Below are 144,179 nucleotides of genomic sequence, written 5' to 3'. Positions count from 1 at the left end.
CCAGAAACAATCAAACAAACACAAACATGTATTTCATGAGAGAAGTATAGAGACAAAATCGGGAAGCATTTAGACTGTTTGCTTTTGGTTATTCATGGTGATGAAAATAGTTAATAATCTGTGATTCCTATTTCCATCTCTCTACTGTTTTACTATAAAGTCCTCTTTACTCTGCTCTACTTTCTAGTCTCTTCCCCTCCAATTGCTCACCAACACAAAGTATTGTCTCTAAAATGTAGAACTAACCCTATCATTTCCCTGTCCCCAGCTATCCACCAGATAAAGCCTAAGCTTATTGGTTTATCATTCTCCACCTATCCTTACCATTGCCATATCTAACCTCATGGCTCTCCATTTCCTCCCAATGAAATCCTACATTTGCTTCAATATTATTTTCAGTTGACCAAACATGCTTTTCATTTGCTTCTGCCTATATGATTTGCTATTTTCTGTGCTTACAATATCGCCAACTTTGCCCCTAGCCCCATCATATGTCAAGAGAACCACTTACCCATCAAAGTTCTATTGGAAAACATCCCATGAAACATTTTGGACCCTGCAGGCCGAGGTGCCAGACTTGAGGAAAGAAGCCCAACTCCTTGAGAACAGAAACTGGGTCTTATTCATCATTGTATTCCCTGAGTCTTGGGGCCTGGTCTAGGGACCCGCCCTTAGTGGACAATCAACAAATGTTTATTGAGCAAATGACTCAGTTGAGGCTCCTTCAACCAAAACCTTTGCAAGAAAGGTTTTAAAGTTGTTTTTACTGATTTAAATTAAAATGTCAGAAAAAAATAGGATGAGGATGGGATCAAGGAAGATTAAAAACAAAAGTTTTGAGTTGCTATCAACTAGAGAGTTCCTAAATAGGGAGTCCATGCTATGGAGTCATGTTTTTGCTGCTTGAGGCCTGAGTAGGACCTTGAACAACTTTTCTCTTTCATCCAACCTTTGGACACCTGTGGTTAACATGTGTTGTTTTGCTCTGCGATTTTAGAAGGGATTTTCCTTCTTCTAACCCCTGAAGGTTGGTTGGCCATCTTTTCCTTACATTGCTGATATTAAATGTCATTTTGTTCTCATAGTGTGAGTTTCTAGACAAAGGGTCATCTGGGAAGCAGCGGTTTTGAGGATCTCCTTTAGGTCATTGGAACTAGTGTTCCTGAAAGTGCCTGACTGTAATAATAGAAGTCACATCCCAAGTCTGTCTTACAAGGAAGAGTTTTGTACTACAAACTCTCCCTTTCTACTCAGGCTATCACTTGTTGAAGGGAAAAATGATACTAACTGTAATGCTATACTGTAATTTGAAGTCAAATTATTATGTTGTTTAGAGACACGTGACAGAAAGAGCTCAAGAAACGTTAGTATACATGGAACAATTTATTGTGTGTTGAAATAGTATTTCTCTCCCCTTTAAGGGCATGATCTATTTTGGGATATATATTATGTAAGGTTAGAATCCTATCTAATAAAAGAGTAATATGCAAATTGACTGTACCTCCACTATGCCCACAAGCCACTCCCACCAGCCAATCAGGAGCGAGTATGCAAATTAACCCAACCAAGATGGCTGCAGCCACGGAGCGAACAGGAAGCTTTGGTTTCCCTGGCAATGGAGGAAGCCAAGCTTCCTGCACACCCTGGCCTGCCTTGGCCTACACTCAAGGCTACAAAGTTTCAATTATAGAAGATAAATAAATCACAGATACCAGGGCCTCCACTTGGGTTGCCAGGGGGCGTGGCTGGCCTGCAAACTAACACAAGCCCCTCACCCAGGCCACCCCATGCCCCAAGGGAACCCCCACCCTGATCTGGGACACCCTTCAGGGCAAACCAGCCGGCCCCCACCCGTGCACCAGGCCTCTATCCTATCTAATAAAAGAGTAATATGCAGATTGATCATCACTCCAACACACAAGATGGCTGCCCCCATGTTGACAGAAGATGGCCACCACAAGATGGGAGGGACCAGGCCTGCAAAGGAGGGCAGTTGGGGCGATCAAGCCTACAGGGGAGGGCAGTTAGGGGTGACCAGGCCGGCAGAGGAGGGAAGTTGGGGGTGACCGGGCCTGCAGGGAAGGGCAGTTGGGGGGGACCCAGGCCTGCAGTGGAGAGCAGTTGGAGGGGACCAGGCCTGCAGGGGAGGGCAGTTAGGGGTTACCAGGCCTGCAGGGGAGGGCAGTTAGGGGTGACCAGGCCTGCAGGGGAGGGCAGTTAGGGGCAATCAGCCTGCCAGGGGAGCAGTTAGGCATCAATCAGGCTGGCAGGGGAGTGGTTAGGGGGTGATCAGGCTGGCAGGCAGAAGTGGTTAGGGGCAATCAGAAAGGCAGGCAGGCAAGCAGTTGGGAGCCAGCAGTCCTGGATTGTGAGAGGGATGTCTGACTGCCTGTTTAGGCCCAATTCAACCGGGATCGGGCCTAAAAGGGCAGTTGGACATACTCGATGGGTCCCAGATTGGAGAGGGTACAGGCTGGGCTGAGGGACACACACCCCTGTGCACGAATTTTGTGCACTGGGCCTCTAGTATTCTTATAATAAAATAATTTCAAGTGACAAAGTAGTACCAAAACATTTTTTACCAAATTAAAGTAAACTTGAATTGTATTTTCTGACTTTTGTTGTGAAAGAGTCACAGTCTACATGGGGGAAGTGATCAAAATAAACTAAATTTAGTGATCTGTCCTCGAGCTATAAAATGGTGCTATATAGTCGCAGTGGACTATGGTTTGCTTTTCTAGATAAGTTCTGTTCTATGGGAGGTACTCTTTAATCCATAAGCTAGAGAACAGACATAATAAATTGCCAAATAAAATTAGAATAGCCAATACTATAATTTTGAAAATAACTATGGAAAATTGGACATATATGAGATGAAGTGACATTCTGCAGGGATGAGGACAGGATAGGACATATAAGAAGAAAAACCGAACCACAGAAATGTTTGTGAGTAGCAGCATTATTACCTTGTTTGTAGAGCACCCACCCTATCACTTTTCTCTTACATGTTTTTATATAGGGTTGTATAAAAGGAGCACAAAAATTAAAGAATAAAAAGTAAAAATGGAACTCTGAATTAATAGTAAGAATTCTGAGATAAGTGTTCTTTTTTATTAAATATTTTGGTGTGACATTGGTTAATAAGATCACATAGGGTTAAAGTGTACAGTTCTGTGATACATGATCTGATATTGCATTGTGTGCCCATCACCCACAGTCAAATCGTTTTCTATCATTATGTATTTGGCCCCCTTTTCCCTTTCTTTACTGCCCCCCTTCCCTCTGGTAACCACCATACTGTTGTCTCTGTCTATGAATTTCAGTTTTATATCCTATACATAAGTGAAATCATAGGGTTCTTAGCTTTTTCTGACTGACTTATTTTGCTTATCATAATATTCTTAAGGTCCATCCATGTCACAAATGGCAGTATTTTATCTTTTCTATGGCTGAATAGTATTCCATCCAAAAAATTAATACAAAAATCTGGTTCATTAAAAATATTAATAAAATTGACACCCCCTGGCTACACTCACTAAGGAAAAAAGAGAAAAGACTTATACAAACAAAATCAGAAATGAAAGAGAAGAAATTATCACAGATATACCAATGATCATATTAGAATACCATAAAAGACTATACACCACCAAATTCATTAACCTAGGAATAGATAAGTTCCTAGAAATATATAACCTTTCTAGACGTAATCATGAAGTACTGAAAAATCTAAAGTAGACTGATCAATAGTGAGAAAATTGAAACAAACAATTTTCCCCAAAAAATAAAAGTTCAGGACCAAATGATTTCATTAGTGAATTCTACCAAACATTCAAAAAAGATTTGATTTCTATCCTTCTCAAACTCTCTGTAAAAACTGAAGAAGTGGCAATACTTTCTAATACATTTTATGAGGCCAATATAACCCTAATACCCAGACCTGACAAGGACAACACACACACAAAACAACTCCTGACCAATATCTCTGATGAATACAGATGTAGTAAGCCTAAGACTTATTGTCTAGACCAGCAGTCGCCAACCGGTGGTCCGCGCACTGGTGGTCCATAAGGTCTGAAAGGTTGGCGACCACTGACTGGTCTAGACCAGTCCCATGGGGTAGAAAAAGATGGAGAGAAGGACCAAGAAGAAATGCAAGCAATGAATAATGCATGCAAAATGTCAGCAATTTGTGTTCTAGCTGCATGGATATCTTGAAGATGCAATCATCACAGCAACCCTACAATAAAAATTATAAAATTATACACCTACAGCAACAGAAGACTATATTCCCACAGGAAATCTCCCATCCTTCATCTTCATGTTTCTCCCATGTGAAGCCTTGCCAAACAGATCCAGCCCATGTTTCTCTCACTCTCCTTTGAATTTTGAAATCTGTTTATTCCATTCATTTGACAATTAGTAATATCTTTGTACATTTCATCTTTATTATGTCATTTAACTTTTTGTGTATTTCAGCCTTGCATCTCCAACTAGTTGTAAGTTCCTTAAGTGGAGTGAACATTGATTTAACTGCTTTGAAGCCTTCTCAAGAGCCAGTCTTATGGCTGGAGACATAGGAAATATTTGGCATATGTTTGCTAAGTGAAACAATTGACTGGCAATTGAGCTGCAGAAAGGCATGGAATACCTGGAGGAGGTTCCAAAGAGCAGCCAGGAACTGCAGAGTTATAGTCCTGCTAGGCTGCCCACAGGCTCTGTGACTTAGGGAGGTGGCTTAGTCTTCTTAGCCTTCTCCTTTACCTTTTTTCCCTCTACTCTGTAAAACAAGGTGATGACACAATCTTTACAGGTTGTTGTAAGGATCACTTGAGATAGATATCAACAAATGAAGTCACTGTCCTTATTGTTATTCTCCATAGAAATGACCCTCTGACTTGGAACAATCAGAAGTGCAGAGTAAGATTAGAGCAGACTTTTATCCTGGAGAAGAGTGGAATATGTTTCTTATTTGTTGGATTAAATAAAAGATCCTCTTGGTTTGAGTGCTACCCTGGAGTTAGACTGCCTGATTTGAATTTTGGCCACAGGCAGCTCGCGAGCTGCGGTTTGCCACTCTGTTGACGAATGAGTTTGCCGACCACTGCTCTAGCCTAAACCTCCCAGAGCTCTGTTTTTCTATGTCTAGTTGCTTGTCAGCTAAAGCTTCATAGCTGTCATATGACCACTTCAAACTCAGCATGCCCAGATGTGTAACCAGATGTGCTCTTTTAAAATATGATTATGCTGATAATTCCCAATAAAAATGCTATGAAAATACAAAATACATGTAGTAATTGTTTGGCCCTTCTATGACCTTTATGTCTGACTTTTAACCCCTTAAAATTAAAAGAGACACTGTAATTAACATTCTGAGAAATAATCTCTGGACAAAAGCATTTTTTATTTGGCCTTAATCTTGGGTTGGTACGTAGGGTCCTGGATATAGATTGGGTAGCCAATGAGGTTAGGAAGTTTGATTTTTTTATTTAGGGTTTTAGTGGTGCTACTAAATATAGCATGTCCCATTTTTTCCTTTTCCCTCAAACTGTCTCATTGATGTAACATGAAACCAAATAGAACAGTGCCCAACAGCTTGAAAGAGTGAATATCATGTGTTGAAAAGGAATATCACAGTATCACCTGATAAAAATAGCCTGAACCCACAGCAAGCAGAGATTGGTGCACTCTAGAAGAGTGCATGTTTTTGAAAGGTTTTATTCACTGTTTTACCCCCCAAGAAATTGATAGGTGTTTGCAAAAGTCTAACAAGTAAAGGGTTGATGAAGGGGGGCAGGGGGATAACCTTTAAAAATGGTGATCAAGTAATTAGTTGTTAAAAAGGAGCATCAAAAATGTGTTTATCAAGGCTTTGTACTTTTCCATTTGACCAAATATGTTCATATTTCTGAGCATTGAGGTAGAGTTTTGACAAAGACAAGATAAGAAGCCTGAAGAGGAAGTGACCACGTTATTTATTTAATCAACAGGTCTTAACCAAGGAATCACAACATCTATTCATTCAGCAGGCATTAACCAAGAAAACACTCCACCTTGGGTATCCAGAGGATACAAAGGTAAAACAGATACAGATTCTCAAGGAGTTTCCTACCATGTAGAGAAGACATATCTTTGCATATGAGTATGCATATAAATATTACCATGTCAAAAGGAACAGTTATCATCAGAAAGATAGAGTGACATGGAGTTTGTATGTTCTGCCATTTATTTATCTGACAAAAATTCAGTACATCCTGCACCTAGGCACTGTAGTAGGGGACATAGTTTACATTCTAGCAAGGCATATAAATAACAAGGTAATAAACTATTAAATAAAATAATGCAGTTTCAGGTCACCAGTATATGCTATGCCGAAAATAAAATGGGTTAAAGGTGGGTGTTGGTTCAGGTAGGTGTTGGTTCAGGAAGAGAGGGTGTTGGGGAAATAAAGGTCTTCCTGAAATAAAAGACTAGACATGGGAGAATAAGAGTGTGTTTGGGGAAGAACAGTCCAGTTGGACTGGTTTGGAGGTGGGTGAAATGGGGTAATAAGGCTCAGGGGAGTTGGTGAATTTGACCTACTATTTTTGAAGAGTTCTCAAGTGGGAGAAAGCAGGACGAGGCTGAGACCAATGGCTGGAGGTTTCAGGGGTTAACATCTGTGTTGTCTAATAGTAGACAGAAAGGCTACTGGCACTAAGTTAGAACAGCATGGTCAAGTGCCTGTGAACTCCACAGGGGTGCAGAAATGTTGTCTTTTTCATCTCCATACCCTTACTGCCTGTCTCAGTATATGGCATATAGTAGATAATCACGAGTTGATTTTTGAATTGCATTCCTGACACACATGTGATTGTGTGAAATATCTGGATCTTCTTGCAAGTATTCCATTGAGATGGCTCTGAATCTAAATGGAGGTCTACACTAAGTTTTCCTGAAAAGGATGGCCTATTCTGTTTCAGCACCCTCTTTTTCATTTCATATGCATTTTTTCTTTCTAGGATCAAGAATGGTTTTGTTGTTCATAGAGCTGTACCTGATTTAAACAGGGCATGGTAATCTAATTTCAATTTATTTCACTGACCCACAAACATTTGTTTATTTCAGAGAGAGTCATATACTCAGGTTTTCACAGATAGTAATCACTGAGGCCTTGTGTCTCTAAGACCAGGCTCTTTCTACCACATCCTGCTGTCTTATATGAAACAGATTTCATTTCATGCCAGCTCTGTTTATGGATTTCTGTGACATATTTCAATTTCTTTAGCAGCAGCAGCAGCAGCAGCAGCATTTTACCAGCTAAGAGGACTGCCTGCTGTTGATGAAGACCTAGTCACTGTGCTAATGAGGACACCTTACTCGCTGTCCCCTGGTTAATGAAGCCCTCCTGGACCTCTCTGGGCCGCATTCTTCTCTCTTGTCTCTGGTTGCCTATAGCATTATACCCTGACCCCACACCTTCTCACACTTGGCTTGTTTTCTTATTGTTTCTTCTGCTTGAGTTTTGTCTCCTTAAATGGTTGCATGTTCCTCTAACCCAAGAGCTATGTTTTAAACCAGGAACTCCATTAGTGTTATGTGCATCACTAGACATGGGTGCTAATGAACTGCTTTCTTGATTCTTAATCACTCATGAGTGAAAGGAAAGTTACAATGAATTCCTTCAGGACAGGGATCATATCATCAAAAGTATTTGTATTCCTAGCCACCGGTATCTGGCCCAGAGCAGGTGCTCAATAAATGTGTTTTGGATATGTGGCCTTGGTTTCTGTACACTGTTGCAGTTTGTTCTTGGCATCTATGTTTAGCAGCATTCCTTTTAGTCACATTACTTACTTCACCATCCGAGTATTTTAAACATTTCTAAGACCTTTCTATTTTCGTGTTAGTGCTGTTATTAATTAACTAGAGGCCCGGTGCACGAAATTCGTGCACGGGGAGGGGGGGGTCCCTCAGCCCAGCCTGCACCCTCTCCAATCTGGGACCCCTCGAGGGATGTCCGACTGCCCGTTTAAACCCGATCCTGGTGGGATCAGGCCTAAACGGGCAGTCGGACATCCCTCTCACAATCCAGGACTGCTGGCTCCCAACTGCTCACCTGCCTGCCTTTCCGATTGCCCCTAACCGCTTCTGCCTGCCAGCCTGATCACCCCCTAACCACTCCCCTGCCAGCCTGATTGATGCCTAACTGCTCCCCTGCCAGCCTGATTGCCCTACTGCCCTCCCCTGCAGGCCTGGTCACCCCTAACTGCCCTCCCCTGCAGGCCTGGTCCCCCCCAACTGCTCTCCCCTGCAGGCCTGGTCCCCCCCAACTGCCCTCCCCTGCAGGCCTTGTCAACCCTAACTGCCCTCCCCTGCAGGCCTGGTCCCCCCCAACTGCTCTCCCCTGCAGACCTGGGTCCCTCCCAAATGACTTTCCCTGCAGGCCTGGTTGCCCCCAACTTCCCTTCTCTGCTGGCTTGGTCACCCCTAACTGCCCTCCCCTGCAGGTTTGATCGCCCCCAACTGCCCTCCCTTGCAGGCCTGGTCCCTCCCAACTGCCCTCCTCTGCTGGCCTGATTACCCACAACTGCTCTCCCTTGCAGGCCTGGTCCCTCCCAACTACCCTCCCCTGCTGGCCATCTCCCTTGCAGGCCTAGTCCCTCCCAACTGCCCTCCCCTGCTGGCCCATCTTTTGTCCACATGGGGGCAGGATCTTTGACCACATGGGCGCAGCCATCTTGTGTGTTGGAGTGATGGTCAATCTGCATATTACTCTTTTATTAGATAGGATAGAGGCCTGGTGCACGGGTGGGGGCCGGCTGGTTTGCCCTGAAGTGTGTCCCGGATCAGGGTGGGAGTTCCCTTGGGGCATGGGGCAACCTAGGTGAGGGGCCTGTGGTGGTTTGCAGGCCGGCCACACCCCCTGGCAACCCAAGTGGAGGCCCTGGTATCTGGGGTTTATTTATCTTCTACAATTGAAACTTTGTAGCCTGGAGCAGAGCCAAGCCTTCTGCTTGCTCCTTGGCGGCAGCCATTTCTGTTGGGATTTATGTGTCTTCTATAATTGAAACTTTGTAGCCTTAAGCAGAGGCCTGGGCCTGCCAGGGTGTGCAGAAAGCTTGGCTTCCTCCATCGCTGGGGGCAATCCTAGCCTCCTGCTCTTTCCAGCTCCGTGGCTGCTGCCATTTCTGTTTGGATTTATGTATCTTCTATCATTGAAACTTTGTAGCCTGGAGTGGAGGCCTAGGCCAGCAAGGGCAGGTGGAAAGCTTGGCTTCCTCCATTGCCGGGGAAACCTAAGCCTCCCTCCTGCTCTCTGTGGCTGTAGCCATCTTGGTTGGGTTTATTTGCATATTTGCTCCTGATTGGCTGGTGGGCGTGACTGGTGGGCGTGGCTTGTGGGTGTAGCAGAGTGATGGTTAATTTGCATATTACTTTTTTATAAGATAGGACTAGAGGCCCAGTGCGTGATACCGCGCGAGACCCAGACCTGCCGCGCCAGCGGTGGACCCAGACTGACTCAGGACCCAGAGTCAAGTCCCCACGCATGTAGCCCCACCCACCTGCATGCGCCTTGCCCTGCATGCTGTCTCTGGTCATTATGGCATAACAGCATTAGGGCAAAGGGGTTTTTATAATAGAGATATCTTCTATGAAGTTTTGTGATTTCTTTTTCCTCTTAGATGAATTTGCTAAGTACATAATTGTTACAGGAAAACCTAGACCAGGCTGGAATTGGTATATTGGCTGCCCCTACTTTGCCAGGCAAGATAGAAGGTGACTACAGCCCTTAGTCTCCCTCAAGCCTCACAAGACCTGGGGGTGGAGGGTATTACTCCATCTTTACGGAGGAAAAAATCAAGTTGGTATGTCAACTCAGGGACCTTACTCATATTTAGTCATTTCCCATCCTCTGTATATTTAAACATTTTAGAAACTTAGAAATTTTGTGGGTGGGAGTAAGGAAGGATATTTGACAAGTTCTCTTTTATTGTTAAATAAAAGCTCACCTTGATTGTGAGACCCCCTCCCCCCCAAAAAGCTATTTTAACCTCTAATAAGACACAAATGCTCTATTGATTTTTTTTTTTAAAGCAAAGTAACAAAAACCTATGTCCCTCTTTTTGTGAAAAATCATTACTAGGTGTTGTGGTCTGCAAGATGCTAAATAAGGATTCTAGCTAAAATGCTTTGCAAAACTATTTCAATGCAAAATCAATAATATACATGAAAAATTTATGAAAAGATGAATTAAGGATAAAACAACTTACCTTTTAGTGAACACACACACAGAGGAAACATTAAAATGCAATGTTAACTTCAGTTATCCGCTGGGCTTTGAGATGTAGTGGCTTTGTAAGTGAGGGAAATATCAAGAGTCTCATCTGAATCTAATGGTGGCCATGACCAAACCAGACAGGTCATGTGTACCAAAGGCCTAATGCTTAGAAAAGTAGAGCTGTAACAAGGGGCCAGACTCTGGACTTCCCAGCTAAGACTCCTGTACCTTCAGTTGCCTTCTGGACATCTTTAGTGGACCACATGAATAAGACTATGAAATGGTATTTGGCTAGTTATGGCTGCAAGGCATCCTGGGTCACCAGCATGGTAGGAGGGAGAGATGAGTGAGCTTGGTGGCCTTCAGTCCAGGTAACTCACTTTGAGAGGTTGTACTGGTAACACTCAAGATCAAAGGTTTTGGGGCCATGGCTATGCATGCAGCGGGCCTAGCTGGGCTAGGCTTCTTTAGTTTGTGGGAAGCAGACTCCGATGTGGTCCAGAATGCAGGATGGAGTGCCCTTGGGATCTCCACCAGGGGAGTGGCGAGGAGGGGAGGGAAAGTGAAGGGAGGAAGGAAGAAGAGGGGAGGGGAGGAAGCAGGATCAGGCAGGGGAGGAAGTTGGCTGCAGTACAGTCTCAGCCAACCTGAGTAGAGCTGAAGCTGAGATAGCCCTTGAGAAGTGTTCTGAGTTGGGGTAAGAGTGCCAGGTCTTTCTACCCTATATGGACCAGGCTCTGGATGTGAGATGCCCCAAGAAGGGGGAATGACCTTGGGAGAGATAGCACTCTTCAGTCAGCTGAGGGCTGTCCAAGGGACTAAGTCCTTCATTCCTAAAGGAGGATCTGGGTGGCTCATCATAGCTTCTACGGCATCAGCAACTTCACGGGGTTATTGGGAAGTGGACACATGCAAAAGCACACTGTAAAGTGCTAAACAAATGTAAGGTTTTAGTTGCTGTTAATATTAATAGTAACATTAGTGGTGCTTAGTAAATACTTCTTTAACGGAACTCAGTCTATTTTCTTAGAATAGGTCTGTAGTAAGAATTGTGAAGTTGGCATATACCCTTGTTTTTATTCCTCTCACTTCCCCAAAGACACCCTTTCCCCTTGCTCTTTGGTTATTAATCTTGTCTTAAAAGTGCTTAGGCCATCCTATTTTAAAACCTCTAGGGTTGGTTTGATTTTATTTCCTTTCCACTGAAATGACTGTTCTGAACTCTGACCTTAATCCGGGATGGTTAGAGCAGCTGGAAGCACTTTCTTGACTATCTATCCATCTTCACACTTTATATTCCACATAGGCTCAGAGAAATCCTAAGTCCCAGTGCAGTTTTTAACCACCGCTACATTAACTATTCCTATCGGTGAGGTTAATTAAACATAATTGAGGGCCAGCCCTGGCATGCCTGACTTTGTACTAACCCTGGAGTCAGTTCTGTCAGCCTGTAGGGCTCAGACATGAGAACACCTTGGCGAAAGCCATCAGTGTGAAAGATGAGATCAAGAATATTGAGCAACTCTGGGTCAATTCCGGGAACAGCTGCTTATACAAAGAAGTGTGCATGGGAGTTCAAAGGTGTAATACATTGTTGATTTCACACACATGCACACACACATACACACACACTGATGCACTCAGTTATTTTGTGAATTCATCATATGATTTGTCTCAAACATATATGTATGTGCATATATTTTTAACTCACAAATCTTGTGTCACTTTCCTGCCTAAATGTCTTCTGTAGCCTAACATCTCCACCGTAAAAATCTAGTCTTAGCAAAGCTCTTTTAGTTCCCTGAATATACTAGGATATTTTATGCTGCTTGTCTTTGTGCCTGCTAGTTCCTTTTCCCCAAAAGCCTTCTCATTCCCAAGCATCCTTCAGGTTTCAGTTCAAATGTCACCTCAACCAGGCAGCCTTCCTATGCGTCCCCACAATGCCACAATGACCCTTCCCACTCTTTACTGCCTTTCCTCCAAGACAGTGAGCTGCCAGGTGGGAGGAAAATGAATTCCTGGATCTGCTGGAGAGGTGAGATGGTCAGGGTGGAGAGAGAGTGGGAGAAGTTATATGCAAACCCCCTTTAATTAAAACTTATATCCTGTAAATCAATACTCATGTATATGTATCTCTAAAAGTGTGACGTGATGTACCTGATATTTGATTTTGTTCTTCATTTTAAGAGGAACCAAGCACCACCTTTTGCTCCAAGGATTAGAAGAGCTTTTATGGAGAGGCTTTCTGACAAGAGAAAAACTTTCCCCTGACTGCCCTCTGGTGGAGGTGCTGAAAGAGCCCAGAAATGATAGACAAAACATCATAAACCTCGTTCTCCAGGTTGAGAGAGCAGTGTCTTGGATGGTTGTCCCTTATTAGTCCCCTTTTAGTCGACCTACCATATGTAAATAATTTCAGATTTTTAAAGAAATACGGTATAGCAAGACATGCCCCAAACTGAATTCAGTTTGTTTCTGGGGAATCAGACAGTTCAAGAATGCTAGGTTACCCGGAGTGAAGGTTATGAATGGCACATGGAGAAAGGTCACCTGTAGTTAAGAGAGGTCTCTGCTGGATGAAGTGATAGATGCTCACCAGCTCTAACTAATATGTCTTCACAAGCTGAAGAAAGCACTATTAAGGCAGAATACTTTAAGTTCTGTTTGCCCAAGACAGTAGTTCCTGCCATGCCAGGAATCACCAGCTGAGCTATGTTAAAATGCTGATTTCTGAGCCTCTCATCCAGGTTCTGATCCAATGGGACAGGGCTGGAGCTCAGGAATCTGCATTTTAATAAGCACCAGAGGGGGGTTCTAAAGGATGTGGCCCTCACACACATCACAATGAGTTTTATAGAGCCATTTACACACTATTATGACTAGGGCAATTCTGATTCAGATATTCTGATGCACTGTCCCATGAGAACATTCTTTTTAAACCTCATGTCCTAATTTTTGGCTAAAAAGACATGGTCTTCATTTTTGTACATGGGATTACAATTTAGAATTAGCATTCCATCTGTAACTATGGAACAGACTTCCCTTTCTCTTTTCCTCCCTCCCTCCCGTTCTGTGTAACTACCTACCTGTGACCCTGGCTGTCTACCTATGGACTGCTGTGCCGACCCACTTGTATTTATGAATCAGTCTATGCACTGTGCCTTGTGCCTAGTGAGCCAACGTGAATCACAGGAAGAGCCACCCTGTTGAAACAGTGGTTACCCTGGGACTTTGGCATTTTTATGGGGAAAGGTAAAAGGCACTGGCCAGGAGGTTACCTAACCTGGAGGATAATACCAACTATAATTTCTTGAGCACCTACCAGGTGGCAGGCACTCTACAAAGCTTCTTAGGTACATTGTTACTAACACAACAAAGTAGTCCACAGGTGAGGAAACTGGAAACTTAAAGAGATTATGTAACCACATACATCATCCAGAGTCATTGAGGTTGAACTCTAATTTGAACCCAGGATCCAGGTGTGTCTCACTCCCAAGCTCCCTGCTCCCTTTCTCTGGATGAACATATCTCTAGGTACCTGCAGGTGGGCACCAAAGCTCATCAGACTTTTCCTGGTCCACCAGTCAGTTTCACTCTCATTAAAAATAGAATTTTAGGAGAAAACTCCATTTTTAAGAAAGTAAGTTAGCAAATCAGGAATTTCTCCAGGGCACTGCTACTAACATCTTTCAAGTTTCTGGGAAATCTAAAAATCAATTGTATTGAAGTAAAAAGAATGCTTACTGTGATTTTTTAAGAGGTTTCTGAAGGTTATTTTAAGACCAAACTGGGCAGCCATGTATTTTAATTTCGTATTTTATAGGGAACCTGCTGCATTGTTGACACTCCTGAAAGGTCAATAACAACTTGTTTGATATTTCAAGTTAATTGTGAGTCTCTGCATGTTTGCATAGCTGAACCTTTATTGCTAAAGGTCCCTTATAAATGTTGCATTGCCTTCAGTGTTTGGGGCTGCCTTGAATGCCTTGTATGACAGTGAAAATGCGTTTGTTGCAGTGAAAAGACATTTGATTTAACACAGTATAGCTCTTTTTCCTGTAGCCATCAGAATGTTCTAAAAATAAAATTTTTAATTTTCTGATTATAAAAGAAACTTGTTAACGTGTTAAAACTATAAAACAGTATAAATCAGCCTAGATGGTTTGCTCAGTGGATAGATCATCGGCCTGTGGAATGAAGGATCACGGGTTCGATTCCAGTCAAGGGCACATGCCCAGGTTGTGGGCTCAATCCCCAGTGGGGAGTGTGCAGGAGGCACCCGATCAATGATTCTCTTTCATCATTGATGTTTCTATCTGTCTCTCCCTTTCCCTTCCTCTCTGAAATAAAAATATATTTTAAAAAAAGAAGATAAATCACCCATAATCTTATCCACTAGTAATGGTAGTAATAATTTTTAAATGTTCTTTAAGTAAGGCATGCTTACTGGATGTCAGCCACTGTTGATAAGATAGGTGACACATTTCTAATTTTATAGATTTGGTAACTAAGGCATAGGAAGGTTAAATAATTGTCCTCTTAAGTGGTAAGTAGTGAAGCCTGGTAATAACATTGTGTCCTTTCCTAGTTCCAAAGCCAGTACTCTTTTTGTGCTTCTCCACATAATCACTGTTAACATTCTAGTATGTTTCTTCCAAGTCTTTTTTTATGCATTTTTTTCATGGCTGACATCATACAGTGTACACAACTTTCGACTCTTTCGTTTTCCCTTAACATAATGGGATAAGCACTTTTCTTGTATGATCGGGCTCTGCCCCGCTCTGAATTCATCTCAGACGTCCTTCCGCCTTGCGTGCTATCACACTGGAACAAGCCAAAAATGTTCTTGCCTGGGATCTTTGCACTGGCCACTGCTTCAACCATTCTTGTCTCAACTCTTAAATAATTAGTACTTTCTCATCCTTTAGGCCTCAGCTCAAATGTACAGGCTTTCCCTAAAAATCTGTCTCAAGCAGGTCCTGCTCTCTTTCTTAGGTTCCCATGAGCTTCCTTCATGCCACTCATTACAACTTACAAGTTGTAAGAACATTAGTTTATTTTATTTGCCTTCTTACTGTATCCTTATGTCACCTTTATTTTTGTAGGTCTAGCCCAGTGGTCGGCAAACTCATTAGTCAACAGAGCCAAATACCAACAGTACAACGATTGAAATTTCTTTTGAGAGCCAAATTTTTTAAACTTAAACTTCTTCTAACACCACTTCTTCAAAATAGACTCACCCAGGCCATGGTATTTTGTGGAAGAGTCACACTCAAGGGGCCAAAGAGCCGCATGTGGCTCGCGAGCCGCAGTTTGCTGACCAAGCATCTAGCCTATGCCTATACATAATGCTGTACTTTCTGAACATTTTTGTATGTAAAACACTTAATTTAAATTTTGTTTTTCAATAACAATTGACATTTAATATCATTTTATATTAATTTTAGGTGTATATCATAGTGGCTAGACAATTATATAATTTATGAGTGAGCACCCTAATAATTCAAGTGCTCACCGGGCACCATACATAGTTAATACAATATTAGAGGCCCTGTATGAATTCGCGCCTGGGTGGGGTCCAGCTGGCCTGCCCCAGTGGGGGCCAATTGAGCCAGATCAGTCAGGGGGAGGGAGGGGATGAGGGAGGTCAGCCGCCCCCAGGGCCGTGGGAAGTCTACAGGCCCCACTCTCAACTGGGGGTGGGGCCAGCTGGGGAGAGAGGCTGGGGGAGGTTGGGGGGGGCAATTGGGCCCCCTATCGGGCCAGTTGGCCACCACAGTGCGTGTCATAGAGACCGGTCATTCCAGTCATTTCGGTCGTTCTGTTGTTCTGGTCGCTTGGCTTTTATATATATAGATATATAGATTATTGACTATATTCCCTATGCTGTACTTTACATTCCCATGACTATTTTGTAAATACCAATTTGTACTTCTTAATCCCTTCACCTTTTTCACCCCACCACCCAACCCTGCCTCTCATCTGGCAACCATCAGTTTGTTCTCCACAATTATGAATCTGTTTCAGCTTTGTTTTTTTGTGTTTTTTTTTTTCTTTAGATTCCACATATAAATGAAATCATATGGTTTTTGTCTTTTTCTGTCTGCTGTTATTTATGGCTGAGTAATATTCCATTGTATATATGTACCACTTCTTTATCCACTTGTCTATTGATGGGCACTTGGGTTGCTTACATATCTTGCCTATTGTAAATAATGCTGCAGTGAACACGGGGGGATGCATATATCTTTTTGAAGTAGTGTCTTGGGTTTCTTTGGATATATACTCACAAGTGGAATTTTGGGGTCTTAAGGCAGATCCTTTTCTAATTTTTTTAGGAACCTCCATACTGTTTTTCATAGTGGGTGCACCAGCCTGCATTCTCACCAACAGTGGACAAGGGTTCCTTTTCCTCTACCTCCTCACCAACACTTGTTATTTGTTGATTTATTGATGATAGCCATTCTGACAGGTATGAGGTGATATCTCATTGTGGTTTTGATTTTCATTTCTCTAATGATTAATGACATTGTGCATTTCTTCATGTGTCTATTGGCCATTTGTATGTCCTCTTTGGAGAAGTGTCTATTCAGGTCCTCTGCCCATTTTCAATTGGATTATGTTTTTGATGTTGATCTATATGAGTTCTTTATAAGTTTTAGATATTAATCCCTTATCAGATGTATCATTGGTAAATATGTTCTCCCATTCATTTTCATTTTGTTGATGGTTTTCTTTGCTGTGAAAATCTTTTTAGTTTGATGTAGTCCCATTTGTTTATTATTTATTTTGTTTCCCTTGCCTGAGGAGAATACTTCTTTCATTATGATGATGGTTTTGCAGGAGTTCAAATTCTTGGTTAAACTGCAAGAAAAATTGTAAGGCTCTTGCAGTTATCTCTACCCCCTTGCCAGCTTGATCAGTTTTTAAAGTCCTAGCTAAGTTTACATTCATGAATCCATCACCTCAATAAAGTAGTTTAAAAATGAATGAATTCTCCCATCTGGTGTTGCTCAGTGGTTGAGCATCAACCTATGAACCAAGAGGTCACTGTTAGATTCCCTGTCAGGGCACAAGTCAAGGTTGTGGGCTTGATCCCTAGTATGAAGGAGGTAGCCAATCAATAACTCTCCCTCACTGATGTTTCTATCTCTCTCTTCCTCCATGAAATAAATGAATATATATATATGTGTATATATATATATATATATATGTATAAAATAAAAAAGGACAAAGGAAAAACATAAAATCATTTAAAAAAATGAATAAATTCATTAAATGGACAAAAAAGAAAAGGGTTAGCTATTTTGATCGGTAACGCAAATGATGCCTGCTCATTGTAGGTGCCCAGGACATTTTTGTTGAATGAAAAAGGAATCTCATTTGATAAGTGGATGATATAAAGTTGACATTTGGCTGGAGTTCCAAGAACATCCAAATCATTTTCTGACCCCCTTTTCTGTCAGGCCACACAGAGAAAGGTAAGTACAGAGAACAATGACAAGCAGAAACACACAGATGAATTCTACCCTTAGCCCTTATCATCTGGACTGGACCTTACAAAGAATTTCTTTCCTGGGGCTGGGGGTGCCCAGAGCATAAAATCAGGGTTGCCCCTTATCCCTTTTTCCCTACATCTGCATCGAAATGGTGAAGAAAGACCTGTTCAGAGCAAAAGAAGACTATTTGCCCTATCATTGCTGGTATAGACCTATCCAATATCATCTCCTTGACAGATGAGGCACCATTTTTTTATTCACATATATTAACTGAACAAAGAATTTATATTTGACAATATTTAATGTGTGGCATAGTAAATAACTTTGTCCTCTGAGGTCATGATCCAATAAAAAGCTTTTGAACCTGACTGGATGAATACGTACAAGCTTCCTTGTTAGATGCGCAATGGAGGGGAGACAGATACCAAGACCTTCCCTTTCTCAGTATGGTTTTCATGTACATGTTTTTAAAAATATTTGTGAGGTTAGATATTTTCCACGTGTTTGTTAACCCATTGTAGGTCCTTTTTTGTGTAACTGTTCATGTGTTTTGTCTTGTCTGTGTCTACATGGATGTCTTTTGTAATACATATATATGAGTGCTTTAAATACAAAAATAGTAATTCCTTTGTTTTATATCTATGGTAAATGTGTTTCTGCCCTATATTAGACTTACTGAAGTTTTTAATTTACATGTAGTAAATTATATCAATATTTTCCCTGTTAATTGCTTTTATGCCTAGAAAAGTCCAAGATTGGATAAATGGTTACTCATATTTTTTTCTTATTTTATGTTTGATTAACATATCTTGTTTAGAAGTTTCCCTTTAATTGAATAAAGGAATGTTAAAATTGAGTTGTATAAACCTGGTTCTGAAGTACCTTCCCCCAAATTGGTGTGAACTTTTTGCCAATTTGGTTTTGAAAAAAATAGATTTCAAGATGAGGCATAACTAGATAAGCTTTAAAGGTATTTCTTTGTTTAGCTCCTTTTTTTTTAATTTATGCTCTCCCTGCTATCTCCTGGAATAGTATGCAGAGGAACCCTTTAGCATACTAATATAATAAAGATGCTTTTTATGGCTTAAAGAGATCTTGGGAATCCTTTGGAAATTGTTCAGTGACTCTCTTCCACAGAATTAATGTTTTTAAGCCAGAAGCCTGCATTCTGTGTAAGGGATACATTTTCAGAGCTCTTCTTGCTGTGAGCTCTCCAAACCCCTCCTTCCTACTGTCCTGGGAGTGCTGCAACTCTAACCCTCCCCCACCTTGATAATTGGATTGGGGCCAGCATTTCTTTGTTGTTTGCTTTCCAAAGAGGGAGGTTGTGTATTATATTCTGGAAGGGGTAGGAGCTGCCATAGCATGAGTGCATTGTCTCTGGGGGCTCTGCAGATCCAAGGCCAGTTCTTCATTGTGGGCCCCTCAAGTCACTCCTTGGCCTTGACTGTTCTTCAGCTCAAGGGAGAGAATCCCAAATGCTTATTGTCCTGTCTGTTTTTCCAAAGGAGAATGCTATTACCAAGGAAGAGGGTGGGCATGGAGGAGCAATCAGTTTATCTGTGGGCTTAAAACTAAAGAAAATGCGCCCAAAGTTTAAGAATATTTATTTATCATTTGCCCTGGCCAAGTGGCTCAATTGGTTGGAGCATCATCCTGTACACAAAAAGGTTGTGGGGTTCAGTTTCCGGTCAGGGCACACCCATAGGTTAGGGGTTCAATCCCTGGTCAGAGTGTGTACCAGAGTAATTGACCAATGTTTCTCCCTCACATGGATGTTGCTCTCTCCCTCCCTCCTCTTCCTCTCTCTCTGAAATCAATAAAAAAAACTATACTTGGGTGAGGGTTAAAAAGTAGTAAGTTTTTAAAAGAATATTTATTTTATCATTAGTTATTTTCCTTATATAGACCCTTATTGGGGTAGGAGATTTTTTTCCTAATCACTATACTTATTTGGATCACCCAAACAGCCAACCAGAAATGGGATTCTGAAAAAATGAATGTGTTTTCCTACTTAAACCAGCTAGGTACAATGAGGAAGCAGTGGCACAGAGAGGGCTGGGATTTAGCCAAGATGATACAGCTGGTTAGCTACAGGGTAAAGGTGCTTGGTATTCATGCCTTCCACTCCAGTACTTCTAATTGCCTCTTTTCTCACAGTCCAGGGAAGTATATTTTTACAACTTTTGCTATGGACAAAAGTGTACATCTCCTAGATTGTATTTTTCAAAAAGCTCTTAGTTAAAATACCCCCCAAATAAGTATATTTTTATTTTTGTGAAATTCACCTTAGTGATGCGACTTAAATTGTAACCACCTCATGACCCTGAACTTTCTACCTGAAAGTTGCTATGGACGGAATTGTGTCCTTCCAACATCCATTATGTTGAAACTCTAACCTCTAATATGACTCTGTTTGGGGATATAGGGCTTTTAGGAGGTAGGTAGGATTAAATGAGGTCATAAGGGTGAAGTCCTAATCCAATAGGATTGCTGGCCTTATAAGAAGAGGAGGAGGGGAGGTTTTCCTCTCTTTGCCACGTGAGCACACGGTTGGCATGAAAGCGATTGTAGCTGCAAGCCTGAAAGAGGGTCCCCATTAAATCCCATGGCACCCTGATCTTGGACTTCCAGCCTCCACAAATGTGAGGAAATCCATGACTCTGATTTTAAGCTACTCAGTCTGTGGTATGTTATCATGGCAATCAGGTTGACTAATACAAAAGTGTTATTAAATTCTGGTTTCTAGACCCAGTAGATGTTCAAATTACAAGATCATGGAGGATGATCTATGTTTTTTAAAAATAATTCTGATGGTTGTTCCCTTGATGCTCTGGGTACCTTGAGTGCATTTAAGTTTGTGAGCTCTTCAGAGCACTTGCTTCACTTGTAAGAAATATCTTATTGTTGACTGGAAATAGCCTGGCTCACAAATGGAACTGGTGGATGGAAGCTGGCCTGTCCTTGGCTGAACCAGGAGTGAAAAATGCATTAGCATTGTGTTGTTACTGAGGCCAGAGGTCTTTGCTGGGCTGGGAGCTCACTTCTGGCTCCTGAAATCACTTAATTAAAGGCAAACGCACATAATACCTGAACAGCATTACTGTGCTGGTTTTGTCTTCCCTGCCATGCTGAGTTATTCATTAACATTTGTGTAAAACATTTTTGAATCATAGCCTCCTTTTAGAAGGTCACCCAGCTCATCCTTCCTCTCTGTAGACCAACTCTCCCAAAACCATCTCTAACAAAATTCTGAACCTCTTATCTTCCCCACCACACAGCTGGTGCCCTTGCACTGAGGGATCCAGCTGATGTCAAAATTGGAAACAAATATTTAACAATGCAACCTTAGACAAAGTATGAGATCTAAAAATGTATGGATGGCCTCATACCTCATAAAGTTCTTGAAATAAAAGACGGCCAACTGCTGGTCTGCAAGTCTTAGCAGAATGGTAATGCTACTTCCATAATCTTAACCACCAAGTGTCCTCCACTTCTGAGGACAGACAGGCTCCATGGATCACTCAGGGCACTAGAAACTAGGAAACAAGAAAGGGCACCCACACACATAGCCAGCCAGCACCTCTCACATCTTCCCACAGACCCTGTTCTCCAAAAGCTAGACAGTAGGATAATCAGTTAAACCTTGGAGAGCCTCAGGGATGCTTCAGATCCATTCAAACGACTGTATTTGGTTCCTGTTCAGGGCTGGCAGTTACTCTGTGAAGCAGGCTAAGTGCAGCCATAGCCCATTTCACAGCTGATGATGCTGACCCAAAGCAAGGCTTGAGGGTTCCACATCTAATGAATTGAGTAGCTCTCTGACTATGAGCCACCTTGAAAATGAACCAGCTCCCCAGGGATTATCTGACACCCTACTGGGCACCGGGATAAAGAGGAGAATCAGACATGTTCCCTGGCCATGCAGAGCTGCCAATGTAGAAAAAAGATAGATCCATAAACTGATCATAATAGTGTGAAAAGTTCTGTAATAGAGGCAAGGAAACAAGGAGGCTAAAGGAGCACAGAGGGGGTACCTTACGCAGATTCTTAAAAACTGGCCAAATTAAGTTAAAGGGAGAAACCATTGTTACTTTGGGAGGTTTTCCTTTTAGATTCCAAGATACTAGCCATAGTTTCTAATTGTGATTAAAAATATATATATAGATGTTTTTAGAAACTTTGATTTAATTTCAACATTCTCTCAAGTGTTGGTTTCTTATGATTATCTTTTTTACCCTTTCTATAGTTAGAATGGGCTGGTGGGTGGGTGGATTTTTTAGTAGATGTCATCAGGGATGGGAAGGATGAGGCCAGGTGCAGGAGAACACAGCTGCTGGCTAAGCCACCTGCAGAGGAACAGCCAGGTGGAAAACCCAGTGTCCAAGGGACTCAGTTGTTTGTTTTAAGAGTCAGGAAACCTGGCATTTGGGGCCCTAGCATGGAAAGCATAGCAACAGGGATTCTGAGGTTGGTGTTTGGGCAGGTGGAGAGACAGGTGAAGGTTGTGAGAAGGTCTGTCCACCGGAAGCTGTTGAAAAGTTCTGGTACTGAGATCAGTGGGAAATGGCAGAGGCCAAACAGGCTCAAGCAGAGGTTCTGGAAACCAGCCTACCTGAGTCTCTGTTTCCTCCTGTTTAAAATGATGGTGTTTCTATCAATCTCAGAATGTTGTTATAAGGGATAAATGAAACTCACATGAGAACACAAGTACTTGAGAAAATGTGGCCTTTCCACCTTCCCCCCACCTTTTTTCTAATAACCCCTTCTCCTCCTTCCTTCTTGTACTACTCCATTTCACTTTTTAGAAGCTAGTAGTACATAGTGGTATACTAAAATATTCTATACCAAGTGTGCCACTAAGGCTTCTAAGGGAGATGGTGATACAATAATTTCTAAGACACTTAGTCTGATACTATCATTTGAAAAAATGGAAGCAGCAGTCTGTATTATCAGAATAGGTGAATTACTGTAGCAAGCAACCCTCAGATTTCAGATGCTTAATACAGTCAAGGTTATTTCTCATTCATATCACAGTTCAACATGGGTCTGCAGGAAGCTGTGCTCCACACAGTCATTCAGGGACTCAGCCCATCTCAGCAATGGCTCTGCTCTCCTTTAAGGCCTCCCAGTTCTCTCTTGTACCCTCTGCATATACTTGGTAAGCAAGGGAAGAGCATCATCCAGAAGTTGTAGGGACCAGACTTAGAAGCGATCACTTCCACCCACACTCCAATCACCAAAACTCAGTTACTCAGCCCCACTATGGTCTAGCTGGGTGGCCAGGCAGAAATGGCCATGGCCAGAGCTAACCCCAAGTTGGGCAAATTATTGGGAAAGTAGTGAATAAGCTCTTTTCCCTGGCACTATGTAAACAGAGTCCAGCAAGCACTGATTTGGAATGTTCTGTTGGGGCGGGGTGGGGGACATTCAAGCCAGAAAATGCAGAGGACCCTTCTATCTGAGATTCTCTGATTCAGTAAAAACAGCAGTAACTCAAAGATGAATTACCCAGCCGAATTTCTGGTGCCTTAAATTGAGTTCTTGGAGTAGAAATAGAATGTTGAATTTTATTTCATAAATTGTTCTTCCAGCTTGACGTATTGGAGATTGTGAGCACGCACACTCACACCTGGCTGCCCGCCACCTTCTGCCATTGCAGATACGCTTACAGGAAACCGTAAGTGGATCCGCTTTTGATGCTGGCAGCATCTTACTAAAATGGTTTTGCTGGCATCATGGAACAGGAGCAGAATTCAGCTGGGACCAATAATGAGGCTATTTAGAAAGTTCTTTCCTCCACCCCCTGACAAGGCAGATGTGGTGGGGATTTTTCCACTCCCATTCTGTCGATGGTGGCCGAAATTAGTTCAAGGCCATCAAAAATGTTTAGACCTCGAGAGTTGAAACCCCAGACCCATAAAAAGGACAAATCCTCCTTCTCCTATCTAGCACGAGAAAAAGAAACTCACCCCAGAGTCCCTCGGCACAGAGATTTGTCACCTATTTGTTTTGTTAACAGATCTAGAAAAAGCATAGCCCTGTGTCAGTTTGGAAGGGAAAAAACTATTGGCCTCCATTAAAAATATCTCCAGATAACATTACTGTGGCTAGTGCTTTTCCCCCATGAAATCATATTATATTGAAACAACATTTTCTATCATCCATTTAAAACTCCCAGACATTATTGCGTGAGGTTGAGATTTTATGCTTTATCCCCATTTAATAAACAAGAGGTCCAGAGAGATTAAATGGCTTTCTAAAGGTCATTTAAGACATGGATTCAGGATTAGTACCCAGATCTCTACACTTCCAAAATCTTTCACTAGACACATTATAATCCACCAATGTTTTTTTTTTTTGGTGGGTGTTTGGGGGGCACTACAGATCATTATAACTGATTCTGTCCATATGTTGATCCATTCTTCCATCTTCCCATCCACAAACTCTGTACCAGGCATTGTGCTTAAGATACAGAGATGAATGAGGGTCTTTGCCTTCAAGAAGGTCCCAGTTTAGTAGGAAAGATGGATATTAGATAAATAAAGGATGGATACAATTATATGTAAAGACAGGGTACAATGGGCATGCACATGGGGAAGGAGAAGGATTGAGCACAGTGAAAGCACGGTCAGTTCTTCCTGGGAAGATCAGAGACGGTCTCACAAAGGAGGTGACATTTAAGCTGAATCTTAATGACCGTCAGACACTCAAGGGGTATAGGGACATCCCAGGCAGGGCACCAGCTTGTGCAAAAGTGTAGCAGCTTGAGAGAATATGGCCATATAAGGATATCCTGTCTATTTGGGGATGTTTTGAAGACTGGTGAACCCCAGGGGAACCCTGGCAGTATTGCAGGGCTAAAAGTGAAGAATGATAGTCTGTAATGCTTGTGTTCATCCTTGTTCCTGAGAGCATAGTGACACCTCATTTCTCATAGGGTATGTTTTGGGTCTGATCCACTCAATCTAGTCCTAGATTATTTTCTGTTCTTGTCCTCAATCAGTAAACCTCATTGGAATTGCTCAAAGGTCCTGAACCATGTCACATTCTTGCTGCATGCCCTATCCCAGCACTAATAACAGTACACTGTGGGTGCCAAGGAACTGAGTGGTGATTTTTAAATACTCAGAAGTCGCCCTAACCAGTTTGGCTCAGTGGATAGAGCCTCGGCCTGTGGACTGCAGGGTCCCAGATCCGATTACAGTTAAGGGCATGTACCTTGGTTGTGGGCACATCCCCAGTGGGGAGTGTGCAAGAGGCAACTGATCAATGTTTCTAACTCTCTATCCCTCTCCCTTCCTCTCTGTAAAAAATCAATAAAATATATTTTAAAAATAAATAAATAAAATACTCAGAAGTCAAGCAGTGAGCTCACGGGAATGATATCAGGGTGTGGCACTGTGAAAGAGAAAGCACCGTGGCCTTCAGTTCAGTTAGGTAACCTAGCACTATACCAGTCATGGGTGACAGATGAAGATGGTTCTTGCCCTCAAAGAGCTCACAGTCTTGAGTGGAAGGTGGACATGGAAAGCAGTAGTTGCAATTCCCAGAAGAATGGAGTAATCTGAGGAACAAATTCTGTGAGAGGTCAAATAAGGAACTGCTAATTCTGTCTGGGAAAAATTGGGAGGCTTTACCTTCTGCTCCTAGGCCATTGTAAACTCCCAAGGCAGGGGATTTGTGTGCCTTGTTTAGTGTTGAATTCCTGGTGTCTGGCACATAGTAGGTGCTCAATAAATATTTCCTGAATGAATTCATGGGAATTAACACTTTAACTTGATTTTGAAGGATAAGTATGTGTTCACCAAGCAGAAGAAGCAGGGGAAATTGTGTTCTAGGCAGAGAAAATAGCTTGTACAAAGACATATTCAAAAGTATACATTTTTATTTACTTAACTGTTGTTTCCCCAAATGTAATTCCAGGGGGTGTCCCTGTAGTGTAAGTATCAATGGGCTTTCTGGATAATGGCCTTTTTCTTTTTCTTTTTCTTTTTCTTTTTTTGCCAAATGCCCCTCACACATTGCCATGCTAAGTATCTTAGCAAGAAGGTTGATCACACCAGCACATATTAGACAAGGACTTTGTCAATACCCAGAAGTAGGTATTAGGTTAAGTTGGTCATAGGTAGTGTGACCATGTAAACTGGTTTGCCTTCGATAATGCTGGTTTGTGCCTGTTGTCTCTATTATTTTGACAGAGCCCCCTTACTCTCTCAAAAGTATCTGGGTTTGACCCAGAGAAGGAAGGAAGGGTCTCTTTTCTCAAGCATTTGTCAAGAAAAGTGGTACCAGATTTCAGGAGCACCAATTCAACACTTATTCAGCAGATATTTATTGAATGTGATTCTGTTCTGGATACTCCAGGGATCCCTAAGGATGAATAAGATGTGATTGTACATATCCTGTGTTTCTCACAGTTGGCTCTAAGAACAGCACAGTAAGCACTCTGTGTTTATTGAATGATTATAATGAGTCAATGTATGATATTAACCCCTCTGCCATGGATATCCTCATCTGTCAGAGCAGAGGTAACAAGAATAGTACCTACCTTATAGGATGATTGTGATAGTAAGTGAGTTAATGCATGTAAAGAGCTAAGACTAGTGCCTAACACAGTAAATGCTCCATAGATAGTAGTTACTTTTTGAAAGTACTTTGCAAATGAAACAGAGCTACCTATAGCTTTCTGCAGCTTAAAAATTAGAAAAGCAGATATTTGGAAGCTTTGTTTAGGGAAGGTTGCATTTTTTAATTTATTCAACCATTGCTTATTATAAATCAGACAGGAGCTCAAGCCTGGTAGGAGAAACAGACATGCAAAAGTCTACATATGTCTGTGTCATGAAACAACATCCTATAAGCTTATGGAGTCTGTTAGTGGTCTGCTGGTTACCCTTCACAGACCACTCATTGAAAATTTCAGGAGAAGAGGGGATGGGCATTGATCAGTGTTAATCAAAGAAACAATGTGATTAGACTGGAATTTTAGAACGGTCACTGTGACTGGTAAATGGTGTTCAGTCAAAACTGGAGGTAAGGATATGTTGATGATGATAATCCAGGAGAGAGATGCAGAGACTTGAAACAAGGCAGTAATGGTGGATATAAGTAAAATTAAGGAAATAGAATATACACAGCTAGGTGGTTAGCAGGACTCTTATGAAGCTTATAGACAATTTTTCTTGATTGGAGAGAGGTAGATCTTGAAGGACAAGATCAAAACACCAAGTCCTCTCTGGGTTCTTGTGAAACCTGTGTTGTCAACAATGAGTGTCCCCACTGTTAATGGTTGTACTTTGGTTTCTGTACGTGAAGAATATTTGGGAGGTAGATTAATTGTGAAGCTTTAAGACATGTAGAAAACATAAGAGGAATAAGCACTATTATCCTAGATGTTTTGGAAGCCTCAGAAACAGACATCACATTTGGAATCTGGGAGAGCAATTATCAAATGCTTTGGATTAGATGCACTAGACAAGGAAGCTTGGGCTTGGGTGGTAACATTGATAGTAGAACCCAAGTCTTTTGATTCCCAATTCACTCTTTTTCCCACTGTAGTCTCATTTAGACTAGACTAGACTAGTTTTCTCACTGGATGCTGAGTTCCTCAGAGTACCCCAGGAAGTTTGTGGGTGTGGGGTAAATATTTAGGGGAGCCCACTCTTTTCCCAACCAAGAGAACAGCACCATTTTATTTGTTTATATATTAGGATTTTCATAAACATCTATAATAATAAAGGCATAATATGCAAATAGACCGAATGGCCAAACAGGGGAGCAACCGAACGGATGACCTTCCGGATGAAGCTGGGGCTGCGAGAGCTGAGGCAGCTGGGGCTGCGAAGGCCTACTCTTGCACGAATTTCGTACATCAGGTCTCTAGTTTATTTATAAGAAAAAGTACTTACTGGAAAAAGATTGAAAGTAAATCCTCTGGAGTTAAAAACTGGCTAAACTGCCTGGTGCTCCTACAGTGAAGAACCACTTACTCTCCTTAAACTAATTTTATATCCTATCTAATAAAAAAGAAACATGCAAATTGACCGTACCTCTGCTACGCCCACAAGCCACACTCACCAGCCAATCAGGAGTGAGTATGCAAATTAACCCAACAAATACGGTGGCGGCCACTGAGCTGGAGCCAGCCGGAGGCTTGGGTTGCCCCTGGCGATGGAGGAAGCCAAGCTTCCTGCCTGCCCTGGCCTGCCCTGGCCTCTGCTCAGGGCTACAAAGTTTCAATTATAGAAGATAAATAAATTCCAACAAAAATGGTGGCAGCCATAGAGCTGGAGAGAGCAGGAGGCTTGGGTTGTCCCTGGTGATGGAGGAAGCCAAGCTTCCCCCCCGCCCTGGCCTGCCCTGGCCTCTGCTCAAGGCTACAAAGTTTCTGTTATAGAAGATAAATAAATCCCAGATACCAGGACCTCCACTTGGGTCGCGGGGGGGACATGGCTGGCCTGCAAACCACCACAGGCTTCTCACCCAGGCCACCCCACGCCCTAAGGGAACTCCCACCCTGATCCAGGACACCCTTCAGGGCAAACCAGCCGGCCCCCACCCATGCACCAGGCCTCTGTCCTATCTAATAAAAGTAATATGCAAATTGACCATCACTCCAACACACAAGATGGCTGCCCCCGTGTGGACACAAGATGGCCACCACAAGATGGCCAGCAGGGGAGGGCAGTTGGGAGAGACCAGACCTGCAAGGGAGGGCAGTTGGGGGCGATCAAGCCTGCAGGGGAGGGCAGTTAGGGGTGACCAGGCCAGCAGAGGAGGGAAGTTGCGGGGGACCAGGCCTGCAGGGGAGAGCAGTTGGGGGGGGACCAGGCCTGCAGGGGAGGGCAGTTGGGGGGACCAGGCCTGCAGGGGAGGGCAGTTAGGGGTGACCAGGCCTGCAGGGGAGGGCAGTTAGGGGTGACCAGGCCTGCAGGGGAGGGCAGTTAAGGGTGACCAGGCCTGCAGGGGAGGGCAGTTAAGGGTGACCAGGCCTGCAGGGGAGGGCAGTTAGGGGCAATCACGCTGGCAGGGGAGCAGTTAGGCATCAATCAGGCTGGCAGGGGAGTGGTTAGGGGGTGATCAGGCTGGCAGGCAGAAGTGGTTAGGGGAAATCAAGAAGGCAGGCAGGTGAGCGGTTGGGAGCCAGCAGTCCTGGATTGTGAGAGGGATGTCCGACTGCCCATTTAGGGAAATGGGCAGTCGGACATCACTCGAGGGATCCCAGATTGGAGAGGGTGCAGGCTGGGCTGAGGCACACACATGCCCATGCACGAATTTCGTGCACCGGGCCTCTAGTATAATATAATCACATAATGATATTATTTTATACACATATACATAAAATATATATCTTAAATATCAACTAATGTTACTGTCTAAATAAGCAGTAACATTAGTTAAATAATATTTAGTATATGCTATTGATTAGTATACGCTATTGGTTCTCTTAGGAATTTGTACTCCGGAAGTTTTTCCAGCATCCTGGTTGCATAGACTATGGGAATGTGGGCATATGATGAATTCATACTGCAGGCTGCACCATCGGCAGTATCCTTCAGTTTTCCATATCTTTCACACCATCCAAGCCTTATTGGAGTTCTCTGTGGGTGAAGACCTCTCCAGCTATACAAGCACAAATTCTGTGTGCAAACCCTCACATCATATACAATAAACAAGGTTGCAGCCAGAGCATTGCCTTCTCTAGACATAAAACAATGTCTCTTTTGAGAAAACTCGATGTTTTAGCTCAATGAATTTGTCCTAGAGAGCGACTTCCACTTTAGAGTTTCTGATTTTAGTAGCATGAACATTTCTAGAGAAGAAAAATATCATATTTGGCAGAAATTTCTCTTATCAGAAAAATGATTCTGTGGAGGGATAGGTTCTAAAAGCTCATTGGGGGGGGGGGGGGGCGGGATTCATCTTTGGGATTCATCTATTTTTCATTGATTTCTAAGAGAAGTCATAGCTTAGCCCATCATGTGAATATATTCATTTTACTTTAACACATATTTTACTTTAACACATATTTACTGGGGTGGACTCTGAGACAGCCAGGTACTCAGCTGGAGGAGAACAAAGACAACTAAGGACATTTCTTGCCCTGGAGTATCTTGAAAACAGCTCAGGGAGACAGACCTGTGAACAACTGTGGTGCTACTCTGGCATGAGGTCTATGGAGGCAGGAAGAAGAAACTGGTATTAAAGCTCAGATAATGAAACAGCTTATTTTGCTTAGTGAGGTTGAAGCCTTGAAGGATGAGTATAATTTTCCAGGGAGAGAAGGCATTCCAAATAGAAGAAACAGCAGGAACAAAGGCATGGGTAGAAGGACAAACCGATATGGGAGAATAGACTGGCATGTCTAGAACTGTATATGTAGAAGGGAATGTTCCAGATGAGTCAGGCAGCTTAAGTGAAGGTCAGGTCATATAAAGCCTTGAGTGTCCTAATGAATAATTGGACTTGATATAAGGAGTGAGGATAATGGAAGGTTAAAAGAGTACCAGAGCATAGGTTAAAGTCCAGGGGCCCTCAAACTATGGCCCGCGGGCCACATGTGGCCCGCAGAGGACATTTATCCGGCCCGCTGGGTGCCGCTGCCTGTCCTGCTTAGCAGCCGACTCGTCCCCAGCCCGCAGTGCGCATAGGAATTTGTTTATAGTTGTTTTTTTAAAACTATAGTCCAGCCCTCCAACAGTCAGAGGGACAGTGAACTGGCCCCCCTGTTTAAAAAGTTTGAGGACCCCTGGTAAACCATGTGTTTTACAAAAAGTAGTTAACATTTTGAGTACTTAACGGACTATCACATACTCTGTAATATGTGCCTTACACATCTGATTTAAGGCTCACAACCACAGCATTATTACTGTCCACATTTTAAATATGACACTGAAGTTCAGTGAGTAGCTGTACTTAGTCAAGGTCCTGGTCAAAGCCCTTGGTTCTAATGCTTTTAACCAACCATCTCCAGTTCTGCATTTTATTACAATAACACTGGTGACCAGACTAGATATTGGAACATGATGGTAACCTGGCTCTTCATTTGAGGCAGATTTTTAAATCTCCTTCAGAAGCTTGATTTCCCTTTAGCCAGCATTTTTATACTGTGAAATCAGTTGAAAATTGGAGTTAATCTTACCCAAAAATTTGTTTACTAATTAAAAACTATTTATTTATAGACTTTGACATAGTAGAGCTGGTGGAGACTTCAGAAATCATCTATTTTCATTTCTTATTTACTCAGGGATATTCTGGTTCAAAGAGGGAGAAGTGATTTGCACAAGGTCATAGAATTATTAGCAGTAGAGATAGAATTGGCCTTGAGGTCTCCTGGCTTCTCTTGGTATGTTCCTTAGTGATTTAAAATGGAATTTACTTTCAGGAACACACACTGAACACTTATTGTGCATAAGGGCCACTGTTCTAGACATTTTCTTCAGAACATCCTCTTATACATGGGAACGTGTAAAACTTCATGTCAGGTGGATGGAATAGTTTGGCTATCTGCTGATACCAAGTAAAAGTTACAGGCAGAAAAATCTGTCTTTTGGTCCCATTGCTTGGAATTGGCACAAATAGATTATGTGGGCTTACATGATAATAATTTTTTAGCAGGGAAGAAATCCATGGAAATTACTCTTCTAAACCCTTGTACATTTTGTTTCCTTGTGTCCTGAGGTGCCTGTGTAATAACAGAAAATGAAGAACAAATTTCAAGCAGAAGTTTACATATTATTTGAATTGTAGAACCTTTAAGACAAAAAAAGAGTTTCAAAATTCTTGAACAAGATGGAAGTTTTAATATGTAAAACATGTATGACACACACATTTTACATCCCTAGCACTGAGCATTGTAGAAGGCTAGAAAGCCTTTTGCAGGCATTCTCATGTCACTAACAATATAAAAACAGTTAAATGTGATGATTATCTGATTATCACATGATCCATTTTATGGATTATAACATTTGGGGTAAAGTTGGAATCATTTTTTATATTTTTTCAAACTGTCCAAAGAACCTTGGGTTGCATGTAATTTAGTTTGTAAAACCATAATTTAGGCTTTAAGACCTGTTCTTCACTCTTCTCAGTAAGGGAGCAAACTGAATAGTGAGGTCAGTATCAATAACCCTTTTAAGAGAGCTTTAGTGTAATTTCTCTAATAACCTAGGATTAATGGTGACTCTGTAAAATAAAAGTTGTGTATTTGTGAATAATTTCAGAGTAGGACCAGAGCTTTTCCAGGGACTGAAATTTTACAGGAGCCCAGCATCATTATGGTTACCACATAATATTATTTTACAAGAAGGTTAGCATTAAACAGGTATTTGTGGTCTACAAGGCTTTGGGGGTTGTAATGTTAAAACTTCTGTTCAAAAGCCTTACATTAAAAAAAAATACTCGTCTTTGTTAAAGATGTTATCCTTTTCAAGGAGGTATTTTGAACTTGAAGCTGCCGTTGCTAAGCAGTTGCTAAGGGAAATGAGCTACTCAGCACTGATGTGTAACTTTACTCTTCTACTTAAAAGTAGTTAAATCATCACCCCTCCAGCTTCAGAGTCAGAGAGGGGAAGAACTAAAAAGGGTCAAGTGGAGAGTTGCCTCTTTCTGACAGTAATATAGCATGCCTTTCTTGTTTTTCGTGTTTTTTCTTCACCTCCCATACAGAAAGGAAGCAACCTTTCTGTGCATAAGAAATTGAAAAGGTAAACTAGTCTATTGAGAAGGGCAGAGCTTATCATGAATATATAGACCGTCCATGGCTAAGGCAAAAAGAAGTGTCTGCGCACCGAGAGAATTGTTTCTGCTGATGAACAACCTCAAGAAAGGGCTTTTTATAATAACTCAGCATTAAGTGTGACTTGATAAAGAAAGTTACGTATTAATGAATAAAGAACCAAATAATGTGCCCTAAGCATTTGGTTCAAAAGTTTTTCAAAAATATTTAGAATCAATTATTTATGTTCTTTTATTGAATGCCCACTATGTTCCAGGCAATGGTATTCTATGTGCTGGGGTTATAGGCAAATAACCTACAATTTCTACACTGCAAGCTCACAGTACAGGGTGAAAGTAACAAAGGACTATAATTCATTGAATACAGTCTGTAACAGAATTGTTTAAAAATTGTTGAAGTTTAGTGTTATGCTCACAGTTAAATGTTTGATAAATAAAATTCAAAAAGATTGATGTCTTGGGGCTTTAGTAGGTGATTCCATATAAAGATCAGGCACTGTTTACTCCACTTATGGAGATGAAGAAGGGAATAGCAAACAAAATAATAGCAAGCAAAATCATGCCCCTTGTAAGTCTCACAAGACCAGGATTCTTATCATCACCTGGTGGCAGAATACTGAAATTACAAGCATAGGTTTGTTTTGTTTTGTTTTGTTTTAATTATTATTGTTTTCAATGTCAGCAGATGTCAACAACATTACCCTGAATATTGGTTTCTGAGTATAGAATAAAACAGAATAAGACTGAGATTTCTTTAGATCTACAATTTTCTACATAAGGTAGTATTTATAGTGAAAAGTGTGGACAAAGTTTGGATATATATACATTTGAAAACTAAATTTGCCTCTTTTAAAAAAATACATATTTTATTGATTTTTTACAGAGAGGAAGGGAGAGGGAGAGAGAGTTAGAAACATCAATCAGCTGCCTCGTGCACACCCCCTACTGGGGATGTGCCCTCAACCAAGGTGCATGCCCTTGACCTGAATCGAACCTGGGACCTTTCAGTCCACAGGCTGACGCTCTATCCACTGAGCCAAACCGGTTAGGGCTAAATTTGCCTCTTACTATTTATATTATCTTCAGAAAATCACTTAAATTCTCTAGTCTTTAGTTTCCTTTTTGGAAGTCTCAGAGTTGTGAGATTAAATGAGATTTATAGGCAAATTACATAATGCAATGTGTGACACATAGTGGAGGCTCAATAAATACTAATTCCTGTTCCTTTTACAAAAGTACTTACTGAATAATATTCCTCTATTTATAATTTTTTAAAATGGAAGAGGTTAGAATAGATTCAGAGGAAATCTTGGAGGGGTCTAGCGCTAATGAACTGACTGCCATTATTCCCTTACTGCCCTCCTCCCCCACATTTGTTTTTATATGAAATATCCTGCATTTTCCTAGACAAATCCTATCATCCTTTAACCTGAGCCTCAGTTCCAGCTTCTTCCATGAAGCCTTCTCCCATCACTCCAGATGGCATCAGTACCAGTGACTATCCTTTATCATTTTTATTTTTCAATTACAGTTGGCATACAATATTATATTAGTTTCAGGTGTACAACAGTGATTAGACATTTATATACCTTACAAATACAATGGAATATTATTCAGCCATAAAAAAGAATGAAATCTTATCATTTGGAACAACATGAATGGATCTAGAGGATATTATGCTATGTAAAATAAGTCAATCAGAGAAAGACAAATGCCATATTATTTCACTTATCTGTGGAATCTAAACTGAATAAACTTTAGCATTTTGTTCCGATTCTATTCTTTTAACATTCTTCCTTACACTACTAGAATTGATGCATAAAAAAAGAAAGCTTCTTTCCAAGCAGAATATAAACTCCATAAAGATGGATACTATGACTTGTATTTCTTTTTATTCTTCTCACGAAGAATTTAACACTGAACTTTGCCATAGGACTAAGGAAATGTTTATCTTCAGCAGGTATATTTCATTAGAACTGGCGTAGACCATTCAGACTTTCTTCGTTCTTATTGCCTTACTCTCTAATTGTTTTGAGAGTCTTTGAATTGTATCTTCTTCAAAATGATCAGATTATCTTATAGATAGGTACTAATTCATAGTTTTTCAACTATTCTCTATATTAATAATAGCTACCATTTAGAGTGCTGCCTCCACCAAACTTATATCTGTCTTAATCCTGGAACAAACACTAAAGGCAGTATTATTTTGACCATTTTACAGATGAGGAAACTGAGCATATAATTTTTCCCCTAAGAAGGTGCTCAATGAACCCTAAATGGAATGACATAGGGCTTGGAAAGTATTTGAGGTGATGGTGAGTGAAACTATTGGTGTTCGTTCATTCCCCATAACCGGGTGCTGTGCTATAAGGGCCTAAACGTAGAAGTTCATTCAACCAATATTTACTATTAGGGAGTGAGACTGAGGACTCAATCAAGCACTCATCCTGCCTTCTAAGATATTTTGCTTTCTAGTTTTAGTCCTTTATATCTCTCTCACTCCGGATTTATAGCTTAATCACAATGATAGATTAAATGAGATATGTTTTGAGGACATATCTGGTTAAGAAACACATCACAAAGAAATCTCTTGGTCATTTTTAGTTGAGAAAAAATTGAGCATGTCTTCTGTTCTCTCTTTCCTTTCTCTTCTGTTCTCTCTTTTCTTTCTTTTTGTCTGTGCCCATCTCCCTCATTCACTCAACAAATATTTACTAAGTACATTCTTCTATGAAGTGGTAGAGGAAAGATCGTACTTTCAGATGGGCAAGAAATCTTTCTAGAGGAATGCTTAGATATAACCATTGTCACCAGTATGATGTTGTGCAAAATTGTGCATTTAAGTGTGCAGCACAGTATTTGGTATACAGTAGACTTATGGTAAAAGCAGTTTTTATTTGCACTTTGTAAGTACTATTACTTTTTTTTTTCTTCTCCCCTCCCCTTTACCTTTCCTTCCTTCACTTCTCCCTCCTTCTACAAATGACTCTTCTTGCCTTTTATAATACATACTAGAGGCCCGGTGCACAAAATTCATGCATGGGGGATAAGGGTCCCGCTCAGCCTGGCCTGCACCCTTTCAAAATTTGCGACCCCTCGGGGAATATCCGACTGCCAGTTTAGGCCCGATCCCACAGGGATCCTTGCGGGATCGGGCCTGAACCGGCAGTCAGACATCCTTCTCACAATCTGGGACTGCTGGCTCCTAACCTCTGGCCTCTCTCCTGCCTGGTCGCCCCTAACCACTCGCCTGCCTACCTGATTACCCCTTACCCCTCTCTGCCTGTCTGCCTGATCACCCCTAACTGCTCACCTGACTGCCTGACTGCCTGATCTCCCCTAACCACTCACTTGCCTGCCTGATCACCCCTAACCACCTCTGCCTGCCTGCTTGATCACCCCTAACCACTCACCTGCCTGCCTGCCTAATCACCCCTAACCACTCTGTCTGCCTGCCCGATCATCCCTAACCACTTGCCTTCCTGCCTGATCACCCTGAATCACCTCTGCCTGCCTGCCTGCCTGATTGCCCCTAACCACTCGCCTGCCTGCCTGATCACTCCTAACCACTTGCATGCCTGCCTGATTGCCCCTAACCACCTCTGCCTGCCTGCCTGATTGCCCCTAATTGCTCGCCTGCCTGCCTGAGCACCGCTAACTGCCTCTGTCTCGACCCCGCTGCCACACTTCATCTGGAAGGATGTCCAGAATGATGTCAGGAAGGTTGTTTGGCTGTCCAGTCTAATTAGCATATTATGCTTTTATTATTATAGATATTTCTTTATTTGTGGTTACAGAATTATAACTGAGTCCAGAATTTTAAACAATTCTATATTGAATTATTATCAATTCTATATTGAATTATTATCTATTGTTTTAGAAGGCTAAAAGTAATAATAATTATTATTATGACCCAGTAATACCACTTCTAGGAATATATCCCAAGAAAACAGAAACACCAATCAGAAAGGATATATGCACCCTTATGTTCATAGCAGCACAATTCACCATAGCTAAGATTTGGAAACAGTTTAAATGTCCATCAGCAGATGAATGGGTTAGAAAATTGTGGTACATCTACAATGGAATACTACGCTGCTGTAAAAAATAGGGAATTCTTACCATTTGCAATAGCATGGATGGACCTGGAGAGCATTATGCTAAGTGAAATAAGCCAGTCAATGAAAGAAAAATACCTCATGATCTCACTCATTTATGGATAATAAAGAACATTATAAACTGATGAACAAAAGTAGATACAGAGGCAGAGAAAAATCAAAAAGACTGTCAAACTATAGCGGGAACACTGGGAGGGTTGGGCAGGGGAGGTAAGAGATCAACCAAAGGTCTTGTATGCATGCATATAAGCATAACCAATGGACGCAAGACACTGGTGTGGGGAGGGGGAGGGCATGTGCTGGGGGGGGGGGGGGTTACGGGAGTGGGGAGGGAAAGCCGGGGGAAGGTCAATGGGGGAACAAAAGGAGACATATGTACTACTATTTGTAATATTTTAAAAAATAAAATTTTAAAAAAATAGTATAATCTGGTTAAACATTATCCCCTTCAATGGTATGGTAGCTACTACATACTTCATCTGCTCAGTAGCCTTTGATTGGTAAAGATTTATATTTAGAGTAAGATTTTTTTGCTTGTTTCTTCATTTTTTATTTTCAGTAAAGCTCATCTGAATTGAAACGAAAAGTTTCCCCAAAATTCCTTTTTGCAGGGATCTTCAGAAATCTGTGTATTCACATGTTGACCCTGCTGAGTTTTCTTGGGCTATTTTGAATGATATAGCAGTGAAAACTTCAGACAGGGACTCCACCTAAATTAGATTTCTTGGATAAATGTGTTTTCACCTTTTTCAGAATTTTGTAAGTAAGGCAGTTTTCCTGTCCTTTACATTTTCTTTCCCAGAAAAAACACCCTAGTGCTTGAAGGGTGCGGTCAAAGTCATAGTGATTCTGGGAAGAATCCTTCTGCTTTTAGCAGAAGGCTTAGTAGCATGGAAAGATAATGTGAAGATCAAATGTGAATTGACCTTAGGTTAGGTTACCTGCCCAGGTGAATTCTTGGCAATTTAAGTATGTTAAACAGCCATTTGTCTATATTTCCCACACCGTAGCACTCTTCTAGCTCTTTCCCACAATCTGCAGTAGACAGAACTACTTAGAAAGAGGAAGGCATCACACAGTCAGGTCATTTATTTCTAAGAGACCATTCACAGTGGATTCCTGACCCTACACATGAACTCCATATCAGGTGCATCTTGTCTTCGCGGTATGTTTGCATTTTCCTATAAAATTTGATATAATGTTTCTACAGGAAAACACACACAAAAAGACAAACCCAGCACCACAATTCATCAAAGGAAAATTATGCTTTAAATGCTATCAAAAGCCTTTAAATATAATATAGCACTGTCTGGGCACACTAAAAAGTATCTTCCCTAAAGGAAGAAATGCCAGCAGCTTAGATTTATTGTTCGAAGGAAGAAGGAAAGGATAAAAAGAAATTGAGCCACAGGAAAATGTCAGGTCCTAGTCACTGATGACGCTGTTTAAATGGTGTGCCATAATCATATTAGGGTAGAGCACATGAAATTCCCGATCTCTGTAGGATACTGAGAAGGACCGGTAATTTGTGTGTGTGTGTGTGTGTGTGTGTGTATTTGTGAGTGTCTGTTTGCTCTACCTTTCCACCCCATTTTGCTAATTCAATTGAGGGGCAAGAAGGGGTAATCCAGACACCCGGAACAGGAGGAAAAGGTCCGCAGCTGTGCTCGGAGGGACTGGTGTGAAGAGAGAGAGGCTCAGTCTGACTTGGAGTTTTGTGCTATGCACGTGAATGCTCTGGAACTGCCCTAATCGACTGAAAATGAGCCGGCTACGGTCATATGGAACAGGTCTGTTTAGCCACATCACTGGTTAGCATGGCAGATGGTAGACCGTCAATGGGTGGTATTGATTGGCTGGATTTGCCTCAGGGTAACAAGACTATGGGTCCTTAAAAACCCGCTTCATCTTATTTTCCTTTGTGCAGCTACGTACAGTTGTGGTTTTCTTTTCTCACTCTCACAATTCCCAGTATCTTTTCCTCTTTTTAAGCCTTCCCTGGTAATCAAAATAGAGATGTTACCTTGAGATGAATTATCACCAAGGCAAGAAAACTCGAGAATTTTTTATTTACTAGGCTGATTACATTTTAATGTTTGAAGAAAGTGACATTTTTTAATTAGTGTTTAAGACATATGGTGAGTGTACAAATTAGCTTATTTCATACAACCAGAATTTGATGGGAGCAACTCCTTCTCACTCCCCAGTTAAAAATTGTCACTTGAAACTTAATATATGCGAGGAGGTTAAATGGTATTAGGTGATGCAGCCTTGACTTAAAGATGAAGGAGACAGTCACTGTTGGGTGAGGCTAAATGTTGCTTGGATAGGCTGGAAAAATACTAGTATCAGCATTTGTGTTTGCAAAAGGATGTGAAAGTTCCAAGGCTTTAATTTTGCCCAGCCAAGAAAACAAAATCTCAGGTATCTGTGTGTGTTCGTTTCTCTTTTGGATATGCTGGAACGTACAATGGTGCTTGCATGCTCTGTAAGTAATAAAATCCTCTTTAAAATCGGGCCCTATACCAATATAAGTGATGAGATTTATTTTTGTTCAGGTGTTTCTTTATCTTTTTAGCATCCCCCTCCATCACCTGGGGCTTTCAACCTGGGACATTCTATTTGTTCCTGGCAGAGGAGCAGATTAATTGGAATAGAAATGTACAAAGGAGACACCAAGTTAGCTATACATCCAAAATAGTTCACCACAGAAATGTTCCACTTCGAGGCTGATCTGAGGGAAAAAGAACAGCAGTGGGGAGAGAGATGTGATTAGTTTGCTCTTGTGCTTGTTTATAACTATTTGTATAACTGTGTTTTTAAAAGAGATGCTTATGATTTTTGTTTTTGTTTTTTTCAGTGTCTTTACTTTGAAGCTTTTGGTTATTTGCCATCATGAAAGACTATATCAAATAAAACTAATGGTTTATTCAGAAGAAAAGTTGCACCCTTAAACACCTGTCTCCATCTTGTATGTGCTTTGTCGATATGCATATTTTTGAATTGGGTTTTTATCACATGAGTCAATATTTTTCTCCTTTTTTGCTAAAGGAAAGCATTTCCATGGAGTGTTTGATTTTCCCCTTGCTCTATGTTGATTGGATTTTCCTTGTTCATCCTTTGCTGAATGAAACAAAGCTTGTGTGTGCCTCATTCTTCACAGTTCTTTTTAGAATTGGTGAGGGTATTTTGTTTTGTTTTGTTACTATAAGTCTGGAGAGGGGATTTTATTAATTTATTTTGGCAAGATACAGAGAGAGAGACAAGACAAGATGCCTATTAGAATGCTGGCATTTCTCATGTCACATCCTATACCCAAAAGCTATTCCAAAGGGGAAAAAAATCACGGTCTTCCAGGATGGTTCATTTGAATCCGTGCACTCTACCCACCTGGTGGTTATATAGTGAACTGTTACTTTAAAGAGTAGTTTAAACACCAGCCATGTTTGGGGCAGGCTGCTCTTGCAAAGAGAGCAGTACATATAACAGGAGTCTACTGTGTGTGAGATAAGGGGAAAATTCAGCTCACTGACTAGAGGTTTTAATGTGCAAACTCTAGGGAAATAATATATTGACTGTTCCGTGGTGCGCAAGAAAATTGAAGAACCCTTTGCAGACGGAGTGCTTTGCAAAGGATTCTATCTGTTTCTCTTAAAACAAAATCTGTGGCAAGATGTTTGAAATCAGCAGGACGCTTAATGCTGCTTTGTTAAATAATGAGGTAATATTTTGTCACTTTTTTCTGGGCAGCATCTGTTTGGGGTTTTTGTTTTGTTTTGTTTTTCCCCTTGCTTTATCCCCCCCCCCCCCCGCCTCCCCCCACCCCAGGTTTCTGAAGGATTCTTTTTCTTTCTTTCTCTCTCTCTCTTTTATTTTTTTCATGGAAGTCAAGGAAATACAATTCACGCTTCCATTTCTGTTCCTCCCTTTTGGTGCTTTTGGAGAATTTTGGTTGTCTTTTTTATTTGCAGTTTCAGCCGGCTGCTGTTTCCTAGCCCATTGTGCCATGTAAGGCTTCTCCACTGTGCGGAGTAGGTAGTTATTAACGCTGAATTGGCTTCTGGTACAGTCCATCTGGACTCTGTGTGGGAAAGCTGGCTGCCGGCGACTGATGCTGAGATATCTGCAACCTTTGGGATGTGTGCTTGGTGGCGAGGGGCTGACTGATATGAGATTACCTCTTTTAAGGGAAATTGTTATTAATGAGTCAAGAAACTGCTCATTTATGGTAAGAGGGATGCAGCCCCACAGCTCTGGGATATCATTTTTAGGTTGCCTTAGCCGCTTGAGTGAGACAAGTTTCTTTCTGTGGTGGTGGAGGATTGTGGCGGAAAAAAAAAAATCATGCATGACTGGGAGACTCGCCTGCCTGATTCTTGAGATAATATATTGAGAATCTGTTGCTTTGCAAATGTCACACCACTGATGTAGCGGTCAGCCCCTCACTCTGAAAGATGAATGGTACTATTGGAAATGCAATAATAAGGTTGACTTTTCCCAACAATAGGATTCTGCCTTTGTCTTTAGAGAAAAGGCCTCTGAGGACATTTGTGCATTTGTTTGAGGATTCTGTTAAAAGATTCCAGAATGGAGGTTTTGGGAGAAGTGATCAATATACCAAGTGCATGGATATTTTAGCCTGTCAAAACCAACTAATTATTTATATTTGTACTATATAGTTCCTATTTCATAAAAGTGGCCAGAGTCTCTTTTGGTATACCTAATGTTAATTTATGGGTCACTGAGTGTGCCGAGATTAGTATGGATAGGAGGAAAGGGTTTTAAGAAATTGCGACTTTTATAACCTGCAGAGCAATACAAAGTAAATATTTTGTTCCAAGTGAGCTGTTTTTATTTGTGTTTGTGAGTATGGTGTTCGTGTTTACTTTTCACAATATTTTGATGTTGGTGAAATCCCACTCAGAGTTCCTGTTGATTTGGGCACCTGTACCTGTCCTGTGTATGTATGTTGAGCTCTTTAGAAGACTTAACCTATGAATCATCCTTAGCACACAGTTCATTAGATACGGTAGTACCATTGTGACTTACTGGACTCTATACATTTGCTAAAGAAATTATTTTAAGTTTACTAAATTTAGTATTGTTCCACTTAAAGGGATTATATTTTAATATTTCCACTTTTCTCTTTCATGTAGTTTTATTTCTAATAACTGAATTTATTTATATGCAAATCTAATAGTTTATATTGTGTACCCTACACATATTGTTTTATGGTGTATCTGTATTTTTAAAAGTGTGTGTATATATGTGAGTGTGTGTGTGTGTGTGTGTGTGTGTTCATGACACAGTAGCTTGTAGAGAATAGTTTTCATTTTTAAAAATGTAAAAGTTATTTCTTTTTAACAAATTTTCACAGGCCCATTTATTCTTGGACTTCGAAGTCCAGAGTATAGCATGATTTTTGACCTGTATTTTCACTCTGCTCAGTCTCAACACACTGTCAACTCCAGCCAAAGATTATGTTGAATTCTGTCTTTAGTAATATTTGTTACCTCTGTGTATTTATTGAGGAACAAAATGATTAAGTTATGAATTAAATAAATAGGGATAAGTTAGTCTTTCGGATAGAAGTAGAGCACAAACTCCTCAGGTAAGCCACTTAAAAAACCCAAACCAGAACAAAATACTATACTGCCGGAGGCTTGGTAGAGTAGAGGTTATGAATTGTATAAGATAGACAAACTGTATACATCCCCACACACTTGGTAAATGTCTTTCTGCGAGTCTTTTAAAGAGGCCACAGGAAAAAAAAAAAAAGACATTGTTTGAAGAAGAGAAGCAACATCACATGTTCAGTTAAGCAAGATGAGCACTTGCACCAGTTATGAAATGAGATGGTTGTCAAAAGCATGTTTCAACTTTCTCTATAGCAGTCAGGAAAGCAAAGAGAGGGTGCGTTTGGATGGGTTCTTAAAAATTCAGATCATGCCTCTATCCAAGTTAAGAAATAAATTCATTTAAATAAATCATTCATCATTCTCTGTTTTGAAAAGCTCAGACAGAAGGCAGAAAGGTAGAGGCTGGCAGCTGCCCCCTTCCCCCCAGCTTTTCTCTTTTCCATTTATTAGGAAAGAGTTTTCTGAAGCAAACTTTTGTGAGCCTAGTTCATGGAGCAAGCACACTCTCAAACTTGCATTCCTTTGAAACACTGGCCATGTTAGTTGCAGAAGGAGCATTACTTACTGAAAATCAGCGGAGCCGGGAAATAAAGTTAAAATGTAGATGTATTAGCACATTAAAGTGCTTTTGTTGTATCCTTAAGCCTAGAGGCAGATCATTAAATATGCATTTCGCTAGAAAGCAACTGTCAAGAAAGATAAGGTGGTAGAAAATGTTCCATACGGGAAAAGCCCTCTGTCAGAGGGGTGGGGTGGTGCAGCCCTCAGGACAGGGAAAGGGAGGACACTCCCACTGTTAAGGTTTACAAGCCACCAATGACCTGCAGTTGTTACAGTACTTTTGAGCTGTGAGGAGGGAAAAGGTAAAAATACAAGTATGGCTGTTGTTGCTTCAGCCCAGCTTTAATTACCAGACACAAGAAGCAGTTCAGAAATCTGGTCTCTGTTGTTGTAGAGGTCACCAAATCATTAACATCGTCAATCTGGCAGTAGCTAATTTAAATAGCACCTGATGTTGCAACGCCTCCCTGCGTTTCCCCAGCCAATCAGATCCTGCCTTCGGCTGACAGATGGTCCCATAAATGGATGTAAAAAGGGGAAGCTTCGAGCCAATTTCAGCAAGGCTCTGTTCAGTTGTTCTTATCTACATCCTAGAATCAGGGGTTTCAGCTCACTGCTCCTTTTCTTTCTTTTTTTTTGTTTTTGTTTTTGTTTTTGTTTTTGTTTCTGTACCCCATCCCCCTAAAATAATTGATTTACTTTACAATCATCCACATTGTGTTTTGTGGATCTTTAAAAATATAAAACAATAGTAGTCATCTAAAAAAATATTCTGAAACCTTTGCAAATTTTAAGAGAAGAGTCGAAGCTCTGCAAGACCCAATATTTGCCAATAAGAATGGTTATGGTAGGTATGACTAGATTTATAATCTGTGGTTTGTGCTGCTGGAGGGAAGAAAAGCATCTACACCTTGACCAAGAGTTTAGTTCTCTGCTGCTGTTTGATTCCTACATTTACTATCTCTTTGTGTAGAGAGTGCGGGTAGGTCCTTTTATTGAAAAGCAGTGGGGAAATAGATTGTCATTTTTAACAGGTCATTGTCAGTTTTCCCTTCAACATAAAGGCATGGGTGGGGTGAAGGTGGGCTGAAATAATTGCTGGTTTGTTGAAAGAGGTTATATTACATGAGACTAGAATGGCAAAAGAAAGGATTTCTCTTTGTAAAGGGAGAGGGGGTTTGTCTACGTGCCTGGATTTTGTGGGGCAGGAGGTGGATGCAGCCGGGTTAGGAGTCTTTCCATTTCCGTGCTGGGAATTTAAACCTTGAGAGGCAGCTCCTGGATACTGAACGTTGAGATGGGCAGTTGTATTTCAGGGGGCTGCGCAGTCAAAACGGCAAAGAGAGTGATTTATTTGGGCTTCAGTAAATGCTGCATCTTGTATTTCAAAGAGTTTCCTGTCATGACCTCATAAAAAAGAGGAGGCGGCTTGTATGTGTAGCGGTGCCTGGCGTGTTGAGTTGTTGCTTCCTTCTCTGGGCAGCAGCTCTGTAAGAAGGAATGTCAGCTTTTACATAACGTTTCTGTCCGCTTTTGACACACTGTGTGAGGGTCCATCTTCTTCTGATCACAGATGGAGTGGAATGGCTTGAAGATGGTAAGTGAAAAGAGGAAGGCAGTGTGGAGATTCCACCCGATTGTGTGTGTGTGCGTATGTGTGTGTGTAAGGATGGAGGGCTGTGCATCGTAAATCACTGTGCAGATCGTTTGTGTGTGTGTGTGTGTGTGTGTGTGTGTGTGTGCGCCCGCACGTTTATTAGTATTTCTCTTTTCCGAAAACCAGAATCCATCTCCAAGTGTGATGGCACTGCATGCACACCACGCACTCGTGCTGCCTCTTCCACAGAACAAACATTTTAGCCAAGCGAGGTTGGTGTCTTTTTTGACAATCACAATGTCACGGCTGCTGCTGGCTGGCGGGTCCACTGCCTCTGTGAGCTTTCAATGGAATTGCACGACCGTTAAAGTTAAAGGCACATTTCTTTTTCAGTCTCCGGCTGGGAGTGATGGGGAAGGCTGGGAATGAGGGGTAGAGGAGGTGAGGTTCAGTACCAGCAGATGCATTGTGAAACAGGACTTTTGGATGTGGAAGGGGAAATGGAAAACCTTTCTGCCAAAGTAGTAAATCTATTTTTAGCATCTTTTTCTGAAGAAAAAAAAAAGGAGAAGCAGCAAGGAAACTCCTTGCGTGTCACTCCTCTCGCCTGATGTTGACCCTGAAGATATGGCACAAAATGGCAAGATCAGATGCCACGAGTGCTCACTTTGACTTTGAATTTTTACCAGCAGTATCTTTCATGTGGTTTCAAAACTGGGTGTGGGGAGAGGCTGTAAATTCACATCCATCTCACTTATTTCTCACTAGAACAGCCTGGGGAGGACTTTTCACTCTGCAGAGATGTTATAACAAAGCTGTGGTCTTTTTCCCATTCTTAGAGGATTGCCTTTGTCTGGCTGCTTGTTTTGATGGGTGTAAAACAAATAAGATTAGACCGAGCAGCCCAACTGAAAGCGATAGCTGGGAGGAAAACCCAATGAAAGGTTGCCGGGGAAACGAACAGAGGAAAAGCTGAGTAGGGAGCAGGTGGCTATCATGAGAACACACTGCAAACAGTGTAAAAAGGGAGGGGGGCACAGGACCTCGATTATCTTTGCTGTTCTTTGTGGCCAGCTCAACTTTAATTATTCTTTATAAATAGGTGTTAATTACATTTCTAACTTTGGCTTACAGTGATTTTTAGAAATCTATTTTTAAGCATCTATTCTGTCTCCCCTGTTTTTACTTCTTCTTGTTCTTTTTTTTTTTTTTTGGTTTAAAAAACAGAGAGAGAAGGAGAGGGGGAAGGGAGGGTAGGGAATCTTGCTCTCTCTCTCTTTCTCCCTCTCTCTCTCTCTCTCTCTCTCTCTCTCTCTCTCTCTCTCTCTCTCTCTCTCTCCTTTTCCCTGCTGTGAAACTGTACGTGCAAAAAATCGCAAGTAATCCTATGAGGCTATTTGAAAAATAATGTAAATCATATTGAATGAAGTTGACAGAAGCATAATAAACTCCTACAGCTGATAGGTTCTGAAAATTATTTCTTAAAAATTTCCAGCAAATATCCATCCTTAGGCAGAACGTAGGTAGAATAGATTTACCCTAAACAATGATTCTGTGCTAGGTGATAGTGGTATTTTGACTAAATTAGATATTGATACTACAATTCCAAGGAGTTCATTGTATCTCTCATTTTACTTTAAAAAATAATAAATGAAAAAGTGTATTCTAGCCTTTTGCAGTGCCTCCCTCTCGTATCTCCAGCCACAGATCCATAAGCTGCCCTTGCAACCACTGCCTTGCGTTGGGCATTTGGTCGCGGTTCTAGTCTTGGCATAAACTGAGTGAAAAGCTGATTTTTTTTTCTGTGTCTCTGAATGTCTGGGACCCATGTGTGCACTGGTGACAGGCATCTCTCGCTTTTTCTCGAAGTGTGCTTTACTAGTAGTCTCTTCTTCTCACGATGGTGGGTACCAGAAGGACTGAAAGGTATAGTACTCAGGCGAATAGGATGTAATGTAAAAGCAACTGAAACCATGATCTGTCACGATTTCTTCCTGGGAGACAAATTTGATACAGGATCAGGTAGCTAATTTTAAGTCCAAAAATGAGAGATTTAAAAAATACTGAAATGTAGTAAAAGGTTAAGAAATATAATTGCCTTTATTGAAAGTATTCTTAATTTTTTACTCTCCCCATTGCAAATCTCCGCACACTCCCCCGACCCCAATTCTTCATTCCTTGCCGATGCTCCTTTTTGTTTTATCTTCTCAGTGGGAGATTTTTTAAAATTTGCTTTGACTCTTGGGGTGAACATAAATAAAAATATTTTTGTCATATACTTGAACCTTGCTCTCATATTTTGAATGTGTAAACATGTCGCTATTAAAAATTGAATTGTTTTTATTATCTCTAATACAGATTTTTTCTGAGAATTTTTCTGCATTTTTTAGTTAGGCTAAAACAATCAGCACTGTCACCTAAGCTTGGGTTGTCAAAAAGACACGTGGTTCTACTGCTGACCTTTTTCACTTCTTTGTCTTAAAAATATTAATGCCTACTACCTGCATGTGGAGGTGTGCCTTTACTTCAATGAGTGTGCATTTATTAAGAAATGAAAATCTGATTGGAAATATTTTTGCAAAAAATACCTTTTCATCACAGTTTTAATGGTCAGAATGTCCGTATATCTCATTGCAATATAATGGCTAAGTCATTTAATATTTAAATTTTGAAAGGGTGAAATGAATATAGGTGGGGAAATAGCTGAAAAATTCCTTTGAGAATTATCGATTCACAAAGCAATTTTAATTAAAAAAACAACTAAAATAAAAAAACTAACAAACCTTAACCATTCATTTCTGATCTCAGCCCCATTCATTCCTAACTGCCATTCATTCAAGTCATCCTCCTGACCAAATATAGATGGGCTTGTTTTTGTTTGACAGTTTTCCAAAACCTTCAAACTTTTTTCTCTCTATATAACACTTCTTTGGTCCTTTGAATATTCAAGGATTTTGTTATGAGAGGAAGGCCAGATTGTTGTGAAGTAATAACAATAGTATATTTTGTTAAAGAAAAAGAGAGAAAATGAGCTACGTATTTGCATTTTATTTCTAAACTCAGTCTTGTAATAGGGTTTGAGACATGTTAGACTTCAGATATTTTAAACTTAGCATTTCTATTGGGGATAATCTATTTGAAATTTCAAATCTAGAAGTCAATGCATGAACATTGTTTTGTGTGTGTGTTCGGTATCTGAAAGAATTTGAGGATGAACTAAGGGTTTTTTTCTCAGTTAAGAGTTACTATGAACAATGAAAGGGTTTCCTCCAGGCAAGTTCTTTTCTTTGGTTTTTATTTCTTCCCTTTGCACTATTTCCTTATTGTGGGTGGATTCTCTTCCTATATGAAGACTAAATGCTATTCCTCCTATAAGGAGATATGCTACTTCAATTAGTCCTTTGCATCTTGATGCTTTATTTTAATTTAAAAAATGAAAATAAATTATCTGTGTGTACCACCAGTAAGGAATGGTGGTCTTGATAGAGGTCATTGTGCATGGACAGAAGTACTTTGGCCTTGACAAATTTCTTCCTCGGATCCAACGATCTGTGGCCACCAAGCACTTAATTTATGTGCCTGGACACTTAATATGTACATTTGTTGGTGGCCTGGCCAGTGGATGCTAGACATATGAGTGTATGCTGGCAAATGCTGCAATGCAGTATTTTTCCCCAATGTCATTATGAATTTTGGGGGTATGAAAGGACATAAACATTCTCAGGCTTTTATCTCACTGTTTCCCAGTCGATGGGCCATATCATACAGAATTGGCCTATTCCCCTTTTGAAATCGGTCAACATTTTATTGCCACTATCCATTCTCCCATCCGTTTGAGAGACATGCGGAAAGTATGTATGTGAGAGAGAGGGAGACTGGGTGTGTGTATCAGTGTAAGCATGTATGTTTCTAGAATCCTGCACCTGTCTTAAGCTTTTCTTATTTGGTATCACCAAATGTGTATATACATACATGCAAATATATGTACATCCAAAAATGGAAAGTAAACCTAACTGGGCGGGTTCCCCTTATGAAGAGGCTTCTTCTCCTCACAAACTCTAAGAGTTATCTTATTAGAAAAAGGCAAAACTTCCTCAAAAAGATATATCCAGACCCTGTAGACTTCTATTAATAACCATTTTTCTATTGTTGCCACTTGAAAACTATAAATGTTCAAATCTATAATCATATTTGAGAGATAGAAGCTGGCCTTTTAATCACGGGTTGGATTCGAATGAAAACGTATGAGTATATGGAAGGAGAGTTGTTTTTGCTTTGGAGCATTTGAACCTAATCTTTAACCATTGGTAAAAACAAGGAGAAGATGGGTGGCTGTGTTAGCATCTCATGCTTTGTTTTGTGAGTTTGTGGGATGTGTGTGTGTGTGTGTGTGTGTGTGTGTGTGTTGGGAACATCTTTGTATTTTTAAAATCTCAGCGTATTTTAAGGGTATAGGGCTTTTATAGGTCAGCAGCTTTCTAAGGGTAAAATGAAAGGTGATCTGTAGGTGGTTGGGTGGGTGGGAGTTGTCACAGCAGTAATTGTCATAAATTAGCCATCTAGAAATGAAAAGAAAATAAGGCTGGAGGACAAGAGTGCAGAGGGGTACCAACATGAGGGTCTGCACCTTGCCGTTATAAGAGCTAATGAGTGATAAATTTGAACTGGTGTCGTTCCGGATGCCAGATAATTTCTCAGAACCTTGACTTTGCAGGTTCATTACTTCCTTGCTTGCTTGTTCACACCTTTAATTATATCCAATTTGGGATGCTAGCTGGGGGCACCAGAGATGAGCCATTTTGTTTGTTGTTTATCTCATTAAGTATTCAGGCAGTGTGCTCACAATAGCTATGGAGCATCAGTGTTAGGAATCAAACACTTTGAAAATGGAATTGTTACAAAAGAACAAAAAATGAAAAAGAAGTCAGCCAGCCAGCTAGCTTGCTTTGGATGTTCACATCCACTCAGCTCAATTGTAATATTTATGCATTTTCTTGTACATTCATTAAGAAATAACTTAAGTAGTGTCAGTGCTTCTATAACAGGCTGGCAGCTTTCTCTTCATCTCCTTCTCTTTTGCCCATGCTCTCCCTCCACCCCTGAGAGTTTGCCTTTTGCCGGACCATTTTAGAACTGACCATTTTTGCTTTGGGGAAGATTATTATTCAGATCCTTGTTGTATCTAATATCAGAGATATTTCTACCCCCTCATGACGGATCCTCCCTCTGCAAGAATCAAGAAATGCTGAATGCCATAATGGAATTTTTAAATAATTGGTTGAGAAAGCAGTGAAAATGTTGGAGATATAAGGTCAGTGCAGTTGTTGTGCTTGGGTTTTTGTTATTGTTTGGGGAAAGCCTTATTTTTAACCATAAAAGTGAAATATGAAACTAGGACGTATAATTTTTTATCCTCACCTGAGGATATTTTTAGTGATTTGAGAGAGAGGAATGGATAGAGAGAAAAAGAGAGGAGAGAGAGTAACATTGATGTGAGAGAGAAACAATGATCGGTTGTCTCGTGTATGCGCCCCAACCGGGGATCGAACCTGCAATCTAGGTATGTGCCCTGACCGGGAATTGAACCCGTAGCCTCTAGGTGTATGTGATGATGCTCCAATCAACTGAACTACCAGGCCAGGGTTATATTTTTTTAATGGAAATGAATTACAAGTTATATAGGTCTCTCCTGAAAATAAATTCTCTTGGACTCTTGGTTTAAAAATAACATTTAAAAATGAGCTTAATTTTTTAATTAATCGATTTAAAGTTATAAAAAATGTACTGCATACAGTAAGCATCCATTTTTTTCTATAAGAAGTATGTGGTAGTTCTTTTTTTCAGGATATGAGGAACCAGTGAAACAATTCCAGCCAAGATGGCAAATTCTGAAAAACACACCACAGCAGAGAGGTTTCCTCTCTCTTGGAACTTTGTGGGATTGAATCCACTCCTGCTCATTCTATGAATCAGTTACCTTCAACTGTCTGCTCTTCTCTAACAGCTAGCCCTTGAAATTGTTTTGTCAACAGTGTTCATAGTAGAGGCTAGCTATCATTTTTGTTGGATGAAGATGTATTTGTTAAGGACTAACTTATGTGTCTTTCTTTGGAACGTACAATTCAAAGTCACTATTTTTTTTTCCTGACGCTGATCAAAAGACATAATTAGAGGCTAAGTCCCTGTGATTGGGGATAAAGTTGGGGTGAGGGATTTTAAAGTTGGATGTTACACAATGAGGTTTATGTCAAATTGTGAGAAAAGATCTGTTGGAACATCCAAGTACAGAAAAGTTTTTACTTTCGTATTTATAAGCGTCTAGGTATGACTGCAAAAGATAAAAGTAAAAGATCTTCTGGACATTTTTGTCTATAAGGTTCCATGTATCCAGATTTCACCCTCAGGAAAAAGTACAGTTTGGACAGTTGGAACTTGTTTTCCATCAGCTGGCTGTGGAGTTTGGGTAGAGCCTGTTAATTTTACAGAAATAGGAATGCTTTGCTTCTGACAGAAATGATTCTGTGAATGCCTTTCCCCATGTTAGCTTCTAAGGAGGGACCCAAGAAGATAGTGACCATCTTGGCATGCCCCTGTGCAAACTGTAAGTTTGTTAGTGGAGCAGAAATCATAGAGTCTCTTTGTCATACACACTTTGATACTGCACTCAGTGTATGTGAGTGTGAGTGTGTGGGGGGAGGGTGGGGGGGCGGGTAGGGGGAGTAATAGAATGACAGCCATGACCCTCACTGCACCCTAGGATGTACCAATAATGGCATCTCAAGTAGTCTGTGTTTTCCTAAGCTGCCAGTATAAACCCTTTAGAGTTTTGCTTTCTAATTTGTAAATGAAAAATAACAGGCTCCGTTGAACATTTTTTTGAGTGCCCCCTTTGAAGATGCTGTAGTAGTAAATAAGCTTCCATGATAAACTTTAGCTCTAAATGCTATTTAAAAGTCTGTAGTGGAAAGCCTAAGAACTTGCAATCTTGACTAATGAAACTTTCATTTGGAAAGTGCTCACTTGAAATGCAGTAAACTACTAAGTCCCTGCAATTTGTGATGTTGACCAGATTTGACTCATCCTTTCTATGTTACTTTTTGTAATGCAGCCAACCACACAAATAAAATTCTGGATATTGTACATGTCTTCAATATTAGTTATCTCTGTTGATGCATTCGGTGCAGACAGTACAATTCCCACAAGTCCAGATTCTTACTGTAACACCAAAAACAAAAGTGATATTTATTAATAATATTAGGAAAGTTGTCCTCATAGTAACCATTCCCCAAAGGAAGCTTTACATAAATGTGCATTTATTATTCAGGATATTAAAAGGGATTCCTTAGCTTTTGCTTTTTAATTTGGGCTAAAATATGTAAATTGGTTTTATTTTGGAGTTTCTCTGTTTTAGGTGGCTTTGGGGGAGGATAACTTTCTAGCTTGATTATATTTTAATCACCTCTGTAATGGAAAAGGTTCTAATCCTGAAAAAAAACTGGTTATTATGATTAGGACCCAGAGGGCCAGTCTGCAGATGGGACTAAAAACACATTGCATTGACTTGTACACGTGTAGAAAAATTAGATTTGTTTCTACTAGATACCGTTATTCCCATGTCTTTGCTGGCAGGGCCAGCTCAGAGGCCAAGGAACCATGAGTCTGTCTCTGGACCCAAGGGATCTTCGTGGTGTGTGTGCACAGGCAACCCTCTGGAGAGATGGCTCTTTGATTTAAGAAACCAGGAAGTTCAAAGGACTTTAACGTCAGGTGGATTTGGGTCGGAATCCTGACTTTTCCAATTAGTAATTGGGTGACCTTGGAAGAGGTATTTCAGCTTTCTGAGCCTCAATTTCTCATCTTTAAGATGGGTATGGTAATGCCTGATCCATGGAGTTTCTGTGAGGATCATTTGGGAAACGGTATTGGAAGGCACCAGTCATATACAGAACCTGAAAATCAGAGATGCTTAGAGGGCATTAGAGGTCCCTTCAGTATATCAGTCTTTCTGCTCAGGCCAGATGTCCTGGGGAGAAATGACATCACATGTTACCCTCATAGTCTCCCTCTTTTTCCCAGAATTCGTGGGCAGTGTGATTCACGGTGGCTTTTAAACATAGACAAGCCCTCAGTTTTTCTCTAGGATTGTGTGGCTTTAAGTTTTCTGCATTCTCGTAGGATTTTAGAAGTTATATCTATGATTTCCTTCAAAATTAGAATTAACATGGGATATAGTCATTAAAAGAGAAAAAAGGTGAACATAAAATTAATTTTAATCAGTGCTATTTTTTTAGTTTCATGAAAAAGTCTGTTGGGAAATTCAGAAGTCAACCAGAAAGAAAAATGGGTTAAGGCTAATTGATATGGTCTCATGTTTGCCATATCTATATCTATCTATATCTATATATATGCCTATAGATATATCTATCTATATATATGTATATACATATATCTATATTATATATACATATATATATATATATACATATATATATATATATATATATATATATATATATATATATATAACCTGTGAGTTATTTGACTTTGGCCCAGAAACCAACTTACTTTGGAGCTATTTTTCCCCCTTAACTACATCAGCTTTTTTTCTCTTTCTTGTTTTCCTAATAGGGTGAATTTTGAAGTTCTCTCCCTCAAGGAGTGGTGAAGAGGTTGAAGCAAAAAGTGGCTTAATGAGATTTTTCTAACTTGCCATCAGTTTTCCTTCTCCCGCTTGGTGAGGCAGGGTGACGGATGGCTTTGGCAGTGCAAACAGCTCCAGAAGTGATCAGATTGACTGAAGAGGTGTTGGAGATGTGAGCAGAAGGCTGGCCCTTGATTTATTACCCTCCCCTTTGAAGTGGGGGGAAAGAGAAAGGAGGAAAATCACCACCAAGGCCTTGACGTAGCTGTTGATCACACACACTTGGGAAGGGGTAGCGGGTAGTGTCAGGACTGGTGTCAGGCCAAGCCTAATTTTGTACCTTTTTCCCAAGGCTCTGAAGGGTGAATAAATAGGCACATTAAATAAATTCACAAACTGTTTTAAACTGGGACCTGTTGCTGTGACCAGTGAGGGAGAGGAAATAATACAAAGAGTCCCTAAAGGGGTTCAAGACTTAAACTAAAAACATAGCCTTAGAACATGTTTTAATGTCATGGATTTTGAATTACACTCCATACCATCATGGTAAGGATGTTAAGGGGAGTCATTTTCTTTCCTTCAATTTCACCCTTAAAACTAGGGGGAGGGGGCTCTAAATTGATCTGATCCTCCAAGTGTTATTTTGCAGGCTCTATGCTTTTATAAGAAAGACCTTTACTGTGAAACAGACAGACAATAGAACTTTTCTCTTTCCATGTGTATCTATTTCAAAGCTTCCCCAAGGTTCTCCTAGGGATTTTGTAAGCAGCCTGTATATGGTGCACAAGGTCTCTGGAAGAATTGTGATTGATTTTTAGAATGTGTTTGTATGGGCAGAAATATATCTGTGGAAGAAAGGGTCTTGACTTTGAAGAAAGGGTAGTATAAGAGATGTTTCTGTATAGTTTAGCCTCGAAAAATCTCACACTTATTAATGAAAAGGCCAAAAAGAAATAAGTGAGTGAGAGATTTGAGCAGATGAATGGGCAGGGGAGTGGCAGGTGGATATCCTTAGTATATTCTTACTAGATAAGTGTTTGTATTATTAAAAATTGAAAATTCATCCATATTTAAGCCAATACTTGAACCTCAATTCCTTCCTGCTTTATATCTCTGGCTTAAGGTTATCTGCAAGAAGAAAAATAGCCTTTGAGCTTAGAAGAGCTTTAATAAAATCTCTTGAAAAGGTCTCTAATTAGTGAATTTTGGAGGTATGGACTCACAGTTGGGAGTATTCTTCCTAAACAGTATTCTTCCTAAACCATTTGCTTGTGTGAATATTCCAAGAACAGAGGAGCAAGTTTGCATTTCTAGTACTTCAGCTGTTCCCAGCACAGTTCTACTGAAGTGGACCTGTGACCGTGGAGATCATTTCTCACATCCACTTAACACTGAATAATTTGTGTCCTATGGTGTCAGTTTGATGTCTTTAATGTAGTTAGGACAGGTACTGTTAGCCACTTTTTATAGAAAATAAAGCTCAGCCACCTGCCTTAGGTTATATGTTTAGCAATATCGGAAGCCCTAGCTCCGGTACGTATGGGAATTCATCTAGCTTGGTCAAAGTTTACTTCTGAGGGGGGAGGGGAGGGTGACAGGGAGGGGGAAGCAATTCATTTTCTAGATCAACTTTTTCAGTGTGGAATCAGCCAACACAATTGCATGTCTATTGCATATAAACCACATTCTAGGTGCCTCTTGGAATGTGGCAGCATTTAATATATATTCCAATGTAGTAGATAAGGACAATGACAGGCAGAATGCAAAATGTGTCTTGGCAGAGGAGGTATAATGGACAACAGAGAGAGACCTTTATTCTTGTTGGGGAAAGGAAACAAGACTTCACGGGGGCCTTGAGTGGAGCCAGGAAGGCTAGATAAGGCTAGATAGGCAGAAAAATTAGAAGAAAGGAGAGTTCTATGTGGAGGGAAGAGTAAGAGTTAAGACACCGAGATGGGAACTTGCTTAAGGAATGACAAATAGTCTGGTGCGAATGCAGCTTAGGATGTGTAAACATAAAGCCAGGAAGACAAGTAGTAGAAGTTAAGATTTAGAACTCTTAGGGTGTTTTGACTCGGTTTTTACTTATTTGAACTGATAGCTATGGGAATGTCTTAGGTCAGAGAACTACAGTTTCCTGATTGTTTTGCAGGGTCAAGAGCTGTCTTTACTGAGTCATGATTTCTCAGAAATTGAAGTCACCCTAAAGATGTTTCTGAAGTAGATATTGGTTATTCAGAGGGAATTGTTATTAAAGAACTATTCTAATCATAGGGTGATGTGATGATGATGATGCTCATTGGTGAAGTCACACTGCGGATTGTTTTTAGGGTTACAGTGCCAAAACCAGTAGGAGGAAAAATATCAACTTTATTTCAGGTGGTAAAGAAATGTGCCATTGGAGGAGTACACTGCATTCTCTCACCAACAGGTACCAGTGCTTGTTTTGTGGGATAATGTGTGCCCAGGTGGGCAGTGGTTTGGGAATAAGCTTATTTCCTCTAGAATAGAGAAGTACCCATTTAGACTTCCAAGTGCATGTATCAGGTTATGCTTGTCACTCCTTGGTATTCTGTGAGCCCTGGAGGGCATAGATCATGTAAGTGCTCTCTTATTTCAGAGCTGGGCACATAGTAGGCATTCAATAAATGTTTGTTGAATTTAGTTATACTTTTTTTTTTAAAGATACTGAACCACAGTTAGAAGACTTGTGGGTCTGTCATCAGCTTGTGGGAGTCTATTTAGTCCAAGTCACCTAACCTTCAGTTTCTTAATATATAAAATAGAATTAATACAACTTCAGAGCTTAATGGGAGGGTCAGTTAAATGATATCTTCGATACATTCTAACAGACGGATAATAATATTAGTAAATTATTAGTTTCTGGTTTTGCCAATTATTTTACTAGATCTTGACCAGAATTTAAAGAAATTAAAACAATAGCATGCTAGAAAGGAATAAAGTAGAACAGAAAATATCAGTGGCTGATACCTAATAAGGGTAAGTACTATATCATAAAACTTTTGATTCAGTTATCTGTGTTCTGAATTGTGATATTATATAATAATATATATATATTATTGCTTTGTTGGATCATGGTCAGTAAAATTTGAGAAACCCTGTTCTAGATGATAGTGAGCTCTGTGTTATCCCAAGGGAGAAAAAGTCAACTTTTTTCAGAGCTATACAATATAAAATCTCTAGTATCTTCCCAAATTATTAAATTATTAAAGAAAGGATAACTTCTGATTATTTTAGATTTGATGTGGAACATTGTATCCTAAGTCTTTGACAAATTGATGTCCGTATGGTATATGCTGGGGTTTACTCTTAATCAAAATATTTAACTAGCAAACCTCATTCTTTGTTCCTGCTACCCAGTTGAAGTTACAAAGTAATAATAATGATGACAACAATAAGTAGAGGAGGTGACCTAGAGGTAAACGGGAAATAATGAAATTAGCTTTGATTTCTTGAGCTCTAATTATGAGTCAGGCACTGTGCCTTACACACACACCATCACCTTTAATTTTTAAAACAATCTTAAAAAATAAATGTTAATTTTCTTATTTTATGAATAATCTAACTGAAGTTTTGAAAGGTAAATTAAAGTTACACAGCCAGTAATTAATTGATTAGGGCAGGATTTGATTTGAACCCAGGTCTGTCTAATTACAGAACAAAATTTAAAAGATTTTTTTTTCATTCCATAAAAATTTTTTAAAATGCCTACTATGTGTTAGCATTGTACCGATTTACAAAGATAAGTGGTTTGATTTACAAAGATAGGTGGTTCACTTGGCCTCTGTCCTAGAGGGTTTCCTAGCTGCCCTTGAGGTTTTGCTTCACATGAAAGTGGGTAAGATATGATTTAATCACAAGAGGGACAGGCTCAAAGACTTTCTTGTGGTGTATTTTATTTTGGAAGTACTGAGAAAAGTGCCTAGCACATAGTAGGTATTCAATAAAGATTTATTGAATTAAATTGAAGTTGAATTAATTCTCACTTGGGGACTGGGGAGGGAATGGGAGAGTATTGGGAAAACTTTGTGTAAAGAATGTCATTGCCTGCAATGTGGCAGATCCACCTGTCCTAAAGCCACTGAGTGTCTTTTATAACAACTAAAACTGGCAGCAGAAAAAAAAGCCAACCGGAGCTCAAAATCTCAAATTATAAACGTCAACTTTCTTTCAGGGAGAGAATGTTTATCATCTTAGTATGGGAAGAGAGTCTTGTGGTAGAGACATATAGAGAATAATAAATGGAGGGCAGTCTTTCTTACATTGAAAAATAATAATTACTATTGTTATCATTATTATTGTTATTTTTACTGTACCACTTGCTAACCTTTATAACCTCTAGCAAGTGACATGATTTCTCTGTTTCCACATTTACAAAATGATTTATACCTCTCAGGGTTGTTGTGGGAATTAAATAGATTCATTTGATAATACTTACTAATCCCTTACTATTTGGTGGTCTCTGAGGATTTAGTAGGAAATGAGATATAGCCCCCTGCTCTCAAGGAGTTGAATGTCTGGTGAAAGTGCTGGGAAAATGGGATTTAGATTCTCACCACAGACAAAGGCTACTACTGAACAAATGCAACACCCCGCAGTCTGCCTGGTGGTATGTATATGATTGCCATACATGTCTCATTTGCATCATTAGAAGTTCAAATTTATTGAGGTGAAGGTGCTGTGATAATCATCTTTTTATCTCCCCCTACTTTTGGGCCCCAGTCTTTGCTGTTGGCACAATGCTACCTACATAGTCATTGCTCAATGAATCCAGCCCAATTCAGCAAATATTTACGAAGTTGTTCAGGGCACTGGGGGAGGGAGAATAACATTTGCTGAACAGAGTTGAGTTGAAAATGACCTTAGAGTACAAAAGGGGAACAGTATCATGAGGTGGTGATGAACTACACTTGTACTAAAAATGCCCATGCTCTATTCAGGAAGGAAAATAGGGCCCCAATGAAAATTCAGCAGTCAGCCTAAAAAAATAATGTATTCTTTCTCTCTCAGTGCTGTTTTGTTTGTATTTCATGGGAAACCAATGTATTTGCTATAAGCACACAGTTGAAATGTGATCTCAGAGATGGCTACTTAATTGATGTGTGGATCAGGACCAAGCTCAGCCACCTTCACCAGGCCCAGGAGACCCTCCGTGGCCTAGCTTCTGCCCTCCTTTCCTGCCTCCCATCCTGCAGCTTTCTGCCTTCCATTTATCTTCCACTGTGGAGCTGCACCACACTGTTCCGCACCTGTGCTCAAAAAGATCCCTTGGTCTCAAACATCCTCTGCTTTCTTCACCATGAGACAAGTAGGAGGCCCTTCTCACCCAGGAAAGCTGGGTTAGAGCCGCCTCGGTTAGCACTGCCAATCTCCTTCCGTCATTGGTCTTTCATATAGCATACTCAATAATTTATTTGTCTGTTTCATCACCACCTCAACACTCAGAACTGGGTTTATCTCTGTGTGTGGCACCTAATAGGTGCTTAGTAATTCATTGTTAACTGAATGATGCAGTTGGCTATTGCTTAAGTTGTCCGTAATGGTTTCCCATCAAGTGCCCCGTTAACCTCTGGCCTAGGAGAGGGACATTGGACCCAAAGCCCCCTTGTCATGTAGACTGGCTTAACCCTATTGTTGCTCACCAACCACAGTTCTGAAACTTTGAGTTAAAAATCTTAAGTATGTCTATGTACATGAACCTTTTCCTGATCACCATGACTCACCTGTAATTCCCCAGTAATTCTTCTGTCTTCTAGACCAGCAACTTTCAATCTTTTTCATCTCATGGCACACATAAACTAGTTACTGAAATTCTGTGGCACACCAAAAAAATATATTTTTTGCCTCTGACAAAAAAAAAAATGTGTAATTTTGATTCATTCACACCGGATGGCTATTGTTATGTTGGCTATTATCATTTTTTGTTGGACAATCTAAAAAAGGAAAAGAGGTCAGTACCTCTGACTAAATAGTCACATATTTTATGTTTTAAAAATTCTTGTGGCACACTGGTTGAAAATTGCTATTATAGACAACTTTTTATCACTTCCTGTCTGTACCACGCTATTAACAATGATAATCACAATAATAGTGACACTTTGTAGTGTATTGTCAGGCTTTTCCAAAAGAATTTTACTTAAGTTATCTCATTAAACCTCACAACAACTCTAGGAAGCAGGTATTTTTACTCCCATTTTGAGAAGAAAGAGAACCATGTAGTTTACATAACTTGCACAAGGTCACATGTATAAGAAAAGTCAGACTTGGGATTCCAAGCCTAGTCTGTTTGATTCTAAAGCCTGTGTTCTGGCTCCCATTTTGTATAATTCATCTCTTAAAAGGTAGGGACTAAAAGACTAAATAAGGCATTTAGCCTAGTGGTTAATAGGGACTTTTTATCAAGACCACCAGGCTTCAATTCAAATCCTGGCTTTACCAGTTGTGACCTTGAACAAATCACTTACTCTCCCTATGTCTCAATTTCTTCATCTGTAAACTAGGGTTGTTATGAGGATTTGATGGGCCAATGAATATTAAGGACTTAGAATGGTGCTTGGCATATAAAGTGCCAGTGATCATCATTGTCATCATACAATATTAACTCGTGTCCCATTCTCCAAGTATTTGTTGAGTATCTGATATGTGCCAGGTACCGTTGCAGGTGACTAAGACAAGCCCCTGCCCTCATGAAGCTTTTGTTTTAGAGGGGGAAGATAGATAATAGCATAAGTAAATTTTAGTAGATATTATCTATTGTGTGATATTCTACTCACATAATGAAATGCTATTTAAAAAATACATTGAGATAATGGCTTGAAGAGTGGAACTATTGAGTACTTGTTTGTGGACACACAGTGACACCACCAGCGGTTCAGCCAGTATCTTGCTTCTACTTCGTGAGCTGCGAGGCTAGGCTTCATATGTCCGGCTGCTGACTTATGGGATGTAAGGCTTGCCTGATCTGCACTCAGTGTGGGGTGGTCAGCCCTGGAGTAGCAGGAAATTAAATGATTGGGTTGCAGGAAAACCCAACATTGGAGAATTGATAAGTAGGTCCTCAGTCTCTGAGGGAGAGGCTTCATTCTGTTTTCCTTATAGTTGAGGCTATGAAGTGGGATAAAGGCCCTGAAGAAGTCAGAAGGAAGGTTTAGTCAATCAGCTAAGGACTGGGTCAGCCAGGATGTTTTGTCAAGTAATATAGGATCACCCCATTGTTCTTTGTGGAACTTAGAAGTGCAGTAGTTACTGGCATTATCATAGGATCTTCATTTCCATAAGAGTATTCTCGTGGGTAAGAGCATGGTCTTTGGAGTCAGAGAAACCAAGGGTTTTTTTGTGCGGTTTTTTTCCTTCTCCACTTATCTGTGGTGGGGTCTTGGTAAAGTCACTAAGTTGTCTGAACCTCAGTTTCATTGTAAAATGAGGCTAATAATACCTAAGTCGTAGGCTTATTTAAAGGATTAGTTTTTAGCCTATGTAAAGAACCTGGTTCAAGGCTAGGCACATAGTAGGTATTTAATAAAAGCATTTTTTTTTTAGATATTTCTATTGATTTCAGAGAGGAAGGAAGAAGGAGAGAGAGATAAAAACATCAGTGGTGAGAGAGAATCATTGATTGGCTGCCTCCTGAACACCCCCTACTGGAAATTGAACCCACAACCTGAGCATGTGCCCTGACTGGAAATCTAACAGTGACCTCCTGGTTCATAGGTCACTGAGCCACACCAGCTGGGCTTAATAAAAGCAAATTTTAAAAAATAGTTCAGTCCCCCTTAGCTGTACATCTTTGTTCCAGTTTTATTAAGAAATAATTGACATATGTCACTGTATAAGTTTAAGGCGTACAGCATGGTGGTTTGATTTACATATATTGTGAAACGATTACCACAATAGGTTCAGCTCACACCCATCTTTTCACATCTACACTAATAAAAGAGAAACATGCAAATTGACCATCACTCCGCTGCACCCACAGCCAAACAGGAGTGAGTATGCAAATTAGCCCAACCAACATGGCGGCGGCCACAGAGCTGGAGCAAGCAGGAAGCTTGGTTGCCCCCAGCAATGGAGGAAGCCAAGCTTCCCGCCCACCCTGGTCGGCCCTGGCCTCCACTCAAGGCTACAAAGTTTCAATTGTAGAAGATAAATAAATCCCAGATACCTGCTTCCAGCCAGCCCTGGCCTTCGCTCAAGGAGGTGCTGAAAAAAAAGAAAGAAAAGAAAAAAAGGAGGGGCTGGGAGCCTGGATCACCAGGGGGTGTGGCCAGCCTGAAAACAGCCCTCAGCTCCTCTCCCAGGCTGGCGACACTCCCATGGGGTGAGGGTCCCCGCTGGGGGGCTTGGCCAGCCTGCAAACAGCCATCAGCCCCTCACCCAGGCTGGCCAGGCACCCCAGTGGGGACCCCCACCCTGAAGGGGGTGTGGCCAGCCTGAAAACAGCCCTCAGTCCCTCACCTCGTCAGTGGGGGTCAGTTGGAGGTGATCAAGACAGTGGTGGTGAGGGGGAAGTTTGGAGTGAGCAGGCCAGCAGGGGGGCAGTTGGGGGCAAGCACACTGGCACAGGGGACAGTTGAGGGTGATCAGGCTGGCAGGGGGGGTCATTTGGGGGCAAGCAGGCAGGCAGCAGGGGGGGGGGCAGTTGGGGGCGAGCAGGCCAGCAGGCAGAGTGGTTAGGGGCAATCAGGCAGGCAGGCAGGCAGGTGAGCGGTTAGGAGCCAGCAGTCCCAGATTTCAAGAGCGATGTCCGACTGCCGGTTTAGGCCCGATTCCTGTAAACCAGCAGTAGGACATCCTTCGAGGGGTCCCAGATTGGAGAGGGTGCAGGCCGGGCTGAGGGACACCCCCCCCACCCCCAGTGCATGAATTTCGTGCACCAGGCCTCTAATAGATACAATAAAAATAAGAGAAAGAAGAAAAGGGAGATTTTTTTTCCTTATGATGAGAACTCTTAGAATTTATTTTTAAACTTTGCTACATATTAAACAGCAGTGTTAGCTAGTCATCATGTTGTACATTATATCTCTAGCACTTACTTATCTTATAATTGGAAGTTTATACCTTTTGAACACCTCCCTCCAACTTCCCCTCCCTCCTCCACCTCTATGTCTGGTAACTACAAGTCTGATCTCTTTTTCTATGAGTTTGGATTTTTAAATTTTAGATCCTACATATACATGAGATCATTCAGGGTTTATCTTTCTCTGTCTGACTTATTCCATTTAGCATGATACCTGCAAGGTTCATCCATGTAGTTGCAAATGGTAGGATTTCATCATTTTTTTATGGCTGAATAATAGTCTATTGTATGTATGTACCACATCTTATTTATCCATTAATCTAATGATAGATTTTAGATTGTTTCCATGGCTATTGTAATAATGCTGCTATGAACATGGAATGCAAATATCTCTTTGAGTTAGAGTTTTTGTTACCTTTAGATATATTCCCAGAAGTGGAATTGTTGAATCGTATAGTAGTTTTATTTGTAATTTTTTGAGGATCTTCCATATTGTTTTCTATAGTGGCTGCACTAATTTGCATTTTCACCCGCAATGCACAAGTATTCCCTTTTCTCCATGTCCACACCAGCATTTGTTATCACTTGTCTTTTTGAGGATGGCCATTCTGATAGGCACGTGATGTTGAGACTAGTGATATTCCTAGTGACTAGTGATGTTGAGCATCTTTTCATGTACCTGTTGGCCTTTTGTATATCCTCTTTGGATAAATGTCTCTCTAGGTCCTTTGCCCATTTTAGATTGGGTTATTTGTTTCTTGTTATTGAATTGTATAAGTTCTTTATATGTTTTGTATATTAACCCCTTATCAGATATATGGTTTGCAAATGTTTTCTTCCCATTTAATAGGTTGTCTTTTCACTTTATTTATGGTTTATTTTGCTGTGCAGAAGCTTTTTAATATAATGTAGTTCCACTTGTTTATTTTTTATTTTATTGCTTATGCTTTAGATGTCATATCCAAAAAATCATTACCAAGACCCATGTCAAGGTGCTTTGTTCCTATATGTTTTTTAGGAGTTTCATGTCTTACATTTAAGTCTTTAATCCATTTTGAAACACCAGTTTCATTCTTTTACGTGTGAATATCCAACTATCCCAGCACCATTTATTGAATACAGTGCCTTTCTCCATTGAGAAGTCTTGGCTCCTTTGTCAAATATTAGTTGACCATATATGCTTGGGTTTATTTCTGGGCTCTGGATTTTGTTCCATTGGCCTATCTTGTTTTTATGCTGGTACCACAGAGTTTTGATTAGTATAGTTTGAAATCAGGAAGTGTGTTATCCCTGTTTTGTTCTTGTGTCTCGGGATTTTTTGAGATATTTGGTGTCTTTTTGGTTCCAAATAAATTTTAGAAGTGTTTTTCTACTTCTATAAAAAAAATGACATGGGAATCTTGATAGTGATTGCATTGAATCTATAGATAGCTTTTGGTAGTATTGACATTTTAACAATTGTAATACTTTCAATCCATGAGCAAGAAATACTTTTTCATTTATTTGTGTTTTCTTTGATTTCTTTCATCAATTTCTTGTAGTTTTCAGTGTAGAGAACTGTTACCTCCTTGATTAAATTTATTCTTCTAAGTATTTTGTTGTTTTGACACTATAATAAATGGTATCAATTTCTTTATTTCTTGTTCTTAGTATACAGAAACACTACTAATTTTTGTATGTTAATTTGTATACTGCAACTTTACTGAATTCTTTGATTAGATTTAATGATTTTTTGTTGATTTTTAGGATTTTTTATATGTACAATTATGTTGTCTGCAAATAGAGATAATTTTATTTCTTCCTTTCTAATTCTGATACCTTTTATTTCTTTTTTCTTGCCTGATTGCTCTAGCTAGGACTTCAAGTATGATGTGAAATAAGAGTGGTAAGCATGGGCATCCTTGTCTTATTCCTGATCTTAGAGGAAAAGCTTTCAACTCTTTACCATTGAGTATGATGTTAGTTATGGGCTTATCATATATGTCCTTTATTATGTTGAGATATATTTCTTCTATGCCTAATTCATTAAGAGTTCTTATCACAAATGGATGTTGAAATTTGTTGAATGCTTTTTCTGCAGCTATTGGATGATTATATGATTTTTTTCCTTCATTCTGTTAATGTTATATAATGTGATGTATCACATTAATTTGCGTATGTTGAACCATCCTTGCATTAGGGTACACATTTTAAATATTTGTCATTTATTGCAGGATTCACAGGGAGAGAAGATTTAGGCTAAAATGTGTGAGTTACTTACCATTGCATAGCCTTCAAGTAGGAGAGCAGATAATCTTGAGGACATACCATCCCAGGAAGGATTGTGGATGCCAGAGAAAGTTTAAGATTTCATTTGCTTCAAATCAATATAGTAGAGACTAGATCAGCCAGCCTCTGTCACAGAACTGTGTTGGCTCCATCCTCCTGGAGTCTTAGGCCCTTAGAGGCCCAAGACTCGGTGAAGAAAGGCACTTGATAAAAGGGCTTTGGGACCTGTATTCCTGAGCTCAATTCTTGAGTTTGCTACTTTTTAGTTTTGCACTTTTTTGTACTTAATGTGGAATGTGTATTTTCATAGGTCAAAGTATTCAGGCTCCTATACTAACTGGAATTATATATAAACCTACTTGATGATCAAGTGTCAGCAACTGGGAAACATTAATTTTAAAATATAGATAAAAACCTTTATGTATTTTTCCTCTTTTCATTGTGTATACTATCGCATAAATTTACATTAAAATCTTAAGATTAAAAGATGAAAGTGAGAAATACAGTTTATTTTTATCCCAAAGCTCCTTTGTTTTCATTAGTAATCTGCAGACTTAAAATTACTTAAAACAAACAAATTCTCCATTAAACATTTTTAAGAGTAGAATAGTTTTCCAAGCATTTGACAGCACACCTTTTGTACAGAGCACAATAGATGTTTAGCAGGTATTGACCTCATTTGGATTGAATGGATGTGGAAGTAATTACATGATTATTTATTCACTCATTTGTTTTTTTAAAAAATAATGCCATCCCCGCCAGTGTGGCCTAGTGGTTGAGCATCAACCTATGAACCTGAAGGTCTCAGTTCAATTGCTGGTCAGGGCACATCGAGCCCAGGTGGTGGGCTCAATCACAGTAGGGGGCATACAGGAGACAGCCAATCAATGATTCTCTCTCATCATTGATGTTTCTGTCTCCCTCTCTGTTCCTCTCTGAGATCAATAAAAATATATATATATTTTAAAGATTTCATCTTAAGAAGATGCCAGGCATGCCCAACTCTGACAGTCATAATAGCAAAATATTGAGCCCCCATTGGCTCTGGCTTTGGCTTGTGTGACTTATAGAAACTCTCCCAAGTGGAAATGTTCTATGGGACTCAGCCAGATTCGGACCCAAAGTAAAAATGAAATATGAGTGTAGGCCTGAAACAGAGGCAATCAGAGGTAGAAGGAATGTGGGAGTGAAGATATAGTCACTGTAAAGATGGCCTTATCCAGAAAATGGAGAACACCTGGCCTTAAAAATACACTTTTTGGGGACAGTTTGGAAGTTGAGGGAAATAATATAAGAGCAATATAGCTTTAAAAGATGAAGGTGTTCCTGTTTTTAAATTGATTTTGAAGAGAAAAGATGTGAGAAGTTTATGATGTGAGCAGAGTGGTAGGGAACAGAGCAAGGAAAGTAGATTTAGCTGTGGAGAGCAGGTGAGCACCTGGAGAGCCATCCATTCATTCATTTATTGTACCAACAATATCTGGAACTATGCAATGGTCCCCAGGGTTACAAAGGAATCACACACAGCCCCTGTCCTCAAGGAGCTCACAGTCCAATGACAGAAATAGGAAGGTGGAGAGCCTTGGTGCCATGTGATAAATGTCCGTGATAGAAGCATGTACAGGAACAGAGGCGGTGCCATGGTGGGGTGTTAGGGAAGGCCATTGGGTCTGAAGGCAAGAGAGGAGGGCTTTCCAGGCCAGTAGCAGTGCTTGTGCAGGGTGGAGCATGAGAGAGAACCCAGTGTGTTCTGTCTGTCATTGCTGGCTGAAGAAAGATGTAGTCCAGACTGTGCTTCCCAGGGCTTATGGAGGTTGTGGTGGATAGATAGTGATGGGAAGACCTCAGTTCAGATCCAACTCTACATGTGAACAGGGGCTAGTCACTCTACCCTCCTTTTGCTCCTTAACTTTTCATTTTCTCACCTGTAAAATGCAAGTGGTAAGGGCAGAGGGGTGGGCCAGAATCCCACCCATCTCTCAGTATCTTCATAAAGATGATATGGGGTGCTGGGTGTAAATGTGCTTACACAATTTCCTAAGTCTAGCATGTGATTTAATGAATTCTTTTTAGTGGCTTTGTAAAGTTCATCTCATTTCTCCAGGGAGATCACACTTGCTGTGTTAGCTCTGCACTTCCTGCTGCACCTTTCTGAAGGGGCCCTGGAAAATCCCCTCAAGTGCATTTGGTCAATGTACCTGCTCCTGGGTCCACAGAAAGGAAGGAGTGGTCCAGATGGAGGGTGGACCAAGAACAGCCCCTGCTCTTCCACCCCGGGTAGGTCCATGTAGAAGGCCAGAGATGCCTTCTGCTTTCAGTATACAGAGTGCACTGGCAATTTACTGCAATTTTCCATGAAAACAAGAGGAGTTTCTTTTTTGGAAATCAGAAATCCTAATGACTGAGCTTATTACATATATTTGAAAGTATCTAACTTTAACCCATTCACAGTATAGGGTTTTTTTCTAAAAGGCAGAGTGTACCAGAAATTGTGTTTGTAAGTATTAAAAAGGGTGCTTTTTATTAAAAGTTTGCTTAATCCCTCTTTGCTCTGTATTTTCCTGACTAGTATTATTGCGAGACCTTATTAGTTAATGTTTGTGAAGCCTTTAGAAGATGAAGGAAATATATTGATATAGATGATGAGTAGTAACCTTTTTAAGTGTTCTTTTCTACTTCAGAAATTAAATTCCAAGTATTGATCTTACCAACTCGTAGATTAGTCAGCTTTGCCACCTGCAACACTTTATTTAATGAGCACATATTTTCAGAATGTTACATTTTGCATAAGGGGAATGAATACCTACTGAGTGCTTACCTGTGTCTAGCTCTGAGCCAGATACCTTCAATTTGTTATTTTTAATCTTTACAGCAACCCTGCAAAGCAGATAGAATTGTTCAAATTTTTCAGATGAGGAAATTTCAAGTGTACTTTGGAGAGTCTTTAAGTGGCTATCCCAAGGTCAAGGCTGGTGCTGGTTTTCAAACCCAGATCAGGTCAACTTCAAACCTCATGCTCTTTCCATTACACCATGTAGAATTTTCAATCAAGATCTTTCCTGTAAGATCCATTTATTTATCAATATTTACTGACTAATAGCAGAAACAGCCTAGACTGGTTTTAGCCAGATTAGATCACTTGCTTTCTCTAAGATGGCTGGGTTGCATGTTGTGATGATAGGAACATTTTCCTCAGACTCTAACAGCCGTCGCCAACCTTTCGGACCTCACGGACCACCGGTTGGCGGCCACTGGATTAGGAAATGGAGAAGGGCACAGAATTTGGTTTCAGACTTGAGTTCAAGTTGCCCTTCTGGCTGAGTGACAGTGGATACTGCCTAAAACCTCATTTCTCCATCATGCTGAATGACTTCATGTCTTCAAGCCTCCCTCATCAGTAAATGGGGAAATGACAATGGCCTACTTTGCAAAGTTGTGGGAGAATTAAGTGAAGGAATGTAGGTGAAGACACCTGTCACCATTTATTATGTGCTAACTGTTGGTAGTATTGGAAGGAGTCAATGGCAGTTGCGTGCCAAAACATTTTCCTGTGTTACCCAAAGCACTTTTTAATCAGCTTTATCCAGGATCTCCATTTCCTGAACCTTTGCCATGTTCTGAGCAGGGACTTTGCTAGGCTCCTTTGAATATACCTCTTCATTACCACATTTATAACTTTATATAGTAATTACTTATTTACTTATTTATTTACTTCCTTGCAGGCAAGAACCTCTTTTCTCTCTTTGTATCCTTGGCACTTAACATAATGGCTTCTGGCCCATCAAAGGAACTCATTAATGTTAAGGAACTTAGCACAGCTTTTGTTCCTTTGTACTGCTTTTCTTCTTTTAAGAGCTAACTTCAGTTGTGGGAAGGGGCTGTTCAAAGGAGGCACTATGTTATCATCATTAAATTGTGATTTCATTGGCTTGCTTTAACTTGTACCTGTACTAAAGAAATTTTAAGTTGCACTAATTTGACAACAGTTGGTTCTGAATATTTGTTAGCCACTGACTTTTTTTTAAAAGGTAAATTTCTGGGATAAAAAGAATATATCAAGAGTTGGAAGAGTTTGCCAAGCAAATTTACTTTTATCTGTGATTTCAAAGGACCTGGATACCTTACTCAAAGAAGTAAACTATTTTCCATACCTTTGTGTATATACAGGTATCATATCCAAATTATCCTTAGGGACATATTAAATTAGTCCTGAAAGAGCCTGAGAATTATGTATTATGCAGTTTGAATTTTAGTGTAATAATAATTTTGAAATTGGTGTTTTAAAAATTATTATTTCTGAATTTCAAAATGCCTATTTGACTCTTGCCCAATTAGTACGAATTAGTGAGTTTTCAAAAGTCTATTTTGAAAAAGACAAGATTGTGAAGACAGAAATAGTGACTCTTCTCTGTTCTAAGTATAACATTTTCTGTTGTTATAAGACAAATCATAAAAATACATATAATGGGAGATTTTAAAAAATAGAACAATGAGGAAATTGAGGTGCAGAAAAATTAAGAGAATTGGAAAATAAGATAAATATAAAGGTAAAGTTTGTGTTTTAAAAAAATAACAACATCAAAAGTTTGCAGTGAGGTCCTTTGCTCTTTCTTCACACACAGAGAGCTACAGATCTGGCATCATTTTCCTAGCACTATTACCAGGAGGAGACCCAGTGAATCACAGGATGCAGAGTCCCTAAAACAAAAGCAAACCCATCACACGAAAGACAGAGAATATTAGTGGCTCATTGTCATAATAAAGTATTTGCCTCAAAGAAGACCAAAATATAATGATACTTTGGTATTTGCTTCTTATTCATGAGATTTTTAATAAATGTGTATTAGGAGGATCTCATATGCAGGAAAGAAAGAGAAACTTAAAAGCATGGCATGGAATGCTGCTTGACAGTGTCATACATTCACAAGATGTCCTTGAAGATGGAGCACAGAACAGAGATCAAGGAAATTTTGGCAGCTGCAGTTGGGAAAATAAATGGCTGTTATGTGATTGGGTAGATCCTGAAAGCAGGCTCCTGCTCAAACCATGTAATTAAGAAAAGTGGGAGCTTTTGTCCAAGTGCAGAATGTTCATAATATCAGGGTTTGTCAGCGGGAGCTTTTAGAACGGATCAGTACTTTTCACTCCCTGATCCAGGGAATGGTTTTCTTATAAATCATCTTCTCTCCTTGCTGTCCTCGTGAAGGTTGCTGCCAGGTGATAAGGCCAACTCAGATTGTAACCTCGCACAGTGAGTTAGGTGAAGGGAAGACCAGACTAGAGACTGTTTCAGGAAATGTGATTTTTATTCACTTGGGCTTCTGTGTTTCCTCTAATGTGGGAACAAACAGTGTGGCCAAGGAGAGATCCTGCAGGAAGAATCTTGGAAGGAGATGGAATCATTTTTAATACTGTGGCCCCCAAACTGGTTTGAAGGATTTATTTTCTTTCTTTCTGAAAAAGAACGCCCTTCCAGATTATAAAAGTGCTGTATTTTCATTGTAAAACAAATACACAAAAATTTGGAAAATAAAGATGGAGGCAAGTAATTGATAGAATTATCATCTATAATTCTACCATTTATTGTTAGCATTTTATTTTTCCTTTCCACTCTGTGCATATTTATATAATTGAGATAATCAATTTTTCACCTTTCTTCTACATTGACTATATACATTTTCTTATGTTATTAAAAACCACTATAAACATAATTTTAACAGTTGCCAAATACTGTATCATAAAAGTATACAATAACTTACTTAGTCTTGTTGGGCCCTTAGATTGTTTGTATTTTTTTTTTTACTTTTCTAGATACAGTTTTCTTAATATATCTTATTGTGCATACTGTGGGTCTACAGAATTTTGGATTCTTTTCTGAGCTTAAGAATGGATCACTGGGTCCAGAAATATGAATATAACGTTTGTGTCAATATATATTTCACCAATAACAATGAGAGAGATTCTTTCATAGTTTCCTTAAAACTTGACAGTTGCAAACCCTGAATTTCTACATTCTCTGTAAACATGTGGTCCACAGATAATTCAAAGACAGTTCTGCCATATCGGGTCTGCATTCTCACCAACACTGATTCGGTTTTAAATCGTACCCATCTGCCTCCCCAGAGAGGTAGCCCAACTACCTCTCTGAGATAGTTGGAGGGATAAAGTTCTTCTATCGGGTCAAAAAAAAAGTCCTTTTTTTCTAATACATATAAATAAGGGAAGTCGGTGAAGGATGAAATAAAAAAATAAATTTTCACATGCAATAAAGTAGTTTTCACATTTAAAGCTACCCTGTCAGAACAATGTTCGGGATCTTTTCACTAATGAACATGCAGATATACTCAGGGGCTGTGTGAACTGTCTGTGGGTTGAATTTAGCATACCCATTTATACATACATTGAGGTGCTGAGAACTGTTTTATTTCACCTATCGTCTTAGCGGCAGAATGCCCCCAAAGAGGCTCTCCCTTGAATTGCACAATTGGAAGAGCAGTAGGCTTACAATTCCTCTCAATAAAGGAAAGGTTGCTGTGTGCAGATTTTTTTAGATACTAACTCCCTCTATTCCCCTCTGCTCTCCTCCCCAGCTGTGTTACAAAAAAAACGAGTATTAATTTTCAAAATAAAAATTGTGTTATGTAGATTTCTGAAAAATTTAATGAATGTGCATAAAACTTAAGTTTGGAGACATGACCCGAATCTTTAGATCATGATAAAGATGTACAGAATAACACATTGCTTTTTACAATTGAATTTCAGTGAGTTTGCTCACACTCTGAACCACTAGCCAAGCATTTTATAAATATACAATATTTATGTTTACATGAATTGTGCCATTGGCTATTGTTTATGCATTTAATCAGAAGACAAGTCCAACTTAATCAGTCCGTGGGCAGTTTTACAAATAATTCATTAATGTTCTTTGTATGGAAGATGAAGATAATATTTACCATCACAGCTAGTTCCTATCCCGACAGGTACTGATAACTTATTTTTAGGCATTTTGATTATTTTGCCCACATTAAACATTCAGAGTTTGGGGACTAAAAGGTAGGATGTGATTTTTTTTGTGTTAAAGTTAATATTTTCGCAGGAAGCCTGAGAGCTTGTCCACGAAATCGTATTTATACTAAAATGAAAACATCTGTCTTTTTCAAATATGCCTTTAATAAAGAAAGCTTATTGAATGTTTGAAATTGTACTTATTTAGTGGCCATTTTGGAAAAGAGGATTGAATTGGGAGTGGGGTGGTGAAGGAAAGGTTGCCTCATCTTTGCTATGAACTGGTTAATCAAGCCATCCCCAAACTCGGGAGAGTTTCCTGTAAAAGTCTGTTAAAAACAAACACCCAGAGGTATTACCAGGACTGCCCCAGGCTGGGTACACCAGGAAATCATTTTAGGCCCAAACTGAAGTGTAAAGTATAAAGGAGGCCAGTATTTATTCTGGAAGAGAAATGTGTGTGATGCGTCTGGGGAAGAAGATAAAAAACTTGGTTTTCTGTAAATTTGAGACTAAAGCCTAAGAGAAATTAAATTTTGATTATGCGTTTCATATCCAGGCTGGCCCTGCTATGTTAAGTATTAATGCCTCTTGTCCTTCCCAGCGGCTGCTGATTTTGTAAAAGCCCTGGCTACCACTGCTGAGAGTACTTCCGGCGCCTGGTGTCCATCTCCAATGAAGAAGATGCTATTTCAAAGGAGGAGTGCCTCCAGCTTACTTCATGTTACAAATAGTCACTTGTTTAGGACGTGGGCATTTAGACTGGAAACAGAACTGTCATTTCAGTGTCAGAATGGAGTAGGACTAGTCTGTGTGTATTTCATTTATGTGTTTTTTTGGTGAGGAGGGAGTCATTAGAGAAACTCTGGAGTAGGTTGCTTAAGAGGAAGGGGTGTATACAATTGATTTTAATTGATTATTTGTTTACCTGTCCTCCTCTCCCATCCTCCCAACTTGAACCCTCAAGGGCAGGAACCAAATTATCTTTGTTTCCTCAACTCCTAGAATAATACCTTGGTCTATAATAGCATTCAATACACTTGTGTTGAACCTAATACACTTGTTTTAAGGATATGCTGAGAATTTATTACCACATAACCTCCTAGAGTAAATAGATCTTTCAGGTTATTTGTACATCTGCCCAAAGGTATTATTAAGCTGTCAGCATGTTTTCCCCAGTTGGAATTAAATTTTTTTTTTTTCGTTTTCTAGTTACCTTTCAGCAGAATCTACAGAAACTTGGTACAAATGGTTTTGTGGGGGCATGAGTTTAGTCTGCAGCCACATTCCCCTGGTCCAGGGGTCTCTGTGAGTCATCATCTATAATTTGGTTGGAGGGGAGTTTATATTTCCAAGTTCCCTTTTCCTGGTGTGATCAGATCAGCAATCTCAGCCCCTCCTTTTGGACCCCATTAATAACAGTGTCTCCTTCCCAGTTGAATCATAACCAGGAAAAGAAATACTAACCTGAAGGGGCTCAAGCAAATTAAAGCCTATTGAAAAGAAGGAGGAGAGAGTATGGACTTATGAGCTGATGAACAAAACTTTAAAGAAAAGTGAAATTGGGGAGTTGTAAGTTCATTTTTAGTGTCTTTCAAGAAGCAAGAAGAAAAGTGAGGATTATCGCTAAAAATAAGATCTGTCTTCAGGAACACAGAGCCTGCTGTGTAAATGTCTAACTTTGGGGGTTTGTTTTTCAGACTTTTGAAAGGTGGAGGAGATGCAGTAGTCTGGGCCACTCCACCAGGGTCTAACATCCTGAGTGTCAGAATTGTGTAAGGGTTAAGTGGGAAAGGCCTACAAAGAGAATTAGGACTTTTCTTTTTGTTCTCATGAATAATTTAAATCAATTTCTTTAATGGTTTGATTTAGTGACTGCCCTTGGTAAACATTATTCTTCGTGCTCTTGGGAGCGCTTGTTCTATTATTACACAAGGATTAGCCTCCATACATAACTTTTGAAAAGTCCTTCCTCAGGGTAAAAGAAAACATATTTAAATGTGCATTAAAATACTTAAGAAAATACGTGTGTGTGTATATGTGTATGTGTGTATCAAATGTTCACACCTGAGACATGTTTGCAATCAGTACATTCCTTTAGCATCTTTCTCATTTAGAGGGCGCTCAAAGTAGAGGGGACAGTATTTGGAAAAGAAACATCATATTCCTGTGACCTTTCAGATTCTTTTTGTTGTGTTGTTCCTTTGCCTGAATTAAGCATCGAAACCACCTCTCCACCAAAATAACAGAAGTCGAGGACTAACAAGAGCACTGTGTCAAGGTCCCTGCACTGGGCTCTTAGATGATGAATGTCAGGAGTGAATTCTACAGTAGAGCAGGTTCCTTTCATGTAAAATTGTAACCTGTTATTTGCCTCATGAAGTAAATCCTGAAAGTGTCAACTATATTAAGATACGTAAATACAAGACTATACAGTTTATCATCAGACTGCCATTGTTATGGAAAATATTGGAGCAAGGACAGGATATTGTATGGCTGACAGGCTTGGTGAGGGTCCTGTGGTAGCACTTGTGAGGTGGCTTTCTGGGGCCCAGGACAATGACTCTGTCCTCAGTTGTAATTCTAGCCTTCCCCAAACGAGTAAATAAAAGCCTTGTGAAGATGGGCGATGAAGGGAGATGTAAGAGATTCATGAGCTGACGAAGAAATGTTGAAAGGGGCTTTCCATATATTTTTAGTACTTTAATACTCAACATAGTTTTAGAATTTTGGAATGGACTGAATGCTTCCAGCATGCTCAACTGACCATTCTTGTCCACCTTATACGGGGAGTGGGGTGAGGGTAGGTGAGTGGAAGGTGGGGAAGTGGGGTTCTAAACTTTCTTATCAAGAAGTAAGAATAATGTTAGTCTACATAGAGGTGCTCCAAAAACGTCACAGGCTTGAGTGGAAAAAAATCTATTTGGGGGTTTCAATCTGGAGACAAAGGATTGGCTTTCCTGTATGTAAAATGTTACATGCATATATGTATTTCTGGCGAGAGAGGGAAAAGGCATTCAACAAGTTCTCTAAGGGAGCCCACGTCAGCCAAAGTTTTAGCCCTCCTGCTTGAATGAATGCCTCTTAAAATCTGCATTTAAAATAATATTCAAATATATGCCTGGCATATAATAGGTACTTAATAACTGTTCTGTCTTCTTTTGTTATGTGTAAAATGGTGTGACATTAATACCTTATTAGCTTGTAGTATTTCACAGAGTTGTTTGAGAGATAGTGAACTCTAGGACATGCAAGGACTTTTATTCATTCAATAGTCCTTTATCCAGAACCTACTAATTATTAGGCCTTGTTCTACATGCAGGAGGTACTGTAATAAACAAAACAGATTTGGTCTCTGGCCATAGAGCTCAGAATTCAGGTCATCATTCTTTGAGAACTATAAAATGCTATAGTCAGAAAAGTATGGAGGTAGATATGTTTCCATACTTCTGTTCAAATGCATTTCTGTAATATGGCCACCCCTCACGTCCTTCCTTAAAAAAAAGAAAAAGTAAACCCTCATCCATGTTTGCATTGTAACAAGAGTACTCAAGTGAGGTAGTCTGTAGACCTGGGCTCAACTCCCATTTCTGTCTCTAACTAACAAGTCATTTACCCCTTTTTGTCCTCAGTTTCCTCGTCATTAAAATTATGGGGCTGGGCCCTGTGGTCCCTACTGTTCTCTGATGTCTGTCATGCATCCACTCTGTGAATTCAGGGAGGGCCAGCTCCTTGTCTTTGTTATCTCTGTATCCTAGCACAGTGCCTAGCACACTGGGGCTCTATCTCTGTTCATCTAACATACCCAGATCTAGCCATAGTGAAAATAAACCTCTCTTTATGTGCATATGACCTCACATGTCCAGAAAGTAGTGTGACAGATACCTTGAGTGAATAATAGAGATGTGATTGAACAAGTAATTAGGACCATTGGGAAGGACCCAAGATTGTGGCAAGTGGGATGTCATGAAGGGCAGGGAGGGTTGGTTTTTCATTCAGGAGCACCCTGAGAAAGAGGCTGGCCTGGCCTCTGCTTCTTACCTCCCCTCCACAGAGACAAGCAACCCTGAGTGATGATCCAGCAGCTGCAAGTCTGAGGCTTCTCTCTTGCTTTTGTTGTATATTTTGCAAAAAAGAGTGATGGGAGGGGTGAAGTTAATGCGTTGAGTGTGAGTAATTAGTCATTCAAACCATTGACATTTACAATGACAGGATTTGAGTGCCTACGTTATTGTGCACTGCTCTAATAGTTTATCCCTGAAATTTTCTGCCTGTATAATGTTTCTTAAAATATATCACGGGAACATAAAAGATTTAATGCAGTGCTTTGTACAACCATTAGAGTTTGAAGTCAACTGAACCTCCTTAGTGCTCTATCCTGGATGCTGACTCTAATTCTACTTCTTAATTGCCATTCAGAAGAGGGAAGGAGGGCGAGTCAGGAGTTTGGAATCTGGTCAGCTGCAAGGTTGGCTGTGAGACCCACACAGAATGTTTTATTAAAATACATTTGCACACTTGAATAACTGATATATTTATTTGCAATGAAAATGGTGCAGTTAGAATGTCAAAGGTCATAGACTGGGGAAGCAAGTGTTCTGATTTTGCAGAGCCAGCCTCTGTGCTGATTGGAGGATATGCTTCCCACTAACACATATGTATACCTCTGGTCTGTTTCCCAGGTAGAAATTACAGATGTCCTCTCTCTAAGATCTATCATGTAAACCTAAAATGTTGTCATTTCATATTGTTCGTTGGGTTTGTTATCTTTACATCTTGGTAACTTCTCTTATTTTCCAAGTAATGGTTTCAGATCCTCTTGGTTGACTTATATGTCAGATTTGATTCTGACATTTTACATTTCTGATTCTTTTTGTAAGCCTGTTTTGCATCTTGGGATGCATCATTAAGACCAGTGAAGGATCTTATGACGTGAGGTGTAACAATGCATTTGCAAATGTTTCTCAACTTTAGAACTGCATGTTTTATTGGGGAACGTCTGTGTGTGCATGTGTGTATTTCCATCAGTTCTTTCCAAATACACAGAGTGATAACTGTGCAGAGCAAAGTGAGCTCCATCTCCATCAGATGAGAATGACTTGGCTTACTGTCTAGTAGCTCAATGCAGAACATTGTGTCTCATGGCTCTTTTTTGAAGGTTTGAGCCCAGTTAGGATTGTCTGATCTACAGATGGGGCTCAGCTCCATGAGTCAGCATACATTAGGAAATCCACATAGGATGTAAGCAGATCAGAAAGCTGATTGAGGAGCTGAAATTACTTTGCTGCAGACTTGATACTTCCCAGACCTGTGAGATGTTCACATGGGCAAGTTGGCTTTCACCCACGTGTCTGTGAGGTGAGCATCCAGTGAACAGAAGATGAACCCAGCTGCCAGGTGACCTTTAACAGTCTGAGTCCCACAGAATCTCAACATACTTAGATATGGCTGGTATTACTCTTCATATCCCATTGTAACACCCCCAAAAGATGCCACAAAAGCACAGGCGATTGTGTAGGTATCTGGGAGAGCTGTAAGAAGGGTGATCTGAGGAAGGTGGAGAGGAGAGAAGGTGCTCTATAGATTATGGAACTGGCCTTTTTTGCCATGAACTAAAAATTCCATAGTTGGGCAGCTCTGTGATTCTGCTAGCCAAGCCTTCTAAATTGGATAAACTCTGTTTTTCAAGTTCTTTATCAAGTTGGCAGCACTCCGTGTGTTTGTTGCCTGGACACCTGACTCACTGAAGCAGTGAGACTACACAGCAAATGGAGGCACTGCACAGACCCAGGAGGCTGGACGGCATGGCGAGCAGACACCTGCCTCCCAGCAAGGAGCTGTGCTGATGCTCTGCAACATCATCTCCATTAGCATGGCCCCCTCCCCTGGGCCTAGCTTCCTCATTTTTCCTGGACCCTCCCCTCAAGGGCAGAGCAGCTGAATAGGCTTTTGGGTGCAGATTCTATCACTACGGAGGAGTGCTTGACTTAGGATTCTTTTCAGGGACTCTTTGTTTTCCACTTACTGTTTGAACCAGACTTCCAGAATCTCATAGTTGACCTGAAGCCAGGAAGAAAATTCTTGTGATGTGATTCAAGTTACTTACATGGCCCAGCCGGCGTGGCTCAGTGATTGAACATCAATCTATGACCCAGAAGGTCAAGGTTTGATTCCCAGTCAGGGCACATGCCCAGGTTGCGGGCTTTATCCTCAGTGTGGGGCATGCAGGAGGCAGCCAACCAATGATTCTCTCGCTCATAATTGATGTTCCTTTCTCTCTCTCTCTCTCTCTCTCTCTCTCTCTCTCTCTCTCTCTCTCTCTCCCCCTTCCTCTCTGAAATAAATAAAATTATATTTTTTTAAAAGTTACTTACATGATACTAAAGAATCTTAGAAGCTCCCCACCATCCTCAATCTTCCTAATTTCCCTGACCCCTCTTGTCTTATTTTTTTGTTGTTTCAATTTCCATTTGTGATCATTAGAAGAGGAAACAATTACAGTAACCCTCACCTACCTAGGGCATGATGCGGAATCATAGTTATGATGCCTCCAGGCAGTTTGTCTAGGCACTTAATAAATACATATGTGATCTGTCAACCTGAAGATAGCCCTGCACAATAGGCTTTATTCCAATTTACAAAGAGGAATCAGAGGCGTGGGGTATTGAGGCTACCTGCCTTAGATCACACAGTTAATAAGTGATAGGACTAGAATTTTAAGTCAGCTGTGCAACTAAAAACTCACTCCTTTTTTACTCTACCACTGTGCTTCAGATGAGAAAATAAGTGAAAAACAAAATAAAAACAAAAAGCAGTCTCTAAATGCTGCTGAGGATGTGTAGCAGCTAGAACTTTCATACTCTGCTGGCAGGAATGTGATGGGTACAACCACTTTGAAAAACTGTTGGCAAGTATCTACTTTACCTGAACATACAAAAAATAGACTCCCAAGAGCATTCCCATCAGAGATAAAATAATAATAACCTGTGATATTTTTACACAATGGAATTCTCTGCAGCGGTGGAGAACAACCTACCACTACATCTGACACATGGATGACACCCAGACATAATGTGTGAAAAGAAATAAAAGAGTATGTATTGTGTGACTCCATGTGCTTAAGTTCAAAACCAGATAAAAACAAATATGTGGATGAGAAATGGTTACATTGAGGTAGGAGTGATGGGGATAGTAGACCAAAACAGGCTCCTGTGATGCTAGTCATGTTCTCTGTAGTGATCTGAAAGGTGGTCACTCAGGTGTGAGTTGTGTTTACTTTGTTGCATCCTCAAGATGTAAATACTTTACCACATATATATTATATTAGAATTCCTAGTCCCCAATAATAGTGGTAATAATAATGGTAATTATAATGGTAGCTGCTAGTTATCAGACCTCTGCTAAGCCATGGTTTTCTCATCTATAAAATGTAGAGAATATTAGAATATGCCTCATTGCTTTCTTGTGAGGAGACAGTGAGAGAAATCACACCACATGATTGGAAAAGTCCCTTTAATTAATATCAATGATTGTGGTTATATTCCCACCACTATTTGGGCACTTTATACTCTAGATCCTTCTTACCACTTATTGAGGCAGGTGGCATTGTTCCCATTTTTTCAAATGAGAGAATCTAAGTCTCCTACAATATAAGTTTCTTCCCCAAGATCACACAGCCAGTGAATGGCACAGCATGATTCTATTTCCAAGGAGTTGATGATCAATTTCAGAGGAGATGGAAGCCCTATCATGAAGGATGAGTAAGAGATGGTAGTAGGACAGAATGGAAAAGTGGGACTGATGGGCTGCATTTGAGGCCAGGAAAATTGGGTGCAGGCCCAGACTCTGCCCCACTTTCTTGTGATGACGAAGAAGTCGCTGGAATCCATCTCAAACTTGAGTGTTCTGAACTAGATTTTATTCCCTTCATTGTCTTCCAGCTCTGAAGTTTTGTGATTCTCCATGTTTATCATATGGTATGGGGCATCTTCATGACTTAGTTCCATGAGCTTAAACCCATTTTCCATAAAAACCTCATCCTAGCATCATCTTCTTAATACTTTCCCCTGAACCCCGCTATCCTATTAGCAGGGTTAATTACTCCTCCACTACATGTCTATTGTCCTTCTGCAATCCGCTTGCCTGTCTGTGTCCTCCGTAGACAGTAAATTCCTTGAAGGTAGAGACATTTGTGGAAATCTTTGTTTAATTAACTATTTAAATCCAGAGAAAGTTCTTTTTGAGTAATGTGTGGAAAGACAACCTCGGGATGTGTGGGGCCTAAGGTGGAAACCTAGAGTGAGCTTTTCCTTCCTGGTGTTTTATTTTAATAGAGGTCCAGGAGAAATAGTGGCAGAGTGGCTAGGTTCAAATAGCAGTAGATAGACTTTGTAGTTCCCCAGTATGCGCTCATGAAATCTGAAGTTTGATCAGTGATTAAGTATCAGTGAAAATCTAAACCCTTTCTATATGAAACAGCTCTACTTAATTTGATGTCATTTCACATTAGGAGATAGTTAATAAACAGGTACTGCATTTGATCTTACGAGTGTAGCCCTCTATATTTAGCGTTTTCAGCTTTAATGGAACTATAATTTTAATCATGATTATTACTTTACATTTTAATTATAATTTGGTGTGGCTTAAGTATACATTTCTGAGAGTGATTGTGTAATGAAAACAGGAATTAGCTTTTCATTAACAAAATAATGGGAGAGTTCCCACTGCATGCTAGTCTGTGTTCAAAATCTATGGGCTTGCCTAAAAATAGCAAGGGGAGTTTAACATTTTGGTTTAAAACATGCTTCTAAATTGGCTATGTTCACAACCCAGTCTCTTTTGCTCCATCTTGTTCTATCTTGTTCTCTTTTTCTTGTCAAAAAATTAAATTAAATTAAATCTTGAAAGACTTTAGTTATATCTTTGAGATTTCAAAAGGCTTGTTTTTGTTATTTTTATTTTTGTTTAGATAATTAGCACCATGGAGCCCCAGGTGTCAAATGGCCCGACATCCAATACAAGCAATGGACCCTCCAGCAACAATAGAAACTGTCCTTCTCCCATGCAGACAGGGGCAGCCACAGATGACAGCAAAACCAACCTCATAGTCAACTATTTACCCCAGAATATGACCCAAGAGGAATTCAGGAGTCTCTTTGGGAGCATTGGTGAAATAGAATCCTGCAAACTCGTGAGAGACAAAATTACAGGTATGTTCTTCCTCAATATTCTAGGCTTGGAATCTGCAGCTGTGATGTTCCATTAGATGTGCAGACCTTAGTAGAAATGCATGGTGATGCATCTGAGTGTCTGCAGTGTGGATCCTGCATTCAAGGATGGCGTGGGCACACAGTCATAAACTCATATACGTGTGTGCACTATAGAAAACCACACTGAGGATTGGTAGGACTGAGAAGATGAAGAATTTGGAACTTCCTCAGCTTTACTTTCTGTGAAATAATACTTTGGTTTTATCCCCTTTTATTCTTAATCAGCCCCCCTTCCCTTTGTTCTTTAGTTCTCTGTTCTGCTCTCTGCCCTCCATATACTCCATGCTAGTTTTTATCTACTTATTCCTTTCCTCTCAAACATTTGGTTTGTGTGTGTCGATATTCTTCTGTGTACGAGACAGTGTTAGGTGGACTTGTGGAAGGAGGTCACAACTGCCCATGTCCCTGGAGAGAAATAAACCCTAAGAATAGCAGATTACTCTGGAGTGAAACTACTCTGCAGTAGGAGGGAGATGCTCAATGAAGATCTGCATTTGAGGTATTTTATTTTATTTGTTTGTTTTGGAGATACTCTTTAAGAAGTCAGAGACTTTTTACTTGAAAGTGAAACAATACCTATATAACTTCAGTACTTGAGGTTTTTAAGTTCTGATTTTTCCCCACAAGCATTCATTGAGGACCTAATGACACTAATTATTGGGGAATTTCCATACAATCTTTTTGGAAGTGAAAAAGTTTTCTTAGAAAAATATTGGGCTACATGACAGTGAGGTAGCTGTTCTCTGGTACTCCACTCCTAAAATCATTCACACTCACCTTTAAGCATTTGTCTTTTTTTTTTTTTTTTGAGTGTTCTTTTATTTCCCTTTCTCTGGATAGTTTAATTGATGAGCAACTACCCTATATAAGAAAAAGGAAACTCTCTCATTAAAATAGGAAGCTATGTCATCTTGGTTGTAAATTAGAGAACTCAATGTGTGTGTGTGTGTGTGTGTGTGTGTGTGTGTGTGTGTATTCTTTAATTTTCTAATTCCCATGTAAATCTGTCCCCCATATAAATTAAGTACTTTTCAAAACCACAAAACTAAAATAATTGTAAAAAATAGACATATTTTTTACATAATCCTTCAAACATAAGTTTCTCATCTGTAAAATTGGAAAATAATAGTTATCTCAACAGGTTTATTGTGAGGATTAAATGAGAGAATGGATGTATGCTACCTAGCACCATGCCTATTGCAGAGCAGTCGCTCAGTAAGGGGAGATGTTCTTATTATAGATACAGTTAGTATGTTTCAAGGGAGTGGCTAGAACAGAGAGATTTTTACCAAGGTCTCCAAATAGGGCAAGGGCTTTGATGATCTTGCCCCAGAGCATTGGATCATCCATTCTTTAAACAGAATTGCCTGTGCTCTCTGAAAGCCAATGTTTAGATTCCAGAATGATTTTTATATAATAGGATGATAATTCAAACCAAATTCAAACCAGTTAACCATATGATTCTTCCTCCCACTCCTGTATAGAAAATGTATTTTTGGTGTAGCTTTGCCTTCTAAATAGGGACTCTGCCAGCTATATTAGTGACTATTATTAATCACCTTTCAAAAGAGTTCCCTTAGAACGTAGTGAGGTTTTTGTGAAGTACTGATTCATGGTGTTTTTCCTTGTTTTCTAAAGACGCACATTTAAACAAGCAGATTCCTTTACTGAAAGAATGCTAATTTGGTAGTTCACCGAGTGCATTTGAATAGGAGTGACAGCTTCCAAGACAGCCTTTAATTTGGTATACAAAACCAAAATTGTCAACTTTGGTTTGTTTAGCACCCTCCCCCAGCACAAGCAGAGACATACAATAGCATCCGAGCTTAAGGAAGAAGCTTATGGGTTGAAAGTACAAATACAATTCAGGCATGAATTTATCATTATCCTTTTTTTTAATGCAGGCCAAAAAATAGAACTTTATTTGCAGAGAACTTATGGGAATGAGGCAAGGAAACAGAGAAAGACTGTAGATATTTGCCCTCATTTGGTAGCAGTGTTTAATAAAAGTAGAACTTGTGGTTGTAAAGAGTGCTTATTAAATTCTTCATTTACACTACCTAATTAATTCTAGCATTTTAAATTAACAGTGAAATTGGTCCCTGCTGTACCATTCCATAGATGCAGCATATTTCCTCCATCCACCCGTTGTTCAGGTTTAATTGGCTACGCTCAAAGTCAGAGGAGGAGGGAGAGATGGGACTGTGGAGAGATGGAGAAGGAGTGGGAATCGCTCTAATAGAAGACCCTCTGAGCCTACAATTGGGGGTGAGTGACAACACAGGCTGGGAGTGGTGAGGGACCATAGCAGGCGAGTAAAAAGGCTGCTGCTGTTGGTTCAGAAGTCAGGGTAAATGACATCATAGGTATTTTTGTTGCCCTGATTTTTAACATCCCAGCCCCCCCTTTTCCTTCAACACCTCCTACAGATCTCAATGCATCTCAATCCTGTGAAGTTTATAAGGAGTTCTAAATATCCAGTGAGAGGTTTGGGGGATGGGAGGTGGCAAAGAGGTAAGAATTCAAGATTAAGTGTTTCAAGCCCAAACCGCTCTCTAAGAGACTATAATAGATTCCCCCTTAGAAGGTTCTAAGATAGGTAGATGATGATGATAGATAATAGATAGATAGATAGGTAGGTAGATAGATAGATAGATAGATAGATAGATAGATAGATAGATAGATAGAGATAGAGATAGAATAGATATTGAGAGAGGAGAGAGAGACACACACAGAGACAGAGACAGAGAGTGAATCTTTGTTGATGGTATTGCCAGCAGGCTGGATTCACTCCTGGCTGTGGTTGTCAATGTATTTTCCATTTGGAAACACAGAAGGGAAGTCTGGGCAGGGACTTAAGTGTTGTGATACTGAGGACATAATTGCTTTCATTTATCAGGTGCTTACTCTAGTCCAGGTACTTACTAAGGCCTGGACATACCTTATTTCATTTAACACTGAGAACAGCCTCCATTTCCTTAGATGAGGATACTGAAACTTAATGAGGGTAAGTAATGGAATCAGGCATCCCAGTTATTAGCAGATGGTGGAGCTGGGAGTCACCCCCAGTTTCCAAAAGCATGATCTTATCTGGAAGCATGTGCAGGGTGCTCCTGCCTATGCTAAGTGAAGATCTCTGCCTAATGCTCATTCCCCTAACCCAGTGGTCGGCAAACTCATTAGTCAACAGAGCCAAATATCAACAGTACAACAATTGAAATTTCTTTTGAGAGCCGAAAACTGACTTCTGCGCATGGGCCACAAAGTTTCAATCGCACTGTATGTGCGCGCCCACACGTGGTATTTTGTGGAAGAGCCACACTCAAGGGGCCAAAGAGCCGCATGTGGCTCGCAAGCCGCGGCTTGCCGACCACTGCCCTAACCCAGTGAAGTATTGGGTTCCTCTGAGTAGTGGTTGCTGGCCACCCTCTGGAGAGTCTACCTAGTATGCACTGTGGCTTTAAGTATTTTTTTTTTTAAATAAGACTCTTGTGTATAACAGGAGGCAAAGATAATAATATTTATCTTCCTCTGAGAACACACGTCAGCCTTCAGAGTAAAGCCAAATTTACTGAAAGTGCCAGGTTTAAGATTTCCTTACAGTGCTTTTGGACATCTCTGTTATTTATCTTCTCTGAGACACTGGATTTTCTTCTTTTTCCAATTGGGAAAGGACACTTATCAAGATAATCTAGATACCGGGGAGAGAAAACGTATGTCCCAAGTTGCTTTTGTGTGCAGCCATGGACATACGATAACCCTAGAAGCTTTGTCCTTTCTTTTTCCCCTTCATCCACTTGCAGCCTCTGCTGCTGGAGAGAAAGGAAGGTGGACTGTGGTCAGCAAGGACTAGTGCAACCTAGAAACTGAGGCGAAGAACACCAAAACCCTCGGTGGAATTATACTATTCCCTTGGACTGCAGAGAATTGAATTCGTTTCTTATTTTTTATTTGGATGTCTTTTTGTTTCTTCAAGCTTTAAGATTGTGTTACTGAATCCAGGTTCCTAGACGATCAGTGTTTTAGGGGAGGAAACAAATGGCTTAGGCAGGATAGAGTTAGGTGGTAAGGGAATGTCTCAAAGCCAGCAGAACTGGAATGCTGAATTGCATTTTGATAATTGTCTATCTTGTTATCACCCCACTCCAAAACCAATAGAGAAAGGAGAAAAAAAGTAACAGAAAAATCCCCAGATATAAATTAGTGTACAATAACAAAACAGTTTTGATCTACCCATCAGAGTTTGTGTTTATTTGCATCACAGTGATAAAAAAATAATTCTATTTTTACTTAATGTCACTCTTCATGTACCCATGAAGTATCATTTTTAAGAGTAGTTTTCTATCCATTTCAGCCAAATGAGAGTTCTGACGGGAGTTTTGAGGACAGGGTGGATGAAACTGATCATTATTGATTACGAAACTGAATATATGTAGTGGCTGGAATATGAAGCAGACTATCAGGGCTGTCGATGGTTGAGAAAAGGTGAGGTCTGTGTTAGCTGGAGCTATTGGGGAAGCTTTGAACGATATGATTCAGATTTAGGTAGAGGGGGGAAGCAAAGGAATTGAGCTAAAATTCCAGTCTAAGAACAGCAGCCTTTTTATTCTCCAGTGATTTGGACAAAGGAAGTGAAGCCAGGGCATGTCTTTGGAAGCAGCGGTCTAACATGAAGCAGCTTCGCCAGGTGAAGTTAAAGCATACCCTAGAATTAAGTTGGTCCGAAGTTGCAGCCCAACCAACAAAGATAACATTTTCTAAGCCCCACCTCTAATCCATCTCCTCATTTCTCCCTTTATAACACATCTTTGGCTTAGTTAATGTTCTCACTCTATGGAAAAGGCAGAATAAGGCCAAAAAAAAAAAAAAAAAAAGACACTTCACTGCTGTGGACAGCCGGGTGAATATGTAGTCACTACCTCTGTATCAGGAATCACATCTCTAATTAAAGGAACCAAGTCAGTTTTGAGTCGGTGACACTGGGTAACTTCCGTTCTTTTTTGGAAAGTGCTAATAATTCCGTGTGTCCCTCTCAGTAGATGAGATGTGGGACATGGACAACAGCAGTGGGGTGGGAGGAGGGGAGTCTGTTACAGCATTGAGGCCAAGAGGCACATGGAATTCAGTCTCTGGGGCTGAAGAGGGACCGGAGAGTGAGGGTTGTGGATTGCTTTATGTTACCTCATTCACTGTTAAATAGGGACATTATGGGAATTTGATTGAGTTTTACTTCTTTTTTTTTATATTTTATTGATATTTTACAGAGAGGAAGGGAGAGGGATAGAGAGCTAGAAACATCGATGAGAGAGAAACATCTATCAGCTGCCTCCTGCACACCTCCCACTGGGGATGTGCCCGCAACCAAGGTACATGCCCTTGACCGGAATCGAACTTGGGACCCTTCAATCCGCAGGCCGACACTCTATCCACTGAGCCAAACTGGCTAGGGCGAGTTTTACTTCTGAAATAACTTTATAAACAGTAAAAGGCTCTGAAAAATCCTGAAATACGTAAGTGCTTTGAATTCACGCCTGAAATGTTCATTCAGCCCTAAGGTGAGTTTATTGGCATAATTTCTTACAGCACATAGCAAAGAAAAATAAAAATGACAACAGCAGCTTTTGTATGTTTTTGCGTGCCTTATGGGTGTTCTGAGCACTATTAAATTGCTTTAAAAAGAGTAGCTCATTTAAATAATTATATTGGTGCAAACAATATATTCAATAAAGAGTTGATATCTAAAATATATAAGGAATTCATACAACTCAATATTTTTTAAAACCAGAGGACCTCAAATAGACATTTTTCCAAAGAAGACATATAGATAGATGGCCAACAGACACATGAAAAGATGTTCAACATCACTGATCATTAGGGAAATGCAAATCGAAACCACAATGAGATACCACCTCACACCTGTCAGAACTGACATTATAAAAAGGACAACAAATAATAAGTGTTGGTGAGGATGTGGAGAAGGGGAAATCCCTGTGCACTTTGCTAGGATGCAGATTGGTACAGCCACGATGGAAAATAGAATGGAGTTTCCTCAAAAATTAAAAATGGAACTACCATATGACCCTTCCACTTCTGGGTATATATATGAAGAAAATGAAAAAAACTAAGTCAGAAAACTATATGCCACCCCTGTGTTCATTCCAGCATTATTTACAATAGTCAAGATATGGAAGCAACCCATCTTCATTTAAGACTCCACTGATAGATTAATGGATAAAAAAGCTGTGGTATGTATATACAATGGAATATTACTCAGCCATAAAGAGAAGGAAATCTTACCATTTGCGACAGCATAGATCGACTTGGAGAGTATTATGCTAAGTGAAATAAGTCACACAAAGAAAGACAAATACCGCATGATTTCACTTACATGGGAATCTAAAAACAAAGCAAATGAACAAAACAAAACAGAAACAGACTCATGCACATCAGAGGGATATTCATTAGTGATAGGAAGGGTAGAGGAAATACAGCATTCATCAGTACATTTTGCTGCTGATTTTACAAATATGCTTGGTACAATGCAATGTGTCTCCCAAATTCAGAGGAAAATCAGGCATATTTGCATTTGTCATTTTATCTATCACCTCTCTCCAGTCATCTTATGTGTATTTCACAAAGAAGAGTGAAATAATTTCAATTTGTTGATTTGGGGAGATACATTGGTGAGGGTGGATGGAAAATTTTTAAGTATGGAGAGGATTTGGCAGCTGAATGGGATTATAAAATGGAGGAATAGAAGTCTGCCTTATTAAGGGGAATTTGGAGAATGTCAGAAGGTTAAGTGCAACCAGCAGACCATAATCATTGTGTCTCTTACACACCCATCAAAGGCAATCAAAGACCCCCCAGCCTTTCTAATTAGGACAGGTTGGAAATTGAGTGAAGCTATGAAGTTGAGAGTTTATACAGATACAATCTGCTTCTATTGACACAATTCCCTCACCCCACCCCCAAGGATGGCAGTCGTCAGGTATGGTTTCCTTTTGGCCCCTGGCTATAGTTCTCTTCATCTTCCCTTCCAAATCGGACGATTCTGCCCTGCTTCCAAACTCAGATAACCAGGAGAGATGTCTCAAAGGATTTTTACCTAGGATGTGAATCAGGCCTGGGTATTTTAAGGCTTTTCTATTTCTGTACTTTAGCTGACTGTTTGGTTCGTAAGCCCAATTCCCTGTTCACCAGCCTCCCTTCCTTCCCCCAACACATACACACACACTCCCACACATGCTCACTTGCTCACTCCCCTCTTCTCTGTAAAATGACCTGGTTGATTGAGACTAGGAACTAAGCAGGAAGGTGATGTCAAACTGAAATTTCCACACATTATCTAAAAATGTAAGTCATCAGCTTCATAGTAGGAAGAAAGCCTTTCTGAGATGTGTTAATGGGAAATTCACGTTTCTTTTGTCTTCTGGGAGGTGTGGTAGTGGTGATTTCCTTTTTCAATCTGCTCTCCCACCCCCATTCCACATCTCTCCTAGTGCTCTTAGCTGATGAGCTCCTATGTCTCTATTCCTTATAAGAACGAAAGATCTTTAAGTTGCCTTTTCGTTTTCTCTGCAGTCCCCAAATGGAGCTTTGATAGAAGAAGATTTTTCTAGTTTGGAGAGAAGATAAAATTCAGATCGAAACCATATATTTGTATAAGGCTTTTACTTTTGCAGAACATTTTCAATCAGCCAACAGTATTTATTTTGTGTCTGTCCTCAGACCAGACAAATGTTATTCCCTTCTCTTCTCTGAAATTCTGTATCTGGGTCTATAAGGAAGCCAAGAGGTTAAGACATAGTTTGTGCCCACGTGTTGCTGCTAAAGAGGCAATGAGTCAGGGAAGCCAGGACAAATTACGGGCCCTACAGCAGCCTGCAATCTGGATGGGGCAGGGAGCCTGCTCATAATGCATACCACGTACACATCCACTTGGCTGTTTTATGGGCATTTTTGTTTTGTTTTTCACCTCGGCCCAAACTCACTCTTCCTGAACCTGGCTCTTATATTTCATTGGAAAGACAGCACAAAAGTACTCTAACAATACAGCAAAGTTGGAGGTTTGATGGAATGCCTATTATGTGTCAGCTATATATGTTACCTCACTGAAGCTTTATGTCAGTTATGCATGATCAGTAGTATCATCCCCATTTTACAGATAAGGAAGCCAGGGCTTAGAATCAGTTAGCTGGACAGTGGGACTAGATCTGTCTGACTGCAAAGCCATGGTCTTTCTGTTTCTGTTACCTTACCACTCTGCCTCTGCTGAATGAAGATGAAGACATCAGCTATATGTGTTCAAAGGAGAAAAAGATGGCCGTGGGCTGGGGTTCTCGGAACAAGTGTCAGATAGGCGTGAGCCTTGAACTTGGTAAAGAGTAGATAGTAGGAGACAGGTTCATGTAGAGGAAGTAGCTGAGCCAAGCTTCAGAGACATCTGCAAGGGATAGTGAACAGAACAGTCAGGACTACTCTGTGGGTAAGTACTCTCTTTATGTTGAAATAACTGTAACTCAGAGAAGTTAAGTGTTTATCTAAGGTCACAGCTAATAAGTAGTGGGGCAGAGATTTGAACCCAAGTCTCCAGATAACCTGATCTAACACAGCATAAATAAATTTGCTAAATAAATAACCTGACCTAACACAGAAGGAGCTGGTCAATATTTAGACTTCTCATGGCATCTGTGAGTTGAGAATCATTGTCTATCTCACTGAGGTCAAGTACATGTTCTCTCAGTGACTTCCCATCTACTTCAATTTCTCGCTGCCTTCTAAGTTTGGTTTTCTGCTTGGCCCTTGTTTTGCAGTTGGGTATCTGGTGAGATGCGAGGCCCCATCAACATTAAGTGGACACAGCTAGTTAGGTTAATTACTCTAATTTCTATGGCCGCTGAGAAACTTCTCCTCACAAACATCGTGAATCAAATTAAATCATTTTATTGGTGGTCTGAGCATAAAATGTATACTCATTAACCCTCAATATTTTTCCTTCCTGTTTATTTTCAAAGGCTTTTAGATTTAGTACTTCCTCTGACCCTGTTGAAATAGCCAATAGAGGCAATATCTGTACTCACTTTTAAAATGAGGCCAGTGCAGCCCAAAGAAGACTTGAGTCAAGAGCACTTGGCTTCTTATTTTCCTTGTCCTCTTTTTTCTTTGCTTTGCTTCTTTTCTGTCCTGCCCTGTCTTTCCACCTTCTTACTTATTTATATGCCATATGATCCGAAAAGGATTTGCAATGGCTTGTAAGATAATATGGAAAAGAGCTAAAACTAAAATACCCATAGATTTATTTTTTTATTTTTTTCAAAACAAGGCAGAACTAGGAAATGGGTGTAGAATGGTAACAGGAGACAAGAAGGAACATTTGGAAATTAAATGTGGTGAGGTAACTTCTCTGAGAAGTAACAGACCACCTAGCCTGAGTTTTCTTTATATTAAAGAAAACTAGATGCTGACAACTTGAGCCCATTCTCAAGCAGAAACCAGGATCCCAGCGCCACCCCTGTTCCCACCACACCCACAACTGTGGAGAGAGTTGCCAGCTGTACACAGATGAGATGTGGAGCCTGAGATCACATACATAGTGTTTTCCTTTGCTCGTTTTCTCGCTTGAACTTCTGTTGGTTTGATTGACGTGTTTCTCGTGGCCAGAGCAGGCAGACACAGAGAAGCTGCCTTGGTGGAGTTCCTGTGTCATGGACACATGTGTCAGCAGGGGCCAGAGGAGGTGTTTTGAAGGGGCTTTCTTGCCTGCTGCCTTGAGCTGAGGTGTTCCTGGCTCCAAATCTCTTCAGTCCTCAAACCCCAAGGTTAGGCACCCTGGAACTTCAGTCCTCTGCCTCCATCTTCCTGGTGAAGGTTCCTGCAGTGAGTTTTGGCAGGTTCCCCACTGCCCAGGACCCTGAGCCTAACAACACACAGGAAAATTGAATGTTCTTCTTACTTCCTAGTCCTCACCTTGGAAACTGGAACTCATCCTCAGCCATTTTTTTTCCCAGCATGCTCCTCACCCTGAAACACACATTCCATCCAAATCCTTGTCAAAAATACCAGACACAGTGCAATGAACCAACCAGAAGTGAGCCAGACTTTAATGAAGTCTGGCCCATCCCCCAGCCTTCACTCAGATACACACTTAACTGGTGGTTTTGCCTAAGTCACTTTATCCCCTTGGACTTCCATTCTCTCAATATTCAGTAAGAAGATAAATCCTTACCTTACCTTCTCAGAGTGGTATTTGTGAGGGCACTTGTAAATTAAAGCAACCTATAAGTGGAAGAGCCTCCTTCTGTCTCATAACTTCTTCCCCGCCTCACCAACGATCCTACCCCTGGGCCAACAAATGGATAAAGAGAGGAAAGGGAAATGGAATATCTTTTCCTGATTCACTCCTCCATTATGTGATTCCAAGTAGGAAGTAGGAGACAGCATATGAGAAAGCAGGGAAGTGGAATGAGAACTCACATTTATTAAGCACTGCTAGATGCCATCTGTTTATCTCATTTCATCCCCAGAGGTAAGGATGGCCCATTCTTTAGCCAAGGAAACTAAGGCCCCTGGAGTTTCAAGTGACTGACCCAAGGTCACACAGCTGGCAAGTGGCCATGCTGCCTGTGTGCCCATCCATGTCTGTCTGACCACATGCTGCTGCCAATTGGGACAAGAGACGTTCCTGGAGTGTCCCCCGCATTCTTGCTGTTTCATCCTGAGTCGTGAGTGTGGCTGTGTAGGATGCATTCCAGTAAGCCTCAGAAATAGCTACAGGGATAACGAACAGCCGCTTTAGTGGTTCTGGAAGATTGTAAATGAAAGCCTTTGGTTCAATATTTGAAAATGTCAGGATGATTTCTGAGATTGTTTTTAAAATCAGGCCACATTTAGGAGTGGCAACATGATAAAATGGAAGGATCCACCAATTTCTCATTCTGGCCGTAGCTGTGGGACTTTAAGTGGACCAAACAATTCTGTGCTTCAGATGGTTGTGTATAATATGGGGATAATAACACAGGCTTCTTCCACCTTACTGTGTTGTGACATCAGATGAGCTGCTAATGTGTTGGTAAGTCGCTAAGTGCTATACCAATTCAGGATATTACAGTGGTCACCCAGAAGATAGGACATTGTAAGCAGGGGATTTATGAGGGTAAAGCAAATACTAACCGCGCCCCCCCCCCCCCGCCCCCGCCAACTCTGTGATAAGCTAGCTTTGCTTTATGGTCTGCCTTCCAGATGTTTTGTTCAGTTATCTGTGCGCAAATCAACAAAAGCTGATTAACTCTCTCAGACATCAGTGTCTGTTACTAATGCTCAAGCTGATCAAATTACAATGCCACAGATCCTACTTGTGCCGTTACTATTAGATTTTGGATTCCGGTCTATAATGAATGATTTTTCCTCCATGCACTGGAAAAATTAGTTAGCAGAGTTCATAAGGAAGTTTAATTAGCAGGCTGTTTGTGAAGATAGTGGTTATGAGTCATCGTTCAGAATGAACCACATTTCTCAGGGATGCGTTCGTTCCTGCGTCCCTTGAGCAGCCAAATAGGATCCTTGTGTTTGGGAAGCTGGTGTCTGCACGCTTTCCATTTGAACTGCATTATGTAATAAACCAGTGATAAAAACAGCACATTTTAAAAGCCAGAGATGACGGGGATGTGTAGGTGTTTGTGTATTTGTGTCTGTGTCGTCCAGGGGAGTATCATGGACCTACTCTAATCCAGGACTGTGGTATGCAGGATAGCCCAGTGATTAAGAGCTAGACTGCCTGCATTTGCATCCCAGCTTCACCACGTACTGGCTATATAACAGGCAAATTCTTACTCTCTGTGTGCCTCCATTTTCTCATTTGTCAAATAGGGATATTGATAGGATTATTATTAGCATTAATATATTTAAAACATTCATAACAGCACCTGACGTAGAGTAATATAATTCATACAGCAGCTCTGTAAGGATCAGTTACTATTAGCCTTACTTACAGGTGAGGATACAGGCTCAGAAAGGTTAAGTAACTCGTTCAAAGTCACACAGCTTCTAAGTGGCAGAGCAAAGTTGAATCCATGTTTGTTTGACTCCAAAGCCTCTATTTTAATCTGCAACACTGTACACTGCCTTCCACTGCTCTATGCCTAGTTAGTTAACTATAGCCCATGTGCATGTGTGTGCCTGTATGTGTGCACCTATATGTGTGTGCTCTTGCTTAGGGGTCCATACAGCCACACACAATTTTGTTTGTTTTTTCCTTGGGTCTTTGATTCTTCTAGTGAAACTCCTCGAGCTCACTGCATGCTGATTACTAACACGGATGAGCTAGAACCAAACTTGTACAACTCATACTGACATGAAAATATGTCCTCAGATGTCTGACACCCTCCCCACTATATATCTCTACCCTGTGACTGTACTGTCCCAGAAGCATGTCTAGATGATGTCTACTGAGAAACAGAATCATGGAGTATCACAGTGAAAAGAGACCTTAGGAGTATTCTCTGGCTTGGTCTCATTTCCTGCTGGCCCCTCCGGTATCTCAGAAATCCTAGCTCAGAGTTGGGGCCCAGACCCCTCCCCCACCTTAGGGTAATTAATCTTGAAACAGTATTCAATCCTGTTTCAAAGAGTAATGTTTATTTGGGAATCCCATCTAAAAGTCTTTCCCAAAGATGTGTAATAGATAATATATTTTTTAAAAAGGAATTCTGTGACCAAATGAGTTTGGGAGACTGAAGTGAACCAACCTAAAAAGGGGTGTGTTTTTTATCACTCCTTCTCTGAGTCTATGTTAATGTGCATTATAAATTTTAATATATAACACGTAGCATTCATTACCCAAGGAAGCTTTTTTTTTCTTCAGCATTTTGTGGACCATACATTCTAAACCAGGAGGAAAGAGTGGAGCTGCATTCGGGGTAAATTTGTGGGTGGAAGGGAAGGAGGCAGTTTGGGACAGTTCCTACATGATGGCCTCGTCCCTTTTGTTAAGGAAGAGGTAGCATCCTCTTCTGCATGTGAGTGGGCAAGTGAAGGCCTTAGAGAGTCTTACTGACTCTCAAGAGGGACAGAAAAAGGTACCATGTTGATCCCCCTCTCTGCCACCAGCACAGCCCTGTCACATGCTATAGGCATTCTTATTGAAAATTATGGAGTACTGAGCATGTACTGGGCATGATTTAAATTATGGGTTCATTCTGTTTCCTGGTCATCAGGATGACGTTTCATTTTCCATTGCCCAAAAGAACTGACCCAATAGAAGGCATTCACATTTTGTGATTCTCACGTGCATTCCTGGACACTCCTTCATCATTACCTCCCCAGGTACTTGACTCAGTGTAGTGAAGCTGATCACACTTGCTTGGTGTAGCCATTCCCTGAGAAGCCCTTAGCTTTAAAAAAATAAAATTAAATTAAAAAATGGCTTCCTTCCTCAATCCTACTCTACGGACTCATTTCTGCATGAGTTATTTTGGGCTTGGATTTTCCTTTCTTTTTTTTTTTTTTTTCTTTCTTACCTGCAAGCTGAACGGTGATGAAAAGGGAAGACATACTTTTGCTTCTTGTTTCTCTTCCTTTTCCTGGATCTGGGGAATTTCTGTCTTTTAAAACATTTGTTGGAACTGAACTGAGCTGTCAGACCATGAATGTGAGCTTCACATCTGGTACTGTACTATCAATGACGTTCTTGACAACAGGGACGGGGGTATTCATCTCTGCATTTCACACAGCTCTTAGTGTAAGTCCATGGCCAGAGAGCCCAAACCCTTTGTTCAGAAATGACACACTGACAGAGATTTTCAGACAAAGTCCTTCTCCAGCTCATATTTGACATCCTGACTTATCTCTACAGAGACACGTTATTTACTTCTCCTCCCTCATAGAAAGCCATTGATTTCCTTTTACTTTGAATAAAGGCAGTTTTCATAGATTTATATTCAGTTAATATTTGTGAAGCATCTACCTTGTGCCAAGCCCTCTCACATAATTTATCTCCTGTAATCTAAATCCCAACATGATATATCAGGCCCCGTCACCTGCCCTTTTTAAGAATAGTGTCTGATGGGAGATTTGGAGCCATTGTCTTAGTGCCTAAATTCAACAGTTCCTTTCACCCGCAGACATTTCACCCACAGACAGTCCCATTTTGCCCAAAGGCTAATTACAGTGTATGTAATTAGCATTCAATTGGTAACTTTTTCTACCTCTCCTTCCTTTGATACTAAACCCTCATCTAACATCAGCTGCCTTTCAGGAATCACCTGTGGGTTCACATCCATTCTGGGTGGAGTCTTGGCTATTTGACATCAGATCTTTGTTTCATGTGAGAGCAAGCCAACCAAGAAGTAAGAGTGCTGGTTCATTTCTCTGGCTAGCTGGCAGTTTGCCAAATTCCCCCTCTTTTTATTTCAACCCTTGTCAAGAATATTTTTAATTGTGTGACTATTCTTTCCTATCAGTAAAATCTTCTGAACATAATTTAATTTCTTGTTGTTTTGATTAAGAATCTTTCATTGCCCCAGGGTCATCCATCTGAACACTTCTTTTTGTGTGACAAATGCTGAAGGTGAGATAGTTGTCAGGAAGCTTCTATTGTCCCTGGTACATTACCTAAAATATATTCTTCTTTCTGTTTCTTTTTAAGCAATACTTGATAGTTACTTTTTATCTTGTGAATCACCTTTCTTTCTTGGAAAGACATATGAAAAGTAGGGCTCAAATTAGTTCCCTTTTTTTCATTTATTGAGGTTTGTTATTGAAATGTATAAGAACTGTCATTTGTAACAACTTATTTTATAGGACAAACCAAAAGAAGTTAAAAAAAACAACACTCCTTTGAGAATTGGTTTGTTTTCTTTATGAAAGAGTGTAGCTTTGTCACTGGTCCTTCCTGCTTTGGGGACTGCTGAAATCCCTGTGTACATTTTGTGAATTCCCATGTGCCTCACCCTCTAACAGAGGCATTGTTTCATGTCACTTGAACAATTTGATAATATTGTCTCTGAAATCAGAAGACACTATTAAAGCCTGTATGGGCTTTGGAGCCAGATGGTCTTGTGATCTGAGACCTCTGGATATCAGTGTCCTTGATTGTAAATGGCAGTGATAATGCTTACCTGTAGGATTGTTTGGGGGAGTAGATGAGAAGATAGAAGTAAAGCACTCAGGTATAACAACAACAAAAAGAGAAATATGTACTATTAACTAGAAGGTAGGAATCTTTTCACAATGTATATGTATATCAAATCATCATGATGTATACTTGAAATATCTCACAATTCTATCTGTCATTTATACCTCAATAAAGTTGGGGTGGGGAGAGAAATTAAGCACTCAGTACGCACTTATTGGCACACAGTAAGCACTAAAAAAATGATAACTATTCTTGATACTGTTCATTTGATTATTGAATTCATTCATTCATCCATTCAACATAAATTTATTGAAAGCCTACTATGTGCCAGACATTGGTCATACCAGATTAATAAGACCCCTGTCCCTACCTTAAGGAACTGAGGGCCCATTGAGAAATGCATTGGTTCAGTGAGCTTGTATCGAATGCCCACTGTGGGCCAAGTGGTTTGCTTGTTGCCATCTTGATGCCACATGATGAGTTCTCAACCTCTGGGAAATCACATCTACTTACGAAGCCAGGATGTAGCCTCTGGAAATAACCAAGTACTGGCTCAATATAATTTTAAATACTTTGGGAATTCAGAATAAGTAAGGCTGGATCCTGTCTTTTTTAATAGTGTTTGTTGTTGGCAGAGAACAGACACACTCAAAATTTCAGATGTCTAATGACTCCTGAGGCCCTGCCAGCGGTATGGGGAGATGTCATCTATGCAGCTGAGCACAGATTCTGCTTAAAAACAGCATTGACAGTCCAGGTTGATATCAACAATCCTTGGCCTCCTGGAAGTGATGGCTATAAACTCAGTGGCAGTCCACTTTCCTGAAGGGATGGCTGCTCATGCTGTCCCCTTTGCCTGGAGTGTTCTTCTCTGTCTTTTGCCTGCTATCTCCTACCAGTCTTTTCAAATTAGTCTCAGCTCAGGTATATCCTCCAGAAACCCTCTCTCCTTCTCACTGTCCTAACACCTAACCAGTACTTTAAGACGATCATTGTTGATTCATACTAGACCATGAATTCCTTGCTTCTTCTTTGGTCTTCACTTTCCAAATCTGTGGGAGAAGAGACCTGAAGATGATTGATACTTAAGTCCTTTCCAAGACTGCAATTCTGTGATGTAACAGGTATAGTCTGACAGACACATCAAGTTAGAAGATAGGAATGGGATAATTTTGGGTATATATTGGAATTAAATGGAAAGAATGAGAACTTGGAGATAGTACTAGACTATGTTGAGCCTCTCTAGAATATATTGAGCCTCTCTCAAAGTCTCAGGCCCACTGCTCTGTCAGGGCAGGTGTTTAGCACACAGATGAGCACTGAAAACTGGGGCACAGCTGAAAGGCTGTCCTAGGAGGGCAGGCGTATGCGTCTGGCTATTATTCTCTAGCCACATAACCTTGGGTTTGTTACTTCTCCTTTCTGGGACTCAGTTTCCCCTTCTGTAAAAAGGCTTGCTTCAGAGGTTGCAAAGATTTAAATAATGATGTATGTAAAGTGCTTGGCCTATAGTAGGTACTTAATAAATATCCTCTGTTATTCTTATTTTCTCAATTAAAAATCAGAATAAACTGAAACCAGTTGGAGCATGGGTCTAAATACATGTAATGTAGAATCTTTGAATCTTAGCATTAGAAGGGATCTATGGGCCCATCTTGCTATCTGCTGTAGCATCTCCTGATAAAATGTAGGCCTGCCTTCACATTTGCCATAATTCTAGTCATGGGGCAGCCTCACATAGCAGCCCACACCCTCATAAAATCATTATTAAAAAGTTCATACTTTTGTCAAAGCAAAATCTACTCCCTCTTCTATTGCCTGATTCTTGCCTTCTCCCTGAGGCCCCCACAGAGTAAATCTACCCCTGCCTTTTTATGACAGCCTTTCAAATATTGGAAGGGACCTTGAGCACCTTGAGAGTCTTCTGTCCTTCACTCTACAGCCCACGAGTCTTTCAGATGTGTCTCATGGGATCTGGTTCCATACCTCTTACCAGCATCAGGTGGTACCCTGGTAGAAGATTTTGCCACTCTTCCTGTGCCTTTCTGTTTTGGTATATGGATAATTGAGGGTGATGAAGAGGATGTAAATAGATAATATTCATTCATTCAACCAACAGACATTTACTGGATGTTCAAAAAATATCACAGACCTTGGGCATACAGAGATGAATAAAACACCATCTTGGCCTCTACTTCCCCTTATCTAGTGAAGTACAGAGACACATTAAGAGATCATTTTGAAAAGGTGTGTCAGTGAGAGTGTTTACTTGATCTGTAAGGCCCAAGGGGAGGCACTAGAGTGATTGTCACAGGTCTTCCTCAGCAGCACTGTAGAATCAGCTTGAAGAAACAAGGGATGGCCCTTTCCTCTTTTCAGTCATTTGACAAGTGCTATGGTAAGTGGCCCTCACATTCACTTGTGCCATTGCTCCAACATGCCGAGCATGCCCCTGCCTCAGGGCCTTTGCACATGAGATTCCCTCTGTCTGGAATGCCCTTCCCTCAGATGGGAGGACTGGCTACCTCCTTTGCTCTCATGTCACCTTAGCAGTGAGGCCTTACCTGACCACTGTGTTAAAAAATTGCAACTTCACCGCCACCCCCGACACACACACTGCCTTTCCCTTTTCTCTGCTTTATTTTCTCCCTAGAATTCACCATCATCTAACAAACTTTATATTTTTTATATGTTCCGTATCCTACTCCCTCATCTCAAATCTGATGGCAAAAACCAAGTATTTTTTGTTCTCTGCTATAGTCCTAGTGAATATGCCTGGAACATAATAAATGCTCAATAAATGTCTACAGGATAAATTAATATAGTGCTTGAATTCAGCCTCAGGAATGGAATCCCATCCTTTGATAAGGGCACCTTATCAAAATTCTACTCTTTCTTCGAAGTCCAACTTAAAAGCCCCCACCTCCAGGAAGCCTTCCCTACTCTGCTCAGTTAAAATCAGTCTCCACCTCCTCTCTGTTCCTATATACAGCTGTAAAAGAAAAATCTCTGGTATATTTATTGTTTTTGCTGAACTATAATTATCCTATATAATAAAGAGCTAATATGCTAATTAGATCAGATGGTAAAACAACCTTCCTGAACAACCTTCTGGAATGACCGGTGGGCGGGGGGCAGGGCTGCGAGGCAGACAGGGACGTGAGGGCCGAGGCAGCCGGGGCCACGAAGGCCTACTCTTGCACAAATTTCATGCATCAGGCCTCTGGTTTCTTATATTTGTCTTTCCCTTCTACATAATAAATCCCCTTGGTCATTTTGGGGCCCACTCATACTATCTACCATGTAGGAGATGCCAGTTAAATGTGCTCCAAGGTAAAAAAAAAAAAAAAGCATCAGAAACATTCTTCACCTTCAAGGAGGCTGGGCCTCATTGAGGAGATAGCATCCTCTCAGGCAGTAGTGTAAGGGGCTGGGAGAAGGAAGAAAAGGAACCATCTACTGACTGAGCATCTGTTATAAATCAGGTACTTTACCTGCATTATCACTTTTAATCCTTCTAATAACTCCATAAAAATAATATTAAGTCCATTTTACAGATGAGATTACTGCAACAGAAAGGGGCAAAGTAGGAATGCAAAATTTGGAGATGAAAAGAAATAGCAAATATTAAGAAATTCAGAGAGCTTTCACATCAGTGCTTCCCTTCCCTGTGACTCTGGGTAAGATGTGTAGGTGCAGGGAGCTTCATTTAACTTTGCCAGGGTCTCACAGAAATAGGCTGAAGCTGCAGTTCTTTCAAGTCCCCAGGTGATGCCAATGATGCTAGTACAGGGACATACTTAGAGCAGTAAGACTTTAAGCAACAACTGTGTGAACTACTAAAAGAAAATCAATCTTCTGACTAGTTGGTTTTACAAACAGAGTTTGCAGGAGAAAAGTCAAGACTCAGCCAAACATGTAAACTCTCACAGAAAAGGAATGGCATAGGGCAGACCCATGGATGCACCAGAATCTCAAAGCAGCCCCTATCAGTGTGAAGGAGGGAAAGAGACCCCAACCAGGATTTGTGCCTCCCCTGATGCCCAACACTCTGCTGTGCCTTGGCACAGAGGCCAGATCCCATAGAGAGAAGGCATGAGCTGGGAAATCACACAGACCTGGGTTCATGCCAATCCTAGCCCTGGAGCCTACTTCCTGGTTGACTTTGGGCAGGTTGTTTAACACTTCTTAGCCTCGCTTCCCTTATCTGCACAATGGGCCTTGTGTACCCATTTCACACAGGATTATATTAGGTCCTCTTACTAGGCCATTTAGCATAGTGCCTGGCATAAAATAGGCACTGAATGAATTGTAGCAGTTCTTCGTCCACATGCTAATATAGTTAATCCTCACAGTGATCCTTTGATTGTGAGGATAAGGGATTATCCCTGTTTTCCAGATAAGGGAACCGGCTGATGAAGCTTAAATGACTTAACCAACATTATACAGAAAATATGGTTTTGAGCCACCCCCCCACACACACACACTCCCCACACACACATGTATGCAGTAACAGCCACAGAGCTCTCTGCCCTCTTTTGGGTGAGTTCAGGTAGATTTCAAGGCAGCTGACAGCCAGGAAAGCCCTCAGGATTGGCAGGGAGTCCTGGGATGTGGAGTTGGCTTTGGTTAACCCAGCATGTGGATTACTGCTGCACAGGTGATCTTGAGGTGACTGGGGATTTTATCATGTGCTTTGAGAACAGAATTTCAGCCTGAGCTAGGGGTTCTAACATCCACAAAAATTCCTTACTCAACTCAGAAGTTTTCATCAACAGCAGCTACCCATCTGGCAGCCCCCGAGGGGGTTTTGAAGATGAGGAAAGTAACTGTGAGGTTTCTGGAGACAGAAAGAGCAAGCTGTGCAGGTTAGCAGTGCAGAAATGCTGAGGTTCCTTCTGGCCAGCCCTGCCAGGGGACAGACACCTTCTCCGCTGCTGCCATCAACCATGAAGATGTCACATTCGGAGTCCTGCTGTCATAACCCCCATGACCTCAAAGGCAAGGGACAACAACTTCTGTCCAGAATGACTGAGAAAATGAGGGGTTATAATCAGCTATGATGGTCACACTTCCTAGAGTTTAAGTACAAATTAAGAATGCTTAAAGCAAACTATCAACAATAACCTGCTTTTTCTTAGGTGATTCAAAAAAGCCTCAGAGGTATGTCAGGGCCTCAAAATAGTTGTCAATAACATTGTAGTGCAGCCCTAACCGGTTTGGCTCAGTGGATAGAGTGTCGGCCTGCGGACTGAAGGGTCCCAGGTTCGATTCCGGGCAATGTACCTTGGTTGCAGGCACATCCCCTGTAGAGGGTGTTGCAGGAGGCAGCTGATCGATGTTTCCCTCTCACTGATGTTTCTAACTCTCTATCCCCCTCCTTTCCTCTCTGTAAAAAATCAATAAAATATATTTTTTTAAAAAACAAAAACATTTTAGTTCAAATGGAGTAACTGTGGTTATCACAAAGGATACCAGATTTGGAGTCAAAAGATCTAGACCTGGGCAGACTATGGCCCAAAAGACAAATTGAGCCCACTGCCTGTTTTTCTAAATAAAGTTTTATTGGAACACAGACACACTCATTTGTTTACATATCGTCTGTGGCTGCTTTCATGCTACAATGGCAGAGTAGTCATGACAGTAACTAGAGGACCCACCAATGCTAAACTATTTGCCATATCACCCTATGTATAAAACAATTTTCCCATCCCTGATCTAGACTAAGACCCAGCTCTGTAACGTAGGGAAAAGCAGTGTTTTCCCTGCACTTCAGTTTTCACATCTGTAAAATGATGATTATCTCTCCCACAGGCTGTTGTGGGAATTGAATGCAACAGAACGGGCGGGGGTGGGGGGGAAAGGGGGGGAGGCGGGTGGGGAGCACTTTGGAAACCCAGAGTCTCTGTGGAAAGTGGGCAGGGATGGGTTTTATTGTCCACCTGAACGATGCTGCAGAAGCCACCTAGGACATTTTTTGTCTGTGTTTTGTTTTCCAATCATTCCTGATGTTAGTTTTTTGTCGTGTTCTCTCCTTTCCCCAGGGACCCGCCCTTTACCTCTTCTTCCCTCAAACATAAAAACGTCTGGTTTTATGCTTCCAAAAATGAAGAATTAGTACAAGTGTGTTTGTCTATTCTTTTACTTAGCCAGTATTTGTTGAGTACCCTCTATGTTCAAAGATGCAAACCTTTATAAGCTAGTTTTGGGGGAGAGAAGTGGTTGATTTCTAAGGGGAGAAGTTAGGTGTACAAATTATTATAGCAGAATAGAGATTTCGCCATGTCATACTAGGAGGACACGGCATGTGTTTGTGTTGTGCATGTGTGATTTACAAAAACAGAAATACGTAGGTTCAGATTTAAGAAAACCTTGTTAAGAAAAGAACCTGTTTAATCCAAAACCCAACTGAAATGCCTTAAAATGTAGGCATTATGTGTGAAAGTTTTCCTTGAAAACTACATTCTAATTTTAAGTTGCTAGCCCAAACTATCAAGAATGCATGTCCTCCTCATGGGTGGTCACTGGAGACCCCTCCCCTGTGCCCATGGACAGGACTATCAAGGACTGGTCACATGTAAGGGCTGTAGGTCCCCTGGGCTTCAAAAAGCCAGGTTCTCACCATAGTTTCTAAATTTTGGAGGCAGTCTTTATTTCATAATAGTTTACCTCTTTGTTGATTTTTTTTTCTTTATTGATAATTCAACAAACATTAACTTCAGTAATTTAATTTTTTATTTATTCAACTTGCTATCAAAATTAATTCATTAATTGAGAACAAAAATGAAGTTTAATTTCCTGTTCTGAAAATACTGCCGCCATACCTATATAGTCAAATCTTGCTATAGCTAATAAAGAAAGAAAAAGCAGTTATTTGGCATGGGGGGCGGGGAGGGAAAGAATAATATAAGGACTGACCATATCTGTGTTTGGGTCTTACACGTACACTTAGCTCTAGGCTCCTGACTATTCCCTTGGGCCTTCCCAGCATGGTGGCTCTTTTGGTCCCCATGGATATAGTGTTGGTATTTTTTGTGACTGTGTTTCATCTATATTTTTCTATGTACATTTAAATACAGAACTGCAAATCCATAACCTATCACCAGTATATGGCCACCAAAACACAAAATTCTTCCTTATTTCTCTCTCCCCCACTACTAAAAGAATTTTGAAAGAAATGGGTCTTTGGGTTTTATATTTTCTGCCTAGGGATTTAATCCTCTATAGGCTGTTGTGAAGAGGGTGTTTAGTTCCATAGAGCACTTTTTATTAGACTTAGCAGGACTCCTGCGATGGCAAGAGGCCCGTGAAGAAGCCTGTTTGGGAACTAGGTTAACCACAGGTAGTTTCACTGGGCTGCCAGCTTATCTCATAGCTTTCAATTCAGAAGCAAGCTTTCCACTTCTGCCCTCCTCTTGTTCAATGCAGTGTTCTGTTTAGAGTTTGCAATTCATTATTTCATATCAAGGAGTATCTCCAATCACTTTTCCTCTTGCTTTCTAAAAGGATGTTCATCTGGTTTTTACTTTTCCTAGAACACCCTCTTTCTTGATATTAAGCACAGTCTCTCTCTAAAGCTAGAGCACATAATGATACTACTGTAGTCAAGTACTAAGGTGATGGTGGGTTTGGGACTGATACAGGCAGGGGGGGAGCTATGACTCAGGAGTCCTTTCCTTCACTTGATCTTCAGAACCTTCCCAAGACCTGTGAGTATTTCTTCCTCCTGAAACAAAGGTCAACAATGTATAATAATAAAAGCATAATATGCTAATTAGACCAGACCGCCAAAGGACCTTCCGGACGAAGCAGGGGCTGCTAAGGGCCGAGGCAGCCGGGGCTGCGATGGGCCAAGGCAGCTGGGGCTGCAAGGGCCGAGCCCCTTGCATGAATGTCGTGCATTGGGCCTCTAGTAAAGATAAAATGTAAAACGTATAACAATCATAGCCACTCTACTATTTATTTCAGATTTCTGTAAACATATGAATAATTAGAAAAAAAGATAGCATATCAAGGAACATGCATCACTGATAGGCATGATAAATTCCTCCACATATATTCCATAACTGTGATGAATTATGAACTATTTGATTTTAGGTTCAATGTTTGCAGTTAAGTGGTGAGTGTTTTGTCTATATTTTTTCATTTTAGTTTTACACAAAGTATTCAGTGGGATAGGCTGACTGACTCGTTTCCTAGAACCCATACCTGAGGTTTATCATTGAGATTATTGCTTTTTAAAATGCCCTTTGGAGCAGCCCAACTTGGTACATGACTGTTTAAAATAAATAACTGTAAAAATATTTTAGTACAGTCATTTTTAAGGCTTCTCTTATATACAAGATAAATAGGACTAATAAATTTGCATGGTCAAAATGGAAATTTGTGTGATGAAAATGAATTTAATTAGGTAAACTTAGGCTTGTTGAGGTGAAGGCAAATTTAAGATAAATGATATTTTTAAAACAATGAAATTAGTCTTTTACTTTTTGATTTGCAAAAAATTTTGTGGAACATGTGGCAAGGTCTTGTAATTCACACACACCTCTCTCTCTTACTCTTCTGTGTACACACTCACAGACAGGCGCGCACCACAATCACAGTGAAATGGGAAGAGAAGGGTCCCAGTGGCTGGAGGCTGCTCAGCATTCTCTCCTCCTTTTTCAGTTACTAATTCTGGCTGGTGAAGGGCATATCTGGAAAAGTTTGCCCCTTCCCCTGTCTTTTCCTATTCTAACTCTGTTATTCCAAAACACAAAGGAACGTGCTAATGGAAAGAATTGTCGTTTGGTGGACAAAAAAAAATGCATTTGAGTTTCCTTATGATTCTCTTTGTTTCCTTCCTATAAAGGATAACAAAGTCACCCACTTTCTGATCCAGAACCCAACTTGTTTTCCCAGGTTCCCTCCTACAACCGACACAAACACAGACATTTACCAGCAAAACAGACGCTGTTGGAAAGATTTTTTTGGCTGCTGAAATGGGCTCCTGTCACCAGGACATGGCAGGCTTTTTGTTGTATTGTCTCCTAGCCCCGGCCCCTGTACTCCAAAGGGAACTTTATGTAATCAGTCCTCCCTGACGTGTGATGTCCTGTCATTTTCCTCCCCTTCGGCTTTGCTGCCGCCCACAAATCAATAGCAGTGCCTGGGAAGTTTCAGCTGGTTTTGCAGCCACCCTGAGCTCTGTGTTTCTTAAAGGGTATGTCAGTAAATGTAAAGTTTCCTAATGATATTTCTGGCTGATGACACATGGCAGAGCTGATGGACTATTTATAATCAGTGGCACGATCGCAAACACATTATTTTTATTTCACTTAGGGGGGAGCCCTGTCGCTTGCCACCTCTCTTTGCAGACAAGTGGATGCCGTCTCTACCCAAAGGAGCTAAATTCTCTTTGAAGAATGTGCCTGCACATCACCCTTTTGAATTAGGAGTTCCTCAGTCCTTTCCAATAGAACCCACCCCTCTTTTATGATTATAGGGGAATGATGGAGGCAATGAATTATTTGCAGCAACTGCTTTAAATTCTGGCCATGCCTTCACTATAATGTCTCCTCCAATCTCTGCTGCTCAGATCCTGCTGCATTCCTCTGGGTGTGGGTGTGGTTGGCGTGACTGAGGCAGCAGACACAACTCCTACATCCAGCACTTGCCCCAGTTTTATAGGACTAAGCATAGCAGAGCTGTCTTTTGTTGAGCAGCTATTATGTTCTAAGCAATATATTTGGTAGACATTTTATATACAATATCTCATCAACCCTCTCCTATCATTTAATCAAGACATTTAATCTCCTATCTCCCCCGCATCTCTGAGATGTCACACAGCTTACAGGGAAATTCCCGGGACTCCAGTTCAGTGACACTTGACACTTGTTCTCCTTCCACTACCCTGTCCTGCCTCTTCTCCATTAAGAGGACATTGGCATGTATACTAGTATAGTGTGGATGTGCAGGAGTGCTTACCAATTCCCAGCTTGGGCAACTTCGTGAGCTCAAAAACTGACCAGAATGAAACATGAAAGAATTTGAAATTTCTCAACCTGTGGGTAAATCTTGGTATAACAGGAACCATATACTAGGAGGGTTTGGATTCACTGCAATGGGAAGTGTTTCCTCTATAAAGATATTGAGCTTTCTCTCTCTCTCTCTCTCTCTCTCTCTCTCTCTCTGTCTCTTTCTCTCTCTCTCTTTTTTAAAAAATGTTTCCACAGGACAGAGTTTAGGGTATGGATTCGTTAACTATATTGATCCAAAGGATGCAGAGAAAGCCATCAACACTTTAAATGGACTCAGACTCCAGACCAAAACCATAAAGGTAAGAGGTGATATTCTGGCTCCTGATTGGGGAGGCGCTGGTTGATTTCATCCCTTTGTTCTGATAAATAAAGGCCATGAGGGAGCTGGAAGTGGTGCTCTTTATTTATTTAAAGGACATTTCCTGGGGACGTAGATCATTTCAGGAGTGAGGTGAGGGCTGAGCACAGGGAGGGAACACGAGCTGTGGATGTCAGGGATGACTACCCAACATGGAAGGCCTGTGAATCTGAGTCTGCAGAGATGGCCGGAATTGAGCTACAGGAAGAAGCTGAGATAAGAAGCTGTTCCAGGCAGAGGGAACAGCACATGCAACGCTTTGAAAATATACATAAATATTGTGAGTGGGGAACAGCATATGGAATAGTGTGGCCTACGTTTGGATGGGGGGTGGGAGAAGACAAGGGCCTCATGTGCCAGGCTGAGCAGCTTGGCTTTACCTAAAGGTGCAGAGGACCCTCCTGAGACTTGAAAAGGAAAAATCAGTTATAAAATTAATACACTAGTGAACTAGTGTACAAAATCCATGGAAACAAAGGAATGACTGAAAAAGGAACATTCCAGGCATCTGAAAATAATCAGACCAGTAAATAGTATCTATGCAAGCGTTAAGGTGAAAAATAACGGTGGCCCGGAGCCTGCTCCTCCAGACCAAGGCTTCTGCGGCTGGATTGTCACTCTCAGTTCAGACTTTACCTGATGGCGTTCTTCAGGAGGCAGTGCCATTGGCTTTGAGGCCCCCTCTGACAGCCAGTGGTGAGCTCCTAAATGGAGCCTGCCTCCTCCGCCTCCCTTTCCCGGACGCCCCACCTAGCATCCTGTTTGGGGGCAGCTGCCAGCCGATTAATGAGCCCCATTCTTCATAGCCTATTAAACCAGGGGGAGGTGTCTCCTGGGCACTCTTATCCTCACAACAGCAAGTCTGACACAAAGTAGGACAAAAGAGAAACCTCTCCCAGAATGGAAATCTATAGATGGCACCAGCTCTATGTCTGAAAACATACAACCAGAACTTCTTAGTTCAACAGAGCTGCTTTTCCCACAGCCAGACTGACAGGGGGGACTAGTGGTGTAAGAGCATCTTAGCTGGGAGGCAACCAAAACAAACACAAAAACAAAACAAAACAAAACCTTCTCTTTGGGGAATATATTATGACTGTCTTTCCTTTCTTCCTTCCTTTCTTTTTTTCGTCCTCCATCCCTCCCTCTCTCTTTCCCCTCCCCCCTCCCTCTCTCCTTCCTTCCTTCCTTCCTTCCTTCCTTCCTTCTTTCCTTTCTTTCTTCTTTCCTTTCTATACTTTTCCAATTGAGTTTAGCTTATTTCTAAAGTTGATTAGAAATCATCTTTCCTGATCTCATAGAGTCTGTGGTACACAAAGACCCCAAAATGGGCCTGATTCAGGTTGCCTGATTCGGTCTTGGCTTAGAATCAATCCCTATGAGTTCTCTAAGGGTGAAATAATTGAGCGTTGCTTAAATACGGGGTAGTCCTCTGAGAGGTAGGAGAATTAATTTCTTTCAAAAGAAAAACATACCTATTTTTGTGCTTTAAGTAAAGATGGTATGCTCCTGTCACCTGACTCTTTGATGAGGCCACACCAGGTTGAGAGCTGTATTTGTGGTTTGGATTGATTTTTCTGTACTATCCAATTCAGTATTAGAATGTCAGACATTTACTGTTCCATTGATGGACACCCTGACCTTGAAGCTACTTTTCTTCCCTGCAGTTTTCTTGAAATCCAAACTTCCCCAAGAGCTTAGGATCAAATCATCAGCCATCCATTCTATGTGGTTTTTTGTTAAGTGATCCCTGAAGCTGTAGGCATTTCCCAAAAGACTGAGCGAACCCAGCTTTTCTGATCACGCTGTCAGAAGTAGTGCTTTGTCCAAGTGGATCTTGGCAACAAGAAATATTGATCATTTTCTTTCTGTGAAGAGCCAATCTGCCTCCTTCCCTTCTCTATATTCCATTCCCTACCCCTCACCCACCCTCTGCTCACCCTGTATCAATACGCTGCCAACACATTTGCACCCAGCAGTAACGTGGGCTTTCAAGCCACTGTAGGATTCAAAATGCATGATGCCACGGCTGAATCAATAATTTCCATTCTCTACAACGAATGAAAGTTTAATGTGCAAACCTGGGGATTTCAGCCCTTTCATTAAAGCAGTTTATTTGCCATACTAAAAATTAAGTTTGAGTGATAGGTTCCTTTATTAACTTTTCCTCCTTTTCCTAAAGGGACACAATGTTTAAGGTAAAAATCATATTAAAGGGGAGAGGGAAAGCAAACCTTTTTCATGTGCTGTTAATAGTCTCATCATTTATTAATTTTTATAAATTGCTTTTCTGCCTTTTGGGCCTCTGTTTACTTCTTCTGCTTCAGTTTGCTTTGATAAGTGACATGAGATTTATCTCTCTGACTCCATGAAGGAGTAGAAAGCTTGTCTATCTGGGGGGAAAAAATACTATTTTTAAATATGCATTACAGAGATCTCCTTGGAACCATCTAGCACATGTTTGCAAACTTTAGTCAAGTTAGTCCCTCCTCACATCTATGGAACATATTTGGAGCTTCGTGGAAAACACACTACTTTAAATATAATGCACAACCTAGATGCAGGCAAACCAAGTACAATCTTAAGCTTTGAAGATTAATGACTAACAGCTAGAGTCAGAGATAGTTCTGGAAAGTGGGGAGTGGGGAGTGGAGGCTGTAGTGAGCTGTAGCGCAGGAGAAAAGGCAGCTTTTCTTCAGCTACTGCTCATTGTCTAAGCCTAGATTGCTGCCAGATCTTCCGATTGTTCAATAAAAACTGAAATCTAGATTTTTTTTTTCGATGCAAAGTCTCCCAATTTCTAGAGATTGGATACCAACTCAAAACATTTTAAAGCATTCTATAGGTGGGCCAAATATCACTTAATAGTTGACCTGTGGACAAGCAGTTGGAAGCCTTTGAACTCAAATTTAAATACACAAGCTCTGTTTTGCTGATTGGAAGTGAATGACTCATTACTGGGCTGCTAGGTGAAGGTGCCCACAAATGATGGTTCCCCAAATATTTGTTTCCCATTTATTAAGGGGATGTAATGTGACTGTGTGAATACTTAGGGTGTGTGGAGGGCAAGGCCAGGCATCTGTCCTCAAGGAAAATACAATGACGCAGACACAGCATCAAAACAGAGAAAGAGTGTGACTCCTAAGTCAGCCACAATGACCAGCGTGGATGACTGCAGATAACTTGCCTACCTGGAAAAATAAGCATGGATTACAGAGATCTCCTCGGAACCGTCTAGTACACGTTTGCAAACATGGGACTGTAGAGGAATTGTTCTTTGGTTTGTAACCTCATTAGTGGGAGACAGTGGCCAGGTTCCCAGCCCTCATCTTGGAGATCAGGCTCAGAGAGATGGAGTGACTTGTCCAAAGCCACACACGTGGCCAGCAGTGGAGCTGAGTTAGCATCCAGAGGTTCTGTGAAGCGCTCTGGCAGAAGAGGAGCTGCTTCATATGTGACCATGAGCTTGAAAGGAAATAATAACAGTAATGCTACCTTACATTGAATATTCACTCTGGTCTAACTCCTTCACATGTTCAATCACATTTAAACCTTGAAACATCCTGGGGCTAGGTGCTTTGTGTAGATCAGCTCTAATTCTTAAAATAGTCCTGTAGGGAGGTGCTCTCTATACAAATGAGAAAACTGAGGCCCAAAGAGGTTAAGAGACTTACTGAGGATCACACCATTGGTATTGAGATTTGGAGTAACAACATAAAAATGTTTTAAAGGGGGCTTTGGCAGAAGATCATACATGTTGGAATGTCACCTGCCTGTTTGTTCAGTGGCACGTGCCTTCTGTGAGGGTGTGGGTGTGCATTTGGCCTTGCACACAAACGAGTTATACTCCCTGGCATGGGAAGGAGATCTAAAAAGCAAACAAGTGGATTGTGTGGCTCTTCCAGGCTCTTGAGTAAACAGACTCGTGATTCAGGGCTTCTGCCATCAACCTGAGCGCTGACCTGACTTCAGCTCATTCCTTCTCAGACCCCTGCTTCTGAGGCAGTGTCCCGGCGATTCTCCCATTGCTGCATGCCAGACAGGCATGGGCTTACATTGCCTAGCCCGCCAGGGCGGCCTGGCACCTCACTGGAGAAACGGAGTCTTTTCTCAACATTTCAACCCTGAGCCCAGTGGAGATCATTTGCCCCACTTAGGGCTTTGGGGATGCTGTTTGTTTAGTTCCCTTCCCCTCCAACTTAGCTCCAACACAGATCACTTTAGACTCTGGAAAGCATTGGGTGAAATGGCTCTGGGGTCTAGAAAATGATGTCCAGTACTCCTGAATCCCACACCGATGCCTGTCCCCGTCCTGGACCTCTTCATTGGCTCCAAAAGAGCAGCCTCTGAATTTGCACTGTAAATCCTGCCTCTCGTTAAGAAGCGCGCTATTGAATCCAAGGCCAGTGCCCCAGGTCTCACGTTAATTAGGAACAAAGAAAATCAGATGGCTCTGTCGTACTTCAAAAGAGGGATATGTTTATCCAAAGTTTGGATACAGGTTCGTTACACTGAGATCCTTCAGCAAAAAGTAGTTCCAAATTGGATTTGAGGGTTTGGAATTCCTCCCACTAAAACTTTCACAGTAATAGGACCCCTGTTTGGATTTTAACCCATGTTTGAGGAGCAGGATTAGAGAAGTGTTCACTGCTGCCTCTGGAAGCTCTTGTCTTATAGGGAACACAGACACGCAAAGGACCGACTCTAATGTAGTGAGACTGGTGGTCATTCGGCTACAGGCTTCCCATTTGGCTTGGAGGGGCTGTGGGGAATAGGGAGCTGTACAAGGAAGTAGGTTGCTGAGCAAGAGAGGGAGCTGGTCAAAGTAACGTTCTAAGAAGGTTCACTAGGGGTGTTTGTTGAATGAAACCAGCAGCTTGCAGGCTATTGTGGTAGGTTTTTGTCAGCATTAGACATTGGTTTTCATAAGCTCCCTTGGGAGCTTTTTTACTCATTTTAAAAGCAAGACATGCTTATTGAAGAATTATTTGGAAAATGTATTATCTTATAATGAAGGCAGTATCAGCCATTCCCAACTCAACGCGGTTACCATCTTTATATATTGTCTTCCTTTTTTCATTGAGTTGCATGTTTGCAAATGGTTTTATGTCTTATCTTTTTCTAATAATTGCATTAAGCTATTACTCAAATTATAAAATTATGACTCTAAGTAAAACATTCACAGAGCACAGCTCTTGACCAAACTGGAGGTGTGAGTGATTTCAGGGATGAGGCGAGAAAAGGGCTGTTTCTGCCACTCAGTGAACCCAGGAGGGTTGGCACTCAGTCGGGAAATGGGGTGAGAGAGTAAGAAGATGCTTTATTGTGAGGCAGGAGCCCCGTTCAAGGGGGGAGCAGGACTAGAGAAGGGGAAGGCTTTTCAAAAGGAAACATCTCCCTTCTCCGGGAAAGAGAAGGAGAGCGCGCTCTTTATTCCAGCTCTCTGGCTTAGCCATTTCTCCATTTTCACTTTATTCTTCTAATAGCACTAACAGTGCCTCCAGGGGAATCTTCCCACACTTGAGTTTTGCAGGTTCCAGTTTGCCCCTCCCGCTTCTTGCTCTTGCCAGGGGTCATCAGGGATCCGGGCCTCCCTCCCTCCCCCAGCATCCACCTGCCTTGCTAAAGGCCTCCATTCCGCTGAGGCATCTTTTCTTTGCACTTGGCATAAGCAATTATTTCTCCTATCACTGCTCTTAATGCTTCCGGAGAGTTAGCAGATCATTTTTTGCTGATGGATATCACCCCACCCAGGAATAATGGACTGCCTCCCTCCGTCTTGTTAATAATAAAAAGGCCCTTTTCTCCTCCCCCATTATAGTTATAGGCAGAGGCAGTGCAGGAGCTTCCCCTGCCAAGGTCAGCAAGGGCGACTGGATCACTGAATCCCCAAGGAGCAAGGAGAGGGCACACGGGCAAGGCCAGTGGAAACCGGAGCCCCATTTACCCAGTCATACCAAGCTGCTGTCTCCGTGAGAGATTCTGTTTGGCTGCTGTGCTACCCAGTGCCCTGTTCACTTCCTTTGAGTGAATAATTTCAGATACGGGGATAGGAGTTTGGGAGATAGTTTCCCTACTGTCCCTGCCCAGTGAGGTTGATATGATCCAGCATCTTGGAGGCCATCCACAGTGTCCTGTGTCTGGATTACAAAAGAAAATTAGACAGGTCCAGGGAGGACATGTAGGTTTTTAGAAGTGCGTGGAATGGGGCGTGGGCTTTATCAGCCTACAAGTGTAAAATCAGTCAACAGTGTGATGCAAGCTGCATAAAAAAGCAACTTGGCAGACCTTGGCCATGTTAGGAGAACTATGGAGTCTAAATCATAGGAAATAGTGGTCCTTTCTTGGCCACTCTGGCCTGCTGTCTTGTATCTCATTCTCAGCTTCATGATTTTAAAAGACCTGACACCCTAAGGGTTGTCCAGAGGCAAATGACAAAGATAGCAAAGAGGGTTCTCCAGTCACACATTCACCCCACAATGATTGCTTTTCCATTACCCTGGGGCAGGGGGGAAGCAGGGCGGGGAAGGGGGGGTGGAAGGGAGGGGTTGTCTGAAGTGACTCTAAAGCTCAATCCTGTATTTCAAGAATCTGTGAAGAGAAGTTATACAATTATGAGGGTAGAACATTAGCCTTGGATGATAGTGAGTCCCTGATTGTCAAAGGCATTCAAATGGAGTCACTAAGGATGATGAAGAAAGGATTTCTATACCAGACTGGAGTCTGACTAAATGATCCTAAAGGTCCCTTCCAATCTGAGCTGCTGTAACTTCATGTTGCTTCTGGGCCTTGAGCTGTTCTTTCCAGGAGAGTGGCCATTAGCCATATACAGTTATAATTTGAATTTGAATTAAGTAAGATTAAATAAAATGAAAAGTTCAATTCCTCAGTCACACTAAGTATGTTGGAAGTACTCAGTAGCCACATGTAGCTAGTAGCTACCATATTCAACTGCACAGATCTAGACCATTTTCATGGTCCCCGAACGTTCTATTGGGCAATGCTGGCCTAAAACCTCAGTGGCCCCGGGAAATATTCTCTTCTCCATCCTTATCACAAAGCCCCAGGGCAAATCAGCGGCCTATCAAAGGTCATAGAGCTTTTCCCTCTTCCCTCCCCACTCATGATTCAGTCAAAAGAGCTCCATATTGAGATGGAGAGACAAGACACAGCTCTGTCAAACACTCCCAGAATGACCTGGGAACTTACTTTACTTCTCTGGACTTAACCATCTGCAGAATGGTTCTTTCCAGCTCTAACAATCTAAGATATTATAGCACTATCTTTCCAGCTTGGTAACATTTCAGGGCAAGAGCAGTATGTGCCAAGTACACGGCTTTTATTTCACTGTCCATCCACATCAGCCTACCATAGGGGAAAGATCCCCAAACTTGAAGTCATATCTGGCTTTGTCTTAGTTCAGCTTTGTGACCTTGGATAAGTACTTGACCTCACTGAGTTAGAGTTTGTCATAGGGAAAATAGAACTAATAATATCTCACCATGGCATACAGTGGGTGTTCAAGTAATGCTCCCCAGAATGAAGATGAATGCAGTTGACTTCTAAAGTGAAAATTACATGAGGAGAGGGGAAGAATTTTTTCCATCTACCTGTTTCAGAGTCTGAGTCTTGTTGAGTCTTGGGCAGCATACATAAAAGGCTTTGTATAGTGGAAAGTATTATGGAGCTTCCAGGTGGCCACAGTAACCTTATCAGGTTTTCAAAAAGCAAGAGTCAGGAGTTACAGTTTAATGAGGAGAGTGACTAAGTGTCTGAAGCCCTGCGTCTGAGACCAGCTTTTCCACTAGCCAGGCTATGAAACGATTAATTAGCACATCTCTCCCTTCTAGGGCCACCAGACAGACAGCGAAATTCTTGTACTTAGTAAGCCTCCTCCATAACTTGATGGACTTTTAAAAAGAAGTTATAAAACACACGAATCCATCACCATATCTTTGTTTTAAAACACATAGTTATTTGGCCTACTGTGAGCCAGAGCCTCTCATGATATTCTTGGATACTCGTCAACTCCGTGACTCCCTTTCACTTCTTCTCCACAACAGAGTCAGCTCCTGGGAGCTAAAAGACCTTGCATACAGTATATTTCAAATTTCCATTTCAATTCAGAGAGCATTTATTCAGCACCTGCCCTATGTAAGGCTTTGCAACTAGATGCCACAGGAGGTCTGCACAAACCACAATCAGAATGCTCAGACTATTAGGGCAGATTCAGTGTTGACACAGATGGCTGTGATGCGAGGCAGGGTGTGATAGCTGCTGCCATTGAAATGTGTACCATCTCTGGAGTCCAAGGAGAGAGCAGTCATTTGTGCCTGGGCTTCATGGAGGAGGCAGAATTCAGGCTGAGCCTGGAAGGATGGGCAGGAATCCCTTTTGCCACAATGATAAACAAACAGCAAGAACAAAGACGTAGAAGTAGAAACTTTCAGTGTACATTCACTTTTTTTTGTTTGAATTGAGGTGGAAGGTGCATGGAGAGATTAGCAGGAGGAGAGGTCAGATTTGAATGCTCAGGTAAAGGATTTGAACTTCCATCACAAGGTGCTAGAGAACCCTTGAAAGTGTCTGAGCAGGGAGAAGTGTCACATTCAGAACTCCCTTGGAAATGTTAGCATCAGGTTTTGCCCCAGATAACAGAATATCATGTATCAGGTGGCGGGAGGGGGGAGTATGTGGCCCCAGTCCTCATACTGAGACCTGTCCTGCCTGCGGTCCTCGCAGTCAAAGCTGTGGTTTCCAGGAGTCAGCTGGCTTCTTTCTTCTCTCCCAGCTCTTGGGGTAGGATTGGAGGTCCTTGAAAGAGTTGCTCCTAGAAGGCCCTGGAAGCACCAGAGTCTGTTCTCTGCTGCTGCTCTTCTCCTGGTCTCTTTGAAGTGAATGTCCCCAAGGATCTGTATGCTCTAGGGAGGTTGTGCTTGTTCAGAGAGTAGGGTGTTACAACAGATTAGGAGAAATCTGCATCCTGATATTCTGGAATTATCTATCTTTGTGTGTGTGTCCTCTGCTAGACGAAATAGTCCTACTATTATGTTAGGAACTATTGAATTCCTCTCTGCACCCTCAGTGTCTAGCGTAAGGCTGATTGCATAGCAATCATACCAAAGCCACTATTTATTGAGCACCTACTGTGTGCCAGGCATTGTGCCCAGGAATCCTACATGCATTAGCTTGTTTAATCCTCAAACATCTCTATTAGAAAGCTTCTAAACTACATTATTCAAGTAATGCAGCTCAGAAAGGTTAAGTGACTTACCCCAAGGACACATAGCCAGTAAGTGGTCCAGATTTAAACTCACATCTCTTCAACCTCAAAGTTCTTGCTCTTAATGAGGTTACTCTGTTGCCTTTCCATTCCAGAATAGATGCTCAATTTCAGTTAAGGACAGATAAATGAGAACTTCCTTGAAGCGACCTGTCTAAAAATACAGTTGCCTGATATTCTAACCAGTACCTACCAGTGAGACTCACAAGATAAGGGATGATGAAGATAGGAAGGATGCTTCTAGTGTGTGGAGCTAGAACAGAAATAGAAGAAGGGTAGAAACTCTGGGGAAGACAGCTTTTAACTCAGTAGAAGAAATAATTGTCTAGTAACCAGTGATGGCATAGGATGCCTCCTGAAGCAGTGAGCTTCCTGTCCTTGGAAATGTGTAAGGTGAGTGGCCTACTGTTTGGATCCTGCCTTGAACTTTTTTAAAAAATATATATTTTTATTGATTTTAGAGAGGAAAGAAAAGGGAGAGATAGAAACATCAGTGATGAGAGAGAATCATTGATTGGACGCCTCCTGCAAGCCTCACAGTGGGGATTGAGCCCACAATCCGGGCATGTGCCCTGACCAGGAATTGAACCATGACCTCCTGGTTCATAGGTTGACCCTCAACCACTGAGATTCACCAGCCAGGCCTGCCTTGAACATTTGAGGCCACTTACAGCATCAAGTTTCTGTAAGCAGGTTTCAAGGATGGTGCTTTATTTCTAATGTCACCTGTCCCCTTTATTTCCACTTACCATGATCGGTTTTTGTAGAAATTGGCAGTTTTGTGAATAGAATGCTGAGCTTATGAAAACACCCAGTCAATGATAGAAGTCCTTTTTGTAACTCGAAGTGCCCAACAAATGATGCCTCCAAGTTCTAAACCCATTGAGAAATGAAGCAAAAGAGTAAAAGATATGGAATCCTAAGGTCATCTTAATACTGTTTAAGTCCCAGATGAATTCCATGGACACAATAGGCTTCCTCACGCAGAACCCCACACTTGCACAGACTGACACGCCCCATCGCAGGTGGTCTGGTCCCCACAGGCCTCCCTATATCAGAGCACAACCTGCTCCCATAGAACCTGAGAGCCTGGAGCAGAAAGTGTGCTTCCAGCTGGCATCTGACTCCCAGAGGGAGGAGGCAGGGAGCAGCTGAGGCTCATGTGCCCATCTCCTTCACTGAGGCCTATTCAGAGTCGGCACGTCCCTCCCCCTGGCCTGCACTGCTTCTCTAGGGCCTCCCTCCACATGGAAGGAAGCACAGGGAGTATGAAATGAGTATCCCCATCAGGAACAACCCTCTGTGTCTCACTCTCCACTTGTTTGCTTACTTCCCTCAGTGGCCTGTGGGGCCCTTGAAATAGAGACGCTCTCACCCCTAGCACAAGGCCTGACACACTGGAAGTGTTGAGGAAGGGGTGGAATTAATGAACTTTAATCTTCTAATGCCAGTATTTTCCTGAAGGAGCACCTTTCCAGGGCAGAGAAGATGGCTTTTCCTCTCATCTTATATTCCTAATAACACCCAAGATGATGCCTTTATCATGTTTTCCAAGTCCTCTCCCTTCTCTGTACCAAGTCCTCTCCCTTTTCTGTACCATGGCAGGTCAGACAAGGGGCAGGTGTTGCCAGATGATTCAGGAAATGGTTCTCCCCAGGCCATGCTCTTCCTCCCACCCTGCCTAGGCAGTGCACAGGTGAAGGTGCCTGTGAGTGTTGTACAGGAAGGAGCAGCCCCAGCCCTGGTCCTGCTGCCCTGTCTGTGAGGAATGGCAATGCCTGCCTTGCTCCCTTGGCAAGAATCGCTGAGAGCTGCCTTGCGAAGTCACTTTGGAAAATGGAAAACGCTTTGCGGATGGGAAGCAGTGGAATCTGTAGGGATGTGTAGGGCTAATTCATGGCTGTGGACTGGTCAAGGACGATCCAGACCCCACCAGGATAACCGAGGACAGTGCCTCCATAGGAACTCACTGGCAGTGTTCCAAATGTTTGCTTATGATAAAATTAAAAAGTGTGTCCCAATGAGGATTGGAGTCCCAGGCTGGCCCACAAACACCGGTATGACACATCAGTAATCATACTTACTAAGTATCAACTAAATTCTACGTATGTGCTAGACACATTCAACCTATCATCTCAATGCTTTACAATAACCCATCAGAGGAGAATTGTCCTCCTTTATACCAGTAAAGAAACTGAGACTTATCAACATATAATTACTTGCCAAAGGTCAACTACTTGCCCACAGTCAGGATGCATAGCTTCATGCAGTACTGTCACTCTTGGAGGGGTAGGGCTGCTGTGAGCCTGCAGGGATGGAGAGGGATGGGGAATTTGGAGGGACTGCAAATCTTCCCTCAAGATCATTTGTAAAGTCAGCCATTTACCTTCCCCTCCCTGTGGACCACTCTTATCCAGAGAGAGAAAAGTAGGCTCCCTCCTTTCAGCTTTTTCCAAGCTCCGGAGCAAGATCAGTGCTGGCCTAAAAATGCCAGTCTTGTCTTCAGAGATCATGGGTGAATGAAGCAAGTCGGCTCCCCATGGTCTTAGGCACAGGCTTCTGCAGGGCGCTGCCTCCAGCATTGAAGCCCCAGGTTCTAGGCTCAGTGGGGTTAACAAGCCAGCCATGCCTGACTCTGCAGGAGCTGAAAATTGGGATCTTTAAAAATGTTTCACCTGAACAAAGGGCCACCACCTGTAGTCACTCAGTGAGGATTTAATAAATGGATGAGGGGATTGGAAAAGTTTAAGATACTGGAAGGAGTGTTTTGGATATTGAATTGTGGAAAGATCCTTCTTTCTGTCATTTTTATCCACTCCTATTTCTACATGTTTCCTGGACAGGGAACTAAGAGAACAATAGACTTAAGGTTCCAAATAGAGGAGAACAACTAAGCAGCAGGAATTGGCTTGGCAGAGGATAAGCAGGGTGCTGTTCGCCTTTGAGATGTGCTGCTGCTCTGTGGCTGGGGCCTGTCCTTGACTGAGAATCTCCCTGTCAGAATCATCTTTTGAGGAGATGATTCTGGTTGTGTCATTGGCTTCCCAGTGCCAGCTCCTTTTCCCAGCAGGTGTGTCCCAGCCTGCTCCCCTCTGTACCCAGTTCTGGGTGCCCAGAGCTAATGGGAATCCATATATGTACCCTGTGGATATCAGGCAGGCCCTACACTAAGCCCTTGACCTTCATCTTCCTGTTGGTCCTCAAGTAGAGGAGTGATATCATCAGGCCGCCATTCCCTGACCCCTGACACTGTCACACCACCTGTTTCTCCATCAGTCTCACCTCAGCTCTGTCTCCTTCCTGGCCCTTTTAATCCTTAAGAAAAGGGAGATTAGTCTCTCCCTTCTCTATGTTCCAGTTGCATCTATACATCACCCTGGAATAGTATACATTTGTGGCATTGTGGTGATTGGTCCATATGCATACTAGTCATTCTTCCATTTAACACATTTATTGAGTACCTCCTGAGTGGTCTCTGTTGCACCCATTGCACTTGGGGGTCCTTTATGGCAAGAAACCATGCCTTGTTCTTGCGTGTTGTATATCCCCTCAGAGTGGACCCTCAGGAAATGTTTGTTGGGAAGACCTTTAAATGATGTCTAGCCCTACAACACTGTTTCAGTCCTTCCAACCACAGACACTGGAGAATGGGAAGCCTATCCCTTAGCTCTTAGCTTAGTGGGGAATCACAGCTATGGTTCTGGATGCTTAACTCTCAGTGATTCCCCCTTAATTCTCAGAAATCCAAGCTACAGTTAACCCCAAGGAGCCATTAATGTTAGCATCATTCAATGTGAGCTGTGGTGTTCACTCAGTCTTTCAGTGGGTGTTGAGTACTGTGGGTATCAGGCTCTGTGCTGGGAGCTAGAGCCACAGAGATGAATAAGACACATGTTTACAACCATGGCTTCAAGGAAATCCACAGACTAGATGGAGAGATGGTGAATCAAAGTCAGGACAGGTTAAGTACTGTGGGTGTGGCTCATTGTGAGCCCTGTTGGGAGATCAGGGAATGCTAATTAGAGGAGGTGGCATGTGAGCTGAGCCTGAAAGAGGAGTAGGATTTGCAGCTGAGGAAGTAGGTGGGAAAATTTTTCCCCTTGAGCAAACCCAAAGAGGGAGGAGGGTGTGTTTTATGGAAACACAAAGGTCATTCAGATAATTTGTCAGTAATTGGCAGGGGTCAGACAGGATGGCCCTTATTATCATGGACATATCATGAGTTTCTGTTTCTCCCTACTGCTCCCTCCTCATGCCTAAAGAAGTGTTTTGCAAGGTTATAATCAGAGATACTTTGTCCCTTAAAGGAAAGCAGGGGAGAGCCCCGTGTGGAGTGACACCCTGGCCAGACAATCCCATAGGGTTCTTGGTGTTTCATCCTCCAACCCCAAAAAATGCACACACGGGACCCTCCATGTAAAGGTCCCTCTGCCTGTCAGCCATGTCCTGGGGAGGAGCCTGGAGAGGCCAGCCATGAGCTTCTAGAAGGTGAAGACACTGCAGGTGAGCTGCCTTGTTCCATCAGCAAGATAAGTTAGTCCTTCACATCATTTACCAGTTGAGCCAACATCTATTGTAGGAGTGGAACCCATAGAGGGACCTGGCATCTCTGTCAGGGAAAGAGAGAGAGTGCCATGGTGAGGGGTCTGCTCATGCCTCGTTCCTCTTTGCTAGACCCTGTCTCAGACACAAGGCCCACCTCGCTACTGGAGCTTTAGTTGTTAATGCCAGAGGTCCAGTTTAACCTGGATCATTTCTTTCGCACACATGCTTTCATGTGTGTGTGCACGCACGCGCGCACACACACACACACACACACACACACACACACACACACCTAGAGTCTTAGCAGGTCTTGTAAATTGGTTATAGATCGAGTAAAACTCCCAACTGAACAATGCTAAGGCAAATAGGTCCCTTCCTGTCCGACATTGTCAGATGTGCTCTGAAATGACTGTTTTCATCATCTATTCTGAGCCATAACCGCCCCAGAAATAGCTTTAGCAGGAAAGTGCTTTGTTAGACTAGCTCTAAATTATATTTCAAACGTCTGATGTTGTTTTCTTTAAAAAATAAATAAATAAGTAAATGAAAGTCTAAAATTAATGACTGCTGGGGTTTGCTTTGCTTGTGTGTACTGCTACAGATTTGGCTTCTTGCAGATGGAATTTCAGATCTGTTTACACTTCTGTGTTTGCTTTGGGGGGGGGGGGAGCAGTTGAGAGATCTGGGAGGACAAATTTACAAAGTGGAACTTATTATAAGCATTGGTGAGGCTCTCGTCTCTCTCCTGCTGCCCTTGCCCTCCCTCCTCTCCACCTCGCCCTCATTTTGTTTATTGTGGTTTCATCTGCTCCGCCTCCAAGTTCGAAGGCAACTGGTTCTTGCAGATGTTCTGACAAGGTCACATATCCAGTTTTGCAAGCAGATGTTCATTCAGCCCCATTTCACCAGCGCTTTGTCATTCAGCGAGAGCAGACCTTGTGGGAACAGATTGGAGCAGCACAAAGGATGGAACATAAAAAATCTCGCAGAGAACCTGATCGCTTTTATGTGCTCAAGAAGACAGGAATGGTGTGGGGAGGGTGCCAAGGAGAGAAATCCGCAGAGCAAAATTTTATGGGTGGGTTTTTTTTTATTATTTATTCAAAGATTATTATGTGTTGGATACAGTAAATCATCTATACACCCACACCCAGGAGGTAAATCTCCAGAACTCCAAGCGTGGGTAGTTCTGCATTTAACAGCTGCCATACAGTAGCTATTTTACTCTGCACTTAGAGACCCTTATCTGTGCATTTGTTTTAAGTTATCGTCAACTCTCCTTTTGTTCCTCTATTGCTGTTCTCCTGGTTCTCATTACTATTATAAGGGGAGCTATAATCTGAGCTCCTGAATTATTTAAATGGACACCATGAGTTAGAAAGATAGATTCTTGTCTTGGTGGTTGACTTGGTCTTGCTACTCGGAAGGTGTTGCCTCTAATGGATTTAGCTCCTCTTGTTTTTACCTAGGTCTCCTATGCCCGCCCGAGCTCTGCCTCAATCAGGGATGCTAACCTCTACGTTAGCGGCCTTCCCAAAACCATGACCCAGAAGGAACTGGAGCAGCTTTTCTCGCAATATGGCCGTATCATCACCTCACGGATCCTGGTTGATCAAGTCACAGGTTAAGTGTTTCTTTGTCATTTCTTTCCTTATGTCTCAATGTCACCAGCCAGAGCCCTGTGATCCATAGGAGCAGAGGGGTAATGGTTACATAGGGTAGAAGATATGGGTCATGAGTGGACAGATTTTTGACGTAAGAGAAAGACTTCTTCTCAATCAACTCCCCACATTGAAAGTGGGCCATCTCAGGAGGCAGGAGCCCTCCATCGTGGGAATCGGTCCAGCAGCAGCTGATCTGCTTGGCAGGGCTGTGAGGACGATTCAGGCATTGGGTTGAGAGTGGAACTATATGGCCTTCAAAAGTCTCTTTCAACCCTCAACCAGGTAACATTACACTTGTGTGTGTGTGAAAAGAACCTGTAGGTATCGCTCTAGCCCCGATGTTAGCATTATAGAGTGAGAGGGAACGTCACACTGGCCCATTTCACACAGGAGGAAACAGAGGTCCAAAGCGGGGGACCTGACTTCAGTCCAGCTAGTCAGTAGCAGTGCAGAGATATGAATCCAGGGTCCAGCACTGAGGTACTTGGTCCACACTAAAGAATGGCAACAACCACCTCTCAGTAAGAAATGCAAGGCACCCTCAGGTTTCATTTTTAATGACAAAATGTTTTCACCTACTCCCAACTTGCTCTCAATTTAAAACATCCCCTAGGAGCAGTTCAGCATGTGCTTCTCCTTCAAGTCATGCAACAAACCTTCATTGAAGCTGCTGTGCCCCAAACACTGTGCAGAGTGACACCAGGGTCCAGAGACAAAGGAAACCCTGGGGTCCAGGGCGGAGGAGGCACAGTCCTTACTGGACTCCCGTGTGATGAGCACCTGCTAGAGGCTGTCCAGTGCACCGTGAGAGCTCAGGAGAAGGCGCGCTATGCCTGCTGGAAATTGTTGGGAAGGCTCCATTGAGGATGTGAAGTTTGAACAGGGATTTCAAGGTTGACTCACAGTTATCTGGCAGGCAGATAGGATGCATCCTATAGCATAGGCAAAGAGGGCGCAGTTCCAGGCATGAAGTCGAGGAAGAACTCAACCTGTCCTAGGAACATCTGGCAGCTCAGCACGGCTAGCCTGAGGCTCAACAGGGGTTTTGGAGCAGGATCATCAGGGATATTACATGCCACCCTAAGAAGACTGAACTTTATCTGTTTGCAACATGAAGCCATGGAAAGGTTTGGGGTGGGGTGGGGAGGCTATTTGTTTGTTATTCTGTGCTTGGAATGGGAGACAATGAGGAACAGAGACCATGCACAAGGTAAAAACTTGAAAAGGTACAAAAAAAGGTCTAGAAGATGATATTAAAGGCTGTAATGTGGCCAGAGTTTGCTCTTCAAATAGATAACTTAGTTGCTAGGGGTGGAGGATCCACTGGAGGGTGAGAAATTGGACAGTGGGTGATCAGTCACAGCAACGAAGGGGAGATGAAGACTGAGCAGGGAGGTGTAGGAGGGCTGGAAGTGGCAGATGTGAGAGATGCCTGTGTTCTGTGGGTGGAAGTTACCTGTTCGAAGCCATGATGGCAGAAATGCAGGCAGATGCGTCTTGGTGGGTGTGATATTCAGGGAGCCAGGCTCAGCCCCAGCCCCACCAGTGGGCCGATTCCCCACAGAACGTCCTTGGGGCCCAGCCCATTTCTTCCTGGAGGGTTTTTTACCAGTTTGGTGTGTTCACTTTTTATTAAGGTTCTTTCTCTTTCCCCAGGAGTGTCCAGAGGGGTGGGATTCATCCGCTTTGATAAAAGGATCGAGGCAGAAGAAGCCATCAAAGGGCTGAATGGCCAGAAGCCCAGCGGTGCTACAGAACCGATTACTGTGAAGTTTGCCAACAACCCCAGCCAGAAGTCCAGCCAGGCCCTGCTCTCCCAGCTCTACCAGTCCCCCAACCGGCGCTACCCCGGCCCGCTTCACCACCAGGCCCAGAGGTTCAGGTAGGGGTGCCCACGTGCCCATTCACCTTGCTACCTGGTTACAGAGCTGGGTGAGGGCGAGGGAAGCCCGTGGCCCTGAAGGATGGGGCAAGGGTAAGAACCTCTGCCCCCTGGAATCACTGTGCAAAAGTCCCCTCCCCCTAGCCTCAGTTTTCACTCCCATCAAATGAGATGATTGGATCTTCCAATCCCCCTTTCAACTTACCACCATGACTGTGGTTAAACTGCAGATTCCTTGGCTTAAAAAAAATTTCTGTATTTAACCAAATAAGGTTCAGGTTCAACAAGAGTTCGTCACAGATGTGGCTGGATTTGGCAGTAGATTTAAGGGTAAGGCAGTGGCTTTAATAAAGTCATTGAAAAGAGCAGGTCAGGAGGCAGATCCTTGCCAGAGAGAGTGGGTTGGCCTGTCCTCCTCTTTCTTCTGCAGGTAACTGCTGGGTGAGGTGCACAGGGGTGCTCCCGTTTGTGTTAACTTTGCTCTGACTATTATGTCAGCATCTCTGGGAAAACTAGGAAGATGTGTCCAAGCCTTATCAGTGTTTCCTTTAGGAACCCCACCCCCTGGGGAGCTCCTGGGGTATTTCAGAAAGGCAGGTTTCTCTCCAGGAAGGCAGTTCGAGCTTGAACGGCCTCCACTGTGCAAGTGATAAGAATATTCTTGACCTACCCATAATAATTCTAAATAATTATTTTATTCCACCCATGTCCCAACTTCCCTTTAATGAAAGGTTCTTCTCCTTTTCAAACATCACATGGGGAGAGCCCACCCTTCCATCTGGCCACAATGAGAAGAAAAATCAGCCTCTGCAGTGTCCTCCCGTGCCCTTGAATGGGAAATGGTTAATGATTTCACGAAGAGTCCAAGTCATCTAATTTTTATTTTGTGCGAGAGCACATGCAGTGTTTATGTAAAAAACCTTTCCAGCAGGCTTCTAATGGCGGAAACTATGGTTACTACTGCCCCATGGTGAGAATAGCTTGTCCCCAAAAGGTGCTGAGCATGAGAGAGATAATATAACAGAATAGCAGTGTACGGGGAGGTGGTTTCCGGTTGCAAATAGTAAGCTGATTTTTTAAAAATCTTAACCTCAAAACTCCTCCTACCCCGCCCCCCCAAATGTGTGTAATAAGAAGATTTAGTTAATGTTGCTAGACAAGGAGAAAAGATCTGTGCTGATATGCATTGTGTGTGTACATGAATTGTTAATATGAGACCTTTATTCACAAGTTTCATTATAATAAAATGTGAACAACTTAAGAAGCCGCCTCTTTTTAACAATTTCACACACAATGTAAAGTAAAGTACACACAAATGTTCTGAAAGGTGGGGGATGGGATTAATTCAGGCCTTGAAAGAAAGGGAGATTCATTAGACACTTGCTTTAAACTCCAGCATTGACCTGAACATGAATTACTTGAAATGGAGGCAGGAAAGCGGGGAACCACTGGTGGATAGGCTCCTGAGCACTGGGGCAAGTGGTTGAGCTTTTCTTCTTAGAAAATGGAGCATTCTTATTAATAGTTCCATTGAGCGATCTTGCCATCTGTGAGGCATTAACCCAGAGACCCTCCTTCTCTTTGCAGGCTGGACAATTTGCTTAATATGGCCTATGGCGTAAAGAGGTAATTAAAACTCCACAGATTGCCAGATGTCCGTGTTGGCACAGATTGGGGCTAGAGTTTTTTTTTAATTCACTAACTTTACTTTTTTTTTTTTTAATTCTTCCTTTTTTCTTCCACCAGCATGTCCAATTCTTAATTTTCATTTCGGACTTCAGTTGGTTTGTTTCTCTTAGGGCACACAACGTGTGTTTTTGTGTTTCACTTTTTCTTTTATTTGCAGGCGGGCTCTTCCTATGGTTCAGGTGCCACAGCTACCGAGCCCTTGATAGTCCGGTCCTCCAGGCGGCTTCCCTCAGGGGAAAGGCTCCAACTCTGCCAGCTGATTTTGCAAACTTGCAGAGCAAACTGTTTTGCATTAGCAATGCCAAGATTCCGTTAAGAGGGCAAATTCCAGCAAATAAGAATTAGAATGTTTTGCTAATCATGGTTGACAATCTTATGATTGTCAGTGGAAAAATTAGATTTTGGACTTCCAGCCCCTGGCCAAAGCATGCATAAATGCATGGATGACCTTCCGCCTCCCGCCCCCATGCCTTCCCTCATTGTATCTGTGTGCACCTCAACCAGGGTTTTGTGTGTTTTTTGTTACAGGTTTTAACAGTTATTATCAATCCTCCCGTGATTATATATGTATGTGTGTTTTAAATTTGCTGTTTTGTTCACTTAAAGCCTGTTTGTGAGGTCGGGGGCTGAAATAGAGTGGAAGCTTTTGGGGATCTCTGAATGCCGTCACACGGGTGCTCCCAACCCAGTCTGAAAGCTGAATCTCGGGAAGTCGAGTGCATTATGTCACTGTGTCCATGAGATTCCCAAATGTGCTTTTGATAAGCCCCACTGAGCTGTGAGGGACAGAGCATCTTCATCATCCTGCTCAGTAGAGCTGCACACTGTAATTCCCCTTCCTACCGTCAAGGGAAGGAGATGTGTCTTTAATAGTCCGCACCACACCCCCTGCGCGAGGCAGTTCTTTCCCTGGGCCATGCATCGTAAGCATCCCGACCATGGGGACAGGCACACAGTGCAAGCTGTTAACTTGACAGCATACTCTGCTATCAGAGCTCTGGTCTCTCCAATCTCAGTCCTGGTACTAGGGAGGGGATGATCTCCAGGTGCCTAGCACACTGCTTGCCTGTTCCCACGCATTTTACATTTTTCCCAGTTCTTTGTCCCTGACCTTTGCTCCCCTCTAGCAGACAACATGATGAGAGAGAGATGCCTATACATAGATGGGGCCAGGAAAGACACAGCGGCAGCATGCGTGGCTGCCACCTCCTTCAGGTCCCCGCCCACAGTAAACATCACTGGTTGACAAGAGCATTCATTCTCTTGTCCCGTTAACCCCAAATTTGGACCCAGAATTCTTTCTACCAAAGTGCTCCAGGCAGCCATAACCAACTAGACTTGAAACCTCTTTGCTGACCCTGACTTTGGCCTTAACATAAACACTTAACTGTTCTCTACCTATGTATTTGAGCGAGGTCAGTTCATTCGGTTGGAGGAGAAGAGGTGAAGACAGTCTTCAGAAATAATGCAAATAACACTTAGACCTGGATTTGCCCTTCTAAGAATCTATATGATGATACTTTTGGTTTTGTCTTGTTATTTGTTTTTAAGCAAGAGGGAAGATTGACTTAGTGATTAAAAGCAAATTATGTCTATTGAGCTGTTATGTTTAGCATACCCTTCAGCAGCCATCTGATTGTCTAAATTCTAGATATAGAACTTTTTTTTCGTAGGACTTTCAAATCACTAAGAACATTTACTTATTTTTCAAACAGTTCTCTCCTCCTGTTTCTGCCTTCCAGAAAAAAAACAACCAAATGAAAAGCAAGATACTAATCAGTATGTGGTATAGGGTCAAAATCCCTATAAAAGTTTGGTATAAAACAAGGGACTGCAAAGATGGTAGACTTGAGCACTTCTAGAGTCATCCTCTAATCTACCTTAAAAATTAAATAAAATTTCCCAAGCATTGACTTCCACCAATGTTATTCACTTATTCAATCAATAAACGTTTATTGAGTTTCTACATGTCACTATGTCTGTGAGATTCCTATATGTGCTTCACTGAATAAATAAGTGGAGCAGCAGAATGAATGAAATCAAGCCCCTTCCCCAAGAACTCACTGTCTACCGTGGGGGAGGATAAGGATCAGAGTGGGATACCCTATGAACATATTCTGTGCTAGAACTGTGATAGAGCCTTGCTATGAGAGTTCCTTGTGGTTTTTAGGAACTGACCTAGGCCTTTCTCTTGGCATATACATGCCTCCGCCAATCTAGCCATTCCCATCAGAGGAAATGCCACAGACATGAGTTTTTGAATTTTGGTTTTTAAACCCTGAAGACTCTCCTGCAAACACTCACTCAGCCCTTTGCCCCGTGTCTGTGTCTGTGCATCTCTGTGTTATCCTTGGTCAGACTGATGTCTGGACCAGTCCCCCCTTCTGCTTGTCCCCCCAGGTTCTCCCCAATCACCATTGATGGGATGACAAGTCTTGTGGGAATGAACATCCCTGGTCACACAGGAACAGGCTGGTGCATCTTTGTCTACAACCTCTCCCCTGATTCCGATGAGAGTGTCCTCTGGCAGCTCTTTGGCCCCTTTGGCGCAGTGAACAACGTCAAGGTCATCCGTGACTTCAACACCAACAAGTGCAAGGGATTCGGCTTTGTCACCATGACCAACTATGACGAGGCCGCCATGGCCATCGCCAGCCTCAACGGGTACCGCCTGGGAGACCGAGTCTTGCAAGTTTCCTTTAAAACCAACAAAGCCCACAAGTCCTGAATTTCCCATCCTTAATTATTAAAATATATATATATAAGTATATACGAACAAAACACATGTGTGCACACACAGATACACACACACACACACACACACACGCACACACACACACACAAGAGAGAGAAACAAACCTTTCAAGGCTTATATTCAACCATGGACTTTATAAGCCAGTGTTGCCTAAGTATTAAAACATTGGATTATCCTGAGGTGTACCAGGAAAGGATTTTATAACGCTTAGAAAAAAAAATACAAAAAAATACAAAAAAATTACCTTTGATGCATTGAATGTTCTTTCATAGCTGTCGTTGTTGAATATAATATACATAGATAGCGATGTGCAGGGATTTTTACCCAGCCAGCTAACTTTACTACCTTCCTTGAAGGTGGGTCTTTTTAAGATGACCATTCGCTCATTTGAAGAAGAAAAATAAAAAACAAAAAAAAAATAATAAAAATAAAACAATTTTTACAAAGTAATGGGATTCAAAGAAGGGAAAAAAAGATTTTTCTTTTTTGTCAAAATGTTGATCCACTCAGATTGGTAAAATATATATATATATATATATATACCCACACAAATTAAAGAGGAATAATAAAAATTGCAAAAATGAAAAAAAACTTTTGCAAATTTTTTTATTTTTCCTTTTTTCTTTTCTATCATGTGAACTAAAACAGTCTTCTGTTAGGGGATGGGGGCCAGGGGGATACCTGATGACATTAACAATTTAATAACATTAACATTGTTGCCAAAGAGGTGGTCTCTTTGCTGAAAATGGGTTTCAAGAAAAATCTATTTTTATAAAATATAAAGAATTTTTACAAGAGAATCTGGATTTGAGAAAAAATATTTTGACTGGCTAATTTAGGGGAAATTGACAACTTTGTCGCGTTCATACTGCACTGGTAACTTTTTAGAGATCAAGATGTGTGTTTTAAACTGGATTCGTAGACTGTTTTTTGAAGGATGGGCTATAAACAGATGATCTTCATATCTTTTCATAGCATGTAATAATAATTAAAAAAATTATTAATTACTAGGGGAAAGGAGTGTTCGTTCTACCCAGGGTACCACAGTTCCCCACAGTCAAAACCCAAAAGCAAGGAGATGAGTTGAAAGACAGTTTTTCTTTAAGTCATCAGTATGGGATGTCAGCAGAATAAAAATTTAAAAGATTACTTTTCCTTTTGATCTAAAACTTTCTTAGTTTGAGCAGTAGGTGCTATGGAATTATTTACATATCTTAGTATCATAGTTAAATGTAATGTGTTTAGGAAAGGAAAACAAAAGATACATTTGCTTTCAATTCATTAAGGAATTTTCAAATTCACTTTGTAGCCCATGCTGATAGAACTGGGCTGTGTTGGTACATTTGAGACACTGTTTATGTTGCTTGAAACACTTATTTATTTAATCGCTGATGTGATGATGCCTATGGCCGAGATCAAATATAGCTAGATTGGCTAGACTACTTATTTGTTTACTTAAACTATGGGAAGAAGCATATTATTGTGTCATTCTGTTGTGTGTGTATGTGTATATACAATATAAATATATATATATATATAAAGTTATTTTTCTTTGGGTTAATTTATTATAAGTTGTAACACTTGGCTAGTTTTGTTTGTAATGTCTTAAAATGTTTTCTTATGCTATTTAAGTGACAGTTAAAGAGGTATCAAGGTAACTTGTGTAGAACTATTGTTTGGTATATTGTCATGTTTGTTGTGAATATTTTTTCTTACTGCACAGTAGAAAAATAAAAACAACTGGGTCTTTATTTTAATGTAATTCAGATTGGGGGAAACAAAACAGAGCTAAGGGAACAAAATGACTGAGGGAGCATTCTCCCACGTCCAGTGCACTGATCATTTTAGTACGTTTGTGCTTTGTACGGTTCTATATTTAAAACAAAAACAAAACAAAAAAAATACAAGGGTTCATGCTCTTCCCTGGGTAATAGAAACAGTTACTCGCTATGCATAATCTAGTTGATAGTTAAATTTGCTATTGCTTTTCTTGTCTTGTTATATAAAACCTTTTCAATACAAGTTTAGTCTTAATGGTAATAAAATGTTATGGTTATTTATAACTTGTGCTTATTTTGTGCGTTTTTTCCCATGCTGAACCCACTAAGTGCATGCAGACAGACTGCTGTTTTCACACTGAAGAGGCGAACTTTGTAGTAGTCGTGGTAGTGTAGAGAGTACCAAAAACCAAGGCTGCATCGTAGACTACTCCTCCACATTTTTTTCTTTTTCCTCTTTTTGATTTTGAAAAAAAAAAAACACAAAAAAACAAAAGCAGATTTCAGTTCAGAAAACACTCGTTCAACATTCAGGGAAACCTTTTTACGTCATCTGCTATGAATGAATGCAGTTTGCTGGCAAAGTTTTGATGCATTTGCTAAGTAAGCATAGTGGGAAAGGCATGCCAAAACCTCTCCTCTGTAATGTGTTCACGCTAGAGGGGGAAGAAATCTTAGGACCAGGCAGTTGTATACTTTAGTTATAATGAATGGCTTCATGTTAATCTTGCTAGTTTAGGTGATTTCTGAAGGAAAGTATTGTAACTGGTTCTTTTTCCATATTCTTGTTGTGTTTGAATTATTTGTACTTTATCTGTCCAGACAATAAATGAAAGTGTGTAGAATGGATCTGAGCTTCCCAGATTTTTAAATGTGTTCAAACTTTTTTTTCCTTTAGCATCTTCAGCTTTCCCCAGTATTTTTATCATTAAACAAACAAAAAGAAGGTAGAGTAAAACTCTGTTTCGCTAAGTTGCAAAAGTCAACTCAGTATTCAAAAGTCATTGCCCTAGCTCAGTGGCACTAAAAGTATGATCTTCAACCGGCAGTATCCGCAGCGTCTGGGAGTTGTTAAAATGCAGACTCTTGGGCCAAATTCGAATCTATATTTAACTGGAGTCCGAGATGAATCGCCGGTACTTTACAGTGTGAGGAACACTGCCTTGGTTAGTAAGAAGCTGGCACATTGGCCGTTATGTTTGGCATTATGCTACATTCGTGTCTGTTCCTCATTTATAGGCATACTTGTGACTTGTTCAGATGAAAGGGAGTCACCATTTGCAGAGCATTGATTATTATGGGCTGTGTGGTGGCCTCTGCATTCTCTCACTTTCTCCTTCAGCAATCTGGGAAAAGGAGATAGCACTGCCCTCATTTCACAGATGATAATACTGAGGCTCAGTGAGATCAAGTAACTTGAAATAGCCAGCAAGTTTCCCACTGGGGTCTGAATCCAATGGATTCTCCTGCACAGCGCCTCGGGTGTGGGAGGCAGAGCTTGAGCATAATTAAGGGAAGGTACCATTTGTACTCAGAGTGACAGCTAAACAAGAAAGGTCACCTTTTTATCCTCGCATTCAATTTTGCTTAGAAGCAGCATATATTTGACTTTCTTACCTTTGAATAGAAACCCTGACCAAGGACTTATTCAGACAGTGAATAAAGAACATGATTGAAACTCAACCTAGGGAGGAAGAGCTGCCTAAGGTATCATGAAGTCATATTGAAATATGCCTTGAACTTTACAGATGAGCTTTTTAGTGGTTTCCTGATACAATCACTCACTGAGGATCTACTGTCTGTCTTTCACTTTCATTTTCTTACTAATTGAAAATTCATAATCCCAGTAAAACATCACCATCCATAAACTGACACTTGAAGCAGAAATACCCCCAATGAAGCAGATGAAGGAATAGTCAGGTTCTCTTCCCTTTCTCCTTAGCCCCTTTATTATTATTATATTAAATTACCTCAATGGTTGGGATAATTAATTTCAGGGCAAAGAATGGTACTTAATTAGCAAAGCTAAATATTAAACCTCCATCAGCCTGAACTTCATAGTTGAACTTAAAGGTTTTTATTTTAGTTTTAAAGACAAGGCCCTATATTTCTTTTCTGAAGAAAACTGAGCATTCAAACTAATGATTGCCCACAAGAACAAGAGAGCTTCACAAACACATGTATAGTATCTAAAAATATTGAGGGCACTTGAGTGGATATACTACTTCAGAATATTGGAAGTTGGTGGAATCTTACCAGTTCCATACAGTTCATTCCCCAGCCTCCAACAGATCTATCCTGAAAGTTACACAAAAAACTGAGTATTTAAGTAGGTCTTTAAAATATCCATAGAAGGACATTCTGCTTATTCTCTCTTGGCAGCACTTCCCAATACCAGCACAACGTGCCTGCCTACCATCTAATGAAACATTCATCTTGCTGCGAGTGTAAGCCTGTTACCTTCAATCTCCAAGCAAATATTATATGTTTATTGGAAAGGTCTAACAAATCACAGGAATGCAGGGATTATTAAATTTCTTTTAGGTCCTCGGTACATTATATTGTGCTGGGATGAAAAATTGCATGCCAGAGAAGGCTGAAGGCATTTAGTTAGTGTTATTTCTGTCAAAAAGATAGGAAGGGAAGATAATCAAAAGCATGTGATTGTGTCTGTAACCATCCCACATCATCAATGTCAGCATCAGAACTGCTAATGTAGGTCACCAAGGATCAAACACTGACCCGGTGATGTGTACAGCCAGAAATTTTTACCAACCCAGGTCCTGTTTGTTTTCTTAAAATGTATTTTTATTGATTTCAACAAGGGCTGGAGGGAGAGAGAGAGAGAGAGAGAGAGAGAGAGAAACACCAATGATGAGATAGAATCATTGATTGGCTGCTTCCTGCACACCCCACACTAGGGATTGAGCCTCCAACCCAGGCGTGTGCCCTGACTGGGAATGAAACCTTGACCTCTTTGTTCATAGGTCAACGCTCAACCACTGAGCCATGCTGGCTGGGTGAGGTCCTGTTTACATTTCTTTAATCAACATCAATCATTTGTTTGCATGTAAATAAAACATTTAAACCCCAAAGAACATTTGTGGTTTAAAAGTACATTTGTGAGTTTAAAAGTACAATTGAAACTCACAAAGTCTTGTGAGGCCTCTACTCAGTCAGTATTTGGGTCTGGCTACCCTAACCTTGTCAAAATTCAGCACTTAATCGTCTTTGCCATAGAGGACTCAGGAAAATTCCTGTTCTCATTGTTGTTTGGCCTTCCTCTCTGTAGATACTGCACACGTGTTCCTTAACACACTCACATGCACACACACCAAGGCAAGCATTTGTACAATTATATAGGAGATGGGGGTTCTTGCTTTCATCTGCAAATTTGAAAATCATGCCTGGCCAGACAGTATTAATGGCAAGAGTGTGTTTTCTAAACAGAAAAGTCATTAAAATCTTAATGTGAGGCCATTCTGCCTGGATCCGTTCCACAGCCTTCACAGAACACAGCTATATAATATCCTTACACCCTTCACTGCCTTTGTTCTACCTGGAAAAGAGAATCATAAAAGGAAATTATGTTTTATTTCTAGGAGCTAAAATCAAGTTTTAATATTGTCCAAAAATGACACATACCGTTCCTTTATCTTATTAGTTTTTTGGCATATTGGATAATAAGATAATTTCTCATGGTGCAGTATTTATGTAAGAATCATATTTCTCTCTGTGCAGATCACTTACAGAAGTGTCTGTTAACAGGAGAGAATGATGCATAATCGGCACTTAAGATTAAAATAGACCTGAGAACATAAAAGTGTTCCTTCAATTAAAGGAATAGCATTTCTCCAGTCTCATCTTTTTTTGTTTCTGCAGCAGAATGAAAAGTGGCTTAAAATCACCCAACCCCAGGTTACTTACCAGAAGGCTTCCCTACGCAAGTCTAGCTTAATCTAGTCGTGGTTCAGACGCAAAGTGGACTCACATACCATTCCAGGATGCCATGTAATTATTTTAAATGGTTTCCAGCAAAGTTCTTGAGGTTTAAGAAATTGTTTTTAGAAAGGGCACTGGTGTTTATTAAGTGTCTCAGATATGCTAGGCACTATACCTGCATTTGGTCCTGCCAGCTCCTCGAGGGGTAGCGTCCTTTCACATTGAGCAAAAAGACACTCAGAGAGATTCGGTATCTTGCGCAAGTGAGTAAATGGTGAAAACAGAATTCAAGCACGGGCCTGTCTGACCCCAAAGCCCCCAGTTATACCACTCTGGCTATGAGCCAATCTGTCATCCTAAGAGCAAAACAGTTACCAGGCAGCCCTCACCGCAATTAAAGGTGCAGATGAGTCCCCTTATGTAAGGAACACGGGAAATTTACATTAATGCAGTGTCTGGGGCTAACCCCTCCCCAAATCTTTACCGGAAAAACAGATCCTAGGCATTTGTTAATAGGCAAATTGACAAAGAAAAACTAAAAATGATAGTTTTAAACACAGTGTTTGAAAATGAAATTATTTGTTGACAGATCTATTGAAACCATCAGAAGTCAGCAAGATGGGAAGGAGTTAAGGATAGGACGGGAAAGCGAGAAGATTTCAAAGCCAACTTGGTGCCCTTGGCACTACCCTCTGGGTCTCCCTAAGAGGTGAGGCCTGTGTGAATCAGGAGCACCTTGGTTTGCTCTCCTTTCACTGTGTGGGCCTTGAGTCCTCAGAACAATCCTGGGAGACACACAGTATAATCCCCATTTTACATCTGACAAAAACAGGCTCAGAGACGTTAAGTATCTTGCCCAAGGTTGTATAGCATACAGCAGAATTGGAGTGTACCCCCATATCATCTGGCTCCAACCCAACATCTGTCTACTGCACCACCATGACCTTTCAATGCGATACCACCATTTGTTGGACCCACCTACCTGTGAGGTAGGCAGGGTTGGGGTGGGGGAACCAGCCTAAGCCTTGTCTACCCAAGAACCCCCATCTCTGAACATCTGCCATATGCCAGGCACAGAGCAAGGAATCCAACGATGAATAAACACAGCCTTTTTTTTTCCTTCCACCTATTTTCTGCATGGCACTGTGCAGTGGGTTATGATAGGAAACAAAACAAAACAAAACAAAAAACAGGAATAGAAATTTAGAGTTTTGTTACAAAGACGAAACTTATGCAATAATTATTTAGCCACACCAGATAATTTCTGTGCTAGAGGAGAATTACGGGAAATGTTGAAACTCTATGGGGAGTTGGAGGAGTATCTGGGCCCAGAAAGGAAAGGGAGTGGCCTGGTGGGAAAAGAATCAGCTTTGGGTAAATCTTTTCATGTCTCTGAGATGCCTCACCAGAGAAGGACAGATCAGAGATAAAAATATGTCAAGTTCCTAGCACTGGATGAAGAGTAGTAGGAATTAAACAGTAGCCCGAAAGAGTTCCCAGAGGTAAAGAGCTTGGGTGGGGCCCTCAGCACAAAAGAGTGGGTTCCTCTGGATGCAAAGAACATCTCTGAAGTAAGGGAGGGAGGAATAGTCAGGGGATACATGTGGGAATAAGCTCTTGGAAATCTCACTCGGCCTCATGGGACCTGAGCTGCTTCTGAAACACAACAACTCCAGCCTCACAGCAGCAGGGGATCTGATTGCCTCAAAGCAAATCAGAGACCCCATTGGTCACTCTTCTGTTCTCGGCCACTACAGGGACTCAAGCCATCCCACCTCCTCCCTGTGACTCTTTAATGATGCTCCCTTTACCAAGGAGCCCAATTCTCCCTGAATAAACAGTTCAGATTCCAGAGAGAAAGACCATGTTGGCCCTGACTAGTTAGCTTTTACAGGCTGCTGGCATCACTAACTCTCCTTCACACAGACCAACCTGGTTCAAATAGATGAGGCCAAGGCTGGAGGCACATACTGCAAACATGGCCTGCTGGCAAAGAATGGCGTGGGGAGCTGCCCTCAGGAGGGGCTCAGGGCAGGGAAGGCAGCTTGGACAGCCTGTGCAGTGCACTGGCGAGTGGCTAGGCAAGGCAGAGTTGAGGCAGGCCTTCTTGGGGCTGGTGAAGGGATGGAGGCAGGTGCTAAGGAGATTCCCACTTTATATGGTATTGAAAGGATCAAATGCATTAATAGGTTAAATACTTACAACACAATCCAGTAGATAGTAAGAACTATGTAAATGATTGCTAGTATTACTATCATCATTATTGTTCATACTAGAGGCCCGGTGCACAAAATTTGTGTGGGGGGAGGGGGGGCAGGTGTGTGTCCCTCAGCCTAGCCTGCACCCTCTCTAATCTGGGACACCAGTGGGATCAGGTCTAAACGGGCAGTCAGACATCCCTCTCACAATGCAGGACTGCTGCCTCCCAACTGCTCGCCTGCCTGCCTGCCTGATTGCCCCTAACCGCTTCTGCCTGCCAGCCTGATCACCCCCTAACCACTCCCCTGCCAGCCTGATTGATGCCTAACTGCTCCCCTGCCAGCCTGTTTGCCCCTAACTGCCCTCCCCTGCAGGCCTGGTCACAACTAAGTGCCCTCCCCTGCAGGCCTGGTGCCCCCCCAATTGCTCTTCCCTGCAGGCCTGAGTCCCTCCCAACTGCCTTTTCCTGCAGGCCTGGTCGCCCCCAACTTCCCTCCTCTGCAGGCTTGATCGCCCCCAACTGCCCTCCCCTGCAGGCCTGGTCACAACTAACTGCCCTCCCCTGCAGGCCTGGTGCCCCCCCAATTGCTCTTCCCTGCAGGCCTGAGTCCCTCCCAACTGCCTTTTCCTGCAGGCCTGGTCGCCCCCAACTTCCCTCCTCTGCAGGCTTGATCGCCCCCAACTGCCCTCCCTTGCAGGCCTGTTCCCTCCCAACTGCCCTCCCCTGCTGGCCTGATCGCCCACAACTGCCCTCCCTTGCAGGCCTGGTCCCTCCCAACTGCCCTCCCTTGCTGGCCATCTTGTGGTGGCCATCTTGTGTCCACATGGGGGCAGAATCTTTGACCACATGGGGGCAGCCATCTTGTGTGTTGGAGTGATGATCAATCTGTATGTTACTGTTTTATTAGATAGGATAGAGGCCTGGTGCACAGGTGGGGGCCAGCTGGTTTGCCCTGAAGGGTGTCCCGGATCAGGGTGGGGGTTCCCTTGGGGCGTGGGGTGGCCTGGGCGAGGGGCCTGTGGTGGTTTGCAGGCCGGCCACGCCCCCCGGCAACCCAAGTGGAGGCCCTGGTATCTGGGGTTTATTTATCTTCTACAATTGAAACTTTGTAGCCTGGAGCGGAGCCAAGCCTTCTGCTTGCTCCTTGGCGGCAGCCATTTCTGTTGGGATTTATTTATCTTCTTTAATTGAAACTTTGTAGCCTTAAGCGGAGGCCTGGGCTGGCCAGGGTGTGCAGAAAGCTTGGCTTCCTCCATCGCTGGGGGCAACCCTAGCCTCCTGCTCTTTCCAGCTCCGTGGCTGCTGCCATTTCTGTTTGGATTTATGTATCTTCTATCATTGAAACTTTGTAGCCTTGAGTGGAGGCCTAGGCTAGCAAGGGCAGGCAGAAAGCTTGGCTTCCTCCATTGCCAGGGAAACCCAAGCCTCCTTACTGCTCTCTGTGGCTGTAGCCATCTTGGTTGGGTTTATTTGCATATTTGCTCCTGATTGGCTGGTGGGCATGGCTTGTGGGTGTGGCTTGTGGGTGTAGCGGAGTGATGGTTAATTTGCATATTACTCTTTTATTAGATAGGATAGCTAATTCTTACATACTAGAGGCCCAGTGCATGAATTCATGTACGGGTGGGGTTCAGCTGGCCCACCCCCAATCAGGGTAGGAGGGCCAATCGGGGGCGGGACCAGCCAGGGGGAGAGGCCGTGGGCATCTGGCAGGCCAGCCCACCCCCTGGTCGAACGCCTGTCGAACTCCCAGTAGAGGGGACAATTTGCATATTACCCTTTTATTATATAGGACTAGAGGCCTGGTGCACAAAATTCGTGCAAGGGGGGAGGGGTTGTCCCTCAGCACAGCCTGCACCCTCTCCAATCTGGGGCCCCTCAAGGGATGTTTGAATGCCCGTTTAGGCCCGATTCTGGTGAGATTGGGCCTAAATGGGCAGTCGGACATCCCTCTCACAATGCAGAACTGCTGGCTCCCAACTGCTCGCCAGCCTGCCTGCCTGATTGCCCCGAACTGCTTTTGCCTACCAGCCTGATCACCCACTAACCACTCCCTTGCCAGCCTGATCAACGCCTAACTGCTCACCTGCCGGCTTGATTGCCCCTAAATGCCCTCCGCTGCTGACCTGGTCACCCCTAGCGGTCCTCTCCTGCAGGCCTGGTCACCCCCAACTGCCCTACCCTGCTGGCCTGGTCACCCCTAACTTCCCTCCCTTGCCAGCCTGGTTGCCCTAACTGCCCTCCCCACCATACTAATTGCCCCTAAGCGCCCTGCCCCCTGCCGGCCTGGTTGCCCCCCACTGCCCTCCCCTGCAGGCCCGGTCACCCCCAACTGCCCTCCCCTGAAGGCCCGGTCACCCCCAACTGCCCTCCCTGAAGACCCGGTCACCCCCAACTGCCCTGCCCTGCAGGCCTGGTCACCCCTAACTGCCCTCCCCTGAAGGCCCCATAACCCCCAACTGCCCTCCCCTGAAGGCCCGGTCACCCCCAACTGCCCTGCCCTGCAGGCCTGGTTGCCCCTAACTGCCCTCCCCTGAAGGCCTGGTCACCCCCAACTGCCCTCCCCTGCTGGCCCAGTCACCCCTAACTGCCCTCTCCTGCAGGCCTGGTCTCCCCCATCTGCCCTCCTCTGCAGGCCTGGTCCCCCTAACTACCCTCCCCTGCAGGCCTGGTCACCCCTAATTCCCCTCCCCTGTAGGCTTGGTCCCCCCCCCCAACTGCCCTCCCCTGAAGGCCCGGTCACCCCCAACTGCCCTCCGCTGAAGGCCTGGTTGCCCCTAACTGCCCTCCCCTGAAGGCCTGGTCACCCCCAACTGCCCTCCCCTGCTGGCCCAGTCACCCCTAACTGCCCTCTCCTGCAGGCCTGGTCTCCCCCATCTGCCCTCCTCTGCAGGCCTGGTCCCCCTAACTACCCTCCCCTGCAGGCCTGGTCACCCCTAATTCCCCTCCCCTGTAGGCTTGGTCCCCCCCCCCAACTGCCCTTCTCTGCAGGCCTGGTGCCCCCCAACTGCCCTCTCCTGCTGGGCTGATCGCCCACAACTGCCCTCCCCTGCCAGCCATCTTGTGTCCACATGGGGGCGGCCATCTTGTGTGTTGGAGTGAGAGTCAATTTGCATATTACTCTTTTATTAGATAGGAGGATTCTTCAAAATTCTGAGTGAATATGGTCTCACGTGAATACCATCTCTTCTGGAGCTCCTTCCCTGACCTCCAAGACCAGATTATACGCCATTCCTCTGGGCCCCACAGACCCTGTGCTTCCATCTCTCACCCTGCAGAGTAATTTGCTGTTACTTCTCTGACTTCACCCCTAAACTGTGAGCTCATCAAGGGCAAGGACCGTGCCCTATTCATCAGCATGGCTGAACACAAGAAGAATGTCAGTGAAAGTGCTCGGCTATGGTGGGCTGAATAATGGCCCCTCCAAAGATGTCCACATCCTAATTCCTGGACCTTGTTACTTTACATGGTAAAAGGAACTTTGCAAATGTGATTCAGTGAAGGATCTTGAGATGAGGAGATTATCCTGGATTATCTAGGAGGGCCCATTGTGATCATAGGATCCTTATAAGAGGGTGGCAAAAGGATCCATTAGTAGTAGATGTGATGATGGAAGTGAAAGGTCGGGGGTGATATGAGGAAGGATCCATGAACCAAGGAATGCCAGCACCTTCTAGAAAGCTGAAGAAGGTGAAGAAATGGATTCCCCCCGGTAGCCTCCAGAAAGAATACAGCCCTGCCAACCCCTTGATTTTAGAATTCTGACTTCTGGAACAATAAGAGAATACATCTGTGTTGTTTTAAACCACTAAATTTGTGGTAATTTGCTACAGCAGCAAAAGGAAATTCATGTGTCAGCCAAGGATGAAGCAGGGGTTAGTGCAAATAGTTATGGGGAGAAGCTAATGCTCAGGCCAGGTCCTCCCCAACTCCTTAGCATCAGTTACAGCAAGGGTGTTGTTTATAGTGGCCCCTCTGCCCACCTTCTTAGTATACCCTCATCAAACTAGGCCCTCCAGGAGCAAGGTGCCTCCACCATATTATCCATGAGTTCTCATGACTTGTGGGTGGAGAAGGGGGAAAGGCTCCAAAGACTTCATTGGATGGCTTGGCTATGGTGGGCTGAATAATGGCCCCTCCAAAGATGGATAGAGGTTGGAGACCTGGGTTCAAATTCCAGCTCTGCCACCAATTTCTTACATGATTTGTGAACAAATGATATACGTCAGACCCACTCCTTTTCTTGTGGTCCATGTGCCAGTTAATTATGGAAAACCCAGGAGTATTCCTGAACTCCAACCCCCTTCCCCAGTCAATCAATTACCAAACCCTGACAATTTTACCTCCTGAAAATTTTTCAAATTCATGCCTTCCTCATAGCTGTTATCCTAGTTTGTCTTATAATCTCACTGACTATTAACTGGACACCTTCTACATACATAGATTCTGGCACTAACCTCATAAGAGATCCCCTCCTCACCTTCTACAGCCACCTGCCATCCCCTCAGTTAGAATAATCTGCCAAAAACACTAATCTGATCAAACCACTCCCTTGCCTAAATACCATCAGTGGAGTCCCATCACCAAGGTGATATAGTCCCGACACCTGAGCATGACCTCTAAGGCCCTGCATCATGACTGCTTAACTAGCCTCATCTCTCTCCTCTTCCTGCCTCACAACTTGTGGTCAAACTACACAAAACCACTAACTGCTCCCTAAATATGGCACAAGGCTTGTCACAGACCTATACATATTAAACCTCTTCTTCTTCCCTAACAGAACTCTGATTTTATTAGGACAACAAATAAAACATCTACCTGCAAAACATCTTTCAATTTTCCTTATAATTAGAGGTGGCCACATCACACAGCTCTGGCCAATGAGAGGCAGCAATGATGCTTCCAGGAAAGCTCTTTAAAAGAGAGCAAACTCAGCTGACACTGTTTTCCCTTTGTCATTGCCCTCCTTGCCCTCTTCTTTTCTCCCCATTTGGAATGCTGATGTGATGTCTGGGGCTACAGATGCCGTGTTGCAACCATGAAGGTTGCCACCAAAAAGCATGGATGGTGGATTAGAAACACATGAGGATCCTAGGTTCTCAATGGCATCTCTAAGCTGCTATAGCAGCCCTGGATTGTGTCCTCTGGACTTCTTATTACCTGAGAAAAATACACTCCTTCCTATAGAGCTCCAAACCTGTGAACACATTCTTATGGATGTGCTCATTCTATGTCTTCAACCCTCTGAACAGCCAGCCCCTGGGATGTTAGACCCCCCAAACCATTCAGATATGGCCCCATAGAGCCTTTTTCTCTCCGCTATGGAAATAAATGAATATGTTTGTCTGTATGCTACTATGTGAAAAAGAAAACTTTTCCTCACAGGTTTAAGTTTGATTATAACTTCGTCCCACTTGCCTAATGACAGTGCAATGGAGCCCTCAGTGTGACCATGTTGATGAGTCCCGTATTGGTCTACAGACACACCCTGGATGTCCAATGCCCCTCCAAATACCTGCTGTCCCCACTGCTGGGAGTTCTATCCCCACCCACCTCCAGGTTGCTATTGCTGTGTCCCTGCCCAGGCTGCCATGCATCTAAGCTCCTCTTGGGCTACCCATCCAGAGGCATGGACCTATCTTTGACCTCTGCTGCTCCTTGGAGCTTCAATTCCTGCCACCCCACTGACGAGAAGATCTCAACATCTTTGCTCATCTCCAGGGCTTATCTCTCTTGCTTGCTCTTTCTCTCTCACTCATCGTTAGGCTGCACCCTCCCTATTTCTTATCCCACTTTGCTGGGGAAAGAACCATCCCACTACAGAGTTGTTGGGCCTCCTAACTTAGTGAAATCATTTTTCTTGGATTTGCCAGGGGAACCTGGTCAGAGTGGGCTAAGAAGAGCTTTACCCAATGCTCACAACTAGTGCTCCTTATCTTAGGGACTGTTTGCTAGCCTGGTCCTGTGTGCCAGACTCCCTCCTCATTTACAGTGATGTCTTCTCTCAGGACCCCATTGTCTTCACTGTAATCCCCTATCCCCATGACCTCACTGCCCACTGGACCTGCTTATATATGTCTCATCCTCAAATATGAATAACCCAAGATCTTTACTCAGGGATATAAACTAGACACTAGGAGGTCATGGAATGTGTGTAGAGTCTTTAGCCTCCTGCCACAGAATGAATAATGAAACTCTCTAGGCCTTAGTTTCCCCATTTGTAAATGCAGGAACAGGACTACCTGATCTCAGCTTCATCAGTCTGACACCAGGAGGAACCCCAGGGCCAAGAATGAGGCCCCAGAATACAGAACCAGTCTAGGAGACAGTGGAGGAGAGTATGAGGGGCAGAGGAAGTTTTCAATCAGGTGCTGAGCTTTCACTGCCAAAAAATTTCCCACAAACAAACCCACCCCAGCAAAGGAAGCTACTGTCAGCTGGCACACAGCAGAAAAGAAGGCGGGCATGAGGCCTCATTAATCTGGCAACTGTGGGATCAGTTGCAGATACCCCCAACCCACCCACTTCTCACCATCTGCTGCTGCTGCTGCTGAGCCAAAGGCATGAGGCTCTGGTGGGAGTCCAGCCTGCAGCCAGCAGAAGGACCTGGACCCTAGACTATGGGCAGCCTCAGCAGCAGGGACACAGGATGTTCCCTTGAGACCAGGCTCACAACTGTGTTCCTCAACCCTCATCCCCACCCTCAATGTTGTGCCACAACCTTCTGCAAAGCTCTGCTTTGTATTTTGTTTTGTTTTTAATAGAAACATCAATGATGAGAGAGAATTCTTGATCAACTGCCTCCTACATGCCCCACACTGGGGATCAAGCCTGCAACCCAGGCATGTGCCCTGACTGGGAATCGAACCATGACCTCCTGGTTCATAGGATGATGCTCAACCACTGAGCCACGCTGGCCGGGCAGGAAGCTCTGCTATGGAAACAACTGATGGAGAAGCCCAGTGCCCTGAACAAATATTGAGCAAATAAATAACAAGACTTCATTGATTGAGAACCCACCCTGTGCCAGGCATATACATACCTTATCTTAATTACTCCCACAGTCCTCGTTAAGACTCTCCAAAACTAAACTGTTGTAATCCTTGATAATTTCAATATGCACACAGATGATTCTTCCAATATCCTGGCTTCTCAATTCCCCAACCTCTGCTTCTCCTGCCACCTCATTATCCCCTCCCTGCTCATACCTGAGACTTTAATACCTTAATTTCAACTTCAAGCATCTCTTTGTCAAAGCCCACTCCCTATCCTTTAGTACCGAACTCAAAATAACCATGAACTCCCTAGGACCTTCAGCTACTTTTTACTGTCCCTTCCTCCCCCAATCCTTCCATATCTCTACTTTCCTTTCTATCCATCTTGAATTCCATGCTCACTCATATAACCCTGCCATTGCATCCATCCTCATCTTCCTTTTCTTCCCTTGTTTTGTTGCAATCTTTTGACTCAACCAAAGCTCTCCATCAACTCTGCGCATGAGCCTTCACAGCTGAACATGGCGAGAGAAAAATACCTGTTAACGCTAACCGGGCTCCCTTTAAATTAGTGACCACCAGCCTCACATGGGCCCTAAACTGCCAGAAAGTCACACTGTATTTCTCTGGTTCATTTACTCTTTCTAGATGACATTTTCTTTTTTCTTGCTTTCTCTTTCTTCAGGCCTCCAATGCCTCCTCCCCATTTCATTCTCAAGCAAAGACTCTGCTTTCTAGTCCTACCTTTCTCATCATTTCTCAGTTTCTTCCTTAACTCTGTGACCTCTACATGTGGGAGGGTGTGTTCTTGGACCTTTGCTCTAAGTATGATCACTCATCTCTAGTGTGGCTTTTAATATAATTAGTGCTCAGATGACTCTCAAATATAGTCCCAGCCCAGATCTCTGCCCTGAACTTTGAGACATATACTGTTGCTGAACTGACAGCTCCACCTGACTGTCTAAAGAGTATCTCAAACTTAATATAAAAAACTATTCTTTTTACCCTCCCATCTACCCAACCTGCTTTTTCTCATTTCAGCAAATAGCAGCACCATCATTCTAGTCTCCCAAGCCTGAACTCTTGCAGTGACGCTTAACTCCATTTGTGTTTCTTCTACTCCCTACAAGCCTCCCCATCACGCACAGATTTGTATCTGTTTTGTTCACAATTATAACCTTAGCTCCTGGCGGGGAGCGGCGGGGGGAATGGCCCTTAGTAGGTACTCTATAAATACAGGCAGTCCTCGGGTTACATCGGAGATCTGTTCCTATGGCGCGATGTAATGCTGTTTCCTCTGTA

At 41.8% G+C, this 144,179-nt stretch overlaps 1 protein-coding gene across 12 annotated transcripts; it reads left to right on the top strand.

Annotated features, from left to right (window-relative positions):
- Positions 1 to 38,202: 38,202 nt before the first annotated feature.
- On the top strand, positions 38,203 to 128,352 carry ELAVL4 (ELAV like RNA binding protein 4). Of its 12 annotated transcripts, XM_080655895.1 has the most exons (8): positions 43,363 to 43,664; positions 66,465 to 66,637; positions 80,334 to 80,574; positions 105,982 to 106,085; positions 121,442 to 121,595; positions 123,293 to 123,518; positions 125,106 to 125,144; positions 127,608 to 128,351. In XM_080655895.1, the coding sequence occupies exons 2-8, from the start codon at positions 66,596 to 66,598 to the stop codon at positions 127,933 to 127,935; spliced, it is 1,134 nt and encodes a 377-aa protein (XP_080512021.1). In that variant the 5' UTR covers positions 43,363 to 43,664; positions 66,465 to 66,595; the 3' UTR covers positions 127,936 to 128,351. The 12 variants fall into 12 exon arrangements, with proteins under 12 accessions (XP_080512013.1, XP_080512019.1, XP_080512020.1 ...); XM_080655887.1 differs by lacking the exons at positions 43,363 to 43,664; positions 66,465 to 66,637 and adding an exon at positions 38,203 to 38,407 and having other exon boundaries at positions 127,608 to 128,352; XM_080655893.1 differs by lacking the exons at positions 43,363 to 43,664; positions 66,465 to 66,637 and adding an exon at positions 38,260 to 38,407 and having other exon boundaries at positions 127,566 to 128,088.
- Positions 128,353 to 144,179: the final 15,827 nt, after the last annotated feature.

Source organism: Plecotus auritus (genome assembly GCF_963455305.1).
Source record: "Plecotus auritus genome assembly, chromosome: 2".
Lineage (NCBI taxonomy): Eukaryota > Metazoa > Chordata > Mammalia > Chiroptera > Vespertilionidae > Plecotus > Plecotus auritus.
The sequence above is the reverse complement of the archived record's forward strand: the minus strand, read 5'-3'. Positions and strand labels throughout refer to the sequence as shown.

What these genes read in the sequence shown, in the direction of transcription:
- ELAVL4 (XM_080655884.1), top strand. Translation starts at nt 40,729, where the DNA reads ATGCTGAGATATCTGCAACCTTTGGGATGTGTGCTTGGTGGCGAGGGG. An exon ending in CACCAGGCCCAGAGGTTCAG is followed by an intron (nt 123,519 to 125,105) that starts GTAGGGGTGCCC and finishes TTCTCTTTGCAG; the next exon opens with GCTGGACAATTTGCTTAATA. An exon ending in ATGGCCTATGGCGTAAAGAG is followed by an intron (nt 125,145 to 127,565) that starts GTAATTAAAACT and finishes ATCCTTGGTCAG; the next exon opens with ACTGATGTCTGGACCAGTCC.